The sequence below is a fragment of the Homo sapiens genome, chromosome 12 (genome assembly GCF_000001405.40).
Source record: "Homo sapiens chromosome 12, GRCh38.p14 Primary Assembly".
In the NCBI taxonomy this organism is placed as follows: domain Eukaryota; kingdom Metazoa; phylum Chordata; class Mammalia; order Primates; family Hominidae; genus Homo; species Homo sapiens.
In genome coordinates, this window is record NC_000012.12 from 48,276,656 (window position 1) to 48,404,964 (window position 128,309).

Sequence of the window (128,309 nt, forward strand, 5' to 3'; positions counted from 1 at the left end):
GGTAATGTGTCTTTTTTGTCTGACTGTCTTCTAGATTTTCTCTTTATCTTTGGTTTTCAAATGTTTAAATAGGACACATCGTGTGTGTGTAGTGTGTGTGTGTGTGTTGGTATTTATATCACTATGATTCTCTGAGCTTCTTGGATCTGTGGTTTGATGTCTTTCATTATTTTTTGAAAATTCTCAGCTATCATCTCTTCGTTTATTTTTCTACTCTGATCTCTTTCTCTTCTGGAATTCTAATTACATGTATGTTAGCCTGTTTAATATTGCCACATAACTCATATGTTCTGTCCTTTTTCTATTCTTTTTAATTTTTTTCCTTTAGTTTTGGTAATATCTGTTGACATATCTTCCAGTTTACTAATTGTTTTCCCTTTGGCTATGTTCAGTCTACTTATGAACCCATTGAAGGCCTTCTTCACCACTATTACCATACATTTAAATATTTTCTAACCTTTCTTTGGCCTGTTCTTAGTTTCTTTTTTTTATTTATTATTATTATACTTTAAGTTTTAGGGTACATGTGCACAATGTGCAGGTTAAGTTACAAATGTATATATGTGCCATGCTGGTGTGCTGCACCCACTAACTCATCATCTAGCATTAGGTATATCTCCCAGTGCTATCCCTCCCCCCTCCCCCCACCCCACAACAGTCCCCAGAGTGTGATGTTCCCCTTCCTGTGTCCATGTGTTCTCATTGTTCAATTCCCACCTATGAGTGAGAATATGCAGTGTTTGGTTTTTTGTTCTTGCGATAGTTTACTGAGAATGATGATTTCCAATTTCATCCATGTCCCTACAAAGGACAGGAACTCATCATTTTTTATGGCTGCATAGTATTCCATGGTGTATATGTGCCACATTTTCTTAATCCAGTCTATCATTGTTGGACATTTGGGTTGGTTCCAAGTCTTTGCTATTGTGAATAATGCTGCAATAAACATACGTGTGCATGTGTCTTTATAGCAGCATGATTTATATTCCTTTGGGTATATACCCAGTAATGGGATGGCTGGGTCAAATGGTATTTCTAGTTCTAGATCCCTGAGGAATCATCACACTGACTCCCACAAGGGTTGAACTAGTTTACAGTCCCACCAACAGTGTAAAAGTGTTCCTATTTCTCCACATCCTCTCCAGCACCTGTTGTTTCCTGACTTTTTAATGATTGCCATTCTAACTGGTGTGAGATGGTATCTCATTGTGGTTTTGATTTGCATTTCTCTGATGGCCAGTGATGGTGAGCATTTTTTCATGTGTTTTTTGGCTGCATAAATGTCTTCTTTTGAGAAGTGTCTGTTCATGTCCTTCACCCACTTTTTGATGGGGTTGTTTGTTTTTTTCTTGTAAATTTGTTTGAGTTCATTGTAGATTCTGGATATTAGCCCTTTGTCAGATGAGTAGGTTGTGAAAATTTTCTCCCATTTTGTAGGTTGCCTGTTCACGCTGATGGTAGTTTCTTTTGCTGTGCAGAAGCTCTTTAGTTTAATTAGATTCCATTTGTCAATTTTGGCTTTTGTTGCCATTGCTTTTGGTGTTTTAGACATGAAGTCCTTGCCCATGCCTATGTCCTGAATGGTAATGCCTAGGTTTTCTTCTAGGGTTTTTATGGTTTTAGGTCTAATGTTTAAGTCTTTAATCCATCTTGAATTGATTTTTGTATAAGGTGTAAGGAAGGGATCCAGTTTCAGCTTTCTACATATGGCTAGCAGTTTTCCCAGCACCGGCCTTTTCTTAGTTTCTAACTGCATACTGAAATTACCCACCTGTTGATGAATATTGCTTATTGTTTTCATTTCAGACTTTTCTACTTTGGATCTTTTCTACTAGGATCCAGCTGCTCTTTTGCAACTAGTAGATGACCTTGAGGATTCTAGCTTATTATCACTTCTGCCTACATCCCAGTCGTCAAAGCAAGCCACATGGTCATTCAATGGGCTGTATAGATCCCTAACATAGATAGGGATTATTATTCTGTTACAAGGAGAAAGAAAACAGTCTATTAAATTAACCTATGGAGTTGCCCATTTTAGAAACCTAGGAGTTATCTTTGATTCCTCCATTTTCCTCAGTCCCCACATTTAATCAGAAAGTGCTAGTGAATCTTTTGTCAAAGTACATATAGAATCTGTACATTTCTCTGTGCCATCCTAATCCAAGATACCATCATCTCTTCCCTGGGCTCCTAATTGGACCTTCTCATTTTTACTCTTGCCTTCCTCCTATCAATTTTCCCAACCAAAGCAAGAATTATCTTAAAATGTAAATCATTTCACATTGTTCATTCACTTAAAAAACAATATTCTGTTGCATTTGAAATGTTAACAAAAGAGCAATGAGATCTCTTGTGGAGGCAAAAGGAGAACTTTATTTTCTAAAAGCAACCTGCAGATTGAGGAGACAGCCTTCAGTGCAAAACAAAAGTGCACTCTAAGGAGGGGATTGGAGAGTTATATATCATAAAGATGAAGATTGCAGGCCAGAAGAGGAGTCAGGGAGTGAGGAACACAGTCTTGATTGGAAAACCTTTGATCTCCCAAATAACCAGTCTCTCTTAGTTGGCTGATTCCAGGTAATTGGCTGGCACCAGGTAACCTATTGGTGGTCAGTTGGGGAATTTCCAGCTGTAGTTGTTTTTGACATTGTTTTCAGGAACTGTTCTTTGACTTGATTGCAGAAAAACTGGTTTTACAATAGTTTTGACAGATACAGAGTGCATGATCACTCCCTCACTCTGCTATGGCCTCTTGGTTCTGCTTTTAGCTTTTGAGCCACAGGGAGTCTGCCTTGTCTGTCAATTGGGGGCATAATTTGATACATTTAAATTAAAATTTAAACTTCTAATAAGAGCAAGGCCATCCTCCCTCTGCCTCTCTTTCCAACCTCATCTCATTCTAGTTTCTTCTTTATTCACATTTCAGAAACTTGATATCTATAAGCTCTTCCCTATTTCATAGCTTTTGAATATGCTGTTCCGTCTCTCTAGAATGCTCTTTCTCTAACTTTTGCCAAGCCTTGCTCATTCTCTAACTTTTGCCAAGCCTTGCTCATTCTCATGCCTTAAGTCTTAGCATATGTGTCACTTTCTCAAATAGGCCTTCCCTGACCTTCCTCTCTAAAGCTGATCCCCTGCTGTTCTCTAACTAGCTCTTTGTTTAGTTCTATCATCATTCTAATTTGTCTGTTTACTTATCTTCCCAACTAGACTGTAAGGACCATGAAGGAAAGGGCCATTTCTGTGTTGTTTGCTGTTGTATCCCCACAGCTGGCCTTGACCTTGGTAATTTGTAAGTTTTTTTAAAAAGTGTTGAATGAGTGAGTAAATAGGTAGATGAGATAATGAGGGTATAATCCAGGGCAGCAGCCGTAGGCAAAGAAAAGAGAGAACATTGGAAACTTTTAAGACTCAGATTAAATGCTTAATCTTCTCTGAGGTCTCTCCTTATCTTTTCAGCCAGAAATTGAGTATAGTGTCTCACTTATGAACCTTTGATTTTGTTTATGCCTCATTTGTTGTGTTTAACATTCTCTACCTCTTGTAATGATTGTTTTAAATGACAGCTCTTTCCTGCCAGGATTTTACCCATCTTAAAGGAAAGACCATATTTTATTCATCTGTCTCCCATAATAGTCAACACCCTGCTTGGCACATAATAAGCTGATTATATGTTTTGAATGAAAAAGTGAGGGAAAGACTTGAACACTTTTGTGTTCTAGGGTGAGGAGAAAGGGTCTGCATAGATTGGGTTCTTGGATAACTTCCCTGTGACAGCCTCTCAGGGAGGGACCTAAGCTTCTTGAAATAAGTTTTCCAATCTTATTACAAAGGTTATTTTTCCATGATATGAGCTCACTATACTTCACTTTCTGAAGGAGACCAAAGAAAGATATAATGTATTGACCTTTTCTGGATTTGATAATCTCAATTTATAGTGCAGAGCATTGCCCGGCACATGCCAGTTAGGCCAATAAAAATGACTTTGAACTTCCAAACTTTTCTCCCTGGAGAAGCAGAGTAATAGTCTTGATCACACTCTAAGGAGGCACTTGGGTCCCAGCCAATCTCTGCCCAGTTGGTCCCCTCGTCCTTCCTCCTTCTCTGGTATCTGGGGGAACAGGCCTGAGGGGAGGGGAAGGTAGTGTTGAGCCGGGACCGTCAGGGTCTCATTAGCATTTGGTACTTAGATAATCCCAGCTGTTCCATGTGTGGAAATCTCCACGGGCAGCTTTACATCAGATCAATTAAGGCCAGCTTGAGTTTTGCTTTTACTCTAAATGATTCTCAAGAGTTTAGTTAGGAAGATACCTACAGGGACTGCTCAGTGACTATCCAAGGAGGATCACAGGAGCAACTGGGATTTATTAAAAGAGTGAGCAAAGGGCCCATGTCCAGGAGGTGTCCCTGCAGATCTTGTTCCAAGTATCATGAGTAAAATGGCAACTCCAGCACCAGCTCTCCCAGCTGTGTAACTTAAGTACTGTCCCTACAAAGTCCTCTCTATTCTCACCCTAAATCTTACCCTTGCAGTTATTTCTGGATTAGTCAGAAAGTCCCTGACTTTGGGACATATCTATTAACATACACTTCTCATATAATCTATCCCAATCACTGACTGGGATAAAAATTAAATCCCCTTCTGGAAAAAAAAGACATTAATCTCATTGCACCCGGCATCACAGAATGTTTCTAATAATAACAAATGGACAACAATTATTCTACAAGAGATAAACTGTTAAATTAAATATAGAACACCTACATAATGGCATTTTATACAGTCAATATATCTATGATGAGTTCTTTATACCACGGATACATACTTACCTATAATTTTAAGGAAAATTCAGGATGAAAATTCTACATATCATGTGAAAAAGTTATGCCAAATCACATTTAGGCAGTGGAAATATACCAAAATGATAACTATAGAAGTCATGAATATTTTTGAATTGTTATTCTTCTTTATAGTTTTTTTGTAGTTTCAATGTATTACTATCATAATCAGGAGAAAACACATTAAAATTGTAATGGGTCCACTCAACACAGATATTTCTAACATAACACCAAAGAAAAATGTCCAATCAATCTATTCATCTCCTAGGGCTGCCATAACAAACGACCACAAATTGAGTGGCCTAAAGGAGTGGGAATGTATTCTCTCACAGTTTTGGAGACTAGAAGTCCAAAATCAAGGTGTTGGCAGAATTGGTTCCTTCTGGAGATTCTGAGGGAGAATCTGTTCCATGCTTCTCTCCTGGTAACTGCCAGAAACCCCTGGCATCCTTTGCCTTATCATTACCTTAATCTCTGCCTCTGTCATCACATGACATTCTCCTTGTGCGGCTCTGTGTGTGTTCAAACTTCCCCCTTCTTCTAAGAATTAGTCATTGGATTAGGGACTGCCTTTATTTAGTTTGGCCTCATCTCAACTTGATTGTATCTACAAAACACTATTTTCAAATAAAGTCATATTTACAGAGAGGTTTGCTGGCAGAATAATTCCTAGATCTCACTCCAGTGTCCCCCTTGGTAGAACCCAAATGGAAGCCAGAGGACAAAGGAGCTCGCTGATGTAGAACATACAGATTAGCTACTATAGGGGTTCCCAGCCCCCAGGTCACAGACTGGTACTGGTCAGTGGCCTATTAGGAGCTGGGCCACACAGCAGAAGGTGAGTGGTGGGCAAGCAAGTAAAACTTCATCTGTATTTACAGCTGCTCCCCATTACTCACATTACCACCTGAGCTGTGACCCCTGTCAGATCAACAGTGGCATTTGATTCTCACAGGAGCATGAACCCTGTTGTGAACTGCACGTGTGAGGGATCTAGGTTGCACACTCCTTATGAGAATCTAATGCCAGATGATCTGTTGCTATCTCCCATCACCCCCCAGATGGGACCATCTATTTGCAGGAAAACAAGCTCAGGGCTTCCACTGATTGATTCTACATTATGGCGAGCTGTATAATTATTTCATTATATATTAAAGTGTAATACTAATAGGATATTAATAGAATAATAATAGAAATAAAGGGCACAATAAATGCTTGAATCATCCTGAAACCATCCCCAACCTAGTCCATGGAAAAATTGTCTTCCACGAAACTGGCCCCTAATGCCAAAGAGGTTGGGACCACTGAGCTACTAGGAGCATGGAGCAGGATGGAAAAGAGTGGGAAAATGGATTTGTGAGGGCAAAAGGAAGTTATCCAGCACATTGGGTTATTATTTAGTGTCATGTATGTTCGTATGTTTAGACTCAGGCCTCAGTGCTTCCCTAGTGGTTGGCTAGAGGCTGCCCTCAGTTCCTTGACATGTGAGCCTCTCCCTTTGTCCTCATCCAGTATGTGCACACAAGAGCCAGAGAGAGAAAATGCCACTGATGTGAAAGTCAGAGTCTCTTATGGCCTAATCATGAAAGTGACATTTCATCATTTTCTGTATCCTATTTATTAGAAGCAAATCATTAGGTCCAGTCCACACTCAAAGCAAAGAAATTAAACAAGAATGTGAACAACACTTCCTTCCTTCATTCTCTCTAATAGTTTTCTAATTTTGCTTCCCCTTCTCCTGATGACCAAATGCTTACAAGGTATCTGGGCCCCTTTCTAGCCCCGGAAGTTCAATCTTAGTTAGCCTAAACCAAACATGGTGATCCTATTTCCCTTGTGAAGGGTTACTTTAAATACAATCATGTGTCTCTCAATGAGGATGCCTTTTTTTTTTTTTTTTGAGACAGAGTCTCGCTGTTGCCCAGGCTGGAGTGCAGTGGCGCAATCTCGGCTCACTGCAACCTCCGCCTCCTGGATTCAAGCAATTCTCCTGCCTCAGCCTCCCAGGTAGCTGGGACTACAGGCATGTGCCACCATACCCAGCTACTTTTTTGTATTTTTAGTAGAGACGGACGGGGTTTCACCGCGTTAGCCAGGATGGAGAATACATTCTTAAAAATGCCTTTTTAGGTTATTTTGTCCTTGTGCAGACACGGAGTGTACTTCCACAAACCTAGACGGCATATCCTACCACACACCTAGGCAATATGATATCCCTATTGCTTGTAGGCTACAAACCTGTGCATGTTACTGTACTGAATACTGTGGGCAATTGTAGCACCATGGTATTTGTGTATCTAAGCATATCTAAACATAGAAAAGGCACAGTGAAAGTATGGTATTATAATCTTATAGGGCCACCATCATATCTGCAGTTTATTGTTGACCAAAATATCACTATGTGGTGCATGACTTATAAGATTATGATGAAATTCTAGTAAAAATTATGTGAGACTAATCTGGAAGACTTCTGGGAAAATTTATTCTGACTCTTAAAAGGGACACAAACACAGGGATGATTCCTGGTTCTCTGAATGTAGTGTTTTGCATTTGATCTCCACAACCATGTCACTCAACTTGGAAACATAAGGGCATTGAGTCTAAGAAGGCAAATCAACACCCCATGAAGAGGGCAGAGCAGAAAGATTTAGAAAATACCTGGATTTTGATGAGGTTATTGAGTTGCTGACTTAACCAACCCTGGATCATCGCCATCTCTGCAGTCCTTGTAATGTGACTTAACAATGTACTCATTGTTTTGTCACTTTTGGTTGGATTCATACTACATGCAACTGAAAGGATCCCAACAGATGTGTGCCTTATTTCTTAAATAGCAGCTATTATACCCAGAGTATCTAACTATTATTGGAAGTTGTAACTACGGGAAAGTTATTTAAGCTCTTTTTAACTCTGTTTTCTCATCTGCAAAATGGGAGTAATAATAGTATCTATACCAAATATTTTTGGGGAAGAGTAAATTCATCAATGTATGTATGCAAACTGAACAATGCCTGGCACATGACAAGGGTGCGATAAATGTGAGGTATTCTTATTACTTACATCAGACATTAAGTGAGGCTACTTATACAGTATTTTTTCTGCAGGTAGACATCACTACTTTTATTTTACTGTTGAAAAAAACTGGGGGTCAGTCAAAAAAAGAAAAAATTACTGTTGCATTAGCAGGTCAAAAAAAAAAAGAAGGGGTCAAGTAGATAAAATAATTTACTCAAGGTCACACAATAACCATATTATGTAGGAACCAGTATACCTCCAGTTTATAGATATAGAAATTGAGATATAGTCACATAACTGGTAAATTGCAGAGGCAGAATTTCAACCAGATGTTCTAGTTCCAGATCTCATGCTTTTAACCACTATTGCATGTACTGCCTCTGTAGGTGCATTATAATTTATTAAACTATTCTCTTACTGATGAACAATTAGGTTTTGAAATTTTCACTGTTATAAGTAAATGAACATCTTGTACACATATGCTTGGGACAGATGAACAACTATTTCTGTATGATAAATTCCTAAAGGTGGAAGAGGTTCTGCTTTTTATTACTCAAGAATGCCTTGCATAATCAGTAGAGCAAAGATAAAAAATTAATAAAAGTTTTTAACATGACCTAGGGTAAACCATTTGAGCTGTACAGGAGACAGATTTTTGTGTATGTTCTAAATTAGACTTGGACATACAAATTAGGAGCAGATCTGTTCTTCCAGCACCCCCTTCCCATTTTTCTTTTGTAGATGGAGTCTCACTCTGTCGCCCAGGCTGGAATACAGTGGTGCAATCTTGGCTCACTGCAACTTCCACCTCCCGGGTTCAAGTGATTCTCCTGCCTCAGCCTCCCGAGTAGCTGGGATTACAGGTGTACGCCACCACACAACCCAGCTAACTTTTTTTTGTATTTTAGTACAGACGAGGTTTCATTGTGTTGCCCAGGCTGGTGGCAAACTCCTGAGCTCAGGCAATCCGCCCGCCTCAACCTCCCAAATTGCTGGGACTACAGGTGTGAGCCACCGCGCCCAGCCCTTCCAGCCTGTTTTGTCCCACCAAACAAAACATTACAAGGGTGTAATAAATGTGAGGTATTCTTATTACTTATGTCAGACATTAAGTGAGGCTACTTATACAGCATTTTTTTCTGCAGGTAGACATCACTACTTTTATTTTACTGAGGTGACTAGAGTCACCCCAAAACTGAACCTAAAAATGTGTGCTTGCTTTTGTCTTGAAATGTCTGAATGTGAGAGGCTTGCTGGAGTTACCTGACCCCATGGGAAAATAGGGGCAATGAGGTAATGAGCTTTGGATGAAATTATGGGAGCACTCCACCAAATCCCCAAGGTCCTAGTAGATCGAGAAAGAGGAATTCAGTGGTGCCAGTGGCTTTGAGGCAGGACAGGGGAGCTCTAAAATTGCAGTTTAGCCCAGGAGGGTTCTTGGCTTCACCCAGGGAAGAATTCAAGGATGAGCTGGTGGTGTTAGACAACAATATTTTATTAAATGGTACTACTTCTAGCAAAGCAGGGCTAACTCACAGGCCATGTGCCCAGAATCAGCAATGCATGGGCTCTTGGCAACTATACTTTTACTCACTTATACTCACTTTCAATTACATGCAAATTAAGGGGTGGTTTAATGCAAATTGAGGAGTAGATTATTTAGAACTCTCTACCAAAGGGGTGGTAACTTCCAGGTCATTGCCATGGAAAGGGGTGGTAACTTCCTGTCACTGCCATGGCATTTGTAAACTGTCATGGTGCTGGTGGGAGTGTCTTATGCTAACGAGCAATGACAGCAGCTAGGGATTGCTTTCAGTCACCATCTGCTGGTTTTTGGCTAGTTTCTTAACTTTATCCTATCTGGACTAGATCCTGTTTTGGTCAGCAGAATTGTGACCAGAAAACAAGTTCTGCCAGTCTCCTAGCTCACATAAAGATGAGATGAAGAAAAGGACAGGAAACAGGGTTGTCTAGGCAGCCACATAGAGAGGAAACATCCTGTCTAGAGAGGGAGTTGGGTCATGAAGGCAGATGCCAAACAGAGGCTTCAATGCATGTCTCTGGGTTGGGGTGACTTAGGCAAAGGAGGATACCAGTTTAAACCCAAGTATCACCCCAGAAAAATATATATAGCATCTATATGGAAATTACCACATCCATGGAGGCCACCAGTAGGAAACAAAACCAAATTGAGTCCAAGGATAACTAGGAATACTTTTCTATCTTTAGCAGGTACATTACTGCATAATAAACTCCTGCTTCCCTTCAATTTCCCCTTCTAGTGCCTGATGTCAGACGTGTTAGGGTGTTGAAAATGAAGGGAAAAGCAACGTCTCAGAGACAGACCACTCTCCATCCAAAGCGCCCACTAGAAGGTGCTAGAGAGGGAGAGAGTGAATGAAAGATCATGCCTTCCCTCTTCTCTAAGCTATTACAAACCTGATAAGCATTGGAGGATAGGAGAGGAACCAGCTGTTTTTATTTTTTATTTTTATTTTTTAAAATAGGGTCTTGCTCTGTGGCCCAGGCTAGAGTGCAGTGGTATGATCATGACTCACTCCTTGAGCTCCTGGGCTCAACTGATCCTCCACCATCAGCTTCCTGAGTAGCTGGGACTACAGGCATGGACCACTACTCTTGGCTAATCTTTTAATTTTTTGTAGGGATTGGATCTCACTATGTTGCCCAGACTGGTCTCAAACTCCTAGCCTCAAATGATCCTCCCACCAAGTGCTGGGATTACAGGCATGATCACTGCATTCAGCCTCAGAAACCAGCTTTGAATTGACTGTAAGATAGGAATAGACTGTAAGTCTCTGAAAGTAACCAGGCAGTTATGGAATATTCATCAAAAGATCTGTTATCCAATAGAAGGGATTATTTGGCATATCACAGTTGGTGCCAGTAACTAGAGAAACATAAAACCATTTCACGATTCGTACTTGTGCCTCACTGTATGAAATTGTTCAATAAACTAGTTACATATACATATGATATAATAAACTCCATAGATATTTTTAATGTAACATTCTATATAATACTATATTAATATAATATTAATTATATATTAGTTATATAATATATGTAATCTATATTAATTAAAAATACTATATTAATCTAATAGAGATATTAGATTCTAGTTGTGGCCAGGCATGGTGACTCACGTCTGTAATCCCAGTACTTTGGGAGGCCAAGGCAGATGGATCACTTGAGGCCAGGAGTTCAAGACCAGCCTGGCCAACACAGCAAAACCCCATCTCTACTAAAAATACAAAAAAATTAGCCAGGCATGGTGACACATGCCTGTAAGCTACTCAGGAGGCTGAGGCAGGAGAATTGCTTGAACCCGGGAGGCAGAGGTTGGGGTGAGCTGAGATTGCGCCGCTGCACTACAGCCTGGGTGACAGAGAGAGACTCTGTCTCAAAAAAAAAAAAATTCTAGTTGTATGTTTAATGAACTTTTTATTTAAGAATACTTTTAAATTATGGAAAAGTAGCAAAGATAATACAGAGTTCCCATATACCACACAGCAAACTCCTCTATTATTAATATTATTAGTATGGTACATTTCTCACAATTAATGAACAGTTAATGTATTGATACGTTGTATCATATATTGGTACATTGTTATTAACTGAAGTCCATACTTTATTCACATTTCCTTCATTTTTACTGAATGTCCTTTTTCTGTTCTAGGAGCCCATTCAAGATAAGTTACATTTAGTTGTCATGTCTCCTTAGACTCCTCTCGGCTGTGGCATTTTCTTAGACCTTGAGAGTTTTGAGGATTACTAGCCAGGTATTTTGCATAATGTTCCTCAGCTGTGTTTTTTAAGAAGTTTTTTTTTTTTTTTTTTTTTTTTTTTTTCTCAAGGGTTGTGGGTTTTTGGGAGGAAAACCACAGAGGTAAAGTGTCATTTTCATCACATCATATCAAAGGTTCGTTATATCCAGAGGAATTATCACTTTTGTTAACCTTGATCACCTGGATGAAGCAGTGTTTGTGAGGTTTCTCCTGTAAAGTTACTTTTTTGACCCTCCCCTCATGCTGTTTACTTTGGAAGCAAATCACTAGGTATAGCCGGCACATAAAGGAGTCAGGAGTTATGCTTCACTTCCTTGATGGGGGAGTGGCTACGTAAATTATTTTAAATTCTTCTGCATGAGAGATTTGTCTATTCATCCTCATTTATGTATTTTTTCAATCATTTACATCAGTAGGAACTCATGGATATTTTACGTTTGGGGTTATAATTCAGTACTGCACTATTTTCTTGCTCAAATTGCTCCAGCCTTGGCAACTGGGAGCTCTTTGAGTTGGCGCCTGTGTCCTCTTGACATGTGCTTAGCTTTTCATGATTGTGTGTGTTTAGCATTCCCTGCATCTTTCCCTAGTTATGTGTGGTCACTTTCTATTTTTTCCCATATATGCAGTTGTCTTTTTAAAAGTCCTAGTCTTTAATGTTTTGCTTCAAAAATAAGAGACAGAGAAAAATGAAGGGAGAAAAAGAAGACTTGCCCTTTAAATACCCTGGAAGTCACTCAGCTGAGGGAAGATGAGGAAACTAAAACAATAATGGCTGCCTGCCTCTTTGTCTGCACCTGTGTGTTCAGAAGCAGCAATCAGTAACCACAGCACTGATCCCTAATATTTTATTTATTTAGTTAATTACTTTTTAGCTCAGACCTTGAACCATAATCGCTGATATTTAGAGGAAAAGGTCCCTTTTGGACACTGCAAGTTGTGTGTGAGCTGTTCCAGGAACATATGCACAGCTACTTGCCACATGGCTGACAATGGGGAATAGGTAGCTGCTACTGTGCAAAGTACTGTCACACTTTATTGTCCAAGCTTTCCCCTATGGAAGCTACAATCCTTCAAGAGACTCCAGAGTTCCAAAATAGTTAGTTATATCAGACTGATTCTGCCAGTGCAATTTTTGTCTAGGTAGGGAGACAGATTGTTGGTGCTACCTATTCTGCTATCTTCCCAGAATCTTCTCTGGACATTTGTTTTTGTTGAATTGGCATTCTACATATTGTTAGTGAATTCACTGAGGGCCGTTGAGAGATGTCAAAATTCTTGGGAACCTGAAAATTGTGGTTTGAACACTAACATCTAACTCTGCTCCCTTTTAAACAAAAACAAAAATAGATAAATGGGACTACATTAAACTGAAGATCCTTCTGCACAGCAAAGGAAATAATCAGCAGAGTGAAGAGACAACCTGTAGAATGGGAGAAAATATTTGCAAACTATTCATTCGATAAGGAATGAACATCCAGAATATACAAGGAATTCAAATATCTCAACAGCAAAAAAAAAAAAAAAGAGAGAGAGAGAAGGAAAAGGAAAGAAAAAATAAAAAAAACTCCACTAAAAAGCAGGCAATGGAACTCAGTAGATAGTTCTCAAAAGAAGACACACAAATGGCCAAAAAACATAAAAAAAAAATGCTTGACAACACTAATTGCCAGAGAAATGCAAATCAAAATCAAAATATCATGTCACCCCAGTTAGAATGTCTATTATCAAAAAGACAAAAATAACAAATGCTGATGAAGATGTGGGGAAAAGAGAATTCTTATACAGTGGTGATGGGAATATAAATTAGCATAGCCATTATGAAAAACAGTATGGAGGTTTCTCAAAAAACCAAAAGTAGAACTACCATATGATCCAGCAATTTCACTGCTGGGTATTTATCCAAAGGAAGGGAAATCAATATAGCAAAGGGATTCCCACATCTCCATGATTATTGCAGCACCATTCACAGTAGCCAAGATATGGAATCAAATGTCCGTGAGTAGATGATAAAGAAAATATGGTATGCATACACAATGCAATATCATCCAGCCATAAGAAATAATGAAATCCTGTCATTTGCAGCAACATAGATGAGCCTGGAGGACATGTTAAGCAAAACAGGCCCAGGTAGGTAAATACTGCATGTTCTCATTCATATGTGTGAGCTAAAAAAAATTTTTAGCATATGGAAGTAGAGGGTATAATTCGGATATTAGGGGCTGGGAATGCAAGAGGAGAGGAGGAGAGGTTGGTTAACAAATTCAAAATTGGAAGGGCACGGTGGCTCACGCCTGCAATCCCAGCACTTTGGGAGGCCAAGGCGGGTGGATCACAAGGTCAGGAGTTTGAGACCAGCCTGGCCAATATGGTGAAACCCCGTCTCTACTAAAAATACAAAAACTCGCCAGGTGTGGTGGTGTGCTCCTATAGTCCCAGCTACTTCGGAGGTTGAGACAGGAGAATTGCTTGAACCTGGGAGTTGGAGGTTGCAGTGAGCTGAGATCGTGCCACTGCACTCCAGCCTGGGTGACAGAGTGAGACTCCGTCTCAAAAACAAACAAACAAACAAAACCAAATTCAAAATTATAGATATATAGGAGGAATTAGTTCCGGTGTTATGCATCATTGTAGGGTAAATATGGTTAACTATAATTTATTGTATATTTTCAAAAATCTAGAAGAGAGAATTTCGAATGTCCATAATACAAAGAAATGATAAATATTTGAGGTGATATACTAATTAGCCTGAGTTGACTTTTACACATTTTATACATGTATTGATATATCATTCTATACCCCATAAATATGTATAATTATTACATGTCAACTGAAAATAAAAAGACAGCATTTCTGAGTAGAAGGGGAAACAATCCTGAGCAATGAAATTTTGCAAACAGATAAACAGATAGATGTGTAATATTTGATTTTGCAAAGCTAAGAAAGAAAAATTCCAGTACAGCAGCTAGGTAGGGGAATGGGACCAAGAACTAACTGTGATGTACATTGTAAAATCCTCTGGAAATTAGGAATGAAGGGTGGGGGGGTGAAAGTTAAGAAAGAAGAATTGGTTGAAAAAATTTTTAAAAACGTTTAAATTACTTTATCCCTTCCCCCATTGCACATAGCTGTGAGAACAATCTGTTATCCACCCTAACAGAAAATTGAAAATTTATTCTTTGGAGAAACAGAGTAATTTTGTTGCAGATACACCAGGTCTACTTGAAGATATTAATACTATGTGCAAAATAGAGAGACAAAAGAAATATACGCCTTTTGAGTGCTAAGATTTCCAGATCTCTTCTCCCATTTGAATTGCAGAATGTTGGTAACCAGGTATTTACCCTCCAGGTAAAGGACTGAAAGAGTCTTAACTGATGAATCAGAGCAGCTCAAGAGGAAAGACCTAAATATATTTATATTAGGGCTTCTCAATAAAAGAATCTACCTGATTAACCAATAAAACAGCTCAAAGTTGATAAGTTGATAAGTGCCAAAGCACTCAGAATTCCAATTCATATTACAGTCTTCCACTCTAATTGTAAACAGACAACCAAGTATCACCAGACAAATGAGGAAAGCTTCCGATATAAAAGATAAAGACCAAACCAAACTAATAGAAAAAAAAAGCACTTTGGAGGAAACAGAGAATATGCAGAGAGAAGAAAACAAAAGTCAAAACCGAAAAATACTCAGAGAGATAAACTGCATCCACAAAACAAGTACAGGATGCTATACAAATGATATTATAAAACAAACAAGAGTTCTTAGAATTAAACATGATAAGAGAAATGGAAATCTCAATAGAATAGTTGGGAAATAAAGTTAAGGATATCTCCTAGGAAGTAAGAAAAAGAGCCAAAGAGACTATCATGTGGGAGGAAACTATCACCACAATATAGCCATGTGTTGCTTAACAATGGGGAAAAGTTTTGAGAAATGTGTCATTAGCTAATGTTGTCATTATGCAAATGTCATAGAGTATACTTACCACGTCTTTTAGTATTTACAACGTCTTTTAGTACTATTTGTCTTTATTCTTAGTGTGCACATATTCTGTTAATCAAGAGGGGCCATAATGTCTGATTTTGTCCTATATTTAAGTTGGATATTCACTTGGAATATCCAGCTTGCTCTCCCCTTGTAAACGCTCACAGTTGACACTACAACCCACGCCCTGTTTCTTCCCAAAATGCACAATGAAATTTTGTAGACTTAGAAAAACTCTTAAGCTAACTCAGCCTGCAGCCTATTTTTGTATAAGAATAGTTTTACATTTTTTAATGGTTGAAAAAATCAAAATAATAACATTTTATGATACATAAAATTGTATGAAATTCATATTTCAATATCCCTGCTCAATTGTTTACATTTGGTCTCTGGCTGTTTTTGTGCTACAATGGCAGGTTTGAGTAGTTGTGACAGTGACCAGGTGGCCAGCAAAGTAATGAATATTTACTAACCGGCCTTTTAAAGAAAAAGTTTACTGTAAAACCTTTTCAGTGTAATGAGACTTAAAAACTCAGCATCACAGGATGGGTATATGTCTGAGCATATCTCCTCTTTTAGCACCTTTTTGAGATCATACTCCAGAAATACACATTTACAAGCAAACACACACTCCAAACTCTCAGAAAATCACCTCTTATAGCCTCACACCATCAAAGCTTTTTGTCAAATTTTATCATGACATTTCATGGTAGTCCCCATTCTTCAGCCTTATGATTTCTGAATCATAAACTTATAGCCTATTGTTTTTCTCAATAGAAACAAAGATAATTAAAACTTACTTAGGATTTGACTATAAGAAAATGCCATCTGGGGATGTCATGTTCCAGTCTCTAGAATTACTGTCAGTGGGAAGAGTGGAAAACTAGGAAGGTGGATGATCCAGAAAAGAAGAAAATCACTAAAAACTAGTAATATCTTGATTTTCCTCACTACTATTCTATCTTCCCAAAGGTAGTACTACTAACAACCCTAGAAAAATGAAAGCTAAAATGTATTTTTTCATCATTAACTTGAAATCTGGATCTATTTTCCATAAAATTTAGTTAGAAAGGTATTTTGCTTTTGAGAGCTTCTCTTGGTGGGCCTTGAGAACATTGAGACTTAGGGTTGTCCCAATCTGAATTTGCCTCAGGTGAGATTAAGAAGTTTTGGGTGGATGCAGAGGGATAGAAGTGATAAACTATTCTCTGCCCCATTCATCTATATTGGGATTAACCTACTGAAACATTTCCCTTCGTTTACCTGGGCCATCTCTGTTCCCACAATCTGGGATGCAGATGCTGTAACCCCTCTTTTTAGGGCAGTTCTTCAGGTTAGGTATCAGTTTTCTCTACTGTGGACTCAATGATGCCAGCCAACCCCATCAGAAGGACTTCCTGGTCCTGTTTCTAGATTGCAACCAGAAGACCATTTCTTGTTCCTATAGCATTCAGGATTAAGACTTCTTGTTATATTGAGTTAAATTTTGCATAACCCTAAGAAACAAGAGGAAGGGGAAGAGGGAAAAGACCTGTTTTCAGACGTTGTTAGTGACATTAAAGAAATTTCTGAAAGATTCTGGCCTAAAGCCTAAGATCCATTGAGATAGAGAGTACAGAGAGTTAGCTGAAGGACCTTGCAATCTCTACTTGAATTTGTTGCCCTGGCTTCTACTTCCAGTTTCATCCTTTACTATCGTGACCTCTGCTGTCCTACCATAGTTTATAACTTCAAGCAAAGAGGCAGATAAATATTGGGAGCTATGGAACCTCAGGAAAGAATCACTAACCTGTCTCGCAAAGGATTAGGGGCCCAAAAGAAATATAAATCTTCCAAAGACAAAGAAGGGATGCTAGCCCCATCATAAAGTCCTTCCTCACTGTTCACTACTTTGTTTTCTGCCAGATAATTCTCAAAAACCACCTACCAGTATTCTGTATATTGAATTTGTGTGTGTTTCCTTATAAACAGAGGCAATGAGCCCTGTTCCTTCTCTCCACCTCTGCCCTTCTAAACTCCCTATCTCTCTGATCACCCAAGTGCCCCATCTCACCTACTTTGTGAACTCCCGAGACTCTTACAGGATCAAATTCTTAGAACTCCAGGATCTGTTTCTGAGTGTGGTTCTGGCCTCAAGCTGTACCCTTAAGGTACAGCTTCTAGAATTGAGTCACAGTTCATTCAAAAACGCTACGGTAGGAAATCTTAGAGCCAAAAGAGTTCCCACAGGTTGAACTCCTGATTCCGGGGGAATATTCCTGAGTTTTACCACAGGGTACCCTTCTGACTCCAATGTCTGGCCCTGAAGGCATTATGTAGGTCAGATTATAACTGTAGGCCAGGAAAGAGCCAGCTTCTAAGAAAAGAGATACAGATTTTCAGAAGTATACCCTTGTACACACAGGAGCTCTGTGGAAATTAAATACCATCTCATTCTAGGTGCTAGCATTCCAAATTCCTATCATATACTCCTGCAGACTATCCTGTCAGGGAGAAAGATGTTGCCTAGAACTTCCTCTAAAAGTGTCTATTTGTGCTTCTTACTTTTTTAGTTCCTGAATTACAATTCAGGTACTTTTGGGGAACTGAGTGAAACCAATGTCCCTTTTACCTTGTGGTAGGTGCTTAACTCCAGTAAAAATTTCATTTGTTTTCTACCACAGCCTTAAGAAGTAAGTACTATTACCCCTTTTAACAGATGAGAATACTTAGAGAAGTAATTTGATCATTTAGTTTTAATTATAGAGTTAGGACTTGAATCTAGGCTTTTCTAAGGCCAAGGCCTCTGCTCTTTCCATTTGCCATGCGGCTGGTCATCACTCAATTAGGAATTCAATTTCTAAAGGGATCCAGGAAAGAAAGAATGAAATCTTCTAACTCCATCATTCCAGAGGCTACTATAGATCTGATGATAATTATCATTAAGAAGAGGAAGGCTGCTCTGCCTATGGAGTATCCATTCTTTTTTCCCTTTACTTTTCTTTCTTTCTTTTTTTTTTTTTTTTTTTGGAGACGGAGTCTCACTCAGTCGCCCAGGCTGGAGTACAGTGGGGCAATCTCAGCTCACTGCAAGCTCCGCCTCCCAGGTTCACGCCATTCTCCTGCTTCAGCCTCCCGAGTAGCCAAGACTACAGGCGCCTGCCACCAAGCCCGGCTAATTTCTTCTATTTTTAGTAGAGACGGGGTTTCACCGTGTTAGCCAGGATGGTCTCGATCTCCTGACCTCGTGATCCGCCCGCCTCGGCCTCCCAAAGTGGGATTACAGGCATGAGCTACGGCGCCCGGCCTCCCTTTACTTTCTTAATAAACTTGCTATCACTTTACTCCATGGATTTGGAAGAAGAAGGAAGAAGAAGAAAGAAGAAGAAGAAGAAGGAGGAGGAGGAGGAGGGGAGAAATGGGAGGAATCATATGGATTTTAGGATACAGTTGAAAGTTTACTTTAAATTTCCTGGGTTCCATGCTCCTTGTCATTGGCAATTCAAATAGTTATTCATTCCTTTCTGAGACTCACAGGAAGGGTAAACTCTCTTTGTTTAGCTAACCTACAGAACACATTACTGAAGAGCAGGAGACCTCAATCTGTCTTAGAAGAAAGGCCAGATTCTGGCATCGTCTTTCCTTGACACTGCCTTCCTAGCCTTTATTTACCCTCAGAGGTGTGAGAAGCTGATCTCCACACTTCATTGTCTGACCTGGAGGTAAACCATGGGAGGGGAGCCCTGGGTTCTAGTTTCAATGCTGTTGCTGTGTAGTGGTGGACCTTGGGCAGGCAGGGCCCTTTTATCTCAGTGTTCTGTGAAATGAAGCAGCTGACCAAGATGTACTGTGGAGGGTCAAGCCATGTGCCAGGACCACAGATCCTTTGACTCACACCATATATTCTGCCTCCCAAGTCCTTATCCCACGGTGGGCAATCATTTTCCTCTCAAAGCCCTTTATCATATTAAATTCAACAAACATCATATACCTCCTGGCTATTTTGCGCCGAGCACTGTTCTGGGCACCTTTACATATTTGGGCTTTCCAGTTTGCACTCTCAAGGAAACAAACAAAAAGAAAGAAAAACCTGACACGACCCCCTTCACCCCTCGCCCCACCCACTTTCCCACCTACACACCCAAAATGCTTAGGTGAGCAGAATGAAAGGCTGAGCTAGATTCTGGAACACTTTTAAGGAAAGAGACGGAAGGACAGTAGGGTCAGTTCTTCAGGAGGGTGAAAATTAGGAGGCTACCAAATTCTACCCCAGATTATCTATAGTCTCCCACCCATTTTTCATTCGTTTATGCCTCAGTAATAAGAAGCACGACAGTCTTTTCCCTCAGCAGTCAATGACTGAGTCAGCATTTTGAGGCAGCGCCGCCTCTCAGGCTCCAGGACACAGGACGCCTTGAGACTACATTTCCCACAGGCCACAGCCCAGCCTCCCGTCTTCTAACAGTCTTCCTAGAAAGGTGCGCATGTTCCGACCATTAGCACACGGCTGGTGCGCTCGGTGCAGGCTATCGGAGCCCGGGACAGGGCCGATCCAGCCAGGCTTCAGGGTGCGGGAAACGGGTGCGCCATGAGATAGAAGCTTTCTGCTTCCACCCACTCCAGGCGCCCAGTCTTTCTCCAGCACCTCTTAAGCTAGCCCCAGGACTCTGCAAGGTACCCGAGGACAGGAGTCACTGCTTGCATCCCCTCAGCCTTGGGGCAAGAAGAAGGAGCCAGAATCCAGGAAAGGGGCTTTGGCGAAACTGCACGGAAATCATTCCTTCCGTTTACGTAATTTTAGTTTTAAGTGTAGCAGCCGGGGAGAAAATTGTGAAGGGGAGTGAGACAAGCGTTCGATTACTTAGCCAATTGTAGTGCACAACTGAAGTTGCAGACCTGAAGAAGCCGCCGCATTGCCATGGCAACAGTACAGGGACTGAATCTCTGGTTTATTTCAATTTCATATCTACCCGGTAGAGGCCCACCAAATACGATCCAGCCCCTGCTCTCAAGGAGAAGTAAGGAGGACAGTCAATCGATAAATATTGGTTAAACTCCTACTGTGCAGGCAACCTACTGGACACGGAGATACAATTATGAATAAAACACTGCTCTTGCTCTCAAGCAAACTATTCTAAGTGATGATTGTTGCGATGTGTGCTATGGGAATAAAACGCAAGGACGCCTAACCCAGATTGTTGAGGTGGTGGGAGAGAGTCAAGGAAAGCCACCCAGAGAAAGCCATGGGTGTGAATTAAGTCCTGAAGTGTCCTAGATTTAGAAAAAACTTCGATCTTCGTTACCTGCACACAAAAGTAAAGTCCAGATGAATTAAAGAGCTAAACATTTTTTAATTGTAAAAATATTAAAAGAAAATATGGTATAATACTATTTATAGTCTAAGGTAGGGAAACAAGTCACAAAGCTAAAGAAGCCATAAAGGAGAAGATTGATAAAATTGAAAACATAAAATTAGAAACGTATCAGTAACAGAGATACCATAAACAAAGTTAGGAGACAAAAGAAAGGCCAGGAGAAATTATCTGTATCAAGCATCAGAGCAAAGGATTAACATCCAGAGGTCCAAAGATACCAGAAAACATACTTGTAGGCAAACAGAATTGGATCTATTAATTGTTGCAAAAAGAGATTGTGTGCCGGGGAACCTGTGAGATATCTCAGTAAGAGGCAGTTAAGAGGGGATTGTTTTGTGGTTTGGGCTTGTGTCAAATATTGGGGTGAGTCTTTCAGAAAGTGAAGCAATTCCATGATTGCATATCTTAATTATCATCTAGGAGGTAGGAGGTATCCAATGGAGCTAAAGTTGTAAATGGGTAAAACAGCAGCAGGCCCTCACTTTTGTGGTCATTTTTGTGATTTGCACAGTGTTCTTGTTTTTATCTTTGCTCAGACATAATTACAGAGTGGTCATATTTTTTGTCTTATTTTATCACAGATACAGAATAACCTTGTCTGATGTTGGTGTTCTCTGTTACCGTTTAAGTAGAGAACAACTGGACCAGCTCCTATCTGACACTGTCATTTCTCTGTCTCCCAGAATATAAAGAGCTCCTACAAGTCAATAAATAGCCCAGTGAAAAACTAGAGAAGGATAGGAAGAACAATTCACGAAAGAAGAAGTAAAAATAAACAGATGAAAAGATGCTCAGTTGCACCGATAAGGAAATGCAAATTAAAACAATAAAACACAGCCAGGCATGGTGGCTCATGCCTGTAATCCCACCGAGGCTGAGGCAGGAGGATCCATTGAGGCCAGGAGCTCCAGACCAGCCTGAACAACGTAGCAAGATCCCACTGAGAGGACTGTTTGAGCCCAGGAGTTCCAGGTTACAGTGAGCTATGATTGTGCCACTACACTGTAGCCTGGGCAACAGAATGAGACCCTGTCTCAAAACAAACAAACAAACAAACAATAAAACACTGTTGGGAGTAATTTAAATTAGCCCAGCCTTTTTGGAGGGCAATTTGGCAATATATACCAAAATATAAATGTATATACCCTTCAACTAGGAATTCCATTTCTAGAACTCTCCCAGAGAATTATATACATATATACACAAAGAAGAATATAAAAGGATATCCAGTGTAGCATGTTTGCAGTATTAAAAACAGAAAAAAATATAAGTAACTGTCAAAGGGCAATAATTAAATAAACTCTGGAATACTATGCAGTAGCTTAAGTTTGATCTTTAAAAATTTCTTTAATTTTTTAAATACATGAAAGTTAATATTTATATGTCTAACAACATAGTAAAATACTTACAATGTTTAGTAAAAAATCCAGCATTCATAATTATACAATATGATTTCAAGTGTTTTTTTAACTATACAAATAAAACAAGATTTAGAAAATACTTCTAAATTTGCATAAGGTATTGGATGGTGAAGCTATGGGTTATTTTTTCTTCGTTCTAATTTCCGGTTTTCCAAACTGTGATTAATAAGCATGCATTTCTTTTAAAAATGAATAAAAGCGTGTTTTAAACGTAGCAGCCTGCATTGCATAAGCAGGGACTAATCCAGACTATCTGGCCTGGCTTGTCAAAGAATAGTACCTATAGAGAAAAGAGCTCACATTGGAAAAAAGTTTTTCCAAAGCTACCTAGACTCTATGACCCACTTTAAAATTACATGAGGGCTTGCAATAGGGAGTCTGGTTACTCGTGTGCACAAATGCTGCCAGGTTCCAAACTGATTTAATGACCTTGGTGACACATTAACACTGCTTTAAAAAGCCTTTATTATTTTTCATTACCAAGCAATGTGAACATCAGGTGCCCTCTTATTTTATTCCTGAGACTTACCCCACTCCCGATCTTTTTCTCAATTTTGATCTTTGCCAGGGAAGGTCAAGGATTGGGTGAGATTTCAAGAATGAGGTCAGGGAGGAATATATAATATATTGATATGATATATAATCTATTAATTATCAAAATATTTAAAACCTTCCTATACTTCACTTTCACTGAAGCTTAATTTTCATGTTTTCACTTTTTTCTGGTGTATCTCATTTTATCAGCTCAAATGCAAAATTCTCAAAATCAAATATAATCATTTCCTCTCAGAATGAGCCATTATTTCCTAATTAATACAGAGCTTTGAAATGAATATAATCAAAGCATAGGCCTATACCATATCAATGTACAATGACCAAAGCCTGGTTGGCCTTTTAAAATGTTGACAAAAGTGTATCCCACAGTTGCAGATCTCATTTGACCTTATTCAAGTAATTTCCCCAAAAGTAACTTTATTTCTTTCATATGGTGACTATAGAGTACCACAAAATTAAGAATGAGGGTACAAGTTTTAACCCATATAAACCATTAACATGAAAACTACAGTAAAACTTATTTTAACCCATATAAATTATTAACATGAAAACTACAGTAAAACTTACTGGATTTGAACTACAGTAAAACTTACAGTAAAAATTCCCTGAATTTGTTTACTGTGAAAGAATGAAATAAAATCTGCTGGGAATGGGCTAATACATAAATAAATACATGTAGCTAGAAAAGAATATTTATAATTACTTTTTAAACTATTGGGGAATATTCAAATTTAATGTGGATTTCCAGTTACAACCGACATTTGTTATGACAAATGTGTGCTAGGGTATTTTATTAGTTGGTTCTTGTGGAACTCAGACGACATTGTGAAAATTGGGCTCTAAAAATTCTTTCACTTGAAATTTATGGAAAGTTGTAAAAATCTCTGACTTATAATATTAACTTGGTTACATTTATTGATATCCTTAATTGGGTTTATAAAAGTTGGACTATTGCAGCACTGAAATAATATCCATGTTATTGGATAATATCCAGTTATTGGTTATATTATTGGTTAATATCCAAAGGCCTTTGCAATGATCTACATGTTATATACCCCTAAAAGTCATATGTGGAAAGCTAATCCACAGTGTGATGATATTTGGAGGTGGAATCTTTGGGAGGTAATTAAGTAATGAAGGTGGAGCTCTCGTGAATGGAATTAGTGCCCTTATAAGAAGAGGCCAGGGAACTACCTCCCTCTCTTTCTTCCATGTGAGGCTACAATAAGAAGCTGGCAGTTTGCAACCTGGAAGAGGGCCCTCATCAGAACTCCACCATGCTGACATTCTGATCTCAAACTTCCAGCCTCCATAAATATTATATTAATATTTAATAAATAAATATTAAATCCATTAAATAAAATATTAAATAAATATCTGTTGTTTATAAGCCACCTAGGCTATGGTACTTTGTTTTAGTACCCAGACTGACTAAAACAGTGACCTTAGACCACCTGGATTTATTTCCTGACTTGCTGGCTTTGTGAGTTTCAGAAAGTTATTTAACTTGTCTGTTCCTCAGGTTTCCTTATCTATAAAACAATTTTAATAATACTTGTAAGACATTGTTGGAAGACTTATATATGATAATCTACGAAATCCAATAGAAAATATGCCAAATAACAGCAGGAATCTTGTCCGACTTGTTAACTATCCTATTCTCCATTAAAGTAATGCCTATTAACACATACTTGGTGCTTAAGAAAGATCAGTTAAATGAATAAATGTAAAATAAATGACCTTTGGACATATTAATCACTCAAGAATATTATTATAGTTATTATTATCATCATTATTATCTCATAAGGGTTAAAAGTAAAACTCTGCACCATTTTCTCACTCTTCTAGAGATATACCACCAATCTAGTTATAACACTGTCTGGATCCAATCATATTATAGCAGCTGTGCTTTGCTTATATCTTCTAATTGGTTCTAAACTCTTGAGTATATTCAATACTTTCTAACATCAATATTACATATCATCACAGTGTTATACACTAAACCCCTACAGTGGACCCACAGAAGCCCTCATTCTTACCCTTCTCTATAAAATCACTTCAAAGTCTATGTGGTGATTTCACTTGGAGCCTGACCCTTATCAGACGATAACCTTGATTTGTGTGTAAGTCCTGTTCTGACTCTTCTTTACCATGTAGGCCTACTTGAACTTGCTTATTCATTACATTTTCTAACCTCTTATTCATTAGTCACTAAATGGCCCATCAGAGATTCAGGCTTTGGCCAGCCTTGTGACACATGACAACACTTTGTTGTGGAAAAGACTGTACTGTGTTTATTAGGTATTGCAAAGCTTCATGGTTATTCAGCTATAAAGTTGGAAATGCTAACCCATCTAATCACCTTACTTTTTAGATAGTAAATAAGATGTATTATTAAATTATTTTAAATTGATTATTAGATACATATTAAGTACCAGGCCCAGTGTTTGACAGTTTATTATAAATCATTACTAATGTCATGACAACCCTGCCAGGGTGGTATTGGTACCTCAATTTTATAGATAAGAAAGCTGAGTAACTTGTCATGGGCTGCATAGTTAATACATCTGACATTTATTCATTGGTTTACTATATTCCAGGCACTACACTAAACGCTTGACACACATTTTCTCATCTACCCTCACAGCAACCTTAGAGGTAACAGCGACACACATCCTTGTACTTTTCATTCCCAAACATTTCCTAAATGATGAAGACATTGTTGTGACCAAGGACTAGTGGAAGCCAAGGTCAGGGAACATCTATATATGGAAATGTTTGTTGCACTAACAAGGAAGGTCACATAATAAGATTTCACATCCTGTGTGTTTCCCACCAGTAAATATTTCTTTGATTTAGCAATTTTCCTCTGTTATCCTATTGAGGCAGGAGAATAGGGTCTGGAGGCAGGGAGCCTAAGGACTTCCTAGAACTAAATCCAACAGAAAAACCCCAACTTTCTATGCCCAAGTAAATAACTTTGTAACTTCACTTCAGCTATGACAGGAAACTTCCTCTTCATTTGTACAGGGTGTACACCAAGTAAATAACCCTGTAATTTTACTTCACCCTCTTCATTTGCATAGGGCATACACCAAGTAACCAATGAGAAACCTCTAGAGGGTATTTAAACCTCAGAAAATTCTGTAACTAGTGCTCATGAGCTGTTTGCTCAAGACTGCTCCCACTCTGTGGCATGTACTTTCTTTTCAATAAATCTGTGCTTTTCTTTTGTTGCTTTATTTGTGCATTTTGTGCAATTCTTTGTTCAAAATGCCAAGAACCTGGACACCCTCCACTAGTAATGTAGAGTGGAGTAGATAAATAATTTAGTAGAATTATTAGATCTTTTTTTGCCTAATATAACTTTTTCAATACTTAAGTAAATAAAAAAAGAAATTTATTATAACATAGTCCAATAATAAATGGTATAATTAGATTTTGGTGAGTATGCTCTTAATTCTTTTGTTCAATCAATTAAAACACCAATCAGTAGCTGAATTAAGTTTGGGAATCCAAATAAAGAGGGAGTCTTGAGAAGTGACTAATTCTATCCCTGAATGATAAAACGTATTCTTTTATTTAGAATGGAAGGGTTTCTAGAAAATTAGCTGGTGTTTCATCGAGGAGGGGTTAAGGAGAAGGTGGTTTCAGGGGCCAATGGAATACAAGAGGGAACAAGGGAAAGGTTACTCAAGGTGAATCAATTAAGGATATTAAAAATGGTAGCAACAATACCAATTTGGTTACCTCGCCATTTATTCTACAACCTATATAGATTTTGCCTATGTTGCTCTGCAGATAATTAAGATTTCATTTCATTTGTAAAAGTATTTGCATTTAGTCTGTGAAAGTATTAATCTGTCCATAGCACTGTCACAGGGTATATCCTTTACATAGTGGGTTCCCAAGAAGATGTAACACCCTTATCTCAATAATTTCTTTGCACATCAATTGATAGTGATAACACATAAAAGCATTCTGTTTTGTTGATGGCATTTTATGTCTGCTTGATAATCAAAAGAAGGTAGTCTGCTACATTAATAGTTAGAATAGAAAATTTCCAACAGTGAGATGCATTGTATTTAGACTTCTCATCCAGCACTTTTGAATGGTGTGAACTATCAAGGATACTTGCTATGGTCTGATCCAAAAAAGAGCCAATAAGGAATTTCATAAATGGTTCTTGATTAGGACCCAGTCACTGTGTTGGAGTTAGTGATATGGTAGCACAGATCTCTCTGGGATGGAGGCCTCAATCTATGAATAACATTATACACAATGGCTCAATAATATGAGGTAATATTATCATTCGTAGTCTACTAGCCTTTTAAAGTCTTGAGGGCAAAAAAGAACAAATGGGTGGTCCCTGCCCTTGATTGTTTTATAATAGCCTAACACAGTTTTCCTGTTTAATGTGGCCATTATGCTTATTTGGGCAAATGGTTATCTCAAATATGTGATATGCAGTACAGTCAATTTCTTCCTTAAAAATATGTCTGTTTTCTCAACTCCTCTTACATTTTGAGGATAGTGCAAGAATTATTTTACATGGAAAAATGTATGGATTTTGTATTGAGTCAGTGGGATAACAACTTCAATGCTTCTCTTTTTATACTTTTGCCGAGGAATGAAATGGGAATACCAATACTTATGCTACTACCGCTGGCAATAACAACAGGCCATCTCCAATGGCGAACAGAGCATTATCTATCTTAAAAGAGAGAAAGTTAAATCTATCCACAGTGAAATATTTGAAAATATAAAAACAGAGAGAACATAATATCATAGAAAGAGCCCCACACAATTAACAGACATTAACAATGAAAGGGACAGCAGTGTGTTGGTATAAACACAACCTCATTTTCCTGAACTCCATTTCACCTTCTCATTCCTATTTCATCTCTTGGCAAAAGTATAGAAACAGAGGCATCGAAGGTGTTATCCCACATACTCAAGCACTGGTCAAGGCAATAATGATTACATCAGCACTGAGCCTTACAGATTCATTTAGTATTACAAGAAAGAACCTTGAAAACAAACCATTTCTATTGTGTTGAGCCCATGGTCTACAAACCTCTAGGCATTCATAAGCAACTCTCAATATTTCAGTGTTCTAAGAGAAATCACATAGCTACCTAAGTTTGTGCATGCTAAATAAAATCTTGTTTCTTTGTTTTTGGCTGAAATACCAACTCAGGGTGGCAACCATGGTTATCTTATGCTAACGAAAATGTCTTTGGCTAATATAATAAAAATTGTTCCACTTTGGGAGGCTGAGGCGGGTGGATCACAAGGTCAGGAGATCCAGACCATCCTGGCTAACACAGTGAAACCCCATCTCTACTAAAAAATACAAAAAACTAGCCGTGCGTGGTGGCGGGCGCCTGTAGTCCCAGCTACTGGGGAGGCTGAGGCAGGAGAATGGCATGAACCCGGGAGGCAGAGCTTGCAGTGAGCCGAGATCACGCCACTGCACTCCAGCCTGGGCAACACAGCGAGACTCCATCCGAAAAAATACATAAATACATACATAATAAATAAATAAATAAATAAATAAAATAAAAATAAAAATTGTTCAAAACATGGGACCCAACGGGGGAAAATAGTAACAGGTTAGGGGTCTTGATGGCCTAACTCCAGTAGTCCAATCTGTCCCCCATTTTGAGGACACTAAGACTTGCAGAGGTGAAATTATTTGCCCAAAACCACTACCCAAGAGAACACTCAGTTCAGCAAAGGTATTTTTAAACCATAGCACATAACATTCTATGCCTGCTTACTTTTTAGATAAAAGAAGAATGTGAAGCCAGTGGCCCGCCTGATGGTGGATAGGTGTGTTTTTCTAAACTTCAGCAGCCTTCTCTTACAATAAGTAATCTCAGTCATTATCCTCAGCCAGGTTTCCTCCTATAAGATAGAAATATTAACCCCTATCTGTTATGGTATTGATAAGAATTGCATGTTAAGTCAACCACTCCTTTAACATACTGCAGAAACTTCAGTAAATGCTACCTATTATAATTAGATATGCTAGACCAGTAGTTCTCAAAGTGTGGTCATCAGAACAGCAGCATCATCTGGAAATTTGTTAAAAATGCAAATTATTGAGCCTCACCCTGAACCTACTAAATCAGAAACTTTTCAGGTAGGGCCCAGCAATCTGTTTTTGTTTTGTTTTGTTTTGTTTTGTTTTGTTTTGTTTATTTTGAGATGGGGTCTCACTCTGTCACCCAGGCCAGAGTGCAGTGGTATGATCTCGGCTCACTGCAACCTCCACCTCCCGGCTCAAGTGATCTTCCCACCTCAGCCTCCGAGTGGCTGGGACCACGTGCCATCACAAGCAGCTAATTTTTTGTATTTTTTTGTTGTTGTAGAGATGAGGTTTCACCATGTTGCCCAGGCTGGTCTCAAACTCCTGAGCTCAAGCGATCTGCCTGCCTCAGCCTCCGAAAGTGTTGGGATTACAGGCATGAACCACCGTGCCCAGCCCAATGTGTTTTTTAAATCTTTCAGATGTTTCTGACGCACAGTCAAACTTTGAGAATTAGGTCCCACCATGACAAAACAAAACTGAAATTCCCCTGAGGATATATTTGTACTTACAAGCATTTTGTTATGTTTATCATTCGCACATTTTAAGGCATAAACTAGCAGTAATATTGGGAATTAATTTTAATAATATGGCTAGCTAAAAACTTGATGATGGGCAGGAGAATAAAGTCAAGAGAAAGCCTGAACACTCAGTGCCACTCCCTAGGCATGCCAAACAGAGAGCCTGTAGCAGGAAAGATTGTTAGAGAGGAAGCACTTGCGTGTGGATGGACAGAGGGAAAAATAATTCTTCCTTAATTATTCAGAAATCTAGGCCGGGCCTGGTGGCTCACACCTGTAATCCCAGCACTCTGGGGGGCCAAGTGGGAGGACTGCTGAGGCCAGGAATTTGAGACCACCCTGGGGCAATGAGGCAAAATCCTGGTCTCAGCAGCAAAATAAATAAATAAATACATAAAATCTATCTATCTATCTATCTATCTATCTATCTATCTATCTATCTATCATCTATCTATCTATCCAATTACCTGGAGTGTTAACAACAAAAATTCCAGATCCTTGGCCAGGCAGGTAGCTCACGTTTGTAATCACAACACTTTGGAAGGCCTAGGCAGGAGGATCACTTTCCCCCAGGAGTTCCAGAGCAGCCTGGGCAACACAGGGAGACCACATCTCTACATTAAAAAACAAACAAACAAAAAATAGCCAGCTGTAGTGGCGTGCGCCCGTAGTCCCAGCTACTGGGGTAGCTGAGGTGGAAGAATCGCCTGATCTCGGGGAGGTGAAGGCTGCTGCAGTGAGTCGTGATGGCACCACTGCACTCCAGCCTTTGGTAACGGAGCGAGAACCTGTCTCAAAATAAAATAAAAAGTCTGCATTGTATGGTGGAGAAAGGCTGTCTCTGCCTATGCCATTCCTTCTAACTAAACGTCTTGTTTCCTGTTCTCTACCCAGCCTAGCCCTTTGGTTAGCATCTCCTCCTCAACTCCAAAAGTCTCAGGCATCCATTTGGCCAGTATCTTTCAATCCTCAACCTCGCAGAAGTCATCCCCCTTGTGTTCCCTTCGCTCTGGGGCCTTATCCAAATGAGTACATTTTGCCCTTTGACAATTTGTCTTTTTTGTTATTCTGCTTCTCCTTACGGGAAAGCGCTCTTTATGGGCTGTAAAAGAAAAAAGTGCCCCTTTCAGTAACTATCCCCAGCAAGGGTCTAAGGAGCCATTTCTCTTCCACCTCCGGAAATAAGAGCGGACTGCGGTGGGGCGGAGCCAGGAGAACGGCGGCTCTCTCGGCCAACGGACTTGCTTCCCACCGCGCTGAGACTCCTGGGAGGAGAATTTCAGTTTTTTGGCTTTTGGTTTTGTTTTGTTTTGTTTTCCTTCTTGGATAGAAGTAGCACCCTAATCCCTGGGCTTCTGTGCCGTTTAGCATGTGCTTTCCTGGATCTCAAGGCCCATGGCCTACCTTTCTCTGTCCAGGCAGCTCTGGGAGAGTGGAAGAGTGGCTCATCCATCTCTGAAAAGGAGATTCCCCAGTACTGTGAGCTACCGTGTGAATTTGGGACTCCCCTGGCCTCCTGAGGGCCCCTCCAGCTCCCCTGGTGCCTTCTGCCCATGTCACTATGAAGTCTTCCTGTTATGAGCCCACACGTCTAGGGTGGGAAAGATTAAGAATTTTTGAAAATTCTTAATCTTTTAAATAATTCTTAGACTTAATTTTTGTTTTCAGAAGAACCGGGAATGGAGGTTTTCTGAAGACAAACGTTTTCCTAAAAATGGAAGAGGCAGAAAAAGGCCCATTATACCATCAGTGCAGGTAAAGTGAACAGAAGAAAGATGGAATAAGCAGAGGATGTGTTGCGTATTCCATTTTCTTTGGGAAAATTTCCGTTTCTTTTAGGAAGTGAAAAGCCCCTACTTTTTGGTGACTATTAGAGGAGCAAGCCTCCTTGGATTCTTAACTTATTTGGGGGCTCTCTCCCTTCCCTCACTTTTTTTCTCTTTCTAAAAAAGGTCTGCTTTAATTTCTTCAGAGTAGGTGATTTCATTTATAAGGCCTTAGGAATATGCACACTTTGTTTTCTTTAGTCTGTAGCAGCGGTCCCCAACCTTTTTGGCATCAGGGACCACTTTTGTGGAAGACAATTCTTCCATGGACGGGGGCGTTGGGGAGAACGGGGGTTGGGGAGATGGTTTCGGGATGAAACTCATCATCAGGCATTAGAGTCTCATAAAGAGTGGGCAGCCTAGATTCCTCACATGAGCAGTTCACGATAGGGTGCTGATCCTGTGAGAATCTAATGTCGCCACTGATCTGACAGGAGGCAGAGCTCAGGAGGTAATGCTGGCTGCCCACCACCTGGTGTGCTGCCTGGTTTCTGACAGGTACCGGTTGGTGGCCTGGAGATTGGGGACCCCTGGTCTGTAGTACTTTTTGTATTTTCTACATTCTATGCAATGCACTTATATTAATGAGTCAGAAAAGTAGGATATAACTATTATTTAAAAAGAAAAATAACTGTTGAAGTTCAGGAGCTGCAGACAGGACAGAATTAGTTTAACATATTATTTCGAAGTTTTTAGGACTAGGGATACCTTCTTCAGTTTTATCCAACTGTAGGCATTGCTGTTATTATTGGTGCATGATGAAGAGACTTGGTACTTGTGTCTTAGGGATTTTAAGGCAAATGGATCATGGAGAAAAGACCCATTTAGGTGACGGGCTTATGAAGAATGGCTATATGTAAGCAACTAGTGGACTAGGAGAAAGTAGCAACCGTATCTGAAAGTTTATAAGTGTCAACATAATAACTCAACAAAACAAACATTTTGTAATGTAAGTCACATGTAGCCTGGTCCTTGTCTTCTAGAAAGTCATATTTTAGAGTTCTAAGACATGAGATGAAGGATATTTTATCCTCTTCTGGTTAATTAAGGCCTTCAGATACTAGTCCTGAAATTCAACTTTTTTGCTAAGGTTTAAAAATACATTTTTCTCTCCAAAAGCTTCATAGAAGCCCTAGAGACTTTTTCCCCATTGGTTTTTTTTTAAATAGTTTAAAACATAATTATAAACTGTAAATTTTATTTATTCTTTTGATGGTTGAAGAAAGCAGCATATAAGACAGTGGGACAAGTATGATGAAGGCGAGTATTTCCCAAGCATCCAATAAGGGAAATTAGAAGTGAGTGGTGGAGAAAGAACATCTCAATATTTCTGAAATCTGAGAAATATGGAAGCTGATAAGTGAACAGGAATCCAGTGTTAGAGGAAAAACTTACCAAATATTTCCATATAGCAAAAATGTTGGGTTGATTTTAAGTTGGAGTTGTCCTTTGAAGTATTGGCCCATCAAAGCTGCTATTATAGCAGAGCTGTCTGGTTTTTGAGGGACAAATTGCTTCTGGTGGTGATGGAGGTGGGGGTTGAAATATGTGGGATTTGTTTCTAGGACTTGCTGTCATCCTGTGGCAATTAGTGCTAGATCAATGTTTATCTAGCACAGTGTATTAATAGAATTCTCTGTTTTAAAGAGTATAACTTCTGAACCAATTTAGGTGCTTTGTAAAGTTAGCTCTTTTATCTGTTAAGTTTTGTAGCAGGCTTGTGGTTGCAGTATTGTTACATGATTCATATTTCTAGCCTAAGTCCTTGGATCCATGAGTTTATTTATTTTGGGATTTGTAAAGAAGGCTGTGTCTCTTTTTGGCATACTTGTATATATTAGTGTGAAAAAAACATTTTTGTATACTATTTATCTGTAAAAATAATTTTAGAGGTCTTGTGTATATGGTTATATAGAATCTTTCCCCAGTAATGGAGGAGGTGGCGGGAGGTCTTTGCATGAGCTTTAGGGCTTCTAGTACATGTTACATGGTTCCATAAGACTTCACTTACAAAACACAAATTCAAAACTAAATTAAGAATTGTAAGACGGCAACTTCAGCATTAAAACCCAAGCTTGAAGCCCTGTGTAGTAACATGCCCATGAAGCCAGCCTTGCTGATTATATTAAAAGATTCTTCTCCAATGGATGAAGGATACCCATTGCTTATATATTCCTGTTGTGTGATTTGTCTTGTGCAAAATGAAAGGCTCATTCACACTGATGACATTCGAAGTGTTTCTCTTTGCTGCAACTGCTCATTGATTACCTAAGGACAGAGAAATTGTCCCGTACTCATTGGTTACATTCATAAGATGTCTAATATAAATTGTCTCATGTGCCTAACAGATGAAAGATCAATACGTGCTTTTCCACATTCATAGGGATTCTCCCCATTATATACTCTTATGTGTGGTAAATGAAGGATTATATTGGAAGGATTTTTTGTACTGATTACATTCATAGGGCTTTTCACTAGTGTGGTTTCTCATGTTTTCTAAGGGATGAAGTAATACTAAAGGCTTTCCCACCATCTTTGCATTCTATTTTGTATTCTCTTGTACACTGTAAGGGAAAAGCTGTAATCAATATGTCCCCAGTTTGAGCTCCCCAGTTTGCGCTCTCGTGTACATCAAACGTGAGTGCTTCCTGAATATTTTTCCAGTATAATCATGACAGTTACAGGGTTTTTCCCCAGTGTGAATTCTCATGAACACAATGGGAGTAGAACTTACACTGAAAACTTTTCTGTATCAATCACATTTATAGAGATTCTCCTCAGTATTCTCTTCTCTCCTCTAAGGACAGATCTAATGCTAAAGACTTGAAAATGCTGCTTACTGTCATTGTGCTTTATTCTAATGTGAATTATAATATGTATCCAAAGGGATGAGTGATAACTGAAGGCCTTCTGCAGTCCTTACATTCATAAGGTTTATCTCCATTTTGTATTCACATGTACCTCAGAAATTAAGAGTTACTACTGAAACATTTTTCATATTAGTTATATGCAGAGCAGAAAATTCACCAGTTTGAATTTTCTTGTGTTGAATAAGGTTAGACCTTGCACTGATGATATTCATTGAGTGTTTCTCTAAGATGACTTATCTCCATTTTTGCACAATTGTGTTGACTTTTACATTTTACCTAAAAATGTCCTACTTAAGATTTGACCCTTTGATTTTTAAGTAGAACATACAAATACTTGGGAAATTTCATCTTCTGTCATCAACTCATCTTCTTTCTCTAACCAAGAGATCAAACGGAGTTTGCCCATATGATGCCTAAGTGATACCACGTTGGTAGTTCTCCTGTATCTCATTCCTGTGCAGGTTTCACTGAGATGAGTCCAGTAAAGCCCTCTTCATTGAAGGTCACTGAGTCCTGTGATTAGCTTGTCAGCAGCCAGGCAGCCAACACTCCCTTTCTTGCGTTTCCTGTTTGGTGACAGGGAGGGTCCTGAGCAGACCAAATGCTAGTTAAGGGCAGATAAACAACTGCCATCCTGTGAGTTTGACTGTAAATCTTGAAATTCAGAGCAGTGGGACTCAAACATACCCTCTTTTTGTTCTCACAGTCCATTTGGGGCAAGGATCTTAGACTTTTTAGGTGGCATCTTCCCACTGAACTGTGATTTTTCAGATGAAGACAGTACTCAAAAGTTGAAATTTAGTACAATTAATAATTTTTATTGCTTCATCAAAAATATTGAAAATTAAACTTGCTTTTTTTTCTCTTCTTCCCTGTGAGTGTGTGGTGATGAAGAATACAGTGATTTATGCTAGGAGGCCAGAATTTTGCCCACTGTTGGTTTTGTGCCATCAGTGTAAATGTCAACATAGGTGGGTAATGTCTTAGAATTATTATGAAAATAGTTTTGACTTTGTGGCATTTCCTCCAAAGTGTTTGGTTTCCTGACGAGTATAAGGACAGTATTCTGAGAATCGCTGCCCTAGAGAATTGTAAGGGCTTTTCTTTTGCTTTCTAATCTTTTTCATGCAGAGAAGGCATTAAGCTTTAGTGAATTATTCAGTATCTCCTTTTTTGTGTGTGTACAATCGCTTATCCAGTTGTTGGAAATATCGTATTCAAATTACAACCCATAGAAGAGATTTTACAAGCCGTGTAGACCAATTACTAGTCATTTTTAAATGTTCCTCGTATTTCTGGCCTCAATGCAATCATTTGAATCTTATATTTATTTGTCTGCTTCCAAGTTTTTTTTTCCATATCTTTTCCCAGTTATCTTACACAGTTTGATTATGTTGTCTGACTGTGGTTTTCTTTAAGTTGATACATTTGGGTTTTGCTGTACTTCATGGATCTGTCAGTTTATGCCTTTTACCAAATTAGGGAAGTTTTCAACCATTATTTATTAAAATACATATTTTCTTCTATTCCAATGTCTTTCTCCTCTCCTTCTGGAACTTTTGTAACACAAACATGTTTTTTAAAAAATAATATCTCAGAGGTCTCTGATTCTTTTTTTTTTTTTAATTATACTTTAAGTTCTGGAGTACATGTGCAGAACGTGCAGTTTTGTTACATAGGTATACACGTGCTATGGTGGTTTGCTGCACCCATCAACTCGTGACCTACATTAGGTATTTCTCCTAATATTATCCCTCCTCTAATCCCCAGTCCCCCGACAGGCCCCGGTATGTGATGTTCCCCTCTCTATGTCCACGTGTTCTCATTGTTCAACTCCCAGTTATGAGTGAGAACATGCGGTGTTTGGTTTTCTGTTCTTGTGATAGTTTGCTGAGAATGATGGTTTCCAGCTTCATCCATGTCCCTGCAAAGGACACGAACTCATCCTTTTTATGGCTGCATAGTATTCCATGGTATTATGTGCCATATTTTCTTTATCCAGTCTATTACTGATGGACATTTGGGTTGGTTCCAAGTCTTTGCTATTGTGAGTAGTGCTGCAATAAACATATGTGTGCATGTGTCTTTATAGTAGAATGATTTATAATCCTTTGGGTACATACCCAGTAATGGGATTGCTGGGTCAAATCTGATTCTAAAAGAATTATTTTTTTCACTTTTTTCTTCTGTTACTTATTTTTTAATTTTCTAATTTTTTGAGACAGGGTCTTGCTCTGTCTCCCAGGCTGGAGTGCAGTAGTTCGATCTCAGCTCTTGGCTCACTGCAATCTCCACCTCCCGGGTTCAAGTGATTCTCCTGCCTCAGCCTCCCAAGTAGCTGGGACTACAGGTGCGTGCCACCATGCCTGGCCAGTTTTTGTATTTTTAGTAGAGATGGGGTTTCACTGTGTTGGCCAGGCTGGTCTTGAATGCCTGACCTAAAGTGATCTGCCCACCTTGGCCTCCCAGAGTGCTGGGATTACAGGCGTGAGCCACAGTGCCTGGCCTTTCTTCTGTTTTTCAGATTGGATACTTTCTATCTCCAAGTTCAGCAACTCTTTCTTCTGTCATCTCTATTCTGCTATGAGCCCCTAAAGTGATTTTACTATTTCTGTTACTGAAATTTCCAATTATGAAATTTATTTGGATCTCTTGTTATTTATTTATTTATTTTTTGAGACAGAGTCTCACTTTGTCACCAGGCTGGAGTGTAGTGGCGCTATCTCGGCTCACTGCAACCTCTGCCTCCTGGGTTCAAGCGATTCCCCTGCCTCAGCCTCCTGAGTAGCTGGGACTACAGGCCTGCGCCACCACAGCTGGCTAATTTTTTGTGTCTTAGTAGAGACGGGGTTTCACCATGTTGGCCAGGATGGTCTCGATCTCCTGGCCTTGTGATCCGCCCGCCTCAGCCTCCCAAAGTCCTGGGATTACAGGCGTGAGCCACCGCGCCCAGCCCTGATTCTCATCAATCTTAGCACGTACAACTAGGGGTGAGATAAGGACCTCCATACACAAACTTTAATGTGCCCTTTCTCCAGCCCCCTCATTTTCTTGGTTGTCTACTCACTCTTTGGTTCCTGGGGTTCCCCACTCCTGGGTTTCTGACCAGAGCATTAGCTTCCCTGCGCTGTTGACAGGGTTCTCTGCCGGATCTGCCACTGCCACACTTGCCTGTCCTAGGGTAGGAGGCAACAGGCTTTGCCTCTCAGGGGCCATCTCATTGCTGGTGAGGAGAGGGAGGGCACAGATTAGTTGCTTGTACTTCTATAAGCAGGGAGAGTCTATAGGGCTTTTACCCACATGTTGACCACCAGTTGGCTGGTGGGAAGGGGAAGGTGTGCTGGTTGTTTGCTGGCAATCCCCTGGAGTAGGATAAAATAAAAGATTCCATCCCTCCCCCCGTCACCATCCCAGTTTTCCATTCTTAAAACTAGAGGAGTCGATTTTTCTTGGGACTTTTTCTTTCTAGGCCCATTGACAACCATCGGCAGTTCTGGTTTTTAGGTTTTCAGGTTGCACTGCTGCCCAGGCTGGGATATGTGAGGCAAAACAAACCCTGGGGAACTTGCTGCTCCATTTTCCTTATGTCCTGAAATCCTTATCCAGTCATCTTGCTTTTATCTGCCTTTCAGAGTCTTCTGGTAGTTGTTCTATGTGTTTTAGTTATAGGTTTTTAGTTGTAGTTAATGGGAGAGGTGGGAGGTGATTAATCCGTCTTATCTGAAAATGGAAGTCTCATCTGTCTATCTTTTTATTGAAACATGGTCTTCGTCACTACACTAGGCAAAAATTATTGCTTATTTTGTATGTTAATTATAGCTGAAGAATGAGATTGTTTTTCATATATTAACCATAGTTTTCATTTATCCACTGGTTAATTTTGAGATTTACTCTTAATTTTGGGATTAATGCTTAGACTTCTTTTTGGGAGAATATTCTCTAGTTTGCCTTTGTACACTTGTTTTAAAATTTTTTAATGTACAAATTTTAAGATTTTTATATAATCTTCTATCAGTAATTTCCACTGTTATTTTTTCCATTACTTTTAAGCTTAGAAAATCCTTCTTCTGCCTGAAGTCAAATAAATATTCATACAAACTTTTCTCTGCTTTCATTTTCTATGTTTAAGTCTTTGATCCATCTTAAATTTATTGATGTGTGGTGAAACATGAGTATTTACTTTAAAATTTTTCAAGTTGTAAGCTATCAGATCTTATATATTTCTTATTAAAAATTATTCTTTTTTTTTTTGTGACAGAGTCTCACTCTGTCAGCAGGCTGGAGTGTAGTGGCACGATCTCGGCTCACTGCAAGCTCTGCCTCCCAGGTTCACACCATTCTCCTGCCTCAGCCTCCCAAGTAACTGGGACTACAGGCGCGTACCACCATGCCCGGCTAATTTTGTTTCTATTTTTAGTAGAGATGGGGTTTCACCGTGTTAGCCAGGATGGTCTCTATCTCCTGACCTCATGATCCGCCTGCCTCAGCCTCCCAAAATGCTGGGATTACAGGCGTGAGCCACCACGCCCGGCAAAAGTTATTCTTAACATGTTAAAAGTTCTAATGACAAACAGATAAAAGCTCCATGGTCTTTTTTAAAAATATAAAATGGTTTTAAAGACTGGGCTTCAATTTAAAGATGTACATTTGCTTTTCAGATTGAATTTAATAAACAGCCCACTTCTGCAACAAGAGGGCTACTTTTTTGCCTTTATTTTTATTTTTAATAATTCTATTTATGAGGTATGATATGATATTTTGATACATGTATATAATGTGTGATGATCAAATCAGGGTAATAGGGTTACTTTTTCAGTCTGGTCCTCAGGAGACAGAAACCACACAGTAGGTTAAATAGGGAAAGGTAATATAAAGAATTTTTAAGCAATGATAGAAGAGTAACAAGCAAGAACAAAGTTGGGATGGGAGTTTAGACCTTGTTGAAGAATATATAGTTGCAGCCCACTGGATGGAGGAGAGGTTTGCTGGTTTGCCCAGGCTACAGCTGATCCCTATTCACTGGGCAGGCAGGAATAACCTCCTGGGGTACTGACAAAACAGGCTGATAAGTAGGCCTGGAGAGAGTGTCAGATGTGCTACTTTAGGCATTCCTGGAACCAGGAGCTCGAGAGACCACCCTTTTCGGGAATCTAGTGTACGTTTGTATACGACTTGGACCAGGATGTCTAAGAGCAGCTATGTGGAACAAAGGCAGGGCAGCAGGCCCTGTAATGACCCTGGTTGGTGTGTACTCAAAACTGGGGAAAGGGTGTGGGAAACAGCAACCTGGGCTGGAGAGGCATTTGCTGGGAGTGGAGGGGGAAATAGAGGCAGGATGTTCTGTCTTGTTCTCTATAGCTCAAAATACTAGACCACTTGAGGGATTCCCTCAAGCCATACAAAAACAGGCAGCAGGCTGGATTTAGCCTATAGGCCACAGTTTTCCACACTCTGTTCTAGGAACCTGGTGATGGAGAGACCGGAGAGAACTAGCGAGGAAAACCCCTTCTTCCTGCAGCATCTCTACAATGGGCTTTACTGACAAGTTTTAACAGCTTGCCAGCTAGGAAATGTAAAATATTTAAAAGGCCCAGATCTGTTTTCACGTATCAGGCAACAAAGGGTGAATTTGATGCTGAGAGACAATACGTTGGAAACTGGCATAGCTGGTGTGGTAGAAATTATGGTAGGGGAAGGATGGTTGCTTGAGCAAAGCTTTGATTAATGAGAAGTTGTGAGAAAAGAGCTGATATGGCAACTTTTCTTTTCTGGATGGAAGATAGAAAAGGAGTGTCCTTGTTGGGTTTACCTATGAGGTATGAGAATGATCATTCTGAACTTTTCCCTAGGTGAGGTGTTCATGTTCTCTTCTGTAAAATGTGAATAACACTATTCACCTGCCAGTGGTGTTGAAAGAAGTAGTGATAATTTAAACACAATGCCTGATGAATAGGCCTTCAGTAAATGGTAGCTATTCTTTTTTTTTTTTTTTTTTTTTTTTTTTTGAGACGGAGTCTCGCTCTGTCGCCCAGGCTGGAGTGCAGTGGCGGGATCTCGGCTCACTGCAAGCTCCGCCTCCCGGGTTCACGCCATTCTCCTGCCTCAGCCTCCCAAGTAGCTGGGACTACAGGCGCCCGCCACTACGCCCGGCTAATTTTTTGTATTTTTAGTAGAGACGGGGTTTCACCGTTTTAGCCGGGATGGTCTCGATCTCCTGACCTCGTGATCCGCCCGCCTCGGCCTCCCAAAGTGTTGGGATTACAGGCGTGAGCCACCGCGCCCGGCCAGCTATTCTTCCCTATATGGATCAAAAGCTGAGAAAAAGCCATAGAAGCCGGAGCTGGGTTAAAACAGAAAATCAGTGTGATTTCCCTAGGAAATGGAGAATTTAGTGTCTTTTGAATGGAAATATTTAGAATTGGAATTTTGAAGGAAAAATGGAGGAAATTATGTTATTATGCAGTGTAATTATGGAATGTATTGTGAACTGGGAATGAAAATAAGGTTTGCTATTGGTTATATTCTTTAGCATGGACATGTATTTTCATGGTTACTTAATTTGGTGGAGAACAAATTTTAATTAATGAATTTGGATTTTGTGAACTTTCAGGTTTTTAGAGATTGGATAGAAATAAGGTTCTCTGAGGTGGGGATGTAGTACCATACAACATAAAATTAGGCATGTAGGTCTGAGATGTTTTAGTTCTCAGACTATAACAGCAGTTGCTTATATATATGGTAAATGATTTTCTGTGTTTCTGCTTTGGCTTCATTTGTGCAGTATTCTGGGATTCTGACAAGGGTGGATGTCTGGGGATTACTATAACAGAATTGAATGATGCCTAGAATGTAGTATTATTGTGAGGCTGCAGCTTGACTGTGCCTTGGGATGCCTCAAACCTCATATTGAAAGTATGAATCCTCAGAGAAATGGGTTTTCAGTTTGAGATTAACTGATCATAGTAGAATGGTTCTTAGAGACCTCATATTGTGGGCTCGTGCAAAGACCTAACTATTAGTAATGCTTGGATGAGGGGCTTAATTTATGTAGCACACTTGTGTTTGGGTAAGAAAAAGAACTTGGGTAGGAATTTGATAACACTAAAAGCCAACACTTCTCCCTTGCTGTCATTTGGGGGTTGGGGTACAGGTATAGATTTTATGTATGTTTATGTTATGTGGGGTATTTAGAGATCCTTAGTATTCTTCAATGGAAAGGGCCAGGGAGACCAGATCTTCATATTTTCAGGCTACTTGCTGAGAGATTTTCCTGCTCCTCTAGTGAGATCCCTTGGGTCTAGGCTCCCCAGACTCACTTCCAAACAATTGTGCTGAGGATTAAAAGGATGAATGCACAATTGCCAAACTATCCCCATGCTTTTAAGAAACATTGTTATTTTATTTTTGCATTCCTTTTTATAAGCCACGTTAGTCTTCTCCAAAGCTATGACTGGGACTGGTGGGATCATTTGTTCAAATGACTGTTGTTGGGGTCATTTGTATTAAAGTAGAAGCCACATAGTAGTGCAGGGGGAAGACAGGGTCTTAGAATATAAAACAAGATGAGTCAGAAAATGACTTTTGGAAAAAAAAGTAGTAGCAGGTTCAGGTCAATGGGGGAGTCTTAGTACACTGCTGAACAGGTTTCTGTCATTCATCTTGGGGTGAGATAAATTAAATAAATGCAAGATAATTGAGTCAGAAAGATGCAGGACCTTGGAATCCCAGGCCTGTGGATCCAGGGAGGGACAGTGAGATAGAATGAGGTTAGATCAGTATACTGCTGAATTCTGCTGTGCTCTGGCATGGAGTTATCCTTGGTGAAATTAAATCAGTATAACTCCGTATGAGTGAGTGAGATTAATGAAACCTCTGTCTGATGTTCTTGGGATTTAGCATTTAAAGGTTGCTCACTCTTTAAATCAACCAAGTTCCTCTAGAGACCTCCAAGAACAAAAACTATCTTGCTCTGGAATTCAAAGCAGAAGGATATAGGTTAGACATCATTCCCAAGTGTCCTTCCTCCCTACAACCCTCTCACCCCTGACCCACAAAACTTCATGAAATTAAGAGCTATTGCTCTTTCTCACAAAAGGTTGGTGCTGTCCTCTTTAAGTGATAACTTCTGATTTATAATCATAGACCATTAAAATTCAAAGAGATACTTCAGGCTTGTCTTTGTGGAGCTGGAGTTGGTATCTCTGGTTTAGTGGTGTGGTGCTAGTTTTTACTGACTTTTTTCCTAAAGAAATCACTTTTCTGAAGTATCTTTTCCTTTTGGGATGTCAGAAGAAGAGAGCTGGCAGTAGATTTCTTCCAAAGAGGAAGGAAAGAACTCTTAAGGGATTGGTGATTTGGAAAATATCTGTCAGCTAGCTTTCTTGACCTCTGAGCCAGCTGAGTGGCAAGTGGGGCATTTGTTTCCTGCTCTTATTAAAAAAAAGTATTCATCTACTACTTACAGCATATTTATACAGAGATCTATAAAAAAATGAATGGTTATATAGATAAATGAAAATGTTTGCTTTTTTGCTGTTGATGTTTTTGATTTTTTTTCTTTTTCTTTCTTTTATTTTATACTTTAAGTTTAGGATACATGTGCACAATGTGCAGGTTAGTTACATATGTATACATGTGAAATGCTGGTGCGCTGCACCCACTAACTCGTCATCTAGCATTAGGTATATCTCCCAATGCTATCCCTCCCCCCTCCCCCCACCCCACCACAGTCCCCAGAGCGTGATATTCCCCTTCCTGTGTCCATGTGATCTCATTGTTCAATTCCCACCTATGAGTGAGAATATGTGGTGTTTGGTTTTTTGTTCTTGTGATAGTTTACTGAGAATGATGATTTCCAATTTCATCCATGAGACTAAAATTCCTAAGACAGTAATCCCAGCTACTTGGGAGGCTGAGGCAGGGGAATCGTTTGAAGCTGGGAGGCGGAGGTTGCAGTGAATCGAGACCGTGCCACAGCACTCCAGCCTGGGCGACCAAAAGAGGCTGTCTTAAAAGAAAAAAAAAATCCTAAGAGAGTAAATGATCTGACATTGACCATGTGCCCATTTCTGGACCAGTCACTGTGCCAGGAAGAATGAGTGAATAATGACAGGGGTTGGGGGTGGGGAGGTGAGGGTGGAGAGGATTTGGGGATTCCATGATTAACAGTGTCTCTTGGAAGCATATTGAACCATGGAGTTCAGTTATTAGAGGAATGGTAGAGATAAGCTGAGCAGACAATAACAATTGTCTCCCCCCACCCCACAACAGTCCCCAGAGAGTGATGTTCCCCTTCCTGTGTCCATGTGTTCTCATTGTTCAATTCCCACCTATGAGTGAGAATATGTGGTGTTTGGTTTTTTGTTCTTGTGATAGTTTACTGAGAATGATGATTTCCAATTTCATCCATGTCCCTACAAAGGACATGAACTCATCATTTTTTATGGCTGCATAGTATTCCATGGTGTATATGTGCCACATTTTCTTAATCCAGTCTATCATTGTTGGACATTTGGGTTGGTTCCAAGTCTTTGCTATTGTGAATAGTGCCGCAATAAACATACGTGTGCGTGTGTCTTTATAGCAGCATGATTTATAGTCCTTTGGGTATATACCCAGTAATGGGATGGCTGGGTCAAATGGTATTTCTAGTTCTAGATCCCTGAGGAATCGCCACACTGTCTTCCACAATGGATGAATTAGTTTACAGTCCCACCAACAGTGCAAAAGTGTTCCTATTTCTCCACATCCTCTCCAGCACCTGTTGTTTCCTGACTTTTTAATGATTGCCATTCTAACTGGTGTGAGATGATATCTCATTGTGGTTTTGATTTGCATTTCTCTGATGGCCAGTGATAGTGAGCATTTTTTCATGTGTTTTTTGGCTGCATAAATGTCTTCTTTTGAGAAGTGTCTGTTCATGTCCTTCACCCACTTTTTGATGGGGTTGTTTGTTTTTTTCTTGTAAATTTGTTTGAGTTCATTGTAGATTCTGGATATTAGCCCTTTGTCAGATGAGTAGGTTGCGAAAATTTTCTCCCATTTTGTGGGTTGCCTGTTCACTCTGATGGTAGTTTCTTTTGCTGTGCAGAAGCTCTTTAGTTTAATTAGATCCCATTTGTCAATTTTGGCTTTTGTTGCTATTGCTTTTGGTGTTTTAGACATGAAGTCCTTGCCCATGCCTATGTCCTGAATGGTAATGCCTAGGTTTTCTTCTAGGGTTTTTATGGTTTTAGGTCTAATGTTTAAGTCTTTAATCCATCTTGAATTGATTTTTGTATAAGGCATAAGGAAGGGATCCAGTTTCAGCTTTCTACATATGGCTAGCCAGTTTTCCCAGCACCATTTATTAAATAGGGAATCCTTTCCCCATTGCTTGTTTTTCTCAGGTTTGTCAAAGATCAGATAGTTGTAGATAAGAGGCGTTATTTCTGAGGGCTCTGTTCTGTTCCATTGATCTATATCTCTGTTTTGGTACCAGTACCATGCTGTTTTGGTGACTGTAGCCTTGTAGTATAGTTTGAAGTCAGGTAGTGTGATGCCTCCAGCTTTGTTCGTTTGGCTTAGGATTGACTTGGCGATGCGGGCTCTTTTTTGGTTCCATATGAACTTTAAAGTAGTTTTTTCCAATTCTGTGAAGAAAGTCATTGGTAGCTTGATGGGGATGGCATTGAATCTATAAATTACCTTGGGCAGTATGGCCATTTTCACGATATTGATTCTTCCTAGCCATGAGCATGGAATATTCTTCCATTTGTTTGTATCCTCTTTTATTTCATAGAGCAGTGGTTTGTAGTTCTCCTTGAAGAGGTCCTTCACGTCCCTTGTAAGTTGGATTCCTAGGTATTTTATTCTCTTTGAAGCAATTGTGAATGGGAGTTCACTCATGATTTGGCTCTCTGTTTGTCTGTTATTGGTGTATAAGAATGCTTGTGATTTTTGTACATTGATTTTGTATCCTGAGACTTTGCTGAAGTTGCTTACCAGCTTAAGGAGATTTTGGGCTGAGACAATGGGGTTTTCTAGATATACAAACATGTCGTCTGCAAAGAGGGACAATTTGACTTCCTCTTTTCCTAATTGAATACCCTTTATTTCCTTCTCCTGCCTAATTGCCCTGGCCAGAACTTCCAACACTATGTTGAATAGGAGTGGTGAGAGAGGGCATCCCTGTCTTGTGCCAGTTTTCAAAGGGAATGCTTCCAGTCTTTGCCCATTCAGTATGATATTGGCTGTGGGTTTGTCATAGATAGCTCTTATTATTTTGAGATATGTCCCATCAATACCTAATTTATTCAGAGTTTTTAGCATGAAGGGTTGGTGAATTTTGTCAAAGGCCTTTTCTGCATCTATTGAGATAATCATGTGGTTTTTGTCTTTGGTTCTGTTTATGTGCTGGATTACATTTATTGATTTGCGTATATTGAACTAGCCTTGCATCCCAGGGATGAAGCCCACTTGATCATGGTGGATAAGCTTTTTGATGTGCTGCTGGATTCTGTTTGCCAGTATTTTATTGAGGATTTTTGCATCAATGTTCATCAAGGATATTGGTCTAAAATTGTCTTTTTCGGTTGTGTCTCTGCCCGGCTTTGGTATCAGGATGATGCTGGCCTCATAAAATGAGTTAGGGAGGATTCCCTCTTTTTCTGTTGATTGGAATAGTTTCAGAAGGAATGGTACCAGTTACTCCTTATACCTCTGGTAGAATTCGGCTGTGAATCCATCTGGTCCTGGACTCTTTTTGGTTGGTAAGCTATTGATAATTGCCAAATTTCAGCTCCTGTTATTGGTCTATTCAGAGATTCAACTTCTTCCTGGTTTAGTCTTGGGAGGGTGTATTTGTCGAGGAATTTATCCATTTCTTCTAGATTTTCTAGTTTATTTGCGTAGAGGTGTTTGTAGTATTCTCTGATGGTAGTTTGTGTTTCTGTGGGATCAGTGGTGATATCCCCTTTATCATTTTTTATTGCATCTACTTGATTCTTCTCTCTTTTTTTCTTTATTAGTCTTGCTAGCGGTCTATCAATTTTGTTGATCCTTTCAAAAAACCAGCTCTTGGATTCATTAATTTTTTGAAGGGGTTTTGTGTCTCTATTTCCTTCAGTTCTGCTCTGATTTTAGTTATTTCTTGCCTTCTGCTAGCTTTTGAATGTGTTTGCTCTTGCTTTTCTAGTTCTTTTAATTGTGATGTTAGGGTGTCAATTTTGGATCTTTCCTGCTTTCTCTTGTGGGCATTTAGTGCTATAAATTTCCCTCTACACACTGCTTTGAATGTGTCCCAGAGATTCTGGTATGTTGTGTCTTTGTTCTTGTTGGTTTCAAAGAACATCTTTATTTCTGCCTTCATTTCGTTATGTACCCAGTAGTCATTCAGGAGCAGGTTGTTCAGTTTCCATGTAGTTGAGCAGTTTTTGAGTGAGTTTCTTAATCCTGAGTTCTACTTTGATTGCACTGTGGTCTGAGAGATAGTTTGTTATAATTTCTGTTCTTTTACATTTGCTGAGGAGAGCTTTACTTCCAACTATGTGGTCAATTTTGGAATAGGTGTGGTGTGGTGCTGAAAAAAATGTATATTGTGTTGATTTGGGGTGGAGAGTTCTGTAGATGTCTATTAGGTCCGCTTGATGCAGAGCTGAGTTCAATTCCTGAGTATCCTTGTTAACTTTCTGTGTCGTTGATCTGTCTAATGTTGACAGTGGGGTGTTAAAGTGTCCCATTATTAATGTGTGGGAGTCTAAGTCTCTTTGTAGGTCACTCAGGACTTGCTTTATGAATCTGGGTGCTCCTGTATTGGGTGCATATATATTTAGAATAGTTAGCTCTTCTCGTTGAATTGATCCCTTTACCATTATGTAATGGCCTTCTTTGTGTCTTTTGATTTTTGTTGGTTTAAAGTCTGTTTTATCAGAGACTAGGATTGCAACCCCTGCCTTTTTTTGTTTTCCATTTGCTTGGTAGATCTTCCTCCACCCTTTTATTTTGAACCTATGTGTGTCTCTGCATGTGAGATGGGTTTCCTGAATACAACACACTGATGGGTCTTGACTCTTTCTCCAATTTGCCAGTCTGTGTCTTTTAATTGGAGCATTTACTCCATTTACATTTAAAGTTAATATTGTTATGTGTGAATTTGAACCTGTCATTATGATGTTAGCTGGTTATTTTGCTCGTTAGTTGATGCAGTTTCTTCCTAGTCTCGATGGTCTTTACATTTTGGCATGATTTTGCAGCGGCTGGTACTGGTTGTTCCTTTCCATGTTTAGTGCTTCCTTCAGGAGCTCTTTTAGGGCAGGCCTGGTGGTGACAAAATCTCTCAACATTTGCTTGTCTGTAAAGTATTTTATTTCTCCTTCACTTATGAAGCTTAGTTTGGCTGGATATGAAATTCTAGGTTGAAAATTTTTTTCTTTAAGAATGTTGAATATTGGCCCCCACTCTCTTCTGGCTTGTAGAGTTTCTGCTGAGAGATCAGATGTTAGTCTGATGGGCTTCCCTTTGTGGGTAACCCGACCTTTCTCTCTGGCTGCCCTTAACATTTTTTCCTTCATTTCAACTTTGGTGAATCTGACAATTATGTGTCTTGGAGTTGCTCTTCTCGAGGAGTATCTTTATGGCGTTCTCTGTATTTCCTGAATCTGAATGTTGGCCTGCCTTGCTAGATTGGGGAAGTTCTCCTGGATAATATCCTGCAGAGTGTTTTCCAACTTGGTTCCATTCCCCCATCACTTTCAGGTACACCAATCAGAAGTAGATTTGGTCTTTTCACATAGTCCCATATTTCTTGGAGGCTTTGTTCGTTTCTTTTTATTCTTTTTTCTCTAAACTTCCCTTCTCGCTTCATTTCATTCATTTCATCTTCCATCGCTGATACCCTTTCTTCCAATTGATCGCATCGGCTCCTGAGTCTTCTGCATTCTTCCCGTAGTTCTCCAGCCTTGGCCCTCAGCTCCATCAGCTCCTTTAGGCACTTCTCTCTATTGGGTATTCTAGTTATACATTCATCTAAATTTTTTTCAAAGCTTTTAACTTCTTTGCCTTTGGTTTGAATTTCCTCCTGTAGCTCATAGTTCGATCGTCTGCAGCCTTCTCTCAACTCGTCAAAGTCATTCTCCGTCCAGCTTTGTTCCATTGCTGGTGAGGAACTGCGTTCCTTTGGAGGAGGAGAGGTTCTCTGCTTTTTAGAGTTTCCAGTTTTTCTGCTCTGTTTTTTCCCCATCTTTGTGGTTTTATCTACTTTTGGTCTTTGATGATGGTGATGTACAGATGCGTTTTTGGTGTGGATATCCTTTCTGTTTGTTAGTTTTCCTTCTAACGGACAGGACCCTCAGCTGCAGGTCTGTTGGAGTTTGCTAAAGGTCCACTCCAGACCCTGTTTGCCTGGGTATCAGCAGCGGCGTCTGCAGAACAGTGGTTTTTCGTGAACGGTGAATGCTGCTGTCTGATTGTTCCTCTGGAAGTTTTGTCTCAGAGGAGTACCCGGCCGTGTGAGGTGTCAGTTTGCCCCTACTTGGGGGTGCCTCCCAGTTAGGCTGCTCAGGGGTCAGGGGTCAGGGAAGCACTTGAGGAGGCTGTCTGCCCGTTCTCAGATCTCCAGCTGCGTGCTGGGAGAACCACTGCTCTCTTCAAAGCTGTCAGACAGGGACATTTAAGTCTGCAGAGGTTACTGCTGTCTTTTTGTTTGTCTGTGCCCTGCCCCCAGAGGTGGAGCCTACAGAGGCAGACAGGCAGGCCTCCTTGAGCTGTGGTGGGCTCCACCCAGTTCGAGCTTCCCGGCTGCATTGTTTACCTATGCAAGCCTGGGCAATGGGGGGTGCCCCTCCCCCAGCCTTGCTGCCGCCTTGCAGTTTGATCTCAGACTGCTGTGCTAGCAATCGGCGAGACTCCGTGGACGTAGGACCCTCTGAGCCAGGTGTAGGATATAATCTCCTGGTGTGCCGGTTTTTAACCCTGTCAGAAAAGCACAGTATTCGGGTGGGAGTGACCTGATTTTCTAGGTGCCGTCTGTCTCCCCTTTCTTTGACTAGGAAAGGGAACTCCCTGACCCCTTGCGCTTCCGGAGTGAGGCAATGCCTCGCCCTGCTTCGGCTTGCCCACGGTGCGCTGCACCCACTGACCTGTGCCCACTGTCTGGCACTCCCTAGTGAGATGAACCCGGTACCTCAGGTGGAAATGCAGAAATCACCCATCTTCTGCGTCGCTCACGCTGGGAGCTTAGACTGGAGCTGTTCCTCGATTTTTTTTCATTTATTCGTTTTCCTTTGATTTCGCCTCTCCCAAAGGTTTCAACTTGGCCTCCCTTCTGATCACAGGGGCATCAGTAAACATGGTTGGTTGATTTTGTTCTTGTCTTTCATGATTACACCATTATGTACAGTCAGTCTATTTTTCTCTGGATCAGCTGACTTCAAGGGTCTGACTTCACTCATTTTCTTCCTTATTCTCAAAGCAAGCAGTTATGCCTCTTTTTTATCTGGTGTTTGCCCCATCCTGTGGCCACTGGTCTCTGCAACCAGGAAGGGTAGCTAGACCAAGAGACTATACAAATGGGAGAAATCCTGCTTAATGTGGTCCTGCCTTTCCATCTGGCAGTCCTTCCTGGGTGCACTGTCCCTGTGCTGATGCAGTAGTCCCCTGCCCATGTAAATCCTCAGGGTCACATTACTGTGCCCTGATTTTAAAGATGGGAAAAGGTACAGTGAGTGCCTTTAGATACTCTTGAATCTGAGCAGCTCTGAACTGTGATTATGGAGATAAACTAGCCCCTGCTTTATGGTGGAGATATATAATAGGGAAAGGGTCAACCTTAGAGAAAAGGAAACCTAACACAGTACTTAAGAACTTAGGCCTTAGGATTAAGTAGACTTAGGTTTGGTTCCAAACTCTACCACTTGCTACCGTGTCACCACTTACAGCTCTGTCATTATCACTAGTTGTCCTTCCCAATGTCCCTTAACTACCTTTTCAGTCGTATCTCCTGCTACTCCCCTTCTCATTGTCTACCCTCTCCCTGCCCCTCAACACACACCTGTGTTTTAACCAGATAGAACTACCTGGAAGCTTCTTAGAAGGTAAAACCTCTAGCCCTATCTTCAGACCTATGAATTGCACTTTATGAGTATCCCAGGGTATTAAATATGCACATTGAAGTTTAAGAAGCACTGGTCTGGCTGGGCGCAGTGGCTCATGCCTATAATCCCAGCAGTTTGTGAGGCTGAGGTGGGTGGATTGCTTGAGGCCAGGAGTTCGAGACCAGCCTGGCCAACATGGCAAAACCTCGTCTCTACCAATATATAAATAAATAAGGGCCAGGCGCAGTGGCTCACGCCTGTAATCCCAGCACTTTGGGAGGCCAAGGTGGGTGGATCACCTGAGGTCAGGAGTCTGAGACCAGCTTGGCCAACCAGCCTGGTGAAACCCCATCTCCACTAAAAATACTAAGATTAGCTGGGCATGGTAGCAGGAACCTGTAATCCTAGCTACTTGGGAGGCTGAGGCACGAGAATCACTTGAACCCAGGAGGCGGAGGTTGCAGTGAGCCGAGATTGCACCACTGCACTCCAGCCTGGGCAACAGAGTGAGACTTTGTCTCAAAAAAAAAAAAAAAAAATTAGCTGGATGTGGTGGCACATGCTTGTAATCCCAGCTTCTTGGGAGGGTGAGACACAGGAATTGCTTGAACCCAGGAGGTGGAGGTTACAGTGAGCCAAGATTGTGCCATTACATAGCCTGGGCTGAGCAAGACTCTGTCTCAAAAAAAAAAAAAAAAAGCACTGGTCTAAGCTACTTCCTGGAGCTTTGATTTTTAAAAGAAACTGTCACTGTCTAGCCTGTGACTGATGAATGTATGTGATTGCCCTCTGGAAAAGTATGATATGCTTGGCAATTTGAAGTATTCTTAGAATAATACTTTAAATTATTCCCAACTAAACTGTGTCCAAAATAGGTCCTTGATAAGCTAATCCTTACTTGGCCCCCTTCATTTCCAACCCTTTGAAATTCACTCTGCTCCTTTCTCCTGATCTTCTGGAAGTTTCTTTCTGAATCTAGAGAAACTCTCCTCACCAGAGAGGAATGATGTAAGCAGGCTCAATTAAATGCCCGCTGTGTATAATGAAGCATATTGTTAGGTGCAGCATGGGACATAGAAGTTCAAAGACTATAGCTCTTGAGGATATCTTTATTTAGTTGGAAATACAAGACAGAAACATTCAAAGTAAAGTAAATTTATTCCTTATATTTAGGTAGCCCTTGTTCATCTACCTCTTCTGAAATTTTGCAATAATTCTGTGATGTTGGTAGGAAGGGAATGTGATGTTAGATAAGAAGTCAGATGGCCGGCACATCCATCTGACAGCCACACCACTGATATTAAGGGATTTGTTAATGTCATATGGCTCCTAAAGAGCTAGGATATGCATCCATATCTTCCAGCTCCAAGTACGAGTTTTTTTCTTTTTAAAAAATATTGTGTCACATTATACCCTCTAATGCCAAATTCATTTAAAATAAAGAAAAAGCCATATAAGATTGCAGAAGTAATTTTGGTGGTTGTGGTAGTTAAGAGGCAAGAAATCATTTGAAAGAGTTTGGGGAGTCTTCAGTGAAGAAGGATAATGTAGCAGTACCTTGAAAGATGAGCAGGACTTATCTGGGCAGACAAAGAGGATGAGAAATCCAAGAGAGGGGATGAGATGGAAAAAAACACAGTATGTTCAAAGAATAATGATTAGACCAGTATCCTCAGGCGATGTGAAATCTAGATTGTTTCAGTACAGTTGAATGCGTCATCTAAATTTCCCAGGTGTGGGAATCAGTGTTTAGGGTAGAGGGATCACACAATTGGTTCCTTTTTTACTTCATGCTCTTGCACAGAATCCACTGTGTAGAATTAGGGAGACATGACTTCAGATACCTGACTGGTGGAATTAAAGGTGGGAGTTTCTAATCTGGGTTGTGTTTCATGGACTACCCCGTGTACTTTCTACAGGCAGTGTGTTGCTTGTTTTGGATAGTTGGGAGCAGCTTCGCTCACCTTAAGGAACTGTGGGTAGATGGTTTGCAGGACCACATACACACACAAAATAGCCGACTAAAGAAAGCGGTGGAGATCGAGATCAGTAAGTTTGATTTGGGAACAAAACCCTGGAGACTCTATAGGTAGGTGACTGTTGGGGGTGGACAGGCGCTGAAGACTTGGATTGGTTTAGACCTAGAAGGAAGTGGCATTTGATTGGTTATTATAAGTGAAAAGGGCCCCTCCCCGGGTGAGATATGCCAGCCCCATAATTAGGACCTGAAAATCTCTGCCAGGCCTGCCTTTGTGACGTGGCCCAGTCTACCTCAGCTATGGAACAGGCCTTGACTGGTGAGGCCCAAAGCCGGTGGCCCCGCAGAGGCGGGAGTGGGGCCATGGCTGAGGCGCCTGGGCCCAGTGGCGAATCCCGAGGACACTCAGCCACTCAGCTGCCAGCGGAAAAAACTGTCGGGGGACCATCGAGGGGCTGCTCAAGCTCCGTGCTCAGAGTGTCCCAGTTGGTGCTCCAGGCCATCTCCACTCACAAAGGGCTGACTCTGGCAGCTCTCAAGAAGGAGCTCCGAAACGCCGGCTACGAAGTGCGCAGGAAGAGCGGCCGCCACGAAGCGCCCAGGGGGCAGGCCAAGGCCACGCTCCTCCGGGTCAGCGGCAGCGACGCCGCCGGCTACTTCAGGGTCTGGAAGGTTCCCAAGCCCAGGAGAAAGCCGGGACGCGCGAGGCAAGAGGAGGGCACGCGCGCTCCCTGGAGGACCCCAGCCGCGCCCCGGAGCTCCCGGAGGCGCCGCCAGCCCCTTCGCAAGGCGGCCAGGAAGGCCAGAGAAGTGTGGAGACGGAACGCGAGGGCGAAAGCCAAGGCCAATGCCAGGGCGAGGAGGACCAGGAGGGCAAGGCCGAGAGCCAAGGAGCCGCCGTGTGCCAGAGCCAAGGAGGAAGCGGGAGCGACAGCGGCAGACGAGGGGCGAGGACAGGCCGTGAAGGAAGACACCACGCCGAGGTCAGGGAAGGACAAGAGGCGAAGCTCCAAGCCCAGGGAAGAGAAGCAGGAGCCCAAGAAGCCCGCACAGCGGACCATCCAGTAGCCAACGCGGGCTAAAACCGACCGGACATCTAGCGGGCAGGGGAAGACTCCACTAAAGACTTCCACAAAGACCTCCCCTAAATCTGAAGGTCTTCCTGATCCAGTTGGGAATGCATCTTGTGGGAGCAGCTTCACTCCCACCACGGACCAATGCCTTTCCCCCATAGGCCCCAAGAAGAGCGGCTGTCACACTCATTGAAATGAAATGGACCTCTAGACCACCTTGTGTCTGTTTCCTCTTTGCCGCACCTGGAAGGGAAGGGGTGGGTGGTGGTAACGTTCAGTGAAGACAGTAAATTAGCTGAGATTCTGTTCCTGCTGCAGAACTCAGAGAAATGTCTTTTAGAAGGAGAGAAAACAGAGGAAAACCAGCAGCTTAACAAGTGTTGAAGTATTGTTAGATACTCTAGCAAATCCAAATTGAGTTCTGGGGAGGAAGGCATGTTGGGAAAAGAGTAGACAGTCTTTAAGTTGAGTGGTCCCACTGATTCAAAGTGTTCTTACCTGAAATTCCTTTTAGGACAAAGTCCTCCCAAAATTGATTATAATGAGTTTGTAGTTTTTGCCTTGAATTGATAACCTATTTTAATTTAAAAGATATTCTTATGTCAATCCTCAGTTAAATAAGTGTATGAAAGCATCCAGCATAGGGCCTGGCATAGGATAGGTACTCATCACTGAGAGTTAAATATGTGTATAATTAATTCCCGATGGAGTGGTAATGTGCTATAGCAGAAAACTGCTGGACCACTATGTAGTAAGACCAAGATTCTAGTCAAAGTTCTGCTAGTCTGACCTTTGCTGAGTTATTTCTTAACCATTCATGGTCTTGGTTTTCTTCTCAGTAAAATGTTGGGATTGAGCTAAGATGATTTCTAGGTGATTTAAATGTCAGTAAAATGAAAAGGGGACTTAAACATCATGGCATAATGGTTTTCTTGACAAAATTCAGCAATAAGGAAATTATCTTCTGAGAAAGTGCCAACTCCTAAAGAGGAAATTATGAAGATTGACAGATTGCATAGCACAAATACAAGGAGATGGAGAAGGCTAGATAATGAATAGGTCTTTTGCTTTTCTTAACAATAACAACATGTATTGAGCACTGTGTAACAAGTATGAAACAAATGTATGATTTTAGTTCTGAATGCAGGGGTTAAGAAAAGTGCAGGAGTAGTTCTCATGCCATAGGCTGACAGGACACAAATGATTCCTCGGGAAGTAAAACGTCAAATTAGCTGATTGAAGGAAAGAGTAGCTGTTTTCAGCCGAAGTCAAAGGAATGGGGACATGGAAGCGGCTGGGAAGTACTTTGTATTCTTAAAGAGGTAAAAGTGGCAGTGGGAAGGTATTAGAACCTCCTGGGAGCTTTCTCCAGGTACACCTGACCAAGCTTTTCCTCAGGAGAGTCTTATATCTCCTACAAGCGGCAACAGGGTATGTGTATTTAAAACAGACCAAAAAAAAAAAAAAACACCAAAAAACCACCCTTAAGTGATGCTAATATTTACCCTTTCACACCCTTGAGAATCACTGCTTTAAGCCTATGCAAAGCCTAGTAACCGCAGAATTCTTGCAGCATTATCTCATCTATAGATGATCAGAACTTGACATTTCCCCATGTTGTAATTAAGTTTATTTTTTTTTTTAATTTATTTTTTTATTGATAATTCTTGGGTGTTTCTCACAGAGGGGGATTTGGCAGGGTCATGGGACAATAGTGGAGGGAAGGTCAGCAGATAAACAAGTGAACAAAGGTCTCTGGTTTTCCTAGGCAGAGGACCCTGCGGCCTTCCGCAGTGTTTGTGTCCCTGGGTACTTGAGATTAGGGAGTGGTGATGACTCTTAACCAGCATGTTGCCTTCAAGCATCTGTTTAACAAAGCACATCTTGCACCGCCCTTAATCCATTTAACCCTGAGTGGACACAGCACATGTTTCAGAGAGCACAGGGTTGGGGGTAAGGTCACAGATCAACAGGATCCCAAGGCAGAGGAATTTTTCTTAGTGCAGAACAAAATGAAAAGTCTCCCATGTCTACTTCTTTCTACACAGACACGGCAACCATCCGATTTCTCAATCTTTTCCCCACCTTTCCCGCCTTTCTATTCCACAAAGCCGCCATTGTCATCCTGGCCCGTTCTCAATGAGCTGTTGGGCACACCTCCCAGACGGGGTGGTGGCCGGGCAGAGGGGCTCCTCACTTCCCAGTAGGGGCGGCCGGGCAGAGGCGCCCCTCACCTCCCGGACGGGGCGGCTGGCCAGGCAGGGGGGCCGACCCCCCCCCCCACCTCCCTCCCGGACGGGGCGGCTGGCCGGGCAGAGGGGCTCCTCACTTCCCAGTAGGGGCGGCCAGGCAGAGGCGCCCCTCACCTCCCGGACAGGGCGGCTGGCTGGGCGGGGGGGCTGACCCCCTCCACCTCCCTCCCGGACGGGGCGGCTGGCCGGGCAGAGGGGCTCCTCACTTCCCAGTAGGGGCGGCCGGGCAGAGGCGCCCCTCACCTCCCGGACGGGGCGGCTGGCCGGGCAGGGGGGCCGACCCCCCCCACCTCCCTCCCGGACGGGGCGGCTGGCCGGGCGGGGGGCCGACCCCCCCACCTCCCTCCCGGACGGGGCGGCTGGCCGGGCGGGGGGGCCGACCCCCCCACCTCCCTCCCGGACGGGGCGGCTGGCCGGGCAGGGGGCCGACCCCCCCACCTCCCTCCCGGACGGGGCGGCTGGCCGGGCAGAGGGGCTCCTCACTTCCCAGTAGGGGCGGCCGGGCAGAGGCGCCCCTCACCTCCCAGACGGGGCGGCTGGCCGGGCGGAGGGCTGACGCCCCCACCTCCCTCCCGGACAGGGCGGCTGGCCGGGCGGGGGGCTGACCCCCCACCTCCCTCCCGGACGGGGCGGCTGGCCGGGTGGGGGGGCTGACCCCCCCATCTCCCTCCCGGACGGGGTGGCTGGCCGGGCTGAGGGGCTCCTCACTTCCCAGTAGGGGCGGCCGGGCAGAGGCGCCCCTCACCTCCCGGACGGGGCGGCTGGCCGGGCGGGGGGCTGACCCCCCCACCTCCCTCCCGGACGGCACGGCTGGCCAGGCGGGGGGCTGACCCCCCCACCTCCCTCCCGGATGGCACGGCTGGCCGGGCGGGGGGGCTGACCCCCCACCTCCCTCCCGGATGGGGCGGCTGGCCGGGCGGGGGGCTGACCCCCCCCACCTCCCTCCCGGACGGGGTGGCTGCCCGGCGGAGACGCTCCTCACTTCCCAGATGGGGTGGCTGCCAGGCGGAGAGGCTCCTCACTTCTCAGACGGGGTGGTTGCCAGGCAGAGGGTCTCCTCACTTCTCAGACGGGGCGGCCGGGCAGAGACGCTCCTCACCTCCCAGACGGGGTCTCGGCCGGGCAGAGGCGCTCCTCACATCCCAGATGGGGCGGCGGGGCAGAGGCGCTCCCCACATCTCAGACGATGGGCGGCCGGGCAGAGACGCTCCTCACTTCCTAGATGTGATGGCGGCTGGGAAGAGGCGCTCCTCACTTCCTAGATGGGATGGCGGCCGGGCGGAGACGCTCCTCACTTTCCAGACTGGGCAGCCAGGCAGAGGGGATCCTCACATCCCAGACGATGGGCGGCCAGGCAGAGACACTCCTCACTTCCCAGACGGGGTGGCAGCTGGGCAGAGGCTGCAATCTCGGCACTTTGGGAGGCCAAGGCAGGCGGCTGCTCCTTGCCCTCGGGCCCCGCGGGGCCCGTCCGCTCCTCCAGCCGCTGCCTCCCTGGCGGCGCTCGCCGGCGCGGCGGCAAAGACTGAGACAGCTCCGCTGCCCGCTGAACTCCATCCTCCCGGCGGTCGGGCGGCGGCGGCTGCCAAGTCTTTTTCATTGTTACCAATCTAATAGGTAATATTTCCTCAGAAATTCAGGAGTGGGGCAGAAGATAAACGTGAGCGGGAGAGATGAGGAAATGTTAGAGACTGGAAGGAGCACCTGTGAGCATTATAGCACCAGGTATTGGAGATAAGATAAATCAGAGAGAGGCCCCTGTTCTCAGGAAACAGGGTGGAGAGGTATGGAAGTTGGAGGATGATAGTAATTGAGAAGAGAGGTAAAACCAAAATGCAGTGGCTCACACTTGTAATCCCAGCACTTTGGGAGGCTGAGGCGGGAGGATCGCTTGAGCCCAGGAGTTTGAGACCAGCCTGGGTAACACAAGAAGACCCCATCTCAACAAAGAAAAAAAAAATAGCTGGGTATGGTGGCGTGTGTGCTTGCAGTCCCAGCTACTTGGGAGGCTGAGGTGGGAGGCTCACTTGAGCCTGGGAGGTAGAGGCTGCAATGAGCCGTGATCCTGCCACTGCATTCCAGCCTGGGTGACAGGGAGAGATCTTGGCTCAAAAAAATTAAATAAAAAAACCCCAAATGTTTCTAATTGCTAGTAATGTGCTCATTTGGTGCTAGAGCCTGAAGTAGCTAGAACTACATGTCTACTTTACAAGGCAAGGCAGAAAGCAGACATGCAGTGAGTTTTGGCTAAACCGGTTGGGTCAACTATCTTTGCAGCACCGTAATTAAGTTTATTATGCACGTGAATGCGAGTGGAAGAATGCCTCTGAAAAGAGGCAATGAGAAAATCAAACATTGTCTATTGAACACAATTAGAATAATCAAGTGCCTTGATGATAGCCAGATGTATTACCCCCTTTATAGTCTTAGGATGTTTTTACCTAAAGAAACAGTGAGAGAGGAGGCAATTAGAGGCTGGCTAGGTAGATAGAGAAGGAGGTTCTTGGGAGAGAGACAGCGCCGGTGGGACCGCACCTGTACCCTCCCTATGGTGTAACTAGCAGATGGAAATGTAGTTAAGAATTTCCTCTCATACCAGGATGTCTGCTCAGAAGGGACTGTCCCAACTTAGGCACAGGCACCATAAATCAACTAAATGTCCTGAACATGACCCAGAGCTAATTGTAATATCATTAGCACTGTGGTTTGGGCGCCTCCCCCCCACCATGGGTTTCGCTAAGGTGCTTGGGTAATAACCAAGATGGAATCACTATGGTGCAACACCCCTGGGGGAACTTTACCCCTCCCATTATGACAGAACCCACAGAAGACTTCTTTTGCCACATAAAAAACCCAGAACTCAGCCTCATTTCTGACAACCCACTTTTGAGTCCCCTCTTGCTGCTAAGAGCTTTTCTGTTGCTTAGTAAATTCTACTCTGCCTTACTTACTCTCTGGTGTCTGCTTGCCTTCTTCTTGGTCATGGGACAAGAACTCAGACCTCGCTAAACAAAGGAGTTAAGAAGGCTGCAATACTAGGTGGTCTAGTATTAGCCTTTTTCCTCTAAGGTAGGATGGGAATGATACTGGGAACAATTTGTTTTCTAGATTTCCTAAAAATCATCACACTTATATTTGTTTTATGATGGTTTCTTCATTTCAAACTTTCATTCATTCAGCAAAATGTATCCAATTTATTAAGTGCCCACCATATGCAAGAACAGTAGCAGACATGAGAGACCCAGACCTTGACCTTATATAGCTAACGATGCTCATTTCAGATTATTTTTCATTGATAAGCTTTAGGGTGGCTGTACTCCGATGAAATATAAGAAATGACCATGTCTCATTAGCAAGCCACACAGATTGTGAAGATCATAATGTTGGCTGGGTACTCAGCCAGAGGCATTCCCAAGAACAGCTAATCTCATCCCTAGTATTCATTCCTTAATGACTAAGTGCCTGCAAGATTCTAGGCCCTGTGCTGAGAATACTAAAATGGATAAAACATAATCTCCACCTTTCTGAGCTCACATTTGAGTGAGACATTTGGGTATTTAACTTTAGTCAAAGCAAATTGAATGACCCTGACCTCAATTCTTTGCTTTTCTTTTACCTCAACTGCTTAGTGTAATGCTGATCACATCATTGTTGGATTTGAGTTGTAACGAATGTTCAATGTCCTCTAGAACAAATATTCAATGGTTGTTTGAAAAACACTTAACAGAAACAAAAATGTCCTTTTAAAAACATGAAAAGGTCCAATTTAGAAATGCATGTTTAAACTATACTACACATAAATACCAAAAAAATAGTATTTTTAATCAGATGGGCAAAAATCCAAATGTTCAAGAGCCTACTCTACTGGTAAGGCTGTGGGGAAACAGGCACTCATATACAGTGTTGGTGGGAGTTTATACCATCCCCGTGCCTGCCAGATTTCTAGCTAGTGGGCAGTCATAGTGGCTGTGTTTCTCTTTTCCCTTTTCTCAATTCCCTTACCTCCTTCCCTTTTTGGTGATGGAAAAGACCAGACTCCAAGTGGCTGAGGGGAAGCGAGAGTGAACACAAGAAAATAAGGAAACTTATGAGGCCCAAGGGCAACAAAACAATCTGGCTGGGGTAAGGAAAGCTGCAAGGCATCTGAAGATCATCCCCTAAGCAATAGGCTTGAGGCTTTTTAAGGCAACTCCTGTAGAGGAGGAGCCACGCCTTTGACTTTCACTCAACACAGGCCCTTCCTGTCCAAGAGGGGAGGCTTTGTCACTGAGTTAATGGACAGTGGCTTCCGACCCTACCTCCACACCTGCTTTTCCATGTTTTCTCCTCCAACCATTTCCTACCCTATCCTCTCAATCTCAGGAATATCCAGTTATTGCAAACATGCCTCTAAGGGGTCAAGTCACACTCACTACCGCCACCACTTGGTGGCTCCACTCAACAGATCTTCACTCAACAGTTCAGCACTCAACAGATCTTCAAGAGCAGGGTCAGCCCTTGTAGGGCCTTGAAACTGAGGGCCTCCTTAAACTCGTGCTGGGTGATCTCCCTAGTCCTGGCCCTGCTCAGCAGTCTGCCGCTGAAGTGCTCCCTGGGAGCAGACCACCAGCCCAATCCTCCAGCCTCTCCAGGTTGGATTGAGTGTCTGGCTGACTCAGGAGCATCACATGGGGACCAGGATGCCAGAGGGAGGTGGCGAGGCCCAACCTGTTGCTTCTGGAGGCTTATGTTTCAGGCAGTGAGACGAGTTCGTTCTCAGAAGATTCTGCGACTTATCTTCTCCCGTTCTGTGGTAGTCTTTTTTGTCAGGAGCAAAGAGCAGGAATGGAGGGAAAAGTGAAGAAGACCTAGAGAACAAATAAGTGACACAGCCAATACATCTTTTATTCAACTGACAGGGACCATAAGTCCCCTGTTGGGTAACCCAAGGAAGTTCACAGTTCATCAGAAGGAACCAATTCAGATAATAGCTAGAAATCTGATAGGCACGGAGCAGTTGGGCTGCATGGCAAGTGGGCATTCATCCCCAAAGTTTCCTGGAAGAGGATGCCCAGGTGCCTGGTGGCAAGAGACAAGGCAGGAAAGTGGTGGTGGGGGAGGGCTTGGCTGAAGAACACACTGAGAGCAGGAGCAAGGGTCACATTTGATCTCCCAGGCCTGAAATTGCCAGTGCCTGGCACATAATAAGGACACAAAAAATTGCTTGTAGAATTGAGAGTTTGGGCTGGGCGCGGTGGCTCAGGCCTGTAATCCCAGCACTTTGGGAGGCCAAGGTGGGTGGATCACGAGGTCAAGAGATTGAGACCATCCTGGCTAACACCGTGAAACCCCGTCTCTACTAAAAAAAATACAAAAAAAAAAAAAAAAATAGGCGTGGTGGTGGGCGCTTGTAGTCCCAGCTACTCGGGAGGCTGAGGCAAGAAAATGGCGTAAACCTGGGAGGCGGAGCTTGCAGTGAGCCGAGATCGCGTCACTGCACTCCAGCCTGGGTGACAGAGCAAGACTCCATCTCAAAAAAAAAAAAAGAGAGAGTTTGATTCTCAGGAGTCACAGGAGACTGGAAGGAAGTAAATTAAAAATGGTGAAAAGTGGAAAACAACTTTGGAAGTTACCTGATTGGAAGAAGAACCTCTAGGGAATGGAGTAGAGGGGCCAGATTTGGCAGTACTAGGCAGGGGGTGGAGTAGTGGTGGTGTCCTGTGGGAGTGTGTATGAGAAAGGGGCAGAGTGGTGAGGTGGCTGATGAACTGCTATAGCCAAGCCAAGAATTTGGAGGATGAGAGTGGTAAGTATGAATTGACCCCTGCTTAGTAGGCTTAAAGCTGATAGAAAAGAAACTGGACAGTAGGCAGAGGAATAGGTAGTAAGTGGACTCATGATGGAATAGAATTGGCCAGAAGCTTGAAGAGATAAACTAGAATGGAAGAAGGAATGGGGGTTGGAGAGAACAAATGCCCTTGGAAGGGCATGTTATTGCTCAGTCAGAACAAAGCAAAACTCAAACAAACAAAAAAATCTGAAAAAGAGTATGAACAAATTGTAGAGGAAGAATGCTGCCTGTTGGGAAAAAGGAGGTGGTGGCAGGAAAGAGGGAGACAGCATGAGGCCTGGAGTTGAAGAAAGTCTCAGCCTTGGGGTCTAATCTTTTGACCTTGGAGAAGACCTGTGGGCAGATTTATAACTGTCAGTTCAGTCTGTCCTCATAGGTGCGCCTGGGAGAGGAACTGGAGGAGGTAGCAGGGTCAGAGACTGCAAGGCAGATTCCTCCCCACAGCCTGAATCTGTCAGAATCTTCTAAGCAGCAGAATGCATTTTGGGCACCATGGCTTCATTGGTTACAACCTCTACCTAGTAAGCAGAGTCTGGATTTAAATCTTGCTTGTGTCAAATCTTACTAGAAAAACCTAGTTCTCTCTTATGCCCTGGGGACTCTGATGTTCCTGCTGCCCTTGCCCATAGGGTATGCCAAATCATGGTTAGAAATCCCTTCCATGGCCCCTCGTTGGTCTCTAATCCAATTTTTATGTTGGAAAACTTGGGTTCTTAAGGGCTTGGCATGGTAGGCCTTACTCTACCTTTGTGCTAGATGCCCACTCCACCTGCCTCTTATTAGAAGAGCCAGTGAAAAGGACAAGGCAAAGGAGAATCATTTCCTCGGATGTCAGTTTTTCAGTTTTACATTGGATTTTCCACCTTTGAGTTGTTTATTCCTTTCTGTCCTTTCAGATTTCTGGACCCAAGTATCCTCAGTGCCCATATTGGAAGCCCCAGCCCCAATGAATCACAGGAGCTTGGTAGTTGCCCCACCATAGTTTCTGATATTGGTGACTAGCCCCAGTTCTTTTACTGAGTTAAGAGTGGAAGAAGACCTTGCAACTAAGGGGAATGGAACTGAGGTCTAGCCTAGTGAGGCTACAGAGAATAAACCTGACAACAGGAGTGTGAAGATCCATCCGAAAAGGGTGAGGTACCACTGCTTGAAATATGAATCCCCTAGCCAGTGGTTCTCAAACTTTAGCTTGTATCACACATCCAGGAGGGCATTTAGTTAAAAGACTGAACGTTGAGCTCCTTCCCGAGTTTCTGATTCAGTAGTTCTCCTGGGGCGGGGGCTAAGAATTTGCATTTCAAACAAGTTTCCAGGTGATATTTATGCTGCTGGCCCAAAGACCAAATTTTGAGAGCCACAGTTTGGTATGGCTCACAAGGGAAAAGAGGAAAATTTTGCTAGCTCAGGCTCTCTAAGGATCTAAAGGAATGGATTTCACTTTTCTGATATTGCCCAGCCCCACCCACTCCCATTCAGTGCATGCATCCTAATTCAGAGATGGAAAGAACTGGCCTTCTGGCCTTTGTAGGTCTGAGTCAGGACCTGCCCTTGATGGAAATAGGAAACAGTGATTTGATTGCAGGAATGTTGGAAAGGGAGGAATTTTGTCCCAAATTATCACCTCTTTGGTTCTCTGAAGCCATAACATTACTTTGACAAGGGAAAAGTTTTTCCTTCCACAATTAGAACTAAGGCGTAAAGTGTAAATAGCCTGGTGAAAAGCTAACACTTTCGGTTACAGTCTCCTATGCAAGGGATTCTTTGAAAGATACTATGTTGGGGTGGAAAGGGGAGGATACTCAGAATAGGGTGGAGGTACCAGATGGAAAAATGTGACAGGTTCCTGAAGATGATATCCCTGTTTTACATTTTGCCCAAAGAGAACACAGAGATTCTTTTTATTTAAAGGGGACGGGGTGAAACATGAACATTTGAGGCTGATTCCCTGTGGGAAAAATCATTCAAATCTATTCACTCATCTGATGGCTGTTGCTTGTTTTATTTTTTGTCCAAGAGAGGTGGTGTTGGACCGAGGTAGAGAAGACAGTGGTACACCAGAAATAACCCAAAGGATTGCCCCTTCTGTAGAAGGCCCTTAGACTCCATGATGCCTTTCAGCTGGGTGCTATACTTGCACCTAACTCTGGGGGCTTCACTTTCTATCCCTACAATTACTCAAACAGATAAAAGGCTGGATGTTAACATGTAGTTATAAGGGGCGTGATCTAATAGTAAGGAATATCACTTCCCACAAGTCCTTCAAACAAGATTTGTGAGGAGCTGGATTTGTCAGCATGTCAGATCTTTTTGAAAACCAGAGAGTAGAATGTAAGCAATACCCTTGTCGTAATTAAAGACCAGACTCCATCCTTATACCACTGATGCCTCTGGTACCTTAATCCTTAAAATATTTAGTGACCCTTGCCTTCTAATTCTTGACACAAATATATAATGACCATTTTAGATCGGGGAACTCCCTTTCTTTGAAGGCAGTTTAGGGATTCCACAGATGGGCTTTGAACCTGCTAAATGTGTATGGAAAACTGAGTGAATTACAAATGTCTTTTTCTCAAAAGTGCGTTTCTGGTTTCTGTCAGATTCAACAGGTCTGTACCCAAGACAGGTTCTGAACCATTGCTTATGCAGAGCTTTTAGTATTAAAGAGGGAGAGTAAAAGAAATGTCAGAGTCCAGATTTATCACTGAACCCAATACTTTCTTACTCCCTGGGGCATCTCCTAATACTGATCCTAAAATGCTCCTGTTTCTGAGAAGCTAGGGCAAGACCTGCCTTACAAAGACCAGCCATTTTGCCTTATTCATAGGATCATAAGCAAGAGAACTGCATTCCAGGAAGAATGAAGGAAGAAGGAAGGCTGCTCACAGTAGCAGAAGGGAGGCAGGGGCCAAGCTGTTCAAGTCACATAAACTCTAAGAAGCCCAGTCAGCAAAATAAGTCTATCTTCAATTCTAGTTGAGTCCAGGACTCTGAGGAGCTGTGATTCACCCAGTTTTTCCTGCAAAAGGCACAGTCGCTAAACTAAATTGGTGCAATTCACTTCCTCTTGCCTCTCTGGTTCATTCCACCAATTGTGGTTGAGAAACACATCTTAGGGAAGAAACAGTATCTAAGCATTAAAGAGAAAATATCCCACTTTGCTCCTCTTCCTCCCTAACCCCGAACTGCTCTTACATACAAGATAATTTTTAAATTATAAGATTGGTATTAACACAATTATTGATAAAGAGAAACAATGACCAACTCATTAGCTAACGATGCTAGAATACTTATGCAAGCCCTAGAGTTAAGGGTCTTAGTGTGGACACCTTTCCAGAATTGGAAGGAAAACCAACCAGAAAGCTTATTACCCTGCAGCAGCTGAAAAGCTAAGCCACAGCCATTTTCCCTAAAGTTCTGTTTCTGGGAGAATGAGATCTTCAAGAATAACTCTTGCCCCTTGATGAGGCAGTCAAATTCAAACCAGTGATGGCAACAACTTGCAAACACGTAATTCCTGCCCTAATTTTCCAGCACTTAAAACAAAATCCCCACTCAATACAAAGTTTCTATGTGCCTCTTGCCTGAAATCAACAAGAAACAGCTCACCTCCCCAAAGACTCCTCTTTCTCTGCCAGGGCAAAAGCAATCTGCAGCCCAGAGATTCAAACCTAGACATACACATCCACAATTGTCTTAATCTCAGCAGTACTGGGAAAGCTTTGTACTCAACTTAACCTGTCATTTAACCCTTTCCACTAGTTCTCCCTTAACCAGACTGCTTCCTGTCTTGAAACAAAGAAAAAACCCCATATAATCCCCACTACCCTCATCCCCAGAACACAGCCCCTAGAAAACCTAGCTTGTACAGTTTGCACATAGCATGCTGTCTTCAAAGACCCTGCACACAAATACACAGACACATAAAGACAGTCAAGAGGAGAGAGGGGACTGTTCAAGGGGATAAAGTTTTTTTTGTTTTTCTGTTTTTCTGTGTGGGCCAGGGCTATTTGGGGGTATTAGATCATCTCTTAGCCTTGTAGTGTGATCTCTCAGCTGGATATATGTATGTGCAGGATGAAGGGAGTAGGAATAATGGGTAAAAAGGTTATTTTTTCAGCAGGTGAGGGTGAGAGGTGATGTATATACTGCTGATTGGCATAAGGAAGACAGACCCACACATGAACAAGGTCTGGCCCCCCTGGCTTTCATATGGATAAAAAAGGGGGCTCTGGATGCCTGATCACTATCTCTTGTTTCCTTGTTACTCTCTAACCCAGTGTTCACCAGAGTGTTTCATAGTCACCAGTTCTGTGGGATGTAAATAGAAAGGATACTGAGGTCAAATACATTTAGGAAACACTGCCTTAATAGAACCTTCAGTTGGGTCTACTGCAGAAATTTTCAGAGCCTTTAATATTCTAAAATGGCCTTTCTGTCTATATATAGAGAAAATATAATAGTAACAGTATGCAAGAGTGATACTCAAAATGTTTAACAACTGGTATAGCATAGACTCCAACCAATCAGAATGGATTTCAGCCATAAACTGCCAGTACCACTCTCCTCTTGAGAACAGCTCAGGCTGAATATCAGCCCATGTAGGATGCATTGCTTCCCAAAAGTTTTGCCCAAAGAACTCTATTTTTATGTGCTATCTCACAGAACTGGTGAGAAATGCTCTGGCCATTGCTGGGACCTCATCTTTCTAGGGATGGGGTCAGGGCTTATGATTCTGGCCACTGGGGTTCAGGAGAACGGCAGCCCTGGCAGTGACTCCTGGTAGCACCGGCTGATAGACTTGACCATAGCTGTAGTGGAAACAGATTTCAAAAGACAGATGTTCCTCTGTCCCAGCTGTTCCGGGGACTTTGTCCCTGGTGGGTGAGCAGGTGCCTGTCCAGGTGATGTTTTCGGCCAAAGCTCTTCTCACAGCGAGGGCACTGGAAGGGCTTCTCCCCAGTGTGGGTCAGCCAGTGTCTCACAAGGTGGTGCCTTCGGCCAAAGCTCTTCCCACATTCAGTGCACACGTGACACTTTGGCACTGGTGGGGCACGCTGCCGTTTCCTTGTGCCAGGGCTCTCTCCAACCTCTTGGCCTTTGCAGGATTTGCCTTCTGCATGCACTCTCTGGTGGCTGGCCAGATGGGAGTTGCATCGGAAATTCTTACCACACTCAGAGCACCTGCTGGTCTTGTCATGTAGGTGGGTTTTCTGGTGCCTGATGAGGTGATGTCTTCGCCCAAAGGTCTTCTCACACTTGAGGCAGCTGTAGGGTCTCTCCCCAGTGTGTGTTTGTTGATGCCTGGCAAGGTGGGAACCCCATACAAACTGTTTCCCACACTGGGGGCATGTGTGGGGTCTTAACAGGGAATCCATCTCTGTGCTACACAGCAGGTTTGAGAAACTATCTTCCTGAAGAAAAGGGGGCCCCAGGAGCATTCCTCTGGAGCTGCTGGGCATGGAATCCCAGCTCTCATCATGCTCCGGGTTCCAGAGAACAGTATCTTCAGACACGCTGGATAACATTCTGGGAGGTTCTGCTTCTAGTTCAGGGGTATCCCCCTCATGTTCACTTCCATCTCCTGCGGAGAAGGGGAAATACCAACCCCAAGAGAAGAGTCACAAGAGAGTGCTTGAGGCCTAAGTCACAAATGAGGTTGTCTGATACCTGCCAGGGCCCAGACTTGACCCCAGAAGGGCTGAGAGAACATAGTCTAATGTCGTACAAGACAGTGCAATAGATATAGAGGTTAAAAGCCTAGGCTTAGGAGGCAGATTACCTAAGATGGAATCTCAGCTTTCCCACTTAACTTCCCTAAACCTTCATTTCTTCTGTAAAATTGGAATAATACCTCTCTCTCCGGCAGTTATAAGATAGATAGCACAGAACCTGCACATAGTTTAAGTACTTAGTAAATTGTATATGTTATTGTTATTATTTATTACCATTATTTATTTACTACTGTATATTACTATTAATCAGCATCTTTCTATCTAAGCATAGATGGAGAGAATTACAGAATGTGCCGCAATTGTCACTGGCTGAATGACACCTGTCGGCAGTCCTCAAGGCATTCCTGAAATGGGTGGGAGGTTGACAACAATATCAACAATAACAACAACTAACATTTATTGAGTGCTTATTATGTGCTTGGCACTGTTCTATTCTAATATTCTAATATATTCATATATTTAATTTTCACAATAATTTACAGATGAAGAAACCAAAGGGAGTTTTATTACTTTTCCAAGGTCCCACAACTACAGCCCAGAATTCAAATCCACAAAGTGCCTGCTACATCATTCTATTACACTCCCTTGCTTTTGAAGAAAAAAATCTCTAAACCTTTTGTCTCTGGAACTCTCTGAGGCAGAGGAGGGATTAAACGAACATGGAATGATGATGTCCCGAACTGTGAAGGAAGTGGCTGAAAGCCTATTCTAGGTTCTTACCTGTATATGTGACCCTCAGAATGTCCCTCTCCTCTAAGTCCTGGGGGTCAGGGACCCATTGTTCTTCTCCTCCTTCTAGTTGAGAAAGCATGTCCAGTTTGGGAATTGGAAATCCTGCTCATGGGAAAGGAAAATAGAGCTGTCAATTAGTTCAACAGCAATTCTATATTTCTGAAAAAAAAATACAAAAAACTGTTTCCTATTGTTTGGAACTCTAGACAAAAGAAGGTCAAGAAAGAAACATATCCCCACCCCAACCTCTTCCCCCACCCATTTCTGTTAAGTCCCTCTTCTCTGCCTAGAAAATCACTCTCCTTCCCAATGAACCTGTTTTCTTCCACTCAGATACTTCCAGCCCAGCTGGCCTTTCTGGGCGTAACTTCACTTTAGTCCTACTACGACAGTCCTACTCCCTGCATCCCTATCTTCCTCTACATGGTTCCCAAGTTTACAAGGACCCAGTTCCAGTTCTCTCTGCTTTATGAGAACCTCCTAATTCCCAACCAAGAAGAACCTCAAGTTCTACTCCACAATTAAGCATCATTTGCTTTTTTACTTTTTTTTTTTTAATGATATTTACTCTCATTCTCTTGGGATTGGCCCTAGTGTTCTTTCTCCAGCGGAAGCATAGACAGATTCCCTGCCACATAAAGAGTCCTAGACAGACACTATCCAATAGCCCTGAAGCAGATGGCTCCGTCCTCCCAGAGTCCAATCTTCTAGTGGCTGGAGAAGGTCATGCTTACTCAGAGAGACTACTATCCCACAGTTTTCCTGCATGACATATTCTCCATAAAAGTCTGTCTGAGAGGGGTCCAGGCTCCGCCACTCCTCCTGAGAGAAGCACAGTGACACATCCTTGATGGTTACCAGGCCCTGAAACAAAATGTAGCATCTTCTGTCAGCAGCTGTTTTTTAAGGAAAATGTGATTCAGTATGAAAGGCTAAGTTAGTAGAGGAGAGAGGGTGAGAAATGATCTGAGAAAAGAGCTGCCCAGAAGTCCCTGGGTAGGGCACATAGTTTTGGTAACAGGGAAATGAGGAGAGGAGTAAAGGTAGATGGTCAAGGAGTGAGTGAGTGTAATGTTACTGGAGGAATTTCCCAAGTGGGGCCATGAGAAGCTGGAGGCACCATAAACTCATCACCACCTCTGTTTAGCTACAGGTGTCTACTCAGTCACTTCTCCCTGGCCTTACTCTTTTTATGAAGAAATTATGTACCATTTCCTCCTTCTTCCACTGGACCCTGCCTTTTCTATCAGCACAAAATGCTACAGATAAAACATTCTTTCTTGCCTCCCTTGCCACAGCATTTTTTTTTTTTTGAGACGGAGTCTCACTGTCGCCCAGGCTGGAGTGCAGTAGCACAATCTTGGCTCACCGCAACCTCCACCTCCCAGGTTCAAGCGATTCTCCTGTCTCAGCCTCCCAAGTAGCTGGAATTACAGGCACCCACCACTACACCCAGCTATTTTTTTTGTGGTGTTAGTAGAGACGGGGTTTCACCATGTTGGCCAGGCTGGTCTCGAACTCCTGACCTTGTGATTTGCCCACCTCGGCCTCCCAAAGTGCTGGGATTACAGGCATGAGCCACCGTGCCTGGCCATATCTTTATATTTTTAGGCAGCACAGTATGGTGGTTAGGAGCTCAGAATCTGGAGCCAAGTGACTCAGCTTTGCCACTTTCTTGCAGCATGACCTACACAAGTGCCTTAATCTCTCCCTGCCCCATTTCCTCATCTGTAAAATTGGATAACTGAGTTGTTCTCAGAATTAAATGAGTTAATATACATAAAGCACCCAGAAAATGGCATACATGATAAACACTCTGGGGGTGTACTCTATTAGTACTAACACTATTAGTATTAGCTTTCCACAGCTCTCCTATTGCCTTCTGAATCTAAACCTAATTTCCTTTCTAGCTCTGCCCCTCTTTATAACCTTCTTCCTCTTCTTTTCCATAAATGCTCCCTCATCTACCCAATCCTTCCACTTTAGGTTCTTCTAAGCTTTCTTCAGGTCCTCTTTTCCTAATCTTTCCAGATTTATTTCTTAAAGGAAGGTAATTAATTATTCTTAAAATCCTCCTGTGGATAACAAACACAGCCATCCATTAAAAACCCTAACCTTGGCCAGGCACGGTGGCTCATACCTGTGACCCCAGCACTTTGGGAGGCTGAGGTGGGCAGATCACCTGACGTCAGCAGTTCAAGACCAGCCTGGCCAACGTGGCAAAACCTTGTCTCTACTAAAAACACAAAAATTAGCTAGGTGTGGTGGCGTGTGCCAGTAGTCCCAGCTACTTGGGAGGCTGAAGCACAAGAATCGCTTGAACCCAGAAGGTGGAGGTTGCAGGGAGCCAAGATCATACCACTGCACTCCAACCAGGGCAACACAGTGAGATTCTGTCTCAAAAACAAAAAACAAAACAAAACTCAAAAAAACCCTAACCTCAAGGAATTCCCTTTCTTGTAGGTCCATTTAATTTTCCAAGGGTCTTATGACCCCTTGGAAAGGGATAGAATCTATTCAGTTATAAGATGAACATACCATTGATGATCATGTGAGCCAACTCATCAATGGGCTGATGCGAAAGCAATACAAAGGCAGCAGTGATGGGACCACAGGAGACGCCAAGGGAAGCAGAGCTCACCTGTGATCCAGCCGCAAGAAGTGCAGCTGCCATCTCCCAGTCTCCAGTGTTCCCCTCCTGGGGAATTGCAGGAACCCAGGGAGCAGACTGAGCTGATAAGGAGAGAGAAGAAACATTAGAGAATAACGATCTACCCTTTCTCAATGGGGCCTGGGCCCCATTTTAGAGAGGCTTAAGGGTCACAACTTCTGTATCTATGCCCATTGGTAAAACTCAAATGCATAAATGTAGATGAGAAGGCCATCACTCAAAATGTTCTGAAAGGGTATCAGATGGCTTTTAGTTAGACTAGCTATAGTTTGAATTTACAGTACTTGAATGTAATTTTCATCTAGTAAATTACATCTTACTGAGTGGGTTATCCAACAGTAATCAGGTTGCTGTCACTTCCTTCATCTCCCTCATTCAGTATCACTAATTATGCATTTGCATGTGGAGGGAGTAATTATGAAGAAACAAGAGAAGCCCAGTTGCATGGTTTGCTGAATTCAGGAGCCTATTCTGTACCTGTGACCAGGGCTGAGAAAGAATGGGCTGGTCCTGGTACAGGTTATGCTATTTAGTCCATGGCAATTTGGAGATTTTTAACCCTACTTTTGGAATAAATATTAGGAGACTATGCACTGTGCTTCCCACACACTCTGTGAGTTCTCACCCTTCTCCTGAAGGGACTGTGGCTCCTCTTCAAGGTCACAGCACAGGTGCTCCAGAGGTCCTGGTACTGTTCTCCATGGCCGCTCTTCCTGGCTTCCCCTTTCCACCTGGGGCTCTGCTCCATCCAGCTGTACATTCATTGATTCCCATCCTGTCCCCAGCGCTGCTGTCTGTTCTGAAAGCATTTCTGCTGCAGACCCAAATTGTGACCTGGAACAAATTCATATCAGCAATGCCCATGAAAATGGGAAAGGAGTGATATTTCTAAGGGAGTTATGAAGAACAGGCCCAGGGATAATAGACAAAACTAGATAGGAGGAGCTTGCTGGAAGATGAACTTTAAAAGCTTGATGTGTTCCGATCAACGGAGCCTGCACCAAGCTTCTTGGAGGAACTAAGAAATTGGCAGGTGCTACGTAGCAAAGCCACTAACTGGTATTTTGTGGACCTCATTATAGAAACAGAATATACCTGAAGGTTAGAAGAAGTTCATTTAAAAAAAAAGAACTGTCCTGGAAATTCAAAGGCTATCCATTTAATTTCAAGCACATGAAGTACAGGAAAGTAAGCAATTTGGAAACATACAGGAAGAAATACATATAGACCTGCACTCAACAAGATGGATGTAATCACACAGAAGATTTTCTGCCACAAATCACAGTCTCATCAGTTTAGAATGAAATGATTACTATAGGTAAAAGTCCCAACCAAGGGGCGTATTTGTATCATGAGGCTGGGCCAAAAGGTACCTCACTTGGGACAAGCCTCAATAAAAAGGCACTTGGTCTACCATCCAATGAAAACTGGTAGTAAATATGGTAGAAAAACTGATAACTTGGAAAGCAGGTGTTAAGACTCCAAAGTAATCCTAAGAGGTAAGAGAAATTGTTGGTCTGTGAGGAGCTGAAGTTTAATCAGGAAAAGTAAAAAGGAACAGAAAGAGTTTGAACCAGAGCTGGAAAAGGGGGGAAGAACTGCTGCTAACATGACCCAGAAGAACAAACCTGTTTATTTGTCAGGCACCAGTCAGATCTCATTAGAAAAATATATTCAGTTTGAAAGAAGCGTATGGTGAAGCCAGTGTGTGTTCATCAGAAAACATCAAAGTCAAGAAAGGGATTGGAAATACAGCCACTGGGAAAGTTAAAAATGTCGGATGTAGTTTTCTCTGTCTGGAGAAGAAGGCTGATGAATGATGCTACTAATGAATAAAAACAGAGGTCCCTTCTATCTCTATATAGGTCAAACAGAAAAAAATGGGTCTTGATTGCAAGAGAAGAGATTTAGGTTATTTTTTTTTAATTCTTAATAATCCTGCAGTGTACAATACCAGATAGTGGGCTCTTCTTTTTCTTTAGACAACTTAAGAGCAGGATGGGTCACACTTCTGTTGTGATAGGGCTTTATGGCAGAGAAATAATCTGAGACTCAGAATCTCTTTCTGTTTGGCAACATATTTTGGGTATTCTTATTCAATATCCAAACAGTCAGAGTCAGTGAAAGGCTTCCAAGAGCAGTCAGAAACTTGGTAACTATCCTGGCTTACTTACATCCTTTCAATAACACTTGCAAGAACCTTGAAGGCCAGGGTAGGTAATCACAGATGTCAAGTCGTCTATTTTCTTGCCTATTTGTCTTTGACAAAAGAGGTAGGTGGGAACCCTAAGCCCAATGCACAGGAAAAACAAATTCCCTTTTTATCTCAGAAGTCCAAAGATGGCTCAGGGCCTCATGGGAGCACCCTGGACTGATTCCCAGCCTAGGAGGTTTCCTTTTCAGAGACTTTTCATGAGAAAGGAAAATTCTTGCTAAAGCAATAAAGGGAAACTTCCATTTTAGCTCTCTTCTCTGAATTCCAGCTCTGTATCCACTTTTAACACACAGGGCACTAATTCTCCCTCTTCGTCCCATCTTTCTGGTTCTCTAGCTCCTGTGCAAATCCTCCCTGAAGGCTTTACCTCTAGCTACATATCTGGACACTTGTCTCAAACCCTTTCTCCATCTCCCCCAGGTAGCAGAGTCTCTTAATGGGAAGCCTCTTTGTGCAGAGCCCATTGGGCCAGCTGTAAGTTTTTCTATACCACTGACAGAAATCCGTGGAAGTGCTAGCAAAAATCTCAGCAAAGGATGGGATGGGTACCTGTCCTCAGCTTGCATTTCCTAAGATATTCACGCAGAGCCAGCACCTGGGCGGTTAAGGTGGTAGCCCTAACCTCGTTTCTCCTGGTTCCAGGATGATCCCATGCCCACTGCAGTGTGGGTTCTAGGGCTTTCATTTCCCCCTTTTCTTCACACATATGGGTAGCAAGGGACCTGCAAAAGGAAGTTTCTGCAGCCAGTGCTGATGAACAGAAAAGGGGCCATGTTATAAAAATGAGTAGCCCAAGGGCACACGGACGAGTTGGCTCCGTCCATCAGAGAACCCTGGCCCCTGCCACGGGTAGGGCATGGGCGGGACGGGAGCCTGCTCAGGGGTAAGGTTGCTTCTTCCCTTCTTCTTGTCACAGTGCCCCTGGAAAGGGTCAGATTTCAGAGAATCCGAGCAAGGCAGAACTGGAGCAGGGGAAGTGAGGTCAGAAAACAGGTTTCCCATGAGCTGGGGCATGAGCAAGTGAAGAGAAAGGGAGCCACGGGGTAACCTGTGCGCGAGTGACAGCGGCGGGAGCCCGCAGGGCCTGACAGTTGCGATGGGCACGGGGAGACAGGGCGAGAGGCGGGCACAGAATGTCAGCGGGGCAGACCCCCGGGAAAGGCAGCAACCCGGAAGACGCGCCGATCCTCCTCCCAGCCCCTATGGGTGACCGAGCCCCCACCAGCCGCCCCGGGAAGCCAGGCGTCCCTCCCTCCAGCCGCAGCTCCCTCCGGCCCGGCTCCACTCACCCCCGGTAGGCTTGGCCCGCGGCCCGGTGCCTCCCTCCCGGGCGCCGCCTGCCCCTCCCCTCCGCCCTCCGCTTGCGTCTGGGAGCCGGCGGCCGGCGGAGCCAGCGACAGGCGGAGACGGCGGCCCGGCAGGCGCGGGCGGGGCGGGGCGGGCACAGGAAATCCCCGCCCGCTTCCGGGGCTCTGCGGCGGCGGAGGTGCGGGGAGTGGGAGGGAGAGGAGTGGGAGGGAGAGGAGTGGGAGGGAGGGAGGGAGGGAGGGACGGGAGGGGGCGGGGCTGCGGCTCAGGCGCCCCCAAACGCGAACCCGGGACCTCCGCGCCCGCCGCTGTGGGGAGGGTGCGGCCCGAGACGCTTGGAGGGCGGCGGGCGCCGGAATCGCAGCCTGCTGTGGCCACTTGCCCGCACTCTTGCCTGACTGACCATTTTCCGCTCTGGCTACTGGGCCTCCCACGGAGTTCTGTCCTCAGGGTTCGTCAATTACCTGGAATTGCGTAACCGCCCGTTACAGGCCAGACCGAGGCCGAGAGCGATTTCTCCAGACAACAGTCTGGAATTCCTCAAGGAGCGTACCCTCTAGTTTTCACGATAGGATAAAGGGCTTGAGAGAGCACTGAGGAGGAGTCACTTATTCTGCCTGAGGGGAAGTCAGGTTGCTATCTGAAGTTGGCCTTGCGGCTGCTGTCCCATTTGCGGGAGCCGTAGCCGCAGGTGACACCTGAGCTCTCGAAATGTGGCTGGTCTGAATAGAGATGTGTTCCAAGATTTAGAAGATTTAATTTAAAAAGTGATATTTTGGGTATATTGGGTTAAATATATTAAAATTAATTTCACCTGGTTTTAACTTTTTAAATGTGGCTATAAATATGGCTTGCATTATATTTCTATTGGATAGTGCTACCTTGCAGCATTAAGATGGATTTGACTAGAAAAGATGAGAAGGGCCTACAAACAGTGAGTAAACCCATTGCTGTTAGAATCTGTTTATAACCTACAAGTCACATTCACATTCCTTATTTCATCATTACAACAATTTTCAAAAATTTTATTTAGTAGACTTAAAAAATAATTGACTCACTTAAGGTCATATGTGACAATCATTCGTTTAATGCATATTTATTTTCTACGTGTGCCAGACACTGTAACTAAATGCTGGGAGTTAAAGGATTCACAGTCTGGGGAAGCACATGTCAACAAATATTTGCAATAAAAACGTAGATTCTAAAACAGAGGAACGTACGCTGCACTTGAAGCAAAGAGAAGTGACCACGTATGGGACGGAGGTCAGAGAAGGCCCCCCACTCTGACAGAAATCGTGAGGCAGAGAAGAGTCAGGAGGGCTGTCTAATGAAAGAGGAAAATGCAGTAGACACGCAGTTGGGAAGAGTATAGAGCATATTCTAGGAGCAGATCATGGGATATGTCGGGGTAGTAGTAGAGCCAGAATTTTTATCCCGGGTCCTGGAACTAAGTCCAGGGGTTCTTTTCACTTATGCTACCACTGGTGGTAAATATAAGGTGCGTTAATTGGAGTAGGCTAGCAAAACCAGTATCTCGGGGCTTAACTCCATAAAGGCTTATGTTCATACAAGTCACAGTGTGGTAACAAGTTGGTTGGGGCCAGAGGGTGGGGTCTGTACTTCTTGAATTCATTGAAGGACCAGGCTTCTTGCATTTGGTGGTTCTCCCATGCCGAGGCCTTGGTAATGTAGTCAAATCTGTGGCCCTCAGATAAGGGAGGCTGGCCGTGGTTAACTTGTCAGAGATATTAGGGGCCAGTCCTGGAAGTGGTGTGTATCATTTTCACCCCATTCCCTTAGCCAGAACTCATGCGCATGGTCACATGGCCCTACCCAGAAGGGTGGCTGGGAAGTAAAGAATGTGTGCCTCATGGAAAAGGAAATGGGCGCTGCTGGACACAGCATTGCCTCGTCACACAGAGTTAAATTGAACATAACCAAGTACGTAAACCTGACTTTACCTGAAAAGAATGTTTGGAAAGAACTGATAGATATTATAATAGCCCAAACTCTCCTCGACTGTTTTGGGAAACAAATCAGTGTGAGATTGTTTCCAAAAAATAAAAAAAGCCAGGTGCAGTGTCTCATGCCTGTAATCCCAGCACTTTGGGAGGTAGAGGCGGGCGGATCACAAGGTCAGGAGTTCAAAACCAGCCTGGCCAACATAGTGAAACCCTGTCTCTAGCTGGGCATGGTGGTGCGTGCCTGTAGTCCCAGCTACTTGGGAGGCTGAGGCAGGAGAATCGCTTGAAACCAGGAGGTGGAAGTTGCAGTGAGCAGAGATCGTGCCACTAATACTCCAGCTTGGGCAACAGAATGAGACTTCGTCTCAAAAAAAAAAAAAAAAAAAGAGGCTGAATGGTATCATCTTCTTTATACCAGAACCTTTTCTTTTTAAAAATAACTTTTATAATTTTAAATTTGTGTAGTTACATAATAGGTGAATATCTTTATGGGGTACATGAGATATTTTGATGCAGGTATGCAATGCATGATAATCACATCATGGGAATCAGGTATCCATCCCCTCAAGCATTTATCCTTTGTGTTACAAACAATCCAATTATACCCTTTTAGTTACTTTAAAATGTACAGTTATTATTGACTATAATAACTATTAAATACTAGGTCTATTAAATACTAGGTTGTTCTATTAAATACTAGGTCTTATTCATGCATTCAAACTATTTTTTGTACCCATTAACCATCCTCACTGTCCCCATTCCCCCATTACCCTTCCCAGCCTCTGGTAACCATCCTTCTACTCTCTATCTCCATGGGTTGAATTGTTTTGATTTTTAGATCCTCCAAATAAGTGAGAACATGTGATGTTTGTCTTTCTGTGTCTGGCTTATTTCGCTTAACATAATGACTTCCAGTTCCATCCATGTTGTTGCAAATGACTAAATCTCATTCTTTTTTTATGGCTGAATAGTGCTCCATTGTGTGTAAGTACCATTTGTTCTTTATTCATTCATCTGTTAATGGACACTTAGATTGCTTCCAAATCTTGGCTATGGTGAACAGAGCTGCAACAAACATGGGAATGCAGATATCTCTTTGATAAACTGATTTCCTTTCTTTTAGGTATATACCCAGCAGTGGGATTGCTGGATCATATAGGAGCTCAATTTTTAGTTTTTTTGAGGAACCTCCAAACTGTTCTCCCTAGTAGTTATACTAATTTACATTCCCACTAGCAGTGTATGAGGGTTCCCTTTTCTCTACATCCTTACCAGCATTTGTTATTGCCTGCTTTTTGAATATAAGCCATTTTAACAGGAGTGAGATGATATCTCATTGGAGTTTTGATTTGCATTTCTCTGATGATCAGTAATATTGAGCACCTTCTCATATGTCTGTTTGCCATTTGTATGTATTCTTTTGAGAAATGTCTATTCAAATCTTTTGCCTATTTTTTAACCAGAGTATTAGATTTTTTCCTGTAGAGTTGCTTGAGATCCTTATATATTCTGGTTATTAATCTCTTATCAGATAAGTAGTTTGCAAATATTTTCTCCCATTCTGTGTGTTGTCTCTTCAATTTGTTGATTGCTTCTTTTGCTGTGCAGAAGCTTTTTAACTTGATGTGACCCCGTTTGTCCATTTTTGCTTTGGTCGTCCGTACTTGTACAGAACCTTGTCTTAAACATCACAAGGAATAAATTCAAAATGTCTTTATATTATGCTTTGGTGTGCCATCTCTTTAGTTATCAGTTAACAAACCCTGCAAGGTGTAGATCTGCATGGGTTCAGGGACATTAAGTGAGCCAAGAGGCACAATCAGGAATTGAGCCCTGGTCTGACTTCTCACTGGGTGCACCTTTAACCAGAGTGGTACTTTACCTTTTACAATGGACAAGTACAAACTCCTATGCAATGTTACAGCAGGGATTAATTAACTATGCATTGAGTAGCAGGCAGATGATTCCATCTTTTTCAGACTTTCTGATGGAGGAGTTTCAAGATCAGCTTTGAAGGTGAAATGTAGGAAGGGCATCCCATATAGAATCAGAAGGCAGAAATGGACATGCTGTGGCATGTTGTGGAATGAAGAACACACATATGTGGGGGTGTCAGTCTAGAGTAGAGAAGAAACAGGGAAATTGATAGAATAGTGGATGAAGGTGGTGGATGAAGAATTTTTTATTTGCTATATCAGGTGATAGGGAGTCATTATATTTGTGTTTAAAAGGAAGTGATACACCTGATGGTGCCAATTATATCATTGTAAGGAGACTTGGTGGTCCTGGGCTGCTCTGTTGATGGAATTCTGGTAACTGGGATGAGTTGGGCACACAGGTGGATTCTAATGTGTGGAATACAGAGTTCCTTGGGACATAGCAGCATTCTTCCTGCTGCTGTTGGTCATAAGTAGATACAGGGTATGAACTGTGAGAGTGAGTGGCTGCAGTGGTGAACACAATCATTTAAGGTAAAATAAAGCCAAGGAACTGAGAGACTAGAGTGCTAGCAGGGATAGGGTTCAAAATATTTAACTACTAGTGCTAGCATGGCATGGACCCATCAAAATAGATGTAGCCCATAACGCTGGTGCAGGGTCCTGCAGGCACCTTGTTGTGTTAGATGATTACTTTTTGTTTCTGAATCGTGAAGAGATCTGTTGAATCCTGATGAGGGGCTAGAGCATTGAGGCATGACATTGAAGAGGATTGACAGTGGCTATGAAAATATTTCAGTATTTTAGCAAGGAATACAATTATACTTGCACATATTCATATGCATGAGATGCATTGTCCTCATGGATGTTGAAGTCACTAGGAATAATGAAGGCATTATGGAGAGAGGGATAGTAAGCCAGTTGATGGAGTCTTAAATGAAAGGTGAGTGACCAGGAGTGTGGTAGGTAATAATAACAAGGAGGAGTGTGTGTGGAATAGTTTGATGACATGTGCTTCAATGCAGCTGGACATTATTTAGAGAGGAAGGATGAAAATGGTACTTGAAGCAGCAAGGAGAAAAGAGAGTTCACTATACTGAACAGAGACCACTTGCCCCAACACCGAACCTGAAGTAGAGCCTGGGTATCTGAAAAAAGCTGTCCCATAGAATGAGAGAACCACAGCGAGATGAGAAGGGCATGCGGAGAAGGCTTTGCCTTGGCCCTCAGAGGAGCAGATGCTCAGTATGACAGATGTGATTCTAGAGTAAGAGAAGAAGATTAGGGAAAGTGTCAGTAGCCCCCAGAATGCCTGTGACACAGCTAGAAGAATCTCATTGACAGTGGGATCAATGTAGGACAGAGGGAAGAATGGAGGCAGCTTACACCTGAAATAAGGATGATGTCAGGCCCACAGAAATGTAACTTGTGGGTGAAAAGACTGTCCATCAAGGAAATCAGAAATCCCGCTGCCCAAGCAATTCTCAAAATCACCATACAGAGAGATCTGTTCATGACCATGGTATAGACCACAGGGTGGCGGATGGTAGCATAGTGATCATAGGCCATGGCAGAGAACAGACAGGCTTCCGTTCCCCCAGAGAGAGTGAAAAAGAAACTTGGTGAGGCAGCCCCACATTGAGATGCTTTTCTTCTGAGAGGAAATTTTGTAGCATCCTGGGCACAGTAACTAGGAGTAGCTGAGATCCAGAAAGGACAGATGTCAAAGGAAGAAGTACATGGGTCTTTGAAGGTGAGAATCAGCCCTGATCTCCAGGATCATCACCAGCTTCCCCGTCAAAGTCAGGAGATGAATCACCAGGATTAGCACAAAGAGCATGATCTGGATCTCTGCATCACTGGAAAATCCCACAAGGACAAACTCAGGACTAATATTGACATTTATTATGGTTGCTTAGAGATTCTGTCCCTCAAAAGAAATGAATGGTTCTCTACTTGGCAGGGCATTCATCTGAGTCATTCTCACTGAACAGGAGTTTTCTACTTACAGACGAGTATACCTCCTTACCTATGGCCCAAAATGGGAAACTCGGGATAAGGAAGTGTCATCTTAAGTACAATCTCCTCACTTGCCCTTCTTTCCTACCTTCTAGTACTGTCTCTGCATGATCTTGAAGGCTTTACTCTGTACCTCCATCACTGTTTAGTAAATGTACCAAGTGCATATGAATCAGGTAGGTCCTGGAGTCAAAATGAGACAAACTGCCCCAGTGGCAAAGCCTAGAAAATCTTCTCTGGATAAGGGTTGGGAGGCCTATCGGAAAATGATTCCTTCTCAGAATGGTAAGATCATAGACTCACACTATGTGAGGACATTTACATAATATACTTTAATCCCTTCATTTTACAAATGAAGAGAATGCATTGCCTATGGTCTCATAGCAAAGTGAGGACTAGGTTGGGACTAAAACCAGTCAAGGTTGGAACTAGAACCAGGTGTTTCAGCTAGTCTTGTATGCATCCAAGTGCATCATACTTGGTGATTTTGAATTGTTAGAGCTGAGTCTTGTGTGGTTAGGGGATCATGTGCAACTTTGCTAGTAGGGAGTTCGCTTCTTAAAAATTTTTTTCTTTCAGCTCCCCACACATCTAAATATTTTGTAAGGAGATACTTTGAAAGGGTAAGTCTGGCTCCATGAATGTCCCATCTGTATAGCTGCAAAGTATCCTGATTTAGAAGGGTCCTGAGCTCTGGCCCTGTTTACTTTTTTTTTTTTTTTTTTTAGACAGGGTCTCACCATGTTGCCCAGGCTGGAGTGCAGTGGCACAATCACAGCTCACTGCAGCCTCGACCTCCTGGGCTTGAGCGATCTTGCTGCCTCAGCCTCCTGAGTAACTGGGACTACATGAGTAGCTGGGACTACAGGTATGTACCACCATGCCCAGATACTTTTTTTTAATTTTTTTTTTTTTGTAGAAACAGGGTCTTGCTATGTTGCCCACGGTGGTCTGAATTCTTGGGCTTAAGCCATCCACCTGCTTTGGACTCCCAAATTGCTGGATTTACAGGCATGAGCCACCATGCCTGGCTTAGTAGGAAGTTCACTTAAATTATAATATATTCCAGTAATCCTTGGCTCTGACACCCAGCCAATGGTCTCTATAGTTCTGTGTCAACTGCTACTGAAGTAAAAAGAGCACTAGTCTTAGAGTAAGGGGCTTAGTTTGTCCTGGCCCACACATTCTAGTGGGATAATCTGGGAAAAGTTCATTTTTTTAAGCCTTAACTTATTTATTTGTGAAACTGAGTAAACAAAATAAATACCCTTGTAAACCATATAGCCTATGATCTTCTGTACAAAAATTAAATTTATATATGTATGAGCAAAGACTGACATTGAATTTTGAAAAATAGATTTCTCTACTGGGTATTAGGCTGATGGACATTTTTCTTTGTCTTTCTTTTAATTCTTATATATTTAGAGGGTACAGTGAAGTTTTGTTACTTGGATATATTGTGTAGTGGGGAAGCCTGGGCTCTTGGTGTAGTCATCACCTGAATAGTGTACATTTTACCCCTTAAGTAATTTCTCATCCTTCAGCCCCCTCCCACCCTCCTACCCTTCTGAGCCTCCATTGTTATTTCTCTGATGTTGTAAAATTATTTTTTCATTGTATATATATGTTTGTGTGCATGTGTGCAGTAAAAAGGACTTGGAGATTTTCAGGAAATACCCAGCCTAGTTCTGTTTTCTCCAGAGATAAAAGGCAAAGGAAAAACCTGAATTGAAGTGAGAGAAAAGTGCTAGGGCAAAGGAAGCTAAACTTCTAAAGAAAAATTTGTCTCGTGGTCTCTTCCCCCCGTCATCATTGGACATCTCAGTAGTTTGATTCCACTTGGGTACATGTGACTGGACCAGATGCCCTCTTGAAATGCCCCAGACCTAGGATCCCAGACCACTGCCCCGGCAGTGTTTACAAAGTGTGTTAAACAGAATCCTATATGCTCTGTTATAGTGCTTCAGGGGCCACCATATGTGTTGAAGGGGTGAGGAGTTAGAGGGTGCCTCTCTGCCCTCATAGCCACCCTAATCAATTTGTCTCTCCTTTTATCTGTTTAATAGTACTTGATTTTTATAGTAGGATTTCATTGAAGCAAGGATTCCATTACTAAATCCCTTTCTAAAACTAGAGCTTTAATGGCCAGAAGAAATAAAAATTTCTATCCCTGTTTTCCACTCTCTTCATTTCTGATCCTCCAGGAAATCTCCCTCCTACTCTTCATCTGGCTGCTGCAGCTAGTAACACATTTTAAAATAAAAGGCTAACTTTTGGGGGGTCCAGAACTTGATACATAAAGAAACAGAACAGAAAGACTTCAGATGGAGGAAGGGCAGAAGCCTCAACCTTCCGGCTCAGCCATTACTTGATTGGCTGAGATAGCACTGTTTGACTTTGAGAAACACACATCCCTAATCTGTGTCCAGTTTCCTCCTGTGTAGGATATGGGGCTTGGACCTGTTGTTTTTGCAGATCCCTCCCGTTACATAGTCTGTATGCCTCCGGGTTTCTCTCACCAACCTTACTGAGCAGGGGTGCTCCGGGTCTGACAGGTCTTCTGACTTCTGAGCTGGGCTGCCTGCCATAAGGCACTGCTGCTGGAAGGAGACTCGGTTCCTGCAGCTGGAGTTGAGAGGCCTCCAGACAGTCCCCAGGAAAAGTGGACTTTGCTTTCCAGTGAGTGACATGACCAGAGACAGGTACAGACAGGCAGCGACTTAAAGCCAAAGTGTTCAGTATCTATCCGCTGGCACAGGCATGGGTCTTTTTGGAGATGGCTCTCTTAAGACAGGATTTTCTCTTCTTTTATCACCTTTTACTCCCTCAGTCTTGAGGAGAGCTCCTGATCAGTTTTTGTGACTTCTATTTCTTCTTTCATCAAATCCCTGGGATCTTGTGCCAGGCAGGCCCTGGTGTGGGGGGTGGTGAGAAGGGGCCCCAGAGAGTCAGGAATTGCTCAGTGCTCATGGAAGAGGTGGCATTAGCCAGAGCAAAGGGGCCTCTGGTCCTGGGACAGAGTGGCTACTGACATGGCTGTTACCAAGAGAGGTCTGGCTAAGGACATAGGAGTGTAGAAAGCTCCTAGCCACAAATTCTACTAATTAAGAACCAGGGGATCAAGAGGCTCTGGAAACGATTTGTCTTGTCTCTGATCGCTCTGATTCTGAACATGAGTGTGTGCATGCCCATGCACACATATACCTAAGTAAACACAGTTGAAAAGTTTCATTACTCCTATGATGCCATTTACCTTTTTAACTATTCTTGCTTCTCCAGCTCTCAGCTTGGGCTCTTGCCTCCTATTTCACAGAGATAATGTTCCTTTCTCTACTTTAGTTTTATTATATCTCCCTCTATATATTGGGCTTTACCACTGGTTATTGCTCAAGTTTTTCCTATTTGAAAATAAAGTGGGCACAATTAGTAGCCCTTCCTCCTCTGGAGAGAGTTGGCCTCCCTAAAACCAGCCTTGGTTGTCCTGGGAATGGCAGGGAAATACCAGCTATGCTAAAGAAACATGGTGAGTACAGACACAAGAAAGATGAAACCAAAACTTTGGCTTACCTCTGTAAACTGGGAATTACTCTTCTGTAACAGGACTGAAGGGAAGCTAAGCATTTGGAGTATAAAAGAAAGCCTAGGCCAGGCACAGTGGCTCACATCTGTAATTCCAGCACTTTCGGAAGCTAAGGTGGGCGGATCACCTGAGGTCAGGAGTTCGAGACCAGCCTGGCCAACATGGTGAAACCCCATCTCTACTAAAAATACAAAAATTAGCCAGGTGTGGTGGCGGGTGCCTGTAATCCCAGCTACTTAGGAGGCTGAGGCAGGCGACTCACTTGAAACCGGGAGGCAGAGGTTGCAGTGAGCCGAGATCAAGTCATTGCACTCTAGCCTGGGTGACAGAGCAGGACCCTGTCTCAAAAATAAATACATAAAAATAAAAATAAAGGCTATCCAACTCCAGGCTGTTTGATCCCCCAACTACTTCCTTGTCTTTCCTTCTCTTTATAGCCAGTTTTTTTTGGAAGGTTAGTCTATGCCACAATCTCCTCCTTCACTTCTCAGTCCATTGTCATCTGCTTTTTTCTGCTACCTCTATCGCCCCTAGAGACCATTCACTTACTATATTCAGAACACCAAGAGATACGTAAAGACTGCGGTTGATTGGTGAGCTTTGCTGGACTCAGGTGGAGAAGGCTTTGCCTTGGCCCCCAGAAGAGCAGATGCTCCAGTCAATTCTGGAGTAGGAAGAAAAGATTTGGAATACTTTATGACTCCCTGTGATATGGTTTAGATGTTTTGTCTCCTCCAAATCTCATGTTGAAATGTGACCTCCAGTGCTGGAAGTGGGCCTAGAGGGAGTTGTTTGGGTCATGGGGGCAGATTCCTTATGAATATCTTGGTGCTGTCCTAGTGGTAATGATTGAGTTCTCATTCTACGAGTTCACATAAGATCTTGTTGTTTAAAAGAGCCTGGCACCTCCTTTCTTTCTCTCTTGCTCACTCTCACAATGTGACACACTGGATCCCCTTGACTTTCCACCATCATTGTAAGGCTTCTGAGGCCCTCCTAGAAGCAGATACCTGCACCATGCTTCATGTACAGCCTGCAGAACTGTGAGACAAATAAACTTGTTTTCTTCTAAATTACCCAGTCTCAGATATTCCTTCATAGCCGTGCAAATGAATGAACACAGTCAGAAATGGAAGTGATCTCACCAAAATTACCTGTTGGCAATAAGATATGTGTTGAATGAAGGAGAAGTAGAGGCAGCTCAGAGTTGAAGAGAGGTTACAGGGCTTACAGAAGGGTAAGTTTAATGTATCCGTCAACTTAGGCCAAGTTATGCTGTGATAACAAGTGACCCAAAATTTCAATGGCTAACAACAATAAAGATTTAATTCTCATGCTACATGTCACTGAGACAGTGGTGGCTTTGTTACTACATAGCCTTTACTTTAGGACCTAGGCTTAGAGAGCAGCCTTTAAACTGGGATATGGCTGGTGTTTGGACTTATGAAAAGAGAAGAATGGTGAACTATAAACTGGTTTTTGAAACTTGTGCTCAGAAGTGATACCTGTGACTTTTTTTCCAAAGTAAGTCACATGGCCACATTTGAGTCAATCAGGACAGAGATAAATCATCCTCTTACAGGGAGGTGCGTTGAGATTACATGGTGAAACCTGAGATCAATGGGGTGGGGAGAAAGTATAATTCTTCCCCAGGAGGGTTAGCAAATATTTTGAAGAGTAATACAATCTTCCATGTTATTAATGAAATTATTGGTCAGCAAGGAGGTCAGAACCTACTTTTCACCACTTTCTGTCCCCTCTCCTTCTCCAGAGAAATGCAAATAAACTGCTTTTGACTGAGAAATAGAACAAGAGTGACACTTGACAGTTTATCTGTCACAGGCCATAGCAGTGAATAGTCAGGCTTCAGAGTATCCTGAAGAGATGAACAAAACTCGGGGTCATACAGTCCCCAATGTGAAATATAGCCTCTTTGATTTATTTGCTTCTTGCTAGGATACCTTCCCAATAGGAGTTTTCAAATAAGGTGGCAGTTTGGTAAATTTTCTGAGGTTTTCTATCATTTAAAATATTGGGCCCTAACTTTTAAGAGAGAGTATCACTGGACACATATTCATAGTTTTGAAATTTATTTTCTTCAAGACTTTGGAAATTTTATGTTACTCTCTGTATCTGATGTTACTTTTGAAAAGTCTGATTTCAATCTGATATTTTTTCCTTAATAGGCAGTTCTTCATCTCTACAAACATTTTTAGAATCTTTTAGGAACACCTTATTTGTCTTAGAAGTCCTCAAGATTCATTTTAAGTGTTTAAGTGGTTTTCTTTATTTGTTATGTTTATCTGTCTTGTATCTAACTTGGAACTCTGAGTACTTTTAATCCTAGTTTGTTTTTTTCTGTTTTTACTCCATATGAATTTTTTTCTTTACAGCTTTATTGAAATATAATTATTGTACAATAGACTGCATATATTTAAAGTGTGTAATTTGATGGGTTTTGACAGATATATGTACCCATGAAACCATCAATGCAATCAAAATAATGAACATTTCCATCACCTGCAAGTGGTAGATTATTATTTCTTTAAATATGCCTCAGTCATTTTTTTTTCCTTCTTCCTCCAGGATGGTTATTGAAAATTTTTTGTTTTTGCATTTCTCATCTTTTCATTTTGAATTGTTCATATTTTGTCCATCTTGGTGTTATCTAGAAGAGCTTTTCAACTAGATCTTTCAGCTCAATAATTAACTTTTTGGTTATATTATTTTACTATTTGTCTCAACTATTTATTCATTTTAACCATTATATATTTTCTATTTTAATTATGAAGTATACATAAAAAGACTATATGTAATGTCTGTATGCAGTAAGAATGAAGATAATTGGACCTCAGTGTATCTCACCCAGATGAAGAAATAAAACAACAACTCCTCACTCCTTCCTATAATAACCATTACCCTGAGTTTTGAGTTTATGGTTTCCTTGTATTCTTTTTATAATTTTACCTCAAATGTGTGCATTCCTAAACAATAAATTTAGTTTTGCACATTTAAAAATACTACATAAAAGAAATAATAACACATGTATTATTCTGTGATATGTTCTGTTCTCTCAAAATTATATTAGATGAAAACAATATTTGACAAAGTGGACATAGCAAATCAGTGGGAAAGGGAAGAGCTATAAAATAAATGAAACAGTTGGTATTATTTGGAGAAAATAAAGTTGGTTCTTATATCAATGTACACAAAATCAATTCTAGATGGATTACAGTCTTAAAATGTAAAAAACATGTTAAAGGTTTCCTACAAAATACAGGGAAATATATGTTTGGTTTACACTGTCAGCTTTGTCATCAATTTTTTTTTTTTTTTTTTTTTTTTTTTTTTTTTTTTTTTTGAAACAGAGTCTGGCTCTGTTGCCAGGCTGGAGTGCAGTGGTGCGATCTTGGCTCACTGCAACTTCTGCCTCCTGGGTTCAGGCAATTCTCCTGCCTCAGCCTCCCGAGTAGCTGGGACTACAGGCGTGTGCCACCATGCCCAGCTAATTTTTGTATTTTTAGTAGAGACGGGGTTTCACCATGTTGGCCAGGATGGTCTCGATCTCCTGACCTCATGATCTTCCCACCTTGGCCTCCCAAATGCTGGGATTACAGGCATGAGCCACTGCTCCCAGCTGTCATCAATTTTTCAAGTGTATACTCGTTTATTTCTGGCCTAGTCTCTATTATGATCTCATTGGTTTATTTATCTCATTGCAAATACCATATTATCCTTATTATAAAACTTTATGATAAATTTTGATATATAAGAAGGAAAATCTGTTCATCTTATTATTATTCAGGGTTATATTGACTTCTTAATTTTATGTTCTATCTAAACTTTAGAGTGAGTTTGTCAAATTTGCAGATACTATGATATCTTTAACTTTAAAATGCTTAAGCGTAGCAGGATATTATATTGTGTTAGTTACTTTACACTATACTGTAAGGGAGGTCAACTGTCCTAATCTGGAATATATGCTCATAGTGTGGTTAATTAGCATGTAAGTGACACATTACAGTCAAGAACTACAAGCACTTTTAACTGTATTTCTCATTATTCCTTGAAGCACTTTCAGTATGGATTGCCTCATTTATTTCTGATGCAAAAAAGTAGTAAGGTTTTCACCTTTTCAAAATAGATGTGTGGTGGAGGATCGCATAGCATAACTCCATAACTAAAGAACATTAACATCAGAGCATGGTGCTAATTATAGCAGAAAACAGGCTGCACTCAGAAATAGAGATATATTGTGAATTTATTTAGAATAGGTTAGCAATGTTCTTAGCGTGAAAATTCCAAGATTTGTTGCACAAATAAACAGTTTAAACAAAATATTGATCACAGCAGAGTACTCTTAGGAGTCAAAAACTTCATACAAGCTTTTCTTGATAGAGTGGCAGAAGTTAGTGTTTAATTTTTAGAAAAAGGCAGACTGCCCAAATTTCAGGTCACACCAGCTTATGCTTATCCTTTCATCTGGGCACACACATGCACTGCCAGTTCCTATCTAAATGGAAACAACAAAAATCAGCAGATAAATGTCCACCATAGCTTTAAAAATATCTTTTGCACCTGTGGTTATGTCCTCTTTTTATTCCTAATTTTTTTTTGTATTTTCTTTTCTTTTTGCTCAATCTTCCAGAGGTTCTTTTGGAGAACAATTTTTCAGTTTAAAAATTATTTCTGTTAAGTATTTTCTTTCCATTTTATTAATTTCTTCTAACATTCTTTAGATTTATGCTCTTTTCCTTTTAATAAAGTCTTAATTTGAATACTTACCTTATTATTTTCATTTTTCATCATATAAGAATATAGTTCTCTTTGTTGCTATAGGTATGTGCCACAAGTTTTGACATGGAGAATTTTCATTATCTTTCATTTCTAATTATTTAAAAATACCCAATGTTATTTTATCTTTATAATGCTTGACTTATTTAATTTTAAAACATTGCAAGAGTCTTCTTTATCTTTTTAAAACTTAATATAATCAGAGAATTTGATTCATGATACTGATTTTTAGAGACTTGCTTTATGCCCATTTCACAAAAATTTCATGAGTGCTAATTTTTTGTTTTTGTTTCTGTTTTTGTTTTTTTGAGACGGAGTCTCGCTCTGTCGCGCAGGCTGGAGTGCAGTGGCGCGAACTCGGCTCACTGCAAGCTCCGCCTCCCGGGTTCATGCCATTCTCCTGCCTCAGCCTCCCAAGTAGCTGGGACTACAGGCTCCGACCACCACGCCTGGCTAATGTTTTTGTATTTTTTTAGTAGAGATGGGGTTTCACCGTGTTAGCCAGGATGGTCTCAATCTCCTGACCTCGTGATCCGCCCGCCTCGGCCTCCCAAAGTGCTGGGATTACAGGCATGAGCCACCACGCCTGGCTTATGAGTGCTAATTTTTAAAAACTCTGTCTGATTATTTGATGCAGTGCTCTGTATATTCTATCAGATCAAAAATTGTAATTAGGCTGGGTGCAGTGGCTTATGCCTGTTAATCCCAGCTCTGAGAAGTCAAGATGGGAGGATTGTTTGAGGCTAGGAGTTTGAGACCAGCTTGGCTAGTATAGTGAGACCCCCATCTCTATAAAAAATTAAAAAATTAGCCAGGTGTGGTGGTGCATGCCTAGAGTCCCAGCTACTTGGAAAGCTGAGGCAAGAGGATCACTTGAGCCCAGGAAGTTGAAGCTGCAGTGAGCTATGATTGTGCCACTGCACTTCAGTCTGGGCAACAGAGTGAGACTCTGTCTAAAAACAAAAAAAAAATGTTGTATAGTTTGATTCTTTTTTTCTTAGTTTTGGTCTATGCGGTTTTTTGTTTGTTTGTTTTTTAAGAATGAGGGAGGTGTATACATGTCTTGTACCTGCTGTAATAAATTACCACAAACTTGGTGTCTTACAAACAAAAGAAATTTTTTTCCCTCACAGTTCTGGAAGCTAGGAGTTCAAAACCAAGGTAACCACAGGGTTGTGTTCCCTCTGAAGACTCTGTGGAAGGATTCATTCTATGCCTGTTCCCAAGCTTCTGGTGGTTGCTGGCAGTCATTTGCATTCCATGGCTTGCAGCTCCAATCACTCCAGTCTCTGCCTCTGTCTTCACGTTGCTTTCTCCTCTGTGTGCCTGAGTTTTCTCCTCTTTCTTCTGTCGTAAGGACATGTGTCATTGGGTTTAGAGCTTACTGGATAATCCAGGATGATCTCAAAAACCTTAATTATCAATTTAAAAAGCCATTTGCCGGTAACATTCACAGGTTCCAGGGATTTGAGCATAGACATATCTTTTGGGGGGCCACTACAGGTATATGAAAATCTCCCAGTTCATTTATGGTTTTGTTACCTTTTTCTTATAATTATGTCCATTTTTGCTTTATATATTTTAAGGTTATATTAGGCTGATACATGTTTTGATGAAACAACTTCTCTGTGAAATAAAACTTACCATTTTACAGTAATGCTTTGTGCCCTAAGCTTTAACGGCTATAGTCTATTTGGTTTGACATTAATTAGCTTTTATTTTGTTAATATTTGTATGTATATCCTTTTTTATAATTTTATTTTTAACTTTTCTTTGTCATAATGTTCAAGGCATGTTTTGTGTATAGTATATAAATTGAAGTTTAAAAATTAATCCTCCCTGAAAATATTTGTCTTTACATGGAGATTTTAGTTTATTTACTTTTTTGTTATTATGGATATTTTGGAATTTTTCTGTCCTTTTATTTTGTGCTACATATTTGACTTGTTCTCTCTAAGTTGATTTATTTTTTTCTCTTTATGCCTTCGTTTGGATTGAGTGGTATAATTATCATCCCCTCACTAATTCTGATATACAGCCTATTTTTATTACTGTAATTGTAACCTAGAAATTTTAGAATGCATATCTGACTTTACAAACCTAAAAGTTAATCAGCACCTCCCTTATTTTTTAAAAAAAGCTCCAGATCCAATACCCTTACTGGTGAATTCTTTTTTTTAAATATGAACTTGTTTAGGATGAATTCTATTAAATGTTTTAGAAATATCAGTGCAAAATGACCTCTTAGAAAATAGAGGAGAAATTACGCTTCTAAACTTGTTTTATGAGACACATATTACCTTAATACCAAAATCTGAGAAGAATATTACAACAAATGAAAGTTACAGACCAATACACTCATTAATACAGATGCAAAAGTTATAAACAAAATATTAGTAAATAATGCTCAGCAATATATGAAAAGGACAATACAGCATGACCAAGTAAGGTTTATCTCAGGAATGCAAGGTTCGTTTGACATTTAAAAAATCAATATAATTTGTCACTTTAAAAGAAATTCATGACAAAAAGTCTTAGTAAACCAGGAATAGAAGAGAACTTTCTCAATGTGATAAAGAGAATGCCCACAAAGTCTACATTTAGCATCATATTTACTGTTGAAATATTGAACAAGGCAAAGATATTAGCTAAGACTTGGGAATAAGGCAAAGATGTCAGCTCTCACCACTTCTATTGTAAATTGACCTGGAGGTCCTAGCTAGTGTAATAAGGCAAAGAAAAGAAATTAAAAGCATTATATTGAAAATGAAGAAGTAAAACTCTGTTTATTCTGTGATGCATTCTTACTTATGGAAAAAATAATAAGGAAATTACAAATAAACTATGTGAACTAATGAATTTAGCACTGTCTAATGATAAAGATCAACATATAAAATCAACTGCAATTGCATATACTAGCAACAAAGAATTAGAAAATGATATTTTAAAAATATAATTTCCAGTGGCATGAGGAATCATAAGATACTTAGAATAAACTTAACAAAATATAAAAGCCCTCTACACTAAAAATTACAAATTGGTAAGAGAATTAAGACTACCTAAATAAATGGAGAGATATATCATGTTTATAGTTTGGAGAGTTCAATATTGTTAACATGTCAAATCTTTTCAACTTGATCTATAAATTCAAATGCAATACTAATCAAAATTCTAACAGGTATTTTTTTTTCGGGGGGGAAGCAGATAGAAATTCACAAGCTTACTATAAAACTTATCTGCAAAGACCTAGAATAGCCAAAATAGTTTTGGAAAAGAATAATAGCAGGGGGCCTGACATCATAAAAATGGCAGAATAGGACTTTCCAGTGTTCATCTCCCCATAGAAACATCAATTTGAACAACTATATGCACACGAAAATACCTTCACCAGAGCTAAGGAAACGAGGTGAGAGATTACAGCACCCAGGTGTAGCATAGAAGTAAGAAAAGACATATTGAAGAGGGTAGGAAGGACAATTTTTCATTACCTGTATCACCCCTTTCCAAATGCCAGGCAGTATAGTATGAAGAGAGATAACTCTGTTCCTGGGAAAAGGAGAAGGAAGTGACCACTGGACTCACTGGTGCTTGGCATACTCCAGCCAGGACTCACAGACAGATCCTCCAGATCCACCTCAGTGCCAGGCTGGATCCCACAGACCTAGGCTCCAGGCCTGCCTGGAAAACCCGGTCTCTAGGCCCATCATGTAGTTGACCTCAGTGGCCCCAGGCTCTGGACTGGCTTCAGTGCTGGGCCATCCCCAGTGGCCCCAAGCTTCAGGCTTACCCTAGCACCAGGCAGCACCCATAATCCCAGGCTCGAGACCTGCCCCAACTCAAGACTGGCCCTGGCTCCAGGTCATCCATGTGTCCCAAGCTCCAGTAGACCTAGGGCCTAGGCCTGCTCCAGCAGAAAAATCATACTGAGACTGCACTATTGCACCTACCCAGAACGAAAGCCAAAGCAGCCTACTCAACTGACACTATAGGACACATCTACAAGAAAAAATTATTTCCCTAGGAAAGCTACTTTATAAAGTTGGAAAAAGTGATGACTATTCCACCAGACGTACAGATATTAACACAGGAACACAAGAAACATGAAAAAGCAAGGAAACATTCTACCTTCAAAGGAACATAATAATTCTTCAGTAGTAGACTCCCCCATAAAGAGGAAGTCTATGAAATATCTGAAAAGGAATTCAAAATAGTGATTTTAAGGAAACTCAGTGAGATATAAGAGAACACATATAGTTCAATGAAATCAGGAAGACAATTTATTATTTGAATGAGAAATTCAACAAATAGATATAGAAAAGAACCAAACAGAAATCTTGGACCTGAGGAATCCAATGAATGAAATAAAAAATACAGTTGTGAGCCTCAACAATAGACTGGATCAAGCAGAAGAATTTCTGAACTTAAAGACAGATCTTTTGAAATAACCCATTCAAACAAAAAATAAAAAGAAAGCCTACGAGACATATGGAACACCATCAAGTGAACAAATATTCACATTATGCAAATTCTAGAAGGATAAGAGATGGGAAAAGGCATAGAAACCTATTTAATAAAGTAACAGCTGAAAACTTCCCAAGCTTTGGGAGAGATATGGACATCCAGATACTGGAAGCTCAAAATTCCCCAAAGAGATTGAATCCAAAAAGGTCTTTTCTGAGACACATTATAGTCAAACTGTCAAAATCAAAGACAGAGAATTCTAAAAACAGCAAGTGAAAAAAAATAAAAAACAGCAAGTGAAAAGCATCAAGTCAAGTATACTTGTGGTCAATCGGTTTTTGAAAAAGATGGCAAGTACACACAATTGTGAATGGACAGCCTCTTCAATAAACAGTGTTAGGAAAATGAACATTCACATGCAGAGAAAATGAAATTAGACCATTATCTCACTCCATATACAAAAATTAATTCAAAATGGATTAATCATTTAAACAAAATTAGTAATTTAAAATGTACTAGGAGAAAACATATGGGAAACCTTCATGACATTAGTCAATGAGTTTTTGGATATAGCCAGGAAAGCACAGACAACAAAAGCAAAAATAGACAATGGGATTATATCAAGCCAAAAAGCTTCTGCAAGGCAAAGAAAACCGTCAACAGAATGAAGAAGCAACCTATGGAATGGGAGAAAATACTTGTAAACCATACGTTTGATAAGGGGTTAATATCCAAAATATATAAAGAACTCAATAGCAACAAAACAAATAATCCAATTTGAAAATGGACAATGTACCTGAAAAGACACCAAAAGAAGACACAAATGGCCAACAGATATATGAAAAATGCTCAACATCACTAAGCATCACGGAAATGCAAATCAAAACTACAATGAGCATCGCCTCACTCTTGTTAGAGTGGCTGTTTTTTTAAAAGATGGAAGATAATTGTCAGCACGGATGTGGAGAAAAGGGAACCTTTGTATGCCCTTGATGGGAATGTCAATTAGTACAGCCACTGTGGAAAACAGTATGGAAGTTCCTCAAAAAATTAAATATAGGACCATCTTATGACCCAGCAATTTCATTTCTGGGTATATATTCAAAGGAAATGAAATATCGAAGAGATAGCTGCTCTCCCATATTCATTTCAGCATTATTCAGAAGAGCCAAGATACAAAATCAACCTAAGTGTTCATCACCAGAGGAATGGACAAAAAAATTGTGGTACACTTACAGGCAATAAATACTATTCAGCCTTAAAAACAGAAGGAAATCCTGCCATTTGCAATAACGTGGTTGAATCTGGAGGGCATTATGTTAAGTGAAATAATCCAGGCACAGAAAGATTATCATGTATTAATAATCATATAATACATGATATTATATGTAGAATCTAGAATAGTTGAACCCATGGAAGCAGAGAGTAGAATGGTGGTTACCAGGGACTGGGAGGTGGAAGGTTGAGGAGATGTTAGTCAAATGATGCAAAACTTCACTTAGATTGGAGGAATAAGTTCAAGATATCTATTGTACAACACGGTGACTCTAGTTAGTAGCAACGTATTATATTTTGAAAATTGCTGAGTGCATATTTTAAGTGTTATCACCACATAAAAACAATTATGTGAGGTAATACATACATTAATTAACTTGATTTAGGCATTCCACAATGTATACGTGTTTCCACCCATCATGTTGTACATGAGAAATATATACAATTTTTATCACTTAAATAAAAAAAGGAAAATTAGGAAGATTTATGTTATTTTAACACTTGTGGAAAGGTACGTAATAACTGCAGTGTGGTATTTGTAACAATATACAAATAGATAAATGGAAGAGAAGAGAAGGCCCAGAAATATACACACGAAGTTACCATGAATTGATTTCCAACAATGGTACCAATATAATTGAATAGAGAAAGGAAAATATTTTCAATGGATGATGCTGGAACAACCAAATAAATATATGGGGAAAAGTGAACCCTGACACTTTCCTCACAACATGCATAAAACTTATTTTGGAATGGGTCATAGACCTAACTGTAAAAGCTAAAACTAAAAAGATTTTGAAAGAAAATATGCAAGAGTATCTTCATGATTTCATAGTAAGCAAGCCTTTATTAGAGGAGGAAAAAGAAAAGCCTTGCTTATAAAGAAATGGTAAATTGGACTTCATCAGTATTAGCAACTTGTCATCAAAGGATACTTTTAAGAAAATTAAACTTAAGGTCAAACCATGGACTGGAAAAATATTAGCATTATACACAACTGATAAAGAATGCATTTATCAAAATTAAGAATTTCTATAATTCAATCATAAAAACTATAAACAATATGAGAAAAAGTTTGAACAGACACTTCACAAGGAATTTATATGTATGGGAAATAATCACATGAAAAAATCCTCAGCGTCGTTAGTTCTCAGACTAATGCAAACTAAACCATAATGAGATAACACTTTATAAGCATTAGAATGACCAAAATTAAAATGATTAACAAGGCTAAATGTTGGTAAGGATATGAAGCAAATGAAACTCTCATACATTAATGGTGGTAGTTTAAAATGATACATTTACTTTAGAAAACTATCTGTCAATTTCTTATACAATTAAATATATTCCTTTCTATATCTCAGTACATTCATTTCTATGTCCTCAAAAGAAATAAAAACATGTCCTCTAAGAGACTTATACAAGAATATTTCTAGGGAAGAATCTTGTTGACATCTGCCTTGGCAATAATTTCTTGGATATGACACCAAAATCAGAGGGAACAAAAGCAAAAATCAGGTGGGATTACATGAAACCAAAAAGATTCTGCACAGCAAAGGAAATAACCAACAAAATGAAAGGCAACATAAAGAAAGGGAGAAAATATTTGCAAACCATATGTCTGATGAAGTTCCTTACATATAATATCCAATATATATAAGGAACTCCTACAACTCAATAGCAACAAAACAAAACAAAAACAAAACCTTCTAACAATACAATTTTAGAAAGAGCAAAGGACTTGCATAGACATTTTCCAGAGAAGACATAGAAGTGGCTAACAGTTATATGAAAAAATGTTCAACTTCACTAATCATCAAGGAAATGTTAAAGCTACAATTAGCATCTCACATTTGTTAGAATAACTTTTTAAAAAAGCAAAAGATAATAAATGTTGGCAAGAATGTGGAAAAAAGGGAACTCATACATCGTTGATGGGACTGTAATGAGTGAAGCTACTATGGAAAACAATATGAGGATTCCTCCCAAAATTAAAAATAGAACTACCATATGATCTGGGAATTTCACTTCTGTATATATATACAAAGGAATTGAAATCAGGATCTTAAAGAGATATCTGCACTCCCATGTCCATTGCAGCATTATTCACAATAGCCAAGACATGGAAGTAACTTAAATGTCTATTAACTAACAAATGACCAAAGAGAATACTATGTGTGTGTGTGCGTGTGTGTGTGTGCACAATAGAATATTCAGCCTGTGAAAAGAAGGAAATCCTGACATTTTCAATAACATACATGAACCTGGGGGACATTATGCTAAGTGAAATAAGACAGACACAGAGCGACAAATACCACATACACTCACTACACAAGGAATCTAAAATAGTGAAACTCATAGAAGCAGAGATTGGAAAGATGGTTGTAATGGTCTAGGTGATGGGGGAAACGGACCTATTAGCCAAAGGGTAGAAAGTTTTAGTTATACAGGATGAATAAGTCCTAGAGATCTACTGTACAGCATTATGACTATAAATAATATTATATTGCATACCTTAAAATTTACTAAGAGGATAGATCTTAAGTGTCCTTATACACAAAAATTATAAGGGTGGGAGGAAACTTTTGGAGATGATGGATAGGTTTATGACATAGATAGTAGTGATGGTTTCATGAGTTTATACTTATCTCCAAATTCATCAAGTTGTAACATTAAATATGTATAGTTTTTTGTATGTCAATAATACCTCAATATAGTGGATTTTTTTTTTCAGCAAACTATCGCAAGGACAAAAAACCAAACACCGCACGTTCTCACTCATAGGTAGGAATTGAACAATGAGAACACATGGGACCATCACACACCGGGGACTGTTGTGGGGTGGGGGTGGGGATAGCATTAGGAGATATATCTAATGCTAAATGATGAGTTACTGGGTGCAGCACACCAACATGGCACATGTATACATATGTAACAAACCTGCACGTTGTGCACATGTACCCTAAAACCTAAAGTATAATAACAATAAAATTTAAAAAATATATATATAGTGGATTTTTAAAGATAACATAATTTTCTATGGAAAAAGCCAAAATAATCTGCAGCTAAGTTATTAGAATTAATAAGAGAATTTAGAAAGTTCGCCACATGGTGTCAATATGCAAAAACTAAATTATATTTTTATAAATAAGCAACAATTAGAAAATGAAATTAAAATGCCATATTATAGTAGCATTACTGAATACCTAAAAATATATGTAACAAAAGATATTCAGTACCTCCACACAGAAAACTATAACACTTTACTTAGATAAATTAAAGAACTAAATAAATGAAATGATGTACTAAATTCATGTCTATGGGTTGGAAAACACAATACTGTAAGGATGTCAATTCTTCACAATTTGATTTTGTCTGTTATTAGACTGATTGCTCCTCAGCTCCAAATCCACCTTTCATTGTCTATTCTGTGATAATGGAGAATGAATCTGTGAATAAGTTTTTTCATTATCAGCTGACATGATATTAACCCTTGACAGTAGAGGGCAATGGAGGGATAGTGGTGAATGATAGGGTTTTCTTCCTGGTTCAGGTGTGCTCCTCTAGGCAGGCTCCTGCAGTGTGTGTGGCTTTTGTAGCTTCAGGCTCTTGCAGCCTTCATGGCTTTTTAAGTGCCAGGCTCATTCAGTGCACATGGCTATACATTGCCTGACACTATTAACTCCATGACTTTTGCAGTGCCTGGTTATAGCAATGCTCAGCTGAGCAACTCCTACTCCTATGAATGGCTTCTCTTGGCACTCACTTGTGTGTCTTTGCAGTGGAGTGATGCCAAGTTGCCACTTCCCTGTTAATGGCCTCCCCTGGCACCCACTCAGATGCCTTTGCAGCCTTGGTGTACTTCTCTACCATTCTGTGAACCACGGGTATTCCCTTTCTAATTAAGTGTAGATATTTGCCCTGGTTGGTTGTGAAGGTGGGGAAGGAGGAAAGTATTCCAAATTTGTTTCTTTCTTGGGTGCTCTATCTTGGTCTTTGGAATAGTGACCTCTTCCTATATCTGCTATTTCTCTATTCTTTAGAATTGTCTTTACTCTTCTGGCCTATTCCTCATTACACCAATCCTCTGTTATGGTTAATAATTCTCTATATTAAATTTTCCTGTTCAATATGCCATGTAGTTTATGTCTCTTGCCTGCACCTGAATGATATAGAATTGGTTCTTGGAATGTTCTTAGGATGTAGACCCACAAATATTGGATTTTGTGATTGGTTTGGTCATGCCCTTGGGTTTGAGTGCAGTACTCAGCTGTTTGCTATGGGAAATGGGTACTAGTAATCCATGGTATTCAGTGACATTATATTTAATCAATCTGTCATCTGTGGTTGATTGCCAACTGAGGAAAGTGCATTGGGGACCCACTTGCTATTATGGCAGTAAGTATGTCTGTAATGACTGTGGAGTGGGATGGATTCTTCTGAGTACTTGAATGCTTAGAGAGGAAAGTGACAAGCTTAGGTCCTTTAACTCTCAGCTCAAGTCAAGGTTTGAGAACCAGAGAGTTTTCATGGCAGCTCTAAAATAAGCTCTTATATTTTGTAATCACAGAGGTGATGTTGCTGAAAATCAAACACGAAACTTAATTGTTTGGGTTGTTGAAACACAATGACAGTTGAATTCCTAGTCTTACCACCTTTTTAAAGTTGCATTGATTGGAAATGAATGTAATCATGGAATCCTGAAACTTGGAAGGGGAACATCTGGTTGGGCCTAGATTGAAACATGATGTTGAATCCCCAAGCCACACTGACCCTCCCTTGCCATGGAGTCACTTGCCCTTATTGTCAGAGGACACTAGTCTTCTTTTGCTTGAAAACTCTGTAACAGCCTCTTGGGACAGACGACTTAAAAGGAGATATTCATTCTCCTCAACATCTATCACAGCCTCCCACCCTGGGGTCAAATCTCAGTGTGCTCCAGAAGGACAAATACACAATATGGGCCAGGAGGAAATAGCTCATATACCAAAAGAATTGAAATACTTTGCCAATGTATGTCAGCAGAAGCTTGGGTAACGTGTGGGAGCGGATCCTGAGGATGTTGAACCAGCGAGGGAAGAATATAACAATAGATAAGGCCAATTTCATTGATATGGGTGCACTTACTGGAGGTTCTAGACTTAACTGGTCAACTGATGCAACTGAAGGTGGCTCCATCCATTTACTTAGCTGACTGAATATCAAGCCCAATGGGCTACTTTAATGAGGTTGAGATGCCAGAGCTTCTTTGGTATGAATGGAAGAGGAAATCCAAAGATTTCTTTTTTCTTTTTTCTATTTTTTTTTTGAGACGAAGTCTCACTCTGTTGCCCAGAATCCAAAGATTTCATGCTGAATTTATCATGTGCAGTATGACCAAGCTCCAACTACATCCCATGAGCAGGCCCAAAAGACCCCCCCTTTACTAAGGCATTGAGAAATATGTTAGTAAGAGGAGAACCTGAATCACTGAAAATCTCTGCTTGGTAACTGTTGTAGACCAGCTATGACTGTGGAGGATGCCACCATTGAGGTATGCTCCCTAATTTTAGTGAGAATGATGGGATTCCAGTGCAGTAAAACCTAAAGTGGCAGCTTTTAGCTGTAAAAGACAGATGGGCAGCAGGGTTGTATGAGCATGCTGAGGCCCTCAGAGACCTTTGACAGTAGCTAATTGATCACAGTTTCTCTATGAGCAAAAATATATGGGCAGCCTACTAGAGTATTTCTTGATCTATATAATGGGGAAAACTCTAGATCTGGTAGCCAAATCCTGACTTGAGTCACCACAGTGGAGAATCTTAGCTTTTTACCCAGTTTCAAAGCCTAGTCAATACACACACCAGGAGCACCTTGATTGAAAGAGGGCCTCAAGGTCTACTTGAGGAAGGAAGCTGCACCACTGCTGCAAGTACATCCTATAAATCTTCCCCTAAGCCTTCCCCATGGGGATTTGTGGCCATTTACTAGAGTGACTGTACATTAGGGAAAAGGAAATAGGCCATGCGCCGTGGCTCATGCCTGTTATCCCAGCACTTTGGGAGGCTGAGGCAGGTGGATCACGAGGTCAGGAGTTCGAGACCAGCCTGGCCAACATGGTGAAACCCTGTCTCTACTAAAAATACAAAAAAAATTAGCCGGGCTTGGTGGTGGGTGCCTGTAATTCCAGCCACTTGGGAAGCTGAGGCAGCAGAATCACTTAAAACCGGAAGGCAGAGGTTTCAGTGAGCAGAGATTGTGCCACTGCACTCCAGCCTGGGCAAAAGAGCAAAACTCTGTCTCAAAAGAAGAAAAAAAAGAAAAAAAAAAAAAGGAAATAACCAGACTTTTGTCAGTTAATAGATACTGGCTCTGAATTGATGAAAATTTTCTGGGTAGCAACATTACTGCAGTTCACCAGTTGGGGCTTAAAGTGGTCAGGTGATAGATGGGGTACTAGCCTAAAAGGCTGATTGACAGTTGACCTATTTGGTTCACAATGCACTTTGGTTATTACCCCAGTTTGGGAACATACAAATGAAATAGACTGCATGGCAAGTGGCAGAATTCACACATTAGCACTCTTACCCAAGATGATGAGGGTCATTATTGTAGGGAGAGCTATGTGGAAGTCTTTGGACCTCCCCCAGTCTATCAAGATAATGACCTAGAAGCAATGTTGTATCTCTGGGGAATCTGCAAAGATTAATGACATCAAAGATGTGAATGAATCAAGAGTGGTGGTACCTCCATTTAACTCACCTGTTTGACTCGTGTAGCTGTCAGATGGATTTTTGAGAATGACTGTGGACTACAATGAATTTAATTAAGTGGTGACTCCAATTTCGCTGGCTCTGCTAGATGAGGAATCTTATTGGAGAAAATCAGTATGCCTCCTAATACTTGCTGTGCAGCTATTGACGTGGCTAATGCCATTTCCTTCATCCCAGCTTGCAAGGCCCATCAAAAACAGTTTGCTTTGACCTGGAAGCATTAACAGAGTACCTTCACAGTATTGCTTCAGGGCCAGGTCACTTCTACTCTGTGTCATAAAATAGGCTTCAGGGACCTTGATTGTCTCAACATTCCATAAAGAATCACTCTGGTTGGATCTGATAAGCAGGAAGTAGCAAACACTTTAGATTCCTTAGTAAGACAATGTGAACTAGAGGGGGATGAATCTTAAAAATTTCATATGCCTTCCATCTCAATAAGTTTCTGGTCATTCAACTGGTCTGCAGAATATTGACATATATCTTTCAAAGTGAAAGAGAAGTTGCGGCACTTTGCAATCTTTACCAAAAAAGTAGGGGCACGATGCTTTACTGGTTTTTTTGGATTTGGAAGCAACATATACTATATTTATTTGTGCTACCTCAACTAATTTAAGGAACTACTCATAAGACTCCCAGTTTCAAGCAGGGATTGTACCAAGAGAAGGTTGTACAAGAAGTTCAAGCTGCAGTATAAACAACCCTACCATTTGGACCTTCTGATCTAGAAAATCCAATGATATTCAAAGAATCCATGGCAAATAAGGATGATATATCGAGCCAACAGGGATATCATAACACAGACTTGTAGGGTTTGGAAGCAAGTTTATACACTCTTCTTTACATAACTATTCTCCTTTTGTGAAATAGCTTCTGGTTTATGACTGGGCCTTGTTAAAGACTGAATGCTTAACCATGGACCTCAAATGGACATTTGCCCTAAGCTTCCCATCATGAACTGGGGGTTGTTTGACCCACCTAGTCATAAGGTTAGGTACATATAGCAACAATTTATCATCAAATGGAAATAGTACATAGGCTTGGACAAATCTGGAAGGCATGGGTAAATTGTATGAGAATGTGGTTTAAACTCCTTTACACTAATAGCTTCTTTGTTTGTTTTTGAGATGGTCTCACTCTGTCACTCAGGCTGGAGTGCAGTGGCATGATCACGGCTCATTGCAGCCTTGACCTCCCAAGCTCAGGTGATCCTCCCACCTCAGCATCCCAAGTAGCTGGAACTACAGGCACCTGCCACCATGTCCAGCTAGTTTTTGTATTTTTGGTAGAGACAGTGTTTCACCATGTTGCCCAGGCTGGTCTCGAGCTCCTGAGCTCAAGCAATCCACCCACCTTGGCCTCCCAAAGTGCTGGGATTACAGACATGAGCCACTGCAGCCAGCCTACACTAATATCTTCTGTATTGCCTCCTCTCCTCAATCCATGGCTAGAGTATTCAATATAACCAGTTGACTGTAGATGAAAAAATGTGAATCTGATTTATAGTTGGATCTCTATAATATGCTAGCACCAACTGAAAGTGTACATCTGAAGCGTCATAGCCCCACTGAGGGTGTATGACCTTGCAGGACCATCATAAAGGAAAATCCTCCCAGTGGATAGACACTTAAATACTACACTTAGTTGTCCACTATGTCTGGGGTGACAGATGGCCAGAAGTATGTGTCTACACTGACTTTATAACCTATTGCTAATGCTTTTGCTGAATGACCAGGGACTTAGAATATCATTGAAAGATTGGTAACAAGGAATTCTGGGAAAGAGATACATAAATGAAACTCTCCAAATGGGCAGGGACTTTGAAGATATATCCCATGTGAATGCCCATTGAAGGACATCTACAACAGAGACAGCTCTTAGTAATCAGTTACACTGCATGATGTACTCTTTGGATTTCACTCAGCCTTTTCCCCTCAAGATACTCCAGTGTTTGCTAAAAGGGTCCCTGAAATAAAGTTACCCTTATGGCAGTGATAGAGTCTATGCATAGAATCAACAACATGGACTTCCCCTTATCAAGGCTGACCTGGATAATGCTATGGCTGAATGCCTAATATGCCAACAGCAGAGACAAACATTGGATCTTCAATACAGTGCTGTTGATTAGGAGGACAAGTCAATCATCTGGTGGTAATTGGTTATATTGGAACTCTTCTGTCATGGAGTGAACAGAGTTTTGTTCTCACTGGAATAGACACATGTTCTGGATATAAATTTTCCTTCCTTGCCTGTAATGTTTCTGCCAGCCTCATCATCTGTGGCATCACAAAATGTCTTTTCTACTTTCATGGCATTCCACATAGTATTGTGTTGTATTTACCCCACAGAAACAAATGTATTTCCAATCAAAACATGGTTCAGATGTTGAAACTGATGATGCAACACCTCGTATGAAAAGCTTTTATTAGTCACATAATGAAGCTTTCAGGGGAGAGTAGGGTGGCTCCCAGGCAGGTCCAAAAATTGCTTAGGAAAACAAGGAAAAGAGACTGGCTAGGGGTTTTTATGATGGCTAAAGGGTGGGGCGGGGATGAAAATTCCCATGCATAGTTTGAACTTCCCACTGACACCGAAGGTGGGAACGTCTGGACTTTCTTATCAGGTTGCCCAAATGTGGGCTAAAGGGGATGAGGGAGGGTGATGTTTAAAAGCTGTTAGCAGTCAAACATCAAAAAATTGATTATTTGATACATAGCTTTTAAATAGAGATTGCTTCCTGCCGAGGAATTCCTTACCCAGAAAAGGAAGTGCAATAATGAGCTCTTGCCCATGGATATAACTGGGCTTACCACATACCCCATCAACCAGAGGCGACTGAACTGACTGAAAGGTTGAATGGGCTTCCTGAAGACTCAGTTATGGTACCAGCTGGGAAACTACACCCCAAAATGTAGGGTCCTGTGTTAAAGCATGCAAGACATTATTTGAATCAAACTATTGTATGTTATTATCTCTCCCATATATCCACCTGAGAATCAAGGGGAGAAAGAGTGAGTTGTTCTCTAACTACTGTTACCAATAACCCATTCCAGCAAATTTGAGGTTGGAGGTCTTACTCCCCAAGAGGAAATGCTTCAACCAGAGACATAACAATGGTTCCAGTGTATTGGAAGATGAGACAGCCACCTGGCCATTTTGGATTCTTCATGCTTCTGAATCAACAGACAAAAAAAAAGTGGGGGTTATTCAACTGGCTGGTGTGACTAATCCTGATTATCAAGGGGAAATCAGGTGGTTGCCACCAAGTGAGGGCAAGTATGACTATGCCTGGAACTCTGGGTATCCTATGGATTTCCTCTTAGTCCATCCATGCCCAGTAGTAAAGGTTAACAGAAAACTATACATGCTCCCCCTCTAATCAAAGACGGAACAGTTGAGGACTCATACACTTCAGGAATGAAGATTTGGGATACTTCACAGGTAAATAATTCTGGCCAGATTCTGGCTGAGTGAAGGGGAAATATGAAATGAATAATGAAGAAGAAAGCCATGGACATCAATTATGGCTTCATGACCAATTAGAGAAACGAGGACTGTAGTAAGTTTGCATATTTCCTCTTTGCTTATAGATGTATATATTTATTTGTATATGCTAAAAAATTTTCCTTCTCTTTCTCTCTTTTTTTTATTTTGTATATGTTGTCATAATAGCTATTATTATTTTGAGCTACGTTCCATCCATACCTAGTTTATTAAGAGTTTTTAGCATGAAGCATTGTTAAATTTTATCGAAGGCATTTTCTGCATCTATTGAGATAATCCTGTGGTTTTTGTCATTGGTTCTGTTTATGTGATGGATTATGTTTATTAATTTGCATATGTTGGACCAACCTTGCATCTCAGGGATGAAGCCGACTTGATCATGGTGGATAAGCTTTTTGATGTGCTGCTGGATTCGGTTTGCCGGTGTTTTATTGAGGATTGTCGCACTGATATTCATCAGGGATATTGGCCTGAAGTTTTCTTTTTTTGTCGTGTCTCTGCCAGGTTTTGGTATCAGGATGATGCTGGCCTCATAAAATGAGTTAGGGAGGATTCCCTCTTTTTCTGTTATTTGGAGTAGTTTCAGAAGGAATGGTACCAGCTCCTCTTTGTACCTCTGGTAGAATTCAGCTTTGAATCCATCTGGTCCTGGGCTTTTTTTGGTTGGTAGGCTATTAATTAGTGCCTCAATTTCAGAATTTGTTATTGGTCTATTCAGGGATTCTACTTCTTCCTGGTTTAGTCTTGGGAGGGTGTATGTGTCCAGGAATTTATTCATTTCTTCTAGATTTTCTAGTTTATTTGTGTAGAGGTGTTTGTAGTATTCTCTGACGGTAGTTTGTATTTCTGTGGTATCAGTGGTGATATCCCCTTTATCATTTTTTATTGTCTCTTTGATTCTTCTCTCTTTTCTTCTTTAATAGTCTGGCTAGTGGTCTATCTATTTTGTTAATCTTTTCAGAAAAACAGCTCCTGGATTCACTGATTTTTTGAAGGGTTTTTCATGTCTTTATCTCCTTCAATTCTGCTCTGATCTTAGTTATTTCTAGTCTTCTGCTAGCTTTTGAATTTGTTTGCTCTTGCTTCTCTAGTTCTTTTAATTGTGATGTTAGGGTGTCGATTTTAGATCTTTCCCACTTTCTCCTGTGGGCATTTAGTGCTATAAAATTTCCCTCTAAACACTGCTTTAGCTGTGTCCCAGAGATTCTGGTACATTGTGTCTTTGTTCTCACTGGTTTCAAAGAACTAATTTATTTTTGTCTTCATTTCGTTACTTACCCAGTAGTCATTCAGTAGCAGATTGTTCCGTTTCCATGTAGTTGTGCCGTTTTGAATGAGTTTCTTAATCCTGAGTTCTAATTTGATTGCACTGTGTTCTGAGAGACTGTTTTGATTTCCGTTTTTTTGCATTTGCTGAGGAGTGTTTTACTTCCAATTATGTGGTCAATTTTAGAATAAGTGCAATGTGGTACTGAGAAGAATGTATATTCTGTTGAGTTGGGGTGGAGAGTCCTGTAGATGTCTATTAGGTCTGCTTGGTCCAGAGCTGAGTTCAAGTCCTATCCTTGTTGATTTTCTGTCACATTGATCTGTCTAATATTGATAGTGGGGTGTTAAAGTCTCCCACTATTATTGTGTGGGAGTCTAAGTCTCTTTGTAGGTCTCTAAGAACTTGCTTTATGAATCTGGGCTCTCCTGTATTGGGTGCATATATATTTAGGATAGTTAGCTCTTCTTATTGAATTGATCCCTTTACCATTATGTAATGGCCTTCTTTGTCTTTTTTGATCTTTGTTGACTTAAAGTCTGTTTTATCAGCGACTAGGATTGCAACCTTTGCTTTTTTTTTTCCTTTCCATTTGCTTGGTAATTTTTCCTCCATCCCTTTATTTTGAGCCTATGTGTATCTTTGCATGTGAGATGGGTCTTCTGAATACAGCACACCAATGGGTCTTGACTCTTTATCCAGTTTGCCAGTCTGTGTCTTTTAATTGGGGCATTTAGCCCATTTACATGTAAGGGTAATATTGTTATGTGTGAATTTGATCCTGTCATTATGATGCTAGCTAGTTACTTTGCCCATTAATTGATGCAGTTTCTTCATAGTGTCGGTGACCTTTACAATTCGGTATATTTTTGCAGTGGCTGGTACCAGTTTTTCCTTTCCATATTTAGTGCTTCCTTCGGGAGCTCTTGTAAGGCAGGCCCCGTGGTGACAAAATCTCTCAGCATTTGCTTGTCTGAAAAGGATTTTATTTCTCCTTCACTTATGAAGTTTAGTTTGGCTGAATATGAAATTCTGGGTTGAAAACTCTTTTCTTTAAGAATGTTGAATATTGGCCCCCACTCTCTTCTGGCTTGTAGGGTTTCTGCAGAGAGATCTGCTGTTAGTCTGATGGGCTTCCCTTTGTTGGTAACCCAACCTTTCTCTCTGGCTGCCCTTAACATTTTTTCCTTCATTTCAACCTTGGTGAATCTGACAATTATGTGTCTTGGGGTTGCTCTTCTCAAGGACTATCTTTGTGGTGTTCTCTGTATTTCCTGAAATTGACTGTTGGCCTGTCTTGCTAGGTTGGGGAAGTTCTCCTGGATAATATCCTAAAGAGTGTTTTCCAACTCGGTTCCATTCTCCCCGTCACTTTCAGGTGCACCAATCAAATGTAGGTTTGGTCTTTTGACATAGTCCCATATTTCTTGGAGGCTTTCTTCATTGTTGGAGTTTAGCATTACAGTTTTATCTTTAAGGAACAGATATTCAGTGGGACTATGATAGAACATGAGGAGTAATTAATACAACAGCAGTGGATACAATGATTATTGGGACTGGTGCAACTTTTCATTTAGGGAAAGGGTAAGAACTTCACTTATAAGAAAGATAAGGTTTTAAAATGTGCCTGACCATTTTATGGTTCTATTACATATACCTAGTTTGGTTTCTGAGATAATTTAATATAAATTGTGGTCAAATTATATATATATGTATATGTTTCTTTGCCCATTTTATCATTGTGTTTAATGATATTTATTATTTTATTTTAACCTTGCATAATTGAAACTCTTTTTTTGTATTTTGGCATACTTTTATTTCAAGACTTTTGGGGAGTGCATATACCTTTTTTTTTTTCCTTTTGAGTGGAGTTTTTTGCTCTTGTTGCCCAGGCTGGAGTGCAATGACACGATCTCGGCTCACTGCAACCTCCGCCTCCCAGGTTCAAGTGATTCTCCTGCCTCAGCCTCCCGAGTAGCTGGGATTACAGTTGCCCACCACCACGCCCAGCTAATTTTTTGTATTTTTAGTAGAGACAGGTTTTCACCATGTTGGCCAGGCTGGTCTTAAACTCCTGACCTCAGGTTATCTGCACGCTTCAGCCTCCCAAAGTGCTGGGATTACAGGGGTAAGCCACCACACCCAGCCTGCACATACCTTTTAAAGAAAGTTTAGCTCTTCAAGTTTGCACAATTTCATGTCCTGATTTTAAATTTATTTATTAATTTAATTTTTTTTACTTTTATTTTAGGTTTGGGAGTACATGTGAAGGTTTGTTACATAGGTGAATTTGTGTCACAAGGGTTTGTTGTACAGATTATTTCTTTATCCAGGTATTAAGCCCAGTACCCAATAGTTATCTTTTCTGTTCTGCATGACTGAAACTCTATACCTATGAACAGCAACTACCATTTCCATTCTATGTTCTGCTTCTATCAGTTTGCCTGTATTAGATACATTGTATAAGTAGAATCACACAGAATTTTCCTTTTTGTGATTAACTTATTTTATTTAGCATAATATCCTCATGGTTCCTCCATGTTGTAGTACTTGACAGGATTTTCTTCTTTTTTAAAACTAAATAATACTACGTTGTATGTATATACATCGTATTTTCTTTCCTTTTCTTTTTCTTATTTATTTATTTAGAGACAGAGTCTCACTCTGTAACCCGTGCTGGAGTACAGTAGCATGATCATGGCTTACTGCTGCCTTGACCCCCTGGGCTTAAGCGATCCTTTTGTCTCAGCTTCCTGTGTAGCTGTGACTAAAGGTGCATGCCACCATGCCCAGGTCGTTTTCTAGTTTTTTGTTTTTGTAGAGTGGGATCTCACTATGTTGCCCAAGCTGGTCTTGAACTACTGGGCTCAAGTGATCCTCTCACCTCAGCCTCCCAAAGTGCTTGGATTACAGGTGTGAGCCACCACAGCTGACCCAATACTACATTTTCTTTATCCATTCATCTGTCAATGGACATTTAATATGTTTATTCTTTGTTTTCACTACTCCTTGACCATTTGCAGGCACATATGCCATTTTTCCCTATGTTCAAAGTGAACAGCCTTCACTTCCTGTTTCTTGAAGCTATAGATGAGGAGGTTCAGCAAGGATGTGATCACACCTCTATACAATATACAAGTATGAAATTGTGCATACTGTATAGAGACCGCTTGCTCCAGGACTGATCCTAAAGGTGGGCTGATGTGCTTGAATAGAGCTGTCCCATAGAACAAAAGCACCATGGTGAGATGGGAGTAACAGGTTTTGCCTTGGCCACCCAGAGGAAGAAATACCTAGAATGGCAAACATAATTTTTGAGTAAGCAAAGAGGTTCAGAGGAAGTGTCACAAGTCTGAGAAATGCAATAGATCCAGATAGAAGAATGGTGTTAGCATGGGATCAGTGCAGGACAGAGGGAAGCGTGAAGACCGTTTCATAACTGAAGTGGAGAATGATATTGGGACCACAGAACTGCAAGTTTGGATACAAAGATTGTTCACTTGTGAGTTCAGAAACCCCATCTTGTTGGTTGCATTGACCGTTGCAGTGCAGAGAGGTCGGTTCATGACCATGGTAGAGAGCAGAGGGTGGCAGATGGCAGCATAGCAGGCATAGGTGATGGCAGAGAGCAAGCAGCCATTGGTGCCCCAAGAAAAAATGAAAAAGAAACTCTAGGTGATATAACCCCACACCAAGATAGGTTTTTATGAAACAGGAAATTCTGCAGCATCTTGGGCAGTGACTGAGGAGTAACATATATCTAGGAAGAAAAAATGTCCAAGGAAGAATTACATGGGGGTACGGAGGCAAGAATCAGCATTGATTACCAACAGCATCATCAGATTCCCTATCAGGGTCAGGAGATAAATCACCAGGAACAGCACAAAGAGTGGGGTCTGGATCTGGGGGTGGGGCACTGGACAGCCCCAGAAACACAAATTAATTCATCGATAATGCTAACATTTTTGATGGTTTCTTAGAGATACTATCCCCAGAAAGAAACATATATGAATATTTCATCTGGTAGGACAATTATCTGAGTCTTTCTCAGTGATTTTAACCTATAAAGAATTCACCTTGGCTGGGCACAGCAGCTCACGCCTGTAATCCCAGCACTTTGGGAGGCCGAGGCGGGCGGATCACAAGGTCAGGAGATCAAGACCATACTGGCTAACACGGTGAAACCCCGTCTCTACTAAAAATACAAAAAGATTAGCTGGGTGTGGTGGCGGGCGCCTGTAGTCCCAGCTACTTGGGAGGCTGAGGCAGGAGAATGGCGTGAACCCTGGAGGCGGAGCTTGCAGTGAGTCGAGATGGTGCCACTGCACTCCAGCCTGGGCAACAGGCAAGACTGCATCTCAAAAAAAAAAAAAAATTCACATTTTACCTTCAATCCAGATATTAAATCTGAGGCCAAAGGAATATCAAATTACTCTATTAAATACTGCAACTTTCCTTCTGCCAAGCTCTCCTAAGCCCCTCATCCAGCTAATCTTCTTTTCCCTCATAACACTTAATGCTTTCTAACAGATACTTGACTTACTTAGTACATTAAAAAATTATCTCTGCCTTCTGGAATTTATATTATACTATATTATACACAGGCAAGGATATTTGTCTTTTTTTCCCCTACAGAGTGTATGGTAAACCCACCTGATAGCAGTAACTTAAGCATACCCTGAGAATGACCCAGTACGGCAGACACACCTGAATGTGTGTTCCAAGCTGGGGAATCCGGGAGTGGCCAGCCCAGAGATTTGTTCCTTGTCCATGAGGAACAGCTGAGCCTCCGGCTCGTCCAGTAGAATGTGGGCCATACAGGGGATCAAGGTCCCTTGTTTTGGGTTAAGCTTAAGTTGCTGGATGGAGACTCTTTTGTGGGGGGTGGGGGAGGGTGTTGCTAAGTGACAATGCTATATAAACTGCAGGCCTTTTGCAAGCAGTTGAAGTTCTTCTGCCCAGTCTGCCATTGCTGTACTGTATGTAAGGCAGTTCTCCTGCCCAGCCTGCTGCCACTGGGCCGTGCAGTTATCTTATCTAGTCCATCGCCATTGGACTCTCTCCCCTCTATGTAAGCCCCCAATAAAACTCCATGTCTCATTTGCTGGCTCTGAGTCTCTTCTTTGGCCTCTTGAACCTGGTGCCATCCCCACTGGAGTTGATAGGGGTTCGGCACAACACTGATGCACTCCCCAAAGCCAATAATTGTCACCGTCTTAAAAACTTTTGAGTTAGAGAAGATGATCAGGGAAGTGTCACAGTCCTAGAAACGCAGTAGACCCAGTTAGAAGGCTCTCAGTATTTGCCAAATGAAAGAATGAATGCCTCCTCAGCTATAATGTCTTCCCCTAACCCTCATGCTACCAGCTCTCTGCTTAGAAGCAAGACACCTCCCACAGTCTCTATCCTCTTGTACTCTTCCCCAGCCTTTCAGCTGGTAACATCCAAGATCAGGTGAGCCCTAGAGTTGAAATGAGTAGAAAGATGCCAAAGTGAAACTCTTTTGTGGGAGGCTATTTTTCCAAACAATTGGAGCTTAAATTCTTAGCACATTTCATCTGAAAGGAACATTCAGAGGCATGTTATCTGACTCTGTATTTTCACATAAGGACAATATGGAAGAGGGAAATGACATGTCTTGCACAAGGTCACGTAGCTAGGTGGTTTCAGAGCCAAGACCAAGCAAGTTGTTCTGATTTCTCATCCAGTTCTCTTTCTGATGCTCCACACATGGGCAATAGATATTTGTGGATTTAAGCAGTTTTGCATTGAGCCTGGTGTGGACTGGGCAGGACAGGAGTGACCCTAATATTTCTTGGTCCTGTGAGTTTGCAACATGTCTTAAGTTTCTACAGCAGCTACTATGGCGGTAAAGTGAGCACTAGACTCAGAGTTAGGAAGCCCTTGCTGATTACCTTGAAAAGTCTGTGAAAACTTTTCAAGACATAACCTTCCCAAATGCAAAATGGGTATAAAATTGGAGCAAATGTGATTAAAATCTTCATAAGACATACTTTTAATAAAAGTTTTAAAAATATGTATAAGACTGAAATAGAATATGGGTAAAATAAATATTTGAGATCTTTTGGTGTCTAGATTGTGCACAATTTTCCCCATGAAATATTTCACCTGTGCTGTAAAATTATGTTTTCAGTAAAAGCATTTTTTTTTAAATAGGAAAAGTGCTTTCTGGCTCCCAGTTCCTCTCAGCCAGACTTCCAAGCCTTCTTCATTTTTTATTCTCTCTGGACATTCACTCTCCTCTCTCTTGCCAAGACATGCTGACTCACCGCTTGTATTTTATATTGCTCTCCCATCAGAAAAATACAAACATTTTTTTCTTTCCTTACCTCCTTCAAACCTCATTTCCTTATTCTTATTGCTGTTCCCACCTACTTACATACTCATATGATAATAACTATCATTTATTTTATGCATCATGTATGTCAGACACCATAACAGAATGCTGTTGATCTCATTTAATTCTCACAAAAACTGATAGTACAGGTATTTCTGACCCCATTTCTGTAGGTCAGGAAGGTTAAGTGGCACACTCAGTCACACACCTTACAAAGTGATGGAATTGAGACTCATGCCCAAGGCCCTTTGACTTCAAATCCTATGTTTTTACTGCTTTGCAATACTGTAAAAGTGTGCTTATGGGAAAATCTTTCTTGGTTTGGAGACTATGCATTTTCCTGAGGAGACTTAGGAGTCTAGGCAGGAATGTGAAGTGGCCCTGGGCATTTGAGTCATTGACCATGCCTGGAACTTCTTCCTCACATTCTCCCAATGCTCACAAAGATATGGGCATGAGGAGTCTGACCTCTTGGAAGAAAGATGGGGACTTCTGAGTCACGGAAAATTCCAGGAAGAGAAGACTAAGGTAAAGCCAGATGGAGGACTGAAAGCAACTCAGACTTAAAGAAGCGGAACTCTACAGGAATGGGGAAAATGGGGTATCAGAGAGGGCACTTCTAGTTTTCCCTGACTTGTTTCCCTACCTGAAGCATTGGGTGGTGATGCATCAAGTAAGTAACACGAGAAGGACTGAGATTTATTCATACAAAGAACAGTCCTCTTCTTGTCCCTTTCCTAAAAATAGCAATAGCAAATTTAACTTTTCATTTTTGATCTTTCTCACTCTTTATCATACTCTTTCAAGAGCTACTGTGCTATATTAGAAACACATCTGGAGGCAGAGCATGACCTCAACTGAACTCTAGAAAGCCCCAGGATCCCAGACTCTAGTGAACTTTCCAAGTGTGTTGCATGGAACGCAAATATGCTGCCCCCAAGCTTCAGGGGCCGCCACAAGCACTGAGAGGCTAGTCCTGTGTGTCGGTCTCTCCCTGTCCCTGCCTCATGCACTATAATCACCATGGCTCTTCATTTATTTGTTTTTATGTGTGTGGCTTTTGCAGTGGGTTTTATTTTAATGAACAAAATATTTAGCTAATAAAGCAACTTTTAAAATGAGTCACTTAAGGAATCTTTGATCAGAAGTAAGGAAAAAGACTCTTTTTTTCTGGTCTCTATATTCACCACTCCACTCATCTTTCATCTCAAAGAAAGCTTTTTTATTTGTTTGTTTTTGTCCAGATCCTGGTACATGAAAAAACAGAATAGAGAAACCCCAATGGGCAAGTGGGTAGAGAGATCTAACTTAGAGGACAGTCACTACCTGATTTTGTGACTTTGAGCAACAATATTACCATCCTGGGTCCAGTTTCCAATTCTAATAGTTTATTTTTAAAAAGAAATTTATAACTAAGGCCCATTCAGATTCCCCCAATTCGATGTAGCTCTGGCTCACTCACCTCCTCAGTGAACAGGGCTGTCCCGGGTCCAAAATACACACTGCATTTCAAGCTAGGCTGTCAGCTGCCTCCACAGCAGGAATGCAATATGTGCAAAAAAACTCTCTCCAGCAGTAATTGTCTTCCACAGAGGGCTACAATTGCATTTCCCACAAAGCACACTTAGCTCCCAGTCAATGCTAGGTCTGAAGTCATGCTCAAACTCAGAGCAGTTCACTTGAAGGTCACTTCTGGGTAGAGGCTAAGGTGCTGTGGCATCCAGTGGAGGCTGTCTTGAGTCTTTTGTTCCCAGCTAAGAGAATCTGGTATTTCTTATTTTACTCTTTCATCTCCTTCAATCCTGAGGAAAGCTCACGGCTAGTTTGTGTGACTTATCTGTATTTCTTCATGAATTTGTTGGTAATCTTGTGCCAGATGGTCCCTTGTGGTAATCTTGTGCCAGGAGGGATGTTGAGTAAGTACCCAAAGATAGCACCATTCTCCTTGAGCATCTCCTGGAACCAACCATGTTCTTTTTCTTCTCTTGTATCTGCCTTTCCATCAAGACTTTCTACTCAACTTATTTGTAGAAACTACTTATGTTTCTCCATTTAAAAACAAAGCAGGAGCATTTAGTAACCCCCTTTCCTCAGGAAGAAGCCTTAAAAATATAATCAAGTTTGAAAACCTTCCATGAATAATAAATTGACTTTAAAGTCCTCTACATATGAAAACACTAAGATTTAGATCTTTCTGTTGAAGAGAAAGAGGAAAGTACAAGTTAGTGAAAATTTAACCTTCACCCTTCTATACTTTAATTCATTTCTGAGATTGTCCCAATTCTTCAGAAAATAGACATATGTAATATACCACATATTATGCAACATGCCCATAATCAAACACATTACTATCTATAGTGAAACGTCTGAGTACTCCTAAGTGGGATACAGGGCTACAAATAGCCTCATGTCAGTTAACTTCCAATGTTCCTCCAAATTAGTTTTGAGAAAAAAAAAAAGTTTAGTTTTTAGAGCGTTTTGGAGAGTTTAGAATTAGAGATGAGGGTTTATAAACTTGTTCTAAATGCTTATATTAATGTTTTTGATTTCTACGTTTCTTATTACATTTCTTGATCTGTCTGTTCTTGCGATAGCACTATACTGTCTTTTTAAATTTTTTATTTTATTTTATTTTATTTTAAGTTCTTGGGTACATGTGCAAGATGTGCAGGTTTGTTTAATACAAAAGCATGTGCCATGGTGGTTTGCTGCACCTTCAACCCATCATCTAAGTATTAAGCCCAGCATGCATTAGCTGTTTTTCCTGATGCTCTCCCTCACCCTGTCCCCCACATCCCTACCCTACCCCTGTTGACAGCCGCGAGCGTGTGTTGTTCCCCTCCCTGTGTCCATGTGTTCTCACTATTCAACATGCATTGTTTGATTTTCTGTCCTGCATTAGTTTGCTGAGGATAACAATATCGGCTTCCAGCTCCGTCCATGTCCCTGCAAAGGACATCATGTCATTCCTTTTTATGGCTGCATGATATCCCATGGTGTATATGTACCACATTTCCTTCATCCAGAAGAAAATTCTTCATATCATTGATGGGCATTTGGGTTGATTCCATGTCTTTGCTATTGTGAATAGTGCTACAGCAAACATACACATGCATGTATCTTTATAATAGAATGATTTATATTCCTTTGGGTATATACTCAGTAAGGGGATTGCTGGGTCAAATGGTATTTCCGGTTCTAGGTTTTTTAGGAATCGCCACACTGTCTTCCACAATGGTTTAACTAATTTACATTACTGCCAACAGTGTAAAAGCATTTTTATCTCTCCACAGCCTCGCCAGCGTCTGTTGTTTCTTGACTTTGTAATAATTGCCATTCTGACTGGAATGAAATGATATCTCATTGTGGTTTTGATTTGCATTTCTCTAATTATCAGTGATGTTGAGCTTTTTTTCATATGTTTGTTGGCTGCATAAATGTCTTCTTTTGAGAAGTGTCTGTTCATTTGTTTGCCCACTTTTTAATGGGGTTTGTTTTTTCTTGTACATTTGTTTAAGTTCCTTGTAGACTGGATACTAGACCTTTGTCAGATGGATAGATTGCAATTTTTTTCTCCCATTCTGTAGGTTCTCTATTTATTCTGATGATATTTTATTTTGCTGTGCAGAAACTCCTTAGTTTAATTAGATTCCATTTGTTGATTTTTGCTTTTGTTGCAATTGCTTTTGCCATTTTTGTCAAGAAATCTTTGCCCGTGCCCTTGTCCTGTATAGTATTGCCTAGATTTTCTTCTAGGGTTTTTATAGTTTTGGATTTTACATTTAACTCTTTAATCTATCTTGAGTTAATTTTTGTATATGGTGTAAGGAAGGGGTCCAGTTTCAATTTTCTGCATATGGCTAGCCAGTTCTCCCAGCACCATTTAAAGGATTTTCTTTCCCCATTGCTTGTTTTTGTCAGGTTTGTCGAAGATCAGATGGTTGTAGAACTTATTTCTGAGTTCTCCATTCTGTTCCATTGGTCCATGTGTCTGTTTTTGTACCAGTTCCATGCTGTTTTTGTTACTGTAGCCTTGTAATGTAGTTTGAAGTCAGGTAGCATGATGCCTCCAGCTTCGTTCTTTTTGCTTAGGATTGTCTTGGCTATACAGGCTCTTTTTTGGTCCCATGTGAATTCTAAAATAATTTTTCCCAGTTCAGTGAAGAATGTCAATGGTAGTTTAATGGGAATAGCATTGAATCTATAAATTGCTTTGGGCAGTATGGCCATTTTCACAATACTGATTCTTCCTATCCATGAGCATGGAATGCTTTTCCATTTGTTTATGTCCTCTCTGATTTGGTTTGTAGTTCTCATTGAAGAGGTCCTTCACTTCCCTTGTTAGCTGTATTTCTAGGTATTTTATTCTCTTTGTAGCAATTGTGAATGGGAGTTCATTCATGATTTGGCTCTCTGCTTGTCTGTTGTTGGTGTATAGGAATGCTTGTAACTTTTGCACATTGATTTTGTATCCTGAGACTGCAGACGTTGTTTATCAGCTTAAGAAGCTTTTGGGCTAAGATGATAGGGCTTTCTAGATATAGGATCATGTCATCTGCAAACAAGACAATTTGACTTCCTCTCTTCCTATTTGAGTATCCTTTATTTCTTTCTCTTGCCTGATTGCCCTGGCCAGAATTTCTAATACTATGTTTAATAGGAATGGTGAGGGAGGGCAAACTTGTCTTGTGCCAGTTTTCAAAAGGAATGCTTCTAGCGTTTGCCTCTTCAGTATGATATTGGCTGTGGGTTTGTCATATATGACTCTTTTTATTTCGAGGTATGTTCCTTCAATACCTTGTTTATTGAGAGTTTTTAACATGAAGGGATGTTGAATTTTATTGAAGGCCTTTTCTGCAACTATTGAGATAATCATTTAGTTTTGGTCTTTAGTTCTATTTACATCATGAATTATGTTTACTGTTTTGCATATGTTTAACCAACCTTGCAATCCTGGGATGAAGCTGACTTGATCATGGTAGGTAAGCTTTTTGAAGTGCTCCTGAATTCAGTTTGCCATATTTTATTGAGGATTTTTGCATTGATATTCATTAGGGATACTGGCCTGAAGTTTCTTGTTGTTGTTATATATCTGCCAGGTTTTGGTATCAGGATGATGCTCACCTCATGTAATAAGTTTGAGAGGAGTCCCTCCTTTTCAATTGTTTGGAATAGTTTCAGAAACTATTCCAAACCAAGCAACCAGATTCTATGCAAGACATTCACAATGTTATTATTAGCACACCTGAAACAGTTATTTTTCCTTTGAACAGGTTAGGGCGAGTTCTTGGCAATCTGTGTCTTTGCTTTCTGGCATCCAGAAAGTTAGTCAACTCTAATCAGACACATCAACATTTTAGGGGAGCCCCAGTCAGGTGGATGAAGCAATCTTCCTTCAGTACCATCTTCAATCAGTAACTAGTTTACACTCTGAAGAGTATTTCACACTCTTATGTTTTAAAACCCTTGGGAGTTCTATACTTTCAAAACTCTTAAGCAAAACGAGCAGGTTTGGACTCTGTCTCCCCACACAACTCCATTCCAGGGCCTATTTCTCAGTGTTTATTTTCTTACCAAATACAATAAAATAAGCCATCTCACGCTTGAATCTTCTATTACCCAGACCCTAGAGGTTATGTTCATCAAACGGCAATTTTCTTAAGTGACGGAATGAGCCATTTATGTACTTCATCCTCTTGAGTATTTTTTCTCATTGCCTTCAGACCAAATGTAACATGAATCCTCCATACAGGGAGGGGCATGTTTACTGCTTCAACATTTTACACAGAGCTGTCTTCACCTCCTGGTTCTTGAGGCTGCAGATGAGTGGCTTCAGTGAAGATGTGATCACACTGTACTGAATGCAGACCACTTGCTCCAAGATGGAACCTAAGAGAGGGGTCGTGTACCTTAATAAAACCTTACCATAGTACAAAAGCACCACGGTGAGGTGGGAGGAGCAGGTGGAGAAGGCTTTGCCTTGACCCTCAGAAAAACAAATGGCTAGGAGGCAGAGATGGTGTTAGAGTAAGAAAAGAGGACCAGCGGCAAGTCACAAATCCTAGCAATGTACATGACCCAGCAGGAAGGACCTCACTGGCAGCTGGATCAATACAAGAGAGAGGGAAGAGTGAAGGCAGCTCACAGCAGAAGTGAGGGATGACACTGGGGCCACAGAAGTGTAAGTTGTAAATGAAAAGATTCTTTGTCAAGGAGTTTAGGAATCCCACTGCCCATGCTGCAATCACCATCCTGACACAGACAGGCTGATTCATAACCACATCGTTGAGCCGAGGGTGGCAGTTGGAAGTAGAGTGATCACAGGCCATGGCAAGGAGTAGGCAGGCTTCTGTGCTCCCAGAGAATATGAGAAAGAAACTCTGGACAATGCAGTACCACATAGAGATGGTTTACCTTTGAGTTAATAAATTCTGCAGCATCTTGGGCACAGGGATTGAAGGAAGGCAGAGATCTAACAGTGACAGGTGACCCAGAAAGAAGTACATGGTTGTTTTAAGGTGGGAATTGGTCCTGATCACCAGGATCATCATCAGGTTCTCCATCAGTGACAACAGATAAATCACCAGGAGCATACAGGTCATGGTCTGGATCTGAGGATTTCTAGATGATTCCATAAGGACGAACTCAGTAATGATGATGAGATTTTTCATAATTAGAGATACTAGCCCTAAGAAGAAATATAACACAGTTGAGTCATTCCAGATGCACAGGACTGCCTCTTCTGTAAAAAATGTTACTTTCAGCTTAAAGATACAAAAAAAAAATTATGAGGCCAAGGAGTTTCTGGATAACACCCATCATCCCCATCATTACTTCAATCCTGGATGAATTCAGGATTCCAAAGTCCCTCCTCCTAGACTGCTTTCTTAATACCCATTTATTTATTCAACAAATGTTAAACAAGTATGCAAATGCCGGACACTGTACCAGGCTCTGAGGATACGAAATTGAATAAGACATGATTCTTGCCCCCAAGAACTTATAATTTAATTGGGGTGGACAGAAATGTAAAGAAACAAAATAAATGCTATAATAACCTACCACACAGGATACGGTGGTAGCACAAATGTGAATCAGTTATCTCTGTATGACCTGGTAAAACTTTAGACAAGAGGTGATGCTTAGGCTAATTTTGACTGATATTTACTTTCCCTGGGAAGACAGCACCCCTGGAAGAGGAAACGGTGTGATCAAATATAGGAAGGCATGAAATCATAGTATCTCTCTGAGGAACTTCATTAGCCTGGTATAGATGGATGCAAGGTGATGCAAGGCGGCATATGATGCTAAGCACGGGGTCACATGATAAGATTGGTAGTTTAGAAACATTTGCCCTGAACAAATCAAAACCACAATGAGATACCATCTCACACCAGTTAGAATGGCAATCATTAAAAAGTTGGGAAACAACAGGTCCTGGAGAGGATGTGGAGAAATAGGAACACTTTTACACTGTTGGTGGGACTGTAAACTAGTTCAACCATTGTGGAAGACAGTGTGGTGATTCCTCAAGGATCTAGACCTAGAAATACCATTTGACCCAGACATCCTGTTACTGGGTATATACCCAAAGGATTACAAATCATGCTGCTATAAAGACACATGCACACACATGTTTATTGCGGCTCTATTCATAATAGCAAAGACTTGGAACCAACCCAAATGTCCATCAATGATAGACTGGATTAAGAAAATGTGGCACATGTACACTATGGAATACTATGCATCCATGAAAAGGATGAGTTCATGTCCTTTGTAGGGACATGGATGAAGCTGGAAAACATCATTCTCAGCAAACTATTGCAAGGACAAAAAACCAAACACTGCATGTTCTCACTCATAGGTGGGAATTGAACAATGAGAACACTTGGACACAGGAAGGGGAACATCACACACCAGGGCCTGCCGTGGGGTGGGAGGAGGAGCGAGGGATAGCATTAGGAGATATATCTAATGTAAATGACAAGTTAATGGGTGCAGCACACCAACATGGCACATGTATACATATGTAACAAACTTGCACGTTGTGCACATGTACCCTAGAACTTAAAGTGTAATTTAAAAAAAAAAAAAAACATTTGCCCTGGACACGTGGAAGACAAGCTGGAGGCAATGGAGCATATAGCTAGGGCAGTTTCATTCGTTCATTCAGTAGATAATTGTTGAGTACTTACTATGTGCCAGGCACAGGTCTAGACTCCTAGTGTACGCCATTGAACACAACAGACAAAAATGTTTGTCCTTGCAGAGCTTACATTCTAATTGAGAAAGACAGGAAAGAAATAATAGATATAATAAATAAATATCATATGTTAGAAAGTGCTATGGAAAATAACAGATCAGGGAAAGGGAGACTGTTAATGGGGGCAGGGTAGAGGAAGGCAGTGAGTTTCGCAACGTAAAATAGAGTGGTCAGGAAAGGACAAATGAGACAGTATCCCTTGAACCAAGATTTGAAGGAGGTGAGGTCACAATCCATGAGAACATCTCATCTGTGGAAGAAGAATTTGGAGAATATAGCAGCAACCCGGTCAGAGGTAGGCTAACAGAGGCTGTAGCACTGAAGGCAAGCTAGAAGAGACAGGTTTGAGAAATGTCATTGAGTTGGATGCTAAAGGATTTCATCCCCAATTAAATATTTAGAGTAAAGATAAGTGAATAAAAAATGATCCTCAGGTTTCTGGTTTTGGTGATGGAGGGGACCCATTTACTGAAATAGATGGCCCAGGAAAATGAACACGTTTGTGAGGAAGATGATAACCTGTTTTGAAAATGTTGCCTTTGATGAGCCTACGGATAAGGAGGGGATATCCAGGAGGCACTTGGATGTAGGTCCTGACATTCAGAAGAGATATTTGAGCTCAATATATGAGTTAAAGAGTCATTGACAAGCTTACTCAGAGAAAACCCACTCAAGAGAGAAGATGCTTTAGGACAGAGTTCCATGTGACAGAAGCATTTAACAGGAAAGAGAGGAAGAGAGGCTCACAAAGGATCCCTGCACTCACTCAGTATGTCAACCATGAACCCGAGTCATTCTGATCTGAAGGATGCCTTGGAGGTCCTGGAGCCCAATGCCCTCTCTTCCTAGGTTGGGAGACTGAGGCCCAATGGGGGAAGTGCCCCGTGACCCTTCCTGCAAGCTCTATCACTCACCAACCGACCCACCTCCTGTTCCTCTTTTATGTCTATCCTGTTAAGAAACTTCAGCTTTCAGCCCAGGGGATTTTTTCCTCAGGGAAGCCTTTACATCCTGCACACTACAATTTTATTTTTTTATACTTGTTTTTCTTTTATGACATCTATTATAATTGTAAAAACAAAGCAGAACATTTTGAGTATGTAAGAAAGGTCTCCCCATTCTCCCTCAGCCTGTCTCCGTCCCCTGCCGTCAATCTCTGTCTTATTGCCCTGCTTTGGCTCCACAGCACTTACTACCTGGCATTTTATAATATATTTATAATTGTCTCGTACACTGGAATGCAAGCTCAAAAACTTTATCTATTTTTATTAGCTTTTTAAATTTTTTTAATACTTTAAGTTCTAGGGTACGTGTGCACAACATGCAGGTTTGTTACATAGGTATACATGCGCCATGTTGGTTTGCTGCACCCATCAACTCGTCATTTACATCAGGTATTTCTCCTAATGCTATCCCTCCCCAAGCCCCACACCCCCGAAAGGCCCTGGTGTGTGATGTTACCCACCCTGTGTCCATGTGTTCTCATTCTTCAACTACCACCTATGAGTGAGAGCATGTGGTGTTTGGTTTTCTGTGCTTGTGATAGTTTGCTTAGAATGATGTTTTCCAGCTTCATCCATGTCCCTGCAAAGGACATGAACTCATCCTTTTTTATGGCTGCATAGTATTTGATGGTGTATATGTGCCACATTTTCTTAATCCAGTCTATCATTGATGGACATTTGGGTTGGTTCCAAGTCTTAGCTATTGTGAATAGTGCAGCAATAAACATACGTGTGCATGTGTCTTTATAGCAGCATGATTTATAATCTTTTGTGTATATACCCAGTAATGAGATGGCTGGGTCAAATGGTATTTCTAGTTCTAGATCCTTGAGGAATCACCACACTGTCTTCCACAGTGGTTGAACTAATTTACACGCCCACCAACAATGTAAAAGCGTTCCTATTTCTCCACATCCTCTCCAGCATCTGTTGTTTCCTGACTTTTAATGATCGCCATTCTAACTGGTGTGACATGGTATCACATTGTGGTTTTGATTTGCATTTCTCTGGTGACCAGTGATGATGAGCATTTTTTCATATGTCTGTTGGCTGCATAAATGTCATCTACTGAGAAGTGTCTGTTCATATCCTTTGCCCGCTTTTTGATGGGGTTTTTTTCTTGTAAATTTGTTTAAGTTCTTTGTAGATTCTGGATATTAGCCCTTTGTCAGATGGGTAGATTGCAAAAATTTTCTCCCATTCTGTAGGTTGTCTGTTCACTCTGATGATGGTTTCTCTTGCTGTGCAGAAGCTCTTTAGTTTAATTAGATCCCATTTGTCTATTTTGGCTTTTGTTGCCATTACTTTTGGTGTTTTAGTCATGAAGTTTTTGCCCATGCCTATGTCCTGAATGGTATTGCCTAGGTTTTCTTCTAGGGTTTTTATGGTGTTAGGTCTTACCTTTAAGTCTTTAATCGATCTTGAGTTAATTTTTGTATACAGCACAAGGAAGGGATCCAATTTCAGCTTTCTACATATGGCTAGCCAGTTTTCCCAGCATCATTTATTAAATAGGAAATCCTTTTCCCATTGCTTGTTTTTATCAGGTTTGTCAAAGATCAGTTGGTTGTAGATATGTGGCATTATTTCTGAGGCCTCTGTTCTGTTCCATTGGTCTATATCTCTGTTTGGTACCGGTACCAAGCTGTTTCGGTTACTGTAGCCTGGTACTATAGTTTGAAGTCAGGTAGCATGATGCTCCAGCTTTGTTCTTTTTGCTTAGGATTGTCTTGGCTATGCAGGCTCTTTTTTGGTTCCATATGAACTTTAAAGTAGTTTTTTCCAATTCTGTGAAGAAAGTCATTGGTAGCTTGATGGGGATGGCATTGAATCTGTAAATTACCTTAGGCAGTATGGCCATTTTCACGATATTGATTCTTCCTATTCATGAGCATAGAATGTTCTCCCATTTGTTTGTGTCCTCTTTTATTTCATTGAGCAGTGGTTTGCAGTTCTGCTTGAAGAGGTCCTTATATCCCTTGTAAGTTGGATTCCTAGGTATTTTATTCTCTTTGTAGTAATTGTGAATGGGAGTTCACTCATGATTTGGCTCTCTGTTTGTCTATCATTGGTGTATAGGAATGCTTGTGATTTTTGCACATTGATTTTGTATCCTGAGACTTTGCTGAAGTTGCTTATCAGCTTAAGGAGATAAGGAGATTTTGGGCTGAGATGATCAGGTTTTCTAAATATACAATCATGTCGTCTGCAACAGAGACAATTTGACTTCCTCTTTTCCTAATTGAATACCCTTTATTTATTTCTCTTGCCTGATTGCCCTAGCCAGAACATCCAACACTATGTTGAATAGGAGTGGGGAGAGAGGGTATCCTTCTCTTGTGCCGGTTTTCAAAGGGAATGCTTCCAGTTTTTGCCCATTCACTATGATATTGGCTGTGGGTTTCTCATAAATACCTCTCATTATTTTGAGATAAGTTCCATCAATACCTAGTTTATTGAGAGTTTTTAGCATGAATGGCTGTTGAATTTTGTCAAAGGCCTTTTCTGCATCTTTTTAGATAACCATGTGGTTTTTGTTATTGGTTCTGTTTATGTGATGGATTACGTTTATTGATTTGCGTATGTTGAACCAGTCTTGCATCTCAGGGATGAAGCCAACTTGATCGTGGTGATTAAGCTTTTTGATGTGCTGCTGGATTTGGTTTGCTAGTATTTTATTGAGGATTTTTGCATCGATGTTCATCAGGGATATTGACCTAAAATTCTCTTTTTTTATTGTGTCTCTGCCAGGCTTTGGTATCAGGATGATGCTGGCCTCATAAAATGAGTTAGGGAGGATTCCCTCTTTTTCTATTGATTGGAATAGTTTCAGAAGGAATGGTACCAGCTCTTCTTTGTACCTCTGGTAGAGCTTAGCTGTGAATTCGTCTGGTCCTCGACTTTTTTTGGTTGTAGGCTCTTAATTATTGCCTCAATTTCAGAACCTGTTATTGGTCTATTCAGAGATTCAACTTCTTCCTGGTTTAGTCTTGGGAGGGTGCATGTGTCCAGGAATTTATCCATTTCTTCTAGATTTTCTAGATTATTTGCACAGAGGTGCTTATAGTATTATCTGGTGGTAGTTTGTATTTCTGTGGAATCAGTGGTGATATCCCCTTCATCATTTTTTATTGTGTCTATTTGATTCTTCTCTCTTTTCTTCTTTATTAGTCTTGCTAGCAATCTATCTATTTTGTTGATCTTTTCAAAAAAAAACAGCTCTCCTGGATTCATTGATTTTTTTGAAGGGTTTTTTGTGTCTCTATCTCCTTCAGTTCTGCCCTGATCTTAGTTATTTCTTGCCTTCTGCTAGCTTTTGAATTTGTTTGCTCTTGCTTTTCTAGTTCTTTTAATTGTGATGTTAGGGTGTCGATTTTAGATCTTTCCTGCTTTCTCTTGTGGGCATTTAGTGTTATAAATTTCCCTCTACACACTGCTTTAAATTTGTCCCAGAGATTCTGGTACGTTGTGTCTTTGTTCTCATTGGTTTCAAAGAACATCTTTATGTCTGCCTTCATTTCATTATTTACCCAGTAGTCATTCAGGAGCAGGTTGTTCAGTTTCCATGTAGTTGTGTGGTTTTGAGTGAGTTTCTTAATCCTGAGATCTAATTTGATTGCACTGTGGTCTGAGAGACACTTTGTTATGATTATGATTTCTGTTCTTTTACTTTTGCTGAGGAGTGTTTTACTTCCAGTTATGTGGTCAGTTTTAGAAAAAGTACGACATGGTGCTGAGAAGAAAGTATATTCTGTTGATTTGGGGTGTAGAGTTCAGTAGATGTCTATTAGGTCCACTTGGTCCAGAGCTGAGTTCAAGCCCTGGATATCCTTGTTAAACTTCTGTCTCATTGATCTGTCTAATATTTACAGTGGGGTGTTAAAGTCTCCCATTATTATTGTGTGGGAGTCTAAGTCTCTTTGTAGGTCTCTAAGGACTTGCTTTATGAATCTGGGTGCTCCTGTATTGGGTGCATTTATATTTAGAATAGTTAGCTCTTCTTGTTGAATTGATCCTTTTACCATTACATAGTGGTCTTCTTTGTCTTTTTCGATCTTTGTTGGCTTAAAGTCTGTTTCATCGGAGACTAGGATTGCAAGCCCTGCTTTTTTTTTTTCTTTCCATTTCCTTGCTAGATCTTCCTCCATCCCTTTATTTTGAGCCTATGTGCGTCTTTGCACGTGAGATACAGCACATCGATGGGTCTTGACTCTTTAATTTGCCAGTCTGTGTCTTTTAATTGGGGCATTCAGCCCATTTACATTTAAGGTTAATATGGTTATGTTTGACATTGATCCTGTCATTATGATGTTAGCTGGTTATTTTGCCTGTTAATTGATGCAGTTTCTTCCTAGCATCGACAGTCTTTACAATTTGGCATGTTTTTGCAGTGGCTGCTACCGGTTGTTCCTTTCCATTTTTAGTGCTTCCTTCAGGAGCTCTTGTAAGGCAGGCCTGGTGGTAACAAAATCTCTCAGCATTTGCTTGTCTGTAAAGTATTTTATTTCTCCTTCACTTATGAAGCTTAGTTTGGCTGGATATGAGATTCTGGGTTGAAAATTCTTTGCTTTAAGAATGTTGAATATTGGCCCCCACGCTATTCTGCCTTGTCGGGTTTCTGCTGAGAGATCTGCCATTAGCCTGATGGGCTTCCCTTTGTGGGTAACCGACCTTTCTCTCTGGCTGCCCTTAACATTTTTTCCTTCATTATAACCTTGGTGAATCTGATAATTATATGTCTTGGGGTTGTTCTTCTTGAGGAGTATCTTTGTGGTGTTCTCCATATTCTGAATTTGAATGTTGGCCTGCCTTGCTAGGTTAGGGAAGTTCTCCTGGGTAATATCCGGAAGAGTGTTTCTAACTTGGTTCCATTCTCCCCATCACTTTCTGGTACACCAATGAAACATAGATTTGGTCTTTTCACATAATCTCATATTTCTTGGAGGCTTTGTTTGTTTCTTTTGACTCTTTTTTCTCTAATTTTGTCATTTTGCTTTATTTCATTAATTTGATCTTCAATCACTGATATCCTTTCTTCCACTTGATCGCATTGGCTACTAAAGCTTGTGCATGCATCACTAAGTTCCCATGCTGTGGTTTTCAGCTCTATCAGGTCACTTAAAGTCTTCTCTACACTGTTTATTCCAGTTAGCCATTCATCTAACCTTTTTTCAAGGTTTTTTATTTTATTTTATTTTATTAACATTATACTTTAAGTTTTAGGGCACATGTGCACAATGTGCAGGTTACATATGTATACATGTGCCATGCTGGTGTGCTGCACCCATTAACTCATCATTTAGCATTAGGTATATCTCCTAAAGCTATCCCTCCCCGCTCCCCCCACCCCAAAACAGTCCCCAGAGTGTGATGTTCCCCTTCCTGTGTCCATGTGTTCTCACTGTTCAATTCCCACCTATGAGTGAGAATATGCAGTGTTTGGTTTTTTGTTCTTGCAATAGTTTACTGAGAATGATGATTTCCAATTTCATCCATGTCCCTACAAAGGACATGAACTCATCATTTTTTATGGCTGCATAGTATTCCATGGTGTATATGTGCCACATTTTCTTAACCCAGTCTATCATTTTTGGACATTTGGGTTGGTTCCAAGTCTTTGCTATTGTGAATAGTGCCACAATAAACATACGTGTGCATGTGTCTTTATAGCAGCATGATTTATATTCCTTTGGGTATATGCCCAGTAATGGGATGGCTGGGTCAAATGGTATTTCTAGTTCTAGATCCCTGAGGAATCGCCACACTGACTTCCACAATGGTTGAACTAGTTTACAGTCCCACCAACAGTGTAAAAGTGTTCCTATTTCTCCACATCCTCTCCAGCACCTGTTGTTTCCTGACTTTTTAATGATTGCCATTCTAACTGGTGTGAGATGATATCTCATTGTGGTTTTGATTTGCATTTCTCTGATGGCCAGTGATGGCGAGCATTTTTTCATGTGTTTTTTGGCTTCATAAATGTCTTCTTTTGAGAAGTGTCTGTTCATGTCCTTCACCCACTTTTTGATGGGGTTGTTTGTTTTTTCTTGTAAATTTGTTTGAGTTCATTGTAGATTCTGGATATTAGCCCTTTGTCAGATGAGTAGGTTGTGAAAATTTTCTCCCATTTTGTGGGTTGCCTGTTCACTCTGATGGTAGTTTCTTTTGCTGTGCAGAAGCTCTTTAGTTTAATTAGATCCCATTTGTCTATTTTGGCTTTTGTTGCCATTGCTTTTGGTGTTTTAGACATGAAGTCCTTGCCCATGCCTATGTCCTGAATGGTAATGCCTAGGTTTTCTTCTACGGTTTTTATGGTTTTAGGTCTAACGTTTAAGTCTTTAATCCATCTTGAGTTAATTTTTGTATAAGGTGTAAGGAAGGGATCCAGTTTCAGCTTTCTACATATGGCTAGTCAGTTTTCCCAGCACCATTTATTAAATAGGGAATCCTTTCCCCATTGCTTGTTTTTCTCAGGTTTGTCAAAGATCAGTTGGTTGTAGATATGCAGCATTATTTCTGAGGGCTCTTTTCTGTTCCATTGATCTATATCTCTGTTTTGGTACCAGTACCATGCTGTTTTGGTGACTGTAGCCTTGTAGTATAGTTTGAAGTCAGGTAGCGTGATGCCTCTAGCTTTGTTCTTTTGGCTTAGGATTGACTTGGTGATGCGGGCTCTTTTTTGGTTCCATATGAACTTTAAAGTAGTTTTTTCCAATTCTGTGAAGAAAGTCATTGGTAGCTTGATGGGGATGGCATTGAATCTATAAATTACCTTGGGCAGTATGGCCATTTTCACGATATTGATTCTTCCTACCCATGAGCATGGAATGTTCTTCCATTGTTTGTATCCTCTTTTATTTCATTGAGCAGTGGTTTGTAGTTCTCCTTGAAGAGGTCCTTATATCCCTTGTAAGTTGGATTCCTAGGTATTTTATTCTCTTTGAAGCAATTGTGAATGGGAATTCACTCATGATTTGGCTCT

The 128,309-nt window shown here is 41.1% G+C and overlaps 2 protein-coding genes, 1 long non-coding RNA gene and 3 pseudogenes across 13 annotated transcripts, besides 6 other annotated features; 1 reads left to right on the top strand and 5 right to left on the bottom strand.

Annotated features, from left to right (window-relative positions):
- Positions 1–2,350: 2,350 nt before the first annotated feature.
- On the bottom strand, positions 2,351–30,774 carry LOC105369753 (uncharacterized). Its single transcript, XR_944923.3, has 4 exons — positions 30,675–30,774; positions 30,060–30,206; positions 28,761–28,887; positions 2,351–2,796 (listed from the first exon to the last, which is right to left on the bottom strand). It is a non-coding gene; the product is annotated as an uncharacterized LOC105369753 (long non-coding RNA).
- Positions 30,775–52,324: 21,550 nt separating this feature from the next.
- Positions 52,325–53,624, top strand: H1-7 (H1.7 linker histone). The gene has a single exon (NM_181788.1). It carries the CDS (start codon positions 52,637–52,639, stop codon positions 53,402–53,404), a length of 768 nt encoding a protein of 255 aa, NP_861453.1. The 5' UTR covers positions 52,325–52,636; the 3' UTR covers positions 53,405–53,624.
- Positions 53,083–53,582: an enhancer, noted in NCBI's record as "H3K27ac hESC enhancer chr12:48723521-48724020 (GRCh37/hg19 assembly coordinates)". NCBI's record gives its function as "activates a minimal SCP1, AML or CMV promoter by ChIP-STARR-seq in primed H9 embryonic stem cells {active_cell/tissue: H9 hESC(primed)}" and the evidence as "EXISTENCE:reporter gene assay evidence [ECO:0000049][PMID:30033119]".
- On the bottom strand, positions 57,932–74,591 carry ZNF641 (zinc finger protein 641). 11 transcript variants are annotated; one of them, NM_152320.3, is made up of 7 exons: positions 74,131–74,264; positions 73,391–73,563; positions 71,252–71,460; positions 70,597–70,688; positions 68,690–68,819; positions 67,944–68,057; positions 60,525–67,072 (listed from the first exon to the last, which is right to left on the bottom strand). In NM_152320.3, exons 2-7 carry the CDS (start codon positions 73,405–73,407, stop codon positions 66,318–66,320), a joined length of 1,317 nt encoding a protein of 438 aa, NP_689533.2. In that variant the 5' UTR covers positions 73,408–73,563; positions 74,131–74,264; the 3' UTR covers positions 60,525–66,317. The 11 variants fall into 11 exon arrangements, with proteins under 11 accessions (NP_001352733.1, XP_005268697.1, NP_689533.2 ...); NM_001365804.1 differs by lacking the exons at positions 60,525–67,072; positions 73,391–73,563 and adding an exon at positions 57,932–60,508; XM_005268640.6 differs by lacking the exons at positions 60,525–67,072; positions 74,131–74,264 and adding an exon at positions 57,932–60,508.
- Positions 73,775–73,844: an enhancer, noted in NCBI's record as "active region_6283". NCBI's record gives its function as "activates an Ori minimal core promoter by ATAC-STARR-seq in GM12878 lymphoblastoid cells {active_cell/tissue: GM12878}" and the evidence as "EXISTENCE:reporter gene assay evidence [ECO:0000049][PMID:35858748]".
- Positions 73,985–74,414: a silencer, noted in NCBI's record as "silent region_4406". NCBI's record gives its function as "represses an Ori minimal core promoter by ATAC-STARR-seq in GM12878 lymphoblastoid cells {active_cell/tissue: GM12878}" and the evidence as "EXISTENCE:reporter gene assay evidence [ECO:0000049][PMID:35858748]".
- Positions 73,985–75,019: a biological region, named in NCBI's record as "H3K27ac hESC enhancer GRCh37_chr12:48744721-48745457".
- Positions 74,283–75,019: an enhancer, noted in NCBI's record as "H3K27ac hESC enhancer chr12:48744721-48745457 (GRCh37/hg19 assembly coordinates)". NCBI's record gives its function as "activates a minimal SCP1, AML or CMV promoter by ChIP-STARR-seq in naive H9 embryonic stem cells {active_cell/tissue: H9 hESC(naive)}" and the evidence as "EXISTENCE:reporter gene assay evidence [ECO:0000049][PMID:30033119]".
- Positions 74,695–74,774: a silencer, noted in NCBI's record as "silent region_4407". NCBI's record gives its function as "represses an Ori minimal core promoter by ATAC-STARR-seq in GM12878 lymphoblastoid cells {active_cell/tissue: GM12878}" and the evidence as "EXISTENCE:reporter gene assay evidence [ECO:0000049][PMID:35858748]".
- Positions 79,004–79,890, bottom strand: OR5BK1P (olfactory receptor family 5 subfamily BK member 1 pseudogene; annotated as a pseudogene).
- OR5BT1P (olfactory receptor family 5 subfamily BT member 1 pseudogene) lies at positions 108,695–109,649 on the bottom strand (annotated as a pseudogene).
- Positions 117,827–118,730, bottom strand: OR5BJ1P (olfactory receptor family 5 subfamily BJ member 1 pseudogene; annotated as a pseudogene).

Coding starts and splice junctions, on each gene's coding strand:
- H1-7 (NM_181788.1), top strand. CDS start 52,637: ATGGAACAGGCCTTGACTGGTGAGGCCCAAAGCCGGTGGCCCCGCAGA.
- ZNF641 (NM_152320.3), bottom strand. Junction 70,689..71,251: donor ACAGTCCCTTCAGGAGAAGG/GTGAGAACTCAC, acceptor TCTCCTTATCAG/CTCAGTCTGCTCCCTGGGTT. Junction 68,820..70,596: donor TTCTTGCGGCTGGATCACAG/GTGAGCTCTGCT, acceptor ATTTTGTTTCAG/GGCCTGGTAACCATCAAGGA.